Source organism: Equus przewalskii, chromosome 1, assembly GCF_037783145.1.
Source record: "Equus przewalskii isolate Varuska chromosome 1, EquPr2, whole genome shotgun sequence".
In the NCBI taxonomy this organism is placed as follows: domain Eukaryota; kingdom Metazoa; phylum Chordata; class Mammalia; order Perissodactyla; family Equidae; genus Equus; species Equus przewalskii.
The window spans coordinates 28,808,543-28,944,220 of NC_091831.1; the positions used below are offsets into that span (position 1 = coordinate 28,808,543).

At 54.0% G+C, this 135,678-nt stretch overlaps 8 protein-coding genes and 3 long non-coding RNA genes across 33 annotated transcripts in view; 4 read left to right on the forward strand and 7 right to left on the reverse strand.

Annotated features, from left to right (window-relative positions):
• The window catches only part of TLX1 (T cell leukemia homeobox 1), a 6,386-nt gene extending 4,551 nt beyond the window's left edge, over window positions 1-1,835 (reverse strand). For both annotated transcript variants that reach the window (XM_070608907.1, XM_070608904.1), the window contains exon 1: window positions 1,098-1,835. In XM_070608907.1, the coding sequence (XP_070465008.1) occupies window positions 1,098-1,686 (589 nt within the window). In that variant the 5' untranslated portion in view covers window positions 1,687-1,835. The remainder of the gene's footprint in view (window positions 1-1,097) is intronic.
• Window positions 1,836-2,069: 234 nt separating this feature from the next.
• LOC139081796 (uncharacterized) lies at window positions 2,070-14,137 on the forward strand. Its single transcript, XR_011537116.1, has 4 exons — window positions 2,070-2,445; window positions 5,675-5,824; window positions 7,170-7,378; window positions 11,806-14,137. It is a non-coding gene; the product is annotated as an uncharacterized lncRNA (long non-coding RNA).
• Window positions 14,138-59,108: 44,971 nt separating this feature from the next.
• KAZALD1 (Kazal type serine peptidase inhibitor domain 1) lies at window positions 59,109-63,886 on the reverse strand. Of its 4 annotated transcripts, none has more exons than XM_070608938.1 (6): window positions 63,597-63,886; window positions 62,582-62,706; window positions 61,639-62,195; window positions 60,348-60,508; window positions 60,122-60,269; window positions 59,109-59,948 (listed from the first exon to the last, which is right to left on the reverse strand). In XM_070608938.1, exons 3-6 carry the CDS (start codon window positions 62,141-62,143, stop codon window positions 59,854-59,856), a joined length of 909 nt encoding a protein of 302 aa, XP_070465039.1. In that variant the 5' UTR covers window positions 62,144-62,195; window positions 62,582-62,706; window positions 63,597-63,886; the 3' UTR covers window positions 59,109-59,853. The 4 variants fall into 4 exon arrangements, with proteins under 4 accessions (XP_070465039.1, XP_070465034.1, XP_070465056.1 ...); XM_070608933.1 differs by having other exon boundaries at window positions 63,521-63,658; XM_070608955.1 differs by lacking the exon at window positions 63,597-63,886 and adding an exon at window positions 63,356-63,539.
• On the forward strand, window positions 63,652-69,184 carry LOC139081800 (uncharacterized). The gene is made up of 2 exons (XR_011537130.1): window positions 63,652-65,373; window positions 68,155-69,184. It is a non-coding gene; the product is annotated as an uncharacterized lncRNA (long non-coding RNA).
• A 6,571-nt stretch (window positions 69,185-75,755) lies between these two features.
• LOC139073583 (uncharacterized) lies at window positions 75,756-77,493 on the reverse strand. The gene is made up of 2 exons (XR_011522477.1): window positions 77,367-77,493; window positions 75,756-76,173 (listed from the first exon to the last, which is right to left on the reverse strand). It is a non-coding gene; the product is annotated as an uncharacterized lncRNA (long non-coding RNA).
• A 4,628-nt stretch (window positions 77,494-82,121) lies between these two features.
• On the reverse strand, window positions 82,122-90,622 carry SFXN3 (sideroflexin 3). Of its 4 annotated transcripts, none has more exons than XM_008534256.2 (11): window positions 90,229-90,622; window positions 87,874-88,037; window positions 87,018-87,188; window positions 86,572-86,670; window positions 86,129-86,204; window positions 85,881-85,966; window positions 85,488-85,615; window positions 85,268-85,317; window positions 84,389-84,438; window positions 83,862-83,909; window positions 82,122-83,591 (listed from the first exon to the last, which is right to left on the reverse strand). In XM_008534256.2, exons 2-11 carry the CDS (start codon window positions 88,032-88,034, stop codon window positions 83,495-83,497), a joined length of 966 nt encoding a protein of 321 aa, XP_008532478.1. In that variant the 5' UTR covers window positions 88,035-88,037; window positions 90,229-90,622; the 3' UTR covers window positions 82,122-83,494. The 4 variants fall into 4 exon arrangements, with proteins under 4 accessions (XP_008532478.1, XP_070414831.1, XP_008532477.1 ...); XM_070558730.1 differs by having other exon boundaries at window positions 86,572-86,666; window positions 87,014-87,188; window positions 90,229-90,459; XM_008534255.2 differs by lacking the exon at window positions 90,229-90,622 and adding an exon at window positions 89,294-89,672.
• Window positions 90,327-109,490, forward strand: PDZD7 (PDZ domain containing 7). 2 transcript variants are annotated; one of them, XM_070558558.1, is made up of 18 exons: window positions 90,327-90,415; window positions 90,514-90,649; window positions 91,321-91,710; window positions 95,873-96,013; window positions 96,253-96,497; window positions 97,020-97,196; window positions 97,482-97,629; window positions 98,847-98,907; window positions 99,267-99,674; window positions 100,182-100,379; window positions 101,970-102,020; window positions 102,612-102,787; window positions 105,830-105,921; window positions 106,049-106,140; window positions 106,324-106,395; window positions 106,903-107,487; window positions 107,810-107,910; window positions 108,323-109,490. In XM_070558558.1, the coding sequence occupies exons 4-18, from the start codon at window positions 95,966-95,968 to the stop codon at window positions 108,536-108,538; spliced, it is 2,670 nt and encodes an 889-aa protein (XP_070414659.1). In that variant the 5' UTR covers window positions 90,327-90,415; window positions 90,514-90,649; window positions 91,321-91,710; window positions 95,873-95,965; the 3' UTR covers window positions 108,539-109,490. The 2 variants fall into 2 exon arrangements, with proteins under 2 accessions (XP_070414659.1, XP_070414648.1); XM_070558547.1 differs by having other exon boundaries at window positions 90,335-90,415; window positions 96,323-96,497.
• Window positions 109,334-119,428, reverse strand: LZTS2 (leucine zipper tumor suppressor 2). Of its 14 annotated transcripts, none has more exons than XM_070558682.1 (6): window positions 119,292-119,427; window positions 118,716-119,018; window positions 113,525-113,974; window positions 112,245-112,892; window positions 111,437-111,694; window positions 109,334-110,671 (listed from the first exon to the last, which is right to left on the reverse strand). In XM_070558682.1, the coding sequence occupies exons 3-6, from the start codon at window positions 113,930-113,932 to the stop codon at window positions 109,988-109,990; spliced, it is 1,998 nt and encodes a 665-aa protein (XP_070414783.1). In that variant the 5' UTR covers window positions 113,933-113,974; window positions 118,716-119,018; window positions 119,292-119,427; the 3' UTR covers window positions 109,334-109,987. The 14 variants fall into 14 exon arrangements, with proteins under 14 accessions (XP_070414783.1, XP_070414764.1, XP_070414733.1 ...); XM_070558663.1 differs by having other exon boundaries at window positions 118,634-119,018; window positions 119,292-119,413; XM_070558632.1 differs by having other exon boundaries at window positions 112,230-112,892; window positions 119,292-119,394.
• A 2,382-nt stretch (window positions 119,429-121,810) lies between these two features.
• TWNK (twinkle mtDNA helicase) lies at window positions 121,811-126,439 on the reverse strand. The gene is made up of 5 exons (XM_008534262.2): window positions 125,132-126,439; window positions 124,701-124,941; window positions 124,442-124,549; window positions 123,971-124,112; window positions 121,811-123,015 (listed from the first exon to the last, which is right to left on the reverse strand). The coding sequence occupies exons 1-5, from the start codon at window positions 126,372-126,374 to the stop codon at window positions 122,701-122,703; spliced, it is 2,049 nt and encodes a 682-aa protein (XP_008532484.2). The 5' UTR covers window positions 126,375-126,439; the 3' UTR covers window positions 121,811-122,700.
• A 134-nt stretch (window positions 126,440-126,573) lies between these two features.
• MRPL43 (mitochondrial ribosomal protein L43) lies at window positions 126,574-128,735 on the forward strand. Its single transcript, XM_008534260.2, has 3 exons — window positions 126,574-127,292; window positions 127,384-127,490; window positions 127,607-128,735. Exons 1-3 carry the CDS (start codon window positions 126,574-126,576, stop codon window positions 127,813-127,815), a joined length of 1,035 nt encoding a protein of 344 aa, XP_008532482.1. The 3' UTR covers window positions 127,816-128,735.
• A 245-nt stretch (window positions 128,736-128,980) lies between these two features.
• Window positions 128,981-135,678, reverse strand: part of SEMA4G (semaphorin 4G) — a 13,729-nt gene continuing 7,031 nt past the window's right edge. Inside the window, exons 5-16 of one of the 2 annotated variants that reach the window (XM_008534258.2) lie at window positions 135,640-135,678; window positions 135,433-135,526; window positions 135,168-135,281; window positions 134,838-135,007; window positions 134,587-134,756; window positions 134,151-134,295; window positions 133,800-134,022; window positions 133,280-133,395; window positions 132,982-133,142; window positions 132,721-132,782; window positions 130,202-131,255; window positions 128,981-130,078 (exon numbers count right to left, since the gene is read on the reverse strand). The exon at window positions 135,640-135,678 is cut by the window's right edge and continues 60 nt beyond it. In XM_008534258.2, coding sequence (XP_008532480.1) covers window positions 130,426-131,255; window positions 132,721-132,782; window positions 132,982-133,142; window positions 133,280-133,395; window positions 133,800-134,022; window positions 134,151-134,295; window positions 134,587-134,756; window positions 134,838-135,007; window positions 135,168-135,281; window positions 135,433-135,526; window positions 135,640-135,678 — 2,124 coding nt within the window. In that variant the 3' untranslated portion in view covers window positions 128,981-130,078; window positions 130,202-130,425. The remainder of the gene's footprint in view (window positions 130,079-130,201; window positions 131,256-132,720; window positions 132,783-132,981; window positions 133,143-133,279; window positions 133,396-133,799; window positions 134,023-134,150; window positions 134,296-134,586; window positions 134,757-134,837; window positions 135,008-135,167; window positions 135,282-135,432; window positions 135,527-135,639) is intronic. The other variant, XM_008534259.2, reaches the window with a different exon arrangement.

Consider the following 135,678-nt stretch of genomic DNA (forward strand, 5'->3'; position numbering starts at 1 on the left):
GCCGACAGCCCCTGGAGGATGAGGCTTGTGGGAGTCCCAAGTCGCGGTCGGCAGCGGCCTGTGCCTTCTGCCTCTTCTCTCTAAGGCCAGCCGGGAACCCAGACTCGACTCGTGGCTGCTTCCCAGGGGGCTTGAGGGCCTGGCCCGGCGGGAGGATCGTGGTCTTGGATCCAGGGAACGTAAGGGCGGCGGGAAGTGAGGCCGAGAAAAGAGACCCGCGCAGGAGCGAGAGCTGAGAGCTGAGTGCCGAGGTCGGAAGCGGGAGCGGAGGGAGCCGGGGCGAGCGCAGGCAGGCGAGGAGCAGGCAGCGGAGAGTGCGTAATCGTCCCTTGAGTTGTCCTTCGGCCGCCGATCGATCTCGGGCCTGGCCCGTGCATTATTCACGCCAGAGGGAATTGGCCTGGGCCCGAGGGGGAAGGACGCCGAGCCGGGACAGAACGAAAATGAAGCGGGCGGCTCGGCCTCACGCTGCCACCGACCAGGACGAAGCCTGAAGTCCGGGAAGAAGGGCCCGCCAGCTGCGCTGCTTTACTTGGGCTCGAGGTCTCTGCTGGGCCCGGCAGCGCGACGGGCACTGGAGTTCGGAGCGGGATGTGTGTATGTGTGTGTGTGTGTATGTGTGTGTGTAGGGTACAAGGGGTGGGGAATCTGTTAATCTGTTCTTGCCTTGCGTCTGATTCTGGGTCTAGCTCTTTCGGCCGGAGAACGTCGGCCGGGAGGGAAGAAAGAGTTTGTTCACATCGCGCCTCTTTCTCCGAAATTACAGAGCCGCAATGCCGGCGGAAGGTACTCCCGAAGCTATACATCCCCCTTCCCTCCGCCTGACCGGGCCCAGGGACTCTGAGAGGGCATCAGGGTGCGCTTCTCAAAGCACGGGTCCTGCGGAAGAGTCGCGGAGCGGCCCACGCTGGGAGAACTCTTCGAGCATGACGATCCCGCGAGCATAGAAAGGTAGCAGACGGCTGAACTTGGGGGAAGCACGGAGAGGAGCTGGGCGACCTGGCGCGCAGAGGGGGCTGCGGGGAGCCACTGGGCGGGAGAAGGGTATCGCAGAGCCCGGGCCGCGGCCAGGCGGGGCGCGCGCGGGCCGGACTCACCTGTGAACCTGTCCTTTGTGTATCTCCGGTTACTCTCCATCCAGGGGAAGGTGAGGCCGGTGAGGTTGTTGACGCCCGGCACGGCAGACACGGAGGGCACGGTGGGCAAGCCGGTAGCCAGAGGCTGAGGGTGGGCCACCGCTCCAGCTAGCGGTCTGTGCGCGGGCACACGGATCACCCCCGCAGCGCTCAGCGTCGCCCCCGCGCCGCCGCCGCCGACCCCGCCACCGCCGCCGCCGCCCGGACCGGGGCCGCCCGCCAAGGCCATGTTCATGTTGTAGGAGCCGGCCAGCGGGCCCATGCTGCAGGCGCCGCCGCCGCCGCCGCCCCCCGCCGGGCCACCAGAGCCGCCCGGACCGCCAGCGCCATAGGCCCCTGCGCCCCCGGCCCCCGCCCCGGCTGGGGGGCCCCCGCCGCTGTAAGCGTAGGGGCCTCCAACCAAACAGCCAAGGCCATATTCTCCGTCCTGGAGGCGCGAGGCGGGCCCCATGCAGCCGCCCTGGTCCGGGCTGTTCAGGATCTGGTCGATGCCGAAGCTGATGGGCTCCGCGTGGCCCGGGTGGAGATGGTGCGGACCCAGGTGCTCCATGCTAGCCCCCAGCCCCGGCCCCGCGGGGGGGCCTGGGCGGCGGCGCTCGCTGTGCTTGGCTCGGAGGGCAGCACGGAGGGGCGCGGAGGCGGCAGCGGCGCCTGGCTGCGCGGAGACTTGGAGGCGAAGTGCGCGGAAGGGCTAAAGTAAGGGGGAGGGGAAGAAGAAGGGGCGCCGTATTCTTCCCCTCTCCGCCTGCTCCTTCCCCTCTCCGGCTCCTCGCTCGCTGTTGACTCTGGGACATCAATCACCGGGCGAAAAAGCCTGGTGCGAGCGAGCCCTGCCGTTTCGGCCGGGTCTCTCCATTGGCTGTGCGCGGAGAGAAGCGGGGTGAATGACAGCGCGGGGGAGGGGCGGAGAGGGGGCGAGGGAGGCCGGGAGCCAGACAGATGCAGGAGCCAGAGACAGAGGGACGGAGACAGAGGCTCAGAGAAGTAGTTCGGGAAGAGAGAGAAGAACGGAACCAGAGACTTAAAAGGAGAAAGGAAAGGAACAGGAGGCGCCCATTGCCGGAGATGGATAGACGACGGACCCAAGGAGGTGGAGGTCCGGCGTTCTTCCCAGCCTGGCAGGAGCCGTCCCCTCACTTTGAATTGGACCAGAGGGGTCCAGCCTGTCAGGCCTCTGGGGGAAGAGGTGTCCCTGCGCTACTGGAGAATCCTCCCAGGGGCTCAGCTGGGAAGCACCTGTCTGTCAACCAGAGGATTTACTCCAAACTTCAAGTCCGGCTCTTTAGACAGAAGACTGTCTACTCCGCAGGTATGGAGCCCAGGCCCCTGAGGCAGGAAGGTGAGTTCAGGCTTGTCCTTCCTTAAAACAGTTGTTCATATAGTCCATGAACAACTGGCTATATGTTGTTGAAAAAATCAACCACCACCCCAGCTCAGCCTGGTTAAAGAAAATGAGAAAGGGAAGACTCCCTGAAAGTCAGGCACAAGTCAAGGGAGTTGGCGTGGCTCCTACTGCCAGGGTGCCATTTGCCTTAAGATACTCCTTTCCTTGTAAATAAACAGATGCCTCAAGAAGCAGTTCCCACAGTATGTGAATGAATTCAGTCAGAGTGCTTTCACCCAGCAACCAGCCCAGGGCAGGCTATTCCAAGCAAGAAACCTTTGGACTGTGGTGAAGCAGAGGAGTTATTTTCTTTCTTTTGAAATCTTGGGAGGGAGGCCTAGGGGCCTAAAGTACTGGGGGCTGGGGACGGTGGGACCAAGATCAGGGCAGTATATCCAGGACAAATTTAGGCCTTTTCAAAGTTTTGCCTGTGGCTGACTGGCTTAGAGCCCAGGAGAGAAGAAGGAAATTCCCTTCTTCTGCTTCCTCTCTTTCCCCTCTCCAGCAGGGAAAGGTCCACTCCCTCCCAGGAGCCGAGGCTGGGAAGGGCACAGGCTGGACCACCTGGGATCTATTTCTGGTGTATTTCAGATTCAACAGGCCTTCAGCGAGGGGCTATTTCTATCAGGCAAGATGCTAGAATATGAAGTCTCACATTCTGCTTCTCAAGTCTCATTGCAACATATTTGCTTTGGTCACATCTGTTATTTCCACTTGCAGAGATCTCCTTGGAGGCAGGGAATGGCTTACTCATCTCTGTTTCCCGCTGTGAAGTACAGCCCCAACCCACAAAATATACTCATCTGGGATGAGAAACAAATGAATGAACCTCCTTATTCAACAAATGTTTATTGAGTACCTACTATGTGTCAGGCATTGTTCTTGGCATTAGGAAAACAGCAGTGAACCAAACAAAGTTCCTGCCCTCATGGAGCGTGTATTTCACAGGGGTGGTCAGACCATAACAAAGAAGCAAATTCAATAAGCCAGATAGTAATAAGTGTTAGAGAGAACACTATAAACTCTACACCAACTCTTCAAGATGAGTATCACCCCTATTTTACGGATGCAAGAGAACCAAATTTCAGAGAGGCTAAGTGACCTGATCAAGTTGGAGGAGCTGGATTTGACTTGCTTTTATGGGTTAGCCTGGAAACCTGGTTGCTAGTTATAAGCACATCTCTATGGATAAAACCTTGTCTGGACTCCACGCAGGTGGAAAAATGCCCATTCAAGACAAAGCCACATGTGAAGCCTGTTGTTGTTTTTAAATATTAAGCAGAAACATGAGGAAAGAGCTCCATTTCCTTTCCAGTTCTCTTTTCTCCCCGCCCCCCCCCCCCCCAAATCAGGTACTACATCTCTACACAGGAGCTTCCATAACTTTCTTTAATGGTTGTTGTTTGAACCTGAGTTGTCTCTTTCCTGCTTCTTATCTCCAGGGAACTAAAGCAGAGATAAACATGAATATTTTACTGAGAAACTGCTATGTACCAGACACCACACCACACTGATCTCATTTAAGACTCATGATGACCCTGTGAAGTTAATAGAAACATCCTCATTTCTTTTAATAATTAAGAAAATGGAATGAATGTTCATAACAGTATTATTCATAATGGCCCCAAAGTGGAAACAACTCAGATGTCCATCGTCTGATGACTGGATAAACAAAATGTGGTATGTCCATACAATGGAATATTATTCAGCCATAAAAAGGAAGTCCTGGTTCATGCTACAACATGGGAGAACCTAGACAACATTAATGCTAAGTGAAAGAAGCCAGGCACAAAAGGCCACATGTTTTATCATTCCATTCATGTGACCCATCCAGAACAGGCAAATCCATAGAGGCAGAAAGTAGATTAGTGGTTGCCAGTGGTTAGGGGGAGGAGGAAGGGGGAAGTGACTTCAAATGGATATGAAGTTTCTATCTTGAGTGATGAGAATATTCTGGAATTAGATAGTGCCGATGGTTCCACAATTTTGTGAATATACTGAAAACCACTGAATTGCATGATTTAAAGGGCTGAATGTTATGGTACATGAATTATAGCTCATTTTTAAAAAGAAGAAACAAAAACTGAGCCTCAGTGAGATGAACAAAATTGCCCAAAGTCCCACAGTCAGAAGAGGATTGATCTGAGATCCCAAAATCTGGACTGTTGTCCCTGTAGGAGGCTGAAAACAATGGGGAGGGAATGCTTCAGCTTCCTTTGGGGCTGGGTCCCAGTGGCCCTGCTCCTCTCAGTCAAGAAGTCACAATTGTGTCTAGCCACAGTTTTTCCTACTGCAATTAAAACCCTTTCTAGGTTATCCTTTGCTACTCTCTGGCCCAAGTGGGAAACCCCTTGATGTGTTCCTAACATTCTTCTCCTTCCTCCCTTCCTCCTCCCCCAGACGTACCTTCCCAGCCCCTATGGCTTTCCAACCCTGCCTGTTCTAATCCTTCGGGCATCTGCCTCACTTACCTCTTGAACTCCTCAGATCTGGTACCAGTTGTCCAAGGTACCTGGGAGGAAGCCTCACCCTTGCTGGCCAAGTCTGAGGTTGGCTGAGGTCACAGCTAAGACTGACAGGATGCTTTTCTCATCAAAATCCAGCAACCCAGAGCCATCCTGACTTCCCCCTGCCCTCACAGCTGCCTGCCTGCCTGCACTCTTCTGTACTTCCCACCCACCTCTCCTGCTTATCAGAGTCAAATTTTATCTCAATCCAGGTTTGAGGTAATGGCTGCCCCTAGCTGGGGTTCTTTGAATCCAGCTTGACCTCAGCCTTTGTCTTCCAATGGGATAGTTGCTGAGGGCCAGGGTTACCCTCTCAGTCCCTTCTTGGCCTGGGAAGATGAGACAAGAGGTGAGGAGTCCTGGGGCCCCTGCCCCTCCTGAAGCAGTGTTACCTGAGCACAGTACTGCAGGTTGGAGTTTTCTGAAATGGGGGAGGAGACTCACGCTGAGCTTATATTTGGTGCAGCTTCTGTATTTCCACAGCACTTTTGCATGCCTTGCAGAGCAGCCCTGTTAGGAAAGAGGAGGGGAGAGAAAGAAGCAGGACTCACACAGCACCCATGATGTCCTAGGCACCTTCAGTCACAGTAATTATCTCATCTCATCCGCAATAATCCTGTGATGTGGCTTTTATCTCCATTTTACAGATGCAAAAACTGAGGCACTGAAAGCTGGAAAGGGAAAGACACTGGACTCGAGTGCTGATTTTCTGACTCCATTCCTTACAAGCTGCTTCCTCAACACCAAACTTGGCAGATGTGGCCCTTGCCTTGCAGGAGTATCTTGCACACCTCTAAGTGAGTTCCAGCCCCAAGGCCGCCTGGTCACAACCCCCCAAGCACCATCCACCCCCCTCGCCTGCGCCTGCGGAATAAAGAAGAGCCTCCAATTAAAAGAGGAGCAGCTGGGGCTGGAGAGGGGGAAAGGGAGGGCTCAGCCACAGGGGGAGACCCTTTTGGATCCCACACGGCTCCCTCCCCCCTCTGGGAGAGACCCTTGGGCCAGGGGTTGTCCTTTAACTTAGGGGTGTGTGTGATAACTTAATTACTTTGTGTTTGTGGGGCTGTGCAGCCATGGGGGGAAAGCTGGATGGGAATGTGTACATGACAGTGAGAGTAGCTATGCAGATAGAGGAGGCATGTCCTTGAGGAATAATTTTTAAATTTATCCAACAAATATGTATTGAGTGTCTAGTTAATGGATCAGTGTTAGGCTGCTGGATACAACTGCAAGCATGTTGGTGAGAGTGCTGGGGGAGAGGTAGGGGTCTGGGTCATTTTTACAACTGGATTTGTCTGTGTAAGGATGTGTGTGTCAGTGAGGATGCAAGTGAGTGTGTGTTTTCTGTAACAGGATAAGAGTGCGTGTCTCTACAGCTGTTCCTCTGTAGGGGACACATACAGTGGGGTGAGGGTATCCCTCAACTACTGTGTGAAAATATGATGTGTGCTGCCAAGGGGGTGTGTGCATCCATGGGAGGGCTGTGTTAATTTCTAGTGTAATTGTCAGGGAAATGGCCATATGTGGGCCCGTGGGTGCAGGAAATTTATGTCCAATAGGTATTTAGCAGGGAAAGGGTGGACCGGGCTGAGAAATAGGTAAGGGGACGTGTAACGTGAAGAGGTCCATGATGGGACCACTGGGGTCTGGATTCCCAATACCAAAGGTGTCCCTTCTGCCATGCCCACTTGCCTCAGTAAAGGGGGTAGGAAATTTGCCCTTCCATGGAGGAGGCAGGCACAGCTGGTGACTTAGGGACTTAGAGACCCAGAAAAGGGCATTCCACCTTCTTGGAGCCCTGTGGGGAGCAGTTGTCTCTGGGAGGCTAGGTTGGGGAAGGAGGGAGTGAGCAGGTCAGGCTGGTTCTAGCCACACAACTCAATTATTCTTCAGGGCTGGGGGAGAAGGTTGTCCAAGGGTCAGCCCCAGGTGCCCCCACCCAATCCTTACAGTAAGAGACCAAAGACCTCTCCAGCACGGAAAGACAGGCACACGTTTCCCCATCAGTGGAGGGACTCTGAGAGGTAGAAGACAGAGAGAGAGACCTTCCCTGATGTAGCACACAACTTAGCTGTCGTCTGTTTGGCTGCTCATCCCAAAGCCGCTTGAGTAACGGGGTCTTTCATTCTGCCCTCCCTCTAGGGCTCCCCCTCTCAGCTTCTGATTGAAAAGAAGTTGTTGGTCCCATCACCCCTGGGCACCCAGCTAGGGCCTCAGGCCTCTCTCCAACCAACTCTCTCCCAAAGGAGGGCCAGAGATGCTCAGGTCCCACCATCCTGCACGGTTTGCCCTTGACGGGGGCGGATCTCCAATGCGAGGTCTCCTCTCAGGACGCCAGACCTGAGGAAAAGGTAAGGCAGAGGGGGTGCCACGGGTGAGAAGGTCTAGAGAGGACAGACCCCCATGGCTCTGCCATTCCCTGACAGCTCCTGGAGGGCAGCGAGCTCACTTCCCACCAGTAGGCAAGTAGAGCAGCTTGGCTTAGGCCCCGGGGCAGCAGGCAGGGCCCAGCCTCCTTGTTCTTGGCGTCTACCCTTAGCTCTCCTCAGCGCCAGGTGGGTCCGTGTTGGATCCCAGAAATTTTCCGGCAGAGGGCACCCTGGTAGGCAGGCCTTGCACGAGGTGCGGGGGAGGGAGAGGGAGCGGAGCGTGCTAGCCCGCCAGGCCAGGCCTCTGAGGACAACCACTGCCTTCTAGGAACCACCCCACTTCCTGCAACAACCTGTGAGGCTCGCAGGCTCCCTTCCTGATCTGCTGGCAGGACCTCCGCGGGCGTGCGGGCTCTGCCACTCCGCCCCGCAGGAAAGCCGAGAATGAGGCAAGCTTTCTGGCTGGGCTGGGCCGGGAGAGCCCACAGTGGCCAGATCTACCCAGACTTCTTGCCTCAATTCCTCACCCCCCGGGAGCATAGATTTAGCCTCAGAGGAAGGGCGGATGGAGAGCTCTATGCCCCGGAACCCTGAACTCCCAGAGGGGCTCAATCCTGGGCTGCAGCGGAGGAGGCCGAGTTGAAGGTCTCGCCGTCGCCCGTAGGAGCTCAGGCCACCTTGGCACGCACAGGTCTCGTAATTTCGGGGGCGCTCAGGGCACATCGGAAGCTGCGGGTGCCCAATGAGCCGCCGGTCTGTTCTGGGAATGGAAAACCTGGCCGGCTCAGACCCGGTCCCAGACAAGAGGGCCTCGCGGCTCAGCCTCTGCCTCCGCTGAGCGTCGTGGATCCGGGGAGTGTCCCCGAATAAATGAGTTGAGCTGGAGTTCGGGTTTGAAATTAACTCTCCAAGCTCCACCTCCATCAGAAAAGCCCGAGGCGAGGTGAGGGGGGAACGAATTCGGCCTGGGAGACCCAGCTGCCGCTGGCAGTGATGGTGGTGGGATAATGTGTTCCAAACGCTGTCCTGACTGCACATGAACCCCCGCATTTACACAAATGGTGACGGACAGACACCCGGAACACCCAGGCTTTCCAGATACAGGACTGGAGCAGATGCAACACCCTGTCACACCCAGACTGACAGACCCACACTCACCCCTGCACCCTAAAACGCACTCCTGTGTGCAATCCCCACAGATGCTCATAAAACCTCCTTCACACATCCATACACAGGTGCCCACAGACACACCCAACCACACTACACACCCTCGGCACAGATTCAGAACAAAAGCCTCTCCCTTCACACGCACCAGCCGACAGATCATGTGTGCACAGGTTCACACAGACGCTACACACGTGTGGGTACACTCCCTTCCCCACAGACCCTCCCGCTCAGATAAAAACTGCCTCCCTAGCTTCACGCACACACTCTGAAGGCCACATCGGGCTCACAAGCAGCCACACAGTTTCCCAACTTTTCGGGGAAGCCAAGGTCGCCTTTTCTGGGATAGGGGGGCCTGAGCCGCAGGTGCCAGAAGGGGGGCGGCGCCTAAGGGGGAGGGACTGTATCCATATGCATGGACTCCGCGCACAAAGAGCAGCTGCCCGAAGCTGAGCCCCGCGGGCTGCGAGTTTCGAGGAGGCGGCGGTGGCGGCCCAGCTAATTGAATTAGGCCAGCCAGGCCCTGCCACCCGCGCGCCACCGGCCTCAGTCCTGCCACCCGGCCCTGGCCGCCGCAGGCGCTCATTGGGTGCCGAGGGAGGGATTGAAGGAAAGAGGCACCACCGCCTGAGCCCCTGCCCTAGGCGGCCTCTCCCCCCGGAAATAATCCCATTGTCCTGCGGGCTGCAGTGTGGCACTGGGCGCCCGGAATCCCCAACTGGACTGCGACGCTGTGATTAATGGGACAGCCGCGAGGGAGCTGACCAGGGAGGGGCTGAGGCCCTCCTCCGCCCACCCTTCTCCCCAGTTCCCAGTTGCCTTGGGTCCAGTGCCCCTTCCTGGCTAAGTCTCAGGAAGTGAGGGCGAGAGGGGGAGGGAAGGGAATGGCTTCGGGAAAGTAGACCGGCTGGATGCCTTAGTGAGGGCGGTGTGCAGAAGGGCAGGCACAGTATTGCAAGTGTGAGCATGGGGTGAATGATTGGCTCAGGGAGCTGTGGCCCACAGTGTGACAGTGCAAAAGCACTGAGAGCTGTAAGTCCCTGCAGAGTGGGTGGGGTGCTGAGGATGTGTGTGTGAATGTGGGTTAAGGGTAGAGTGTGGGGTGGTGTGTGAGTGAGGTGAGAATGGGGTATGTAGGGACGTGGAGCTCCCACTTCTGGAGGCCACGCCAACTCCAAGGCCAGGGAGCTGGGCTGAGCCTCTGGCACTGCCCTATCCCTCAGGAAGTGCCTGTCTGGGCACCTGCCTTTCTCTCAGCCTAGATTTTCACCTTGGCCTCACCTGAGACCCCACTTGAATTCCCCACGACCAACAACTGACAATGTGGTTCCTGAACCCACACTCATCTTCCGCCCCCACCTCTCCCTTCTGGACGATGGTTTCCAAGCACAGGCATTTTTGTTCAATTCTTCTCCTACCCTGACATGCTCTGCATCTCGGCTGATCCAGTGCTAGCTGTCCTTTGAGGTCTGACTCACAGTGCCCTCACCACAGGAAGCTCCCCCACATGTGGCTGGGAAATAACTCCTCTGTCCTAGGTGACCTGGGACTCTTGGGGTAGAGGGCATGCCTGTGTGTCTGTCTTGCTGCTAAACTGCAAGTGCCCGGGGCAGACCAGAGTCCGGGCTTGCCCCTCAACACAGACACACACCACATTTGCTCTCAACACCAGCAAGACTTCCTTGTCTGGTGAGCTCCACCTGAGAGCTGCGGAGACCAAGGTGTTCAGGGGTACTGGGCACCCGGCCATGCTTCCAAGTCCCATGGGGCATGTTTGCACCCTTGGCTCCTTCACCCAGAGGCGGGAGACCTGGACTGGCCCAAAGTGTGTGTGTGGGGTGTCCTAGGGACTGAGCCATGGGGATCCTAGGAGGGTGGAGGAGAGCCACTGCCTTGGGAACCTATGGCTACAGTGTACTTTCGGGACCATCCAGTGGCCAGCACTGCTATGGAGACCCAGGCCCATCCGGGACCCTTGGCCCTGGGCCTCCTGCCTGCTGCAGCCCTCCACTGCTGCCCTCTGAGTTTCGCCAAACCACCTAGGTTATGCAGTGAAGGCGAGGTCTCCTAGAAATCCAACAAGGGGCAGGAGTGAACCAAAGCTGGGAGTCTTGTGCCCACCAGAAAGGCCCAGTGCCTCTGGCAGGGAACAAGACCTCCTGGAGGAGTAACGCCAAGGGGAGCAGTGGCTGCTGCCTCCACCCACACCCTCTTGCCCTGCTGCCCGAGGCTCTGGGGAGGGGATGAGAGTGGAGGACTCTGGGCTGAGGGCAGGCCTGACACTGCCCACTCTTGCAGGCCCACACTGTATTTCCCGGGACTTTTACTGCAGCGCAGAGATGAGCAGTGACATCCCCGTCTCCCCCTTCATAAATATTGCATCTTCCCAATGCAATTACAGGAGACGGAGCAGCGTGAACGTTCACTAAATAAGATTATGGGGTAATGCTAATGCAGTTTATGTCTGCGCTCTGACACCAAACAAACTCCCTATTAATAACCTCTCAATGAGGCGTGAGGCTCAGAACACAGAGCCTGGGGCTGCCCTGGCTGCACACGCTCAATAAGAAGGGCCACAGTATGGCCAACCCGCTTGGGGCTCCGCTAGCCTGTGCCATCTCCCTGGTCTGCCAGGGTCACCCTCCTCTCTGGGCCGCTGGCTTGGAGCTCCCCCTCCACACCCCTTTGGAGGTAGCCTCATCACCCACCCCCAAACCCAAAGTCTCATTGACACCCTCACTTCCTCCACTTAACTTCTTTTTTGGTGACAGTTTGGTCTTAGCTGGCATCCCATCCGTCTCTTCCAAATCCACACTGCTGGAGGGACCCAATTCTGCTCCCCTAAAGGGTGTACGGGGCACAGGCTTCGTGCCCTGGCTTAGAACCTGCTCACTATTGCCCATGAGAAAATTGAAAGCCCTTATCTCACCATACAAGGCCCTCAGCTTACTTTCTGGGGGAGTACTCTCCCCCAGTTGCTGACTACCTTTAACCATTGTGTATCAACTGAGAGAAACACTCTCACACTTTGTCACTTGCACCCAACTCTTTGGTGCAATGCTTTAACAACACCCGTCCCCCCACTACTGCCAAGAAAAAAAAGGAAAGGAAAGGAAATTCCTATGTCAAAACCCAGCTCAAAGTTCTGCCTCCCTCCCTGACATTCTTCAGACATAGTCCATGAGTCCCTCAAGTGGCCAAGAGCACACAAGTTTTAAAAATTACCTTTTTTGTTGTTATTGTAGATTTGGAGTCACAGAGACATGACTTGGAGTCCCAGCCACACTGCTTTACACGTGAATTGGAACAGATGAATTAACTTCTCTGGGCCTTGCTTTTTTTGTTTATAAAAGAGACACAATGGACTCTGCCTTCTATTTCATCAAGCCATTGTCTGAATCAACATAAAGATGAAGCGATGTAGAAGTTCCTTAATTCCTTGGGTCTATCTCTGCTTTACCACCTTTCTTATCACATTAACATTTATGTAAAATGTTTCTCATCCCTACTAGTCTGGTTGTCATTGAAACTGCATGTTGTCCAACCCTGCTCAGTTTCCCAGACCCAGTAGACGAGCTCCTCAGACACAGATGCCCTTCTCCTTGCCTCCCTAACTTCCCTCCTCTTGAGGCCTCTTTGGATCCCACTGAGAGGACAAGAGGAAGGCAGTAGAGAGAAGTTCTGGAAAAATAGGACATCAGCATAGCAGAAAAGTGCAGACAGGATTTCAAAGTCAAGAGAGTGAGCCCCCTAACTCAGGCCTCACCCTGGTGCTGGCCGGTCATTAACGCAGCCCTGGGTTCTTCTTGGCCTTCACATAAAAAGATATTTCATGCCCAAGGACCTCAGTAACGAGGAACCAGGGAGGGGCTAGGGAGCCTGCAGGATCAGCAAAAGTTTCCCCACCTCAGAGGCCTCCCCTCCTTCCTCCCTCCTCTCCATCCTCTGAAGTCAGCGAAACCTTCAAGCAGCTCTGGAAGAAGGAGGTTCCTTTGCCTCTGGAGCAGGCAGAGGGGTGAGGGGCACTAGCAAGGCCTCTTTATAGGCCTCTGGGAGCCTCTCTTCTCTGCCCCTACCTCTCTGCCAAGACCAAACTGTCTTTACCTCAGAGAGACTATAGAGTTTATAGGGACAAGCTGGGGCTGGGGGCCTGAAGGAAGGGGTTGGGGGAGCAATGCTTTACCACATTCTCCAGTCCCTTGCACCTTAAAACTGGGGCTACACCTGGTAAGGGTAGCACATACCTACCACCAACTCTGACCTGTCATTCCTGCTCTGGCTACCAGTGACTGCCGAACGCTGCAAACCTGTCTGAATCTGTCTGGGGCATTTCAGACTTACCACAACATCCCTTTGCTTATTTATGAAGCATCAGCCTTGACTCTCTTTTCTATTTTCCCCTTCTCCCCACCCTACTTCTCCTGTCCAGTCTCTCTCCTGAGTCCTTTTTTAGTGCTCTTGGTATGGGAAATCCTCCAAATCAGCCCTTTTACCCAACTTGTACAGTGTGTGCACACAAACACACAAACCAACTCAGAGGTGCGTGCAGACCCTCACTCTCAAAACACACATACAAACTCCTGAGCATAACACTGCAGTCCATCACTGAAGTCTCAGGTCCGCCCATGCAGAGACGCATCTGTGCTATCTCCCACTGAAAAGCATGCACTCTGAGAGGTATACAACCGCACAGGCTGGCATGTTCACACAAAAGGGCACACAAACACAAATAACACAGCAATCAACATGCCAAGCACAGTTTCTGAAGTTGATGCTGCCGTCGAATCTTCCCGAGTTTGCCAGGGATCTGGGAAGTGCCTTCTTATATCTTTGGTGGGAATTCTGTGTCCATAGTATAATGTGTGCTCAGAGCATTTAGGGCTTGTATGTACGATTAGGGATTGTATGTACGATTGTGAAAAACCACTCCCCAGAAGGTACCTGAACTATGAGTCATTCCAGAGGACCCGGAAAAATAGGAGGAGCACAGATTTGAGCTGAAGGGTGTGGTCTACTCATTGGAGCCAGAACCTGCCCATCATCTGTGCTCTGTCAATCAGCTGAAGATCCTAAGGCAGGAAGTAGGGATCTAGCGGGCAGGCTCCAAAGGGGCAGGGCTTTAAAACAGGAAACAAAGGAGCTATTTGGGCCTCTCTCAGGGACTGGCCCTCAGTTCCAAAAAGCACAAGGTAAAGGTGACACTTCCCTGAGCAGTGGCTACTTGGGTCCTGGTGGAGCTGGGCCTGACTATGCCTAGGAAGAGCAGTGGAGCTACACAGAGAGTTTGTTTCCACCTGAGTGTACTTCAAGAAAACCAATCAAGGCAAACAGAAATGGACTAGGGTGAAGGGTGGGGCATCAAGGGCCAGAGAGGAGCCAAGCATAATGGAAAGACTTAAGGTGGCTATGTTTGAACAACTGGGTTCAAATTCTCCCTCTGCCACTCCACTAGCAGTGTGATCTTGGGCAACACACTTAACCTCTCTGATCCTCAGTTTCCTCCTCTACAAAATGAAGATATGCTCCCTACTTTGTATGATTGTGGTAAGGATTAAAAGAGATGAAAAGATGTAAAAATGCTTAGCCTAATGTCTGGCACATGAGACAATCCAACTGATAGTGGCTGTACTTGCGAAGGAGGTAAACAGAAGGCCAGGGTAAGAAGGCCTGAAACCCAGGACAGGAAGATCTAGAGTCTTCCCTCCCCGCACGACTCAGAAAAAAGAAAGGCAGCTACAAGCTGACGTGCCTGTTCCTAGTCAGGGGAACCGTGTGCAGTGGTTAACAATCTAATGCCAGACTGCCTGAGTTCACATCCTACGAGTTATATGACCTGCGGCAAATTTCTCAATGACTCGGTTTCTTCATCTGCAAAATGGGCACGATAATAATAGTAGAATCTATCTCGTGGGCATATTATGAGAAGTAAATGAGTTAATGTTTGTAAAGTGATTAGAATAGTACCTGACACATAATAAATGCTATACAAACATGTGCTAATAATAAAAATAAACCAGGCTCACATGGTGACGGGGAATCTGGTTCCGAGGAGGACTCGGAGGCAGAGGCAGCAGGGCAGGCACAGGCCAGGGACAGCTGCCTCTCTGGCTACAGGATCAGGGCTCTTCGGAACCCTGTGCTCTCAAACTCCCTCTTTTGTCCTCTGTGGCTGTGGTTTGTTTACCTTAGGAACAAGCTACCCTGTTAAGTCTTCAAGCTGCTCAAGGGTTCATTAAGGGAAAAGTAGCTACTTCTTTTTTTTTTTTAAAGATTGGCACCTAAGCTAACAACTGTTGCCAATCTTTTTTTTTTTTTTTTAATTCTTCTCCCCCAAAACCCCCAGTACATAGTTGTAGATTCTAGTTGTGAGTGACTCTGTTTGTGGCATGTGGGACGCTGCCTCAGCATGGCCTGACAAGCGGTGCCATGTCTGCGCCCAGGATCTGAACTGGCGAAACCCTGGGCCGCTGAAGGAGAGTGTGCAAACTTAACCACTCAGCCATGGGGCTAGCCGCTAGGTACTTTTGTTGTTGTTGTTGAGGAAGATTAGCCCTGAGCTAACATCTGCTGCCGATCCTCCTCTTTTTGCTGAGGAAGACTGGCCCTGAGGTAACATCAGTGCCCATCTTCCTCTACTTTATATGTGGGACGCCTACCACAGCATGGCTTGCCAAGCGGTGCCATGCCCGCATCTGGGATCCACACCCGTAAACCCCAGGCTGCTGAAGCAGAACATGCACACTTAACTGCTCTGCCCCCTGGGCGGGCTCCTAGGTACCTCTTTATACATTGCTGGTGGCTCTGTAAATTGGTCCCATCCTTCCTGGGTTAGGTAACAAATACCATGATACTGTTCGTATCCTTTGATCAGATAATCCCACTTTTGGGACTGTATCCCAAGGAAATAAAAAAGCAGTTTGTACAAAGATGTTTATAGCTGCATTATTCATAATAGCTTAACTTTGGAAGCAACCCAAATACCCAACACTAGGGAAATGGTTAAGCCAGCTAGGGAATATCTGCACAAAGGAATAGTACATAGCCATTCAGACTGCTAAAAACGACACAGATAAGTAGTGGGACATACCATATTCCCAGGTGAAGATGCCAAGCCTTGTAAAAATGTCAATATTCCGGGGCTGGCCCCGTGGCTGAGTGGTTAAGTTCGCGCGTTCCGCTGCAGGGGGCCCAGTGTTTCGTTGGTTCGAATCCTGGGCGCGGACATGGCACTGCTTATCAGACCACGCTGAGGCAGCGTCTCACATGCCACAACTAGAAGGACCCACAATGAAGAATATACAACTATGTACCGGGGGGCTTTGGGGAGAAAAAGGAAAAAATAAAATCTTTTAAAAAAAAATGTCAACATTCCCCAAAGAAATTTATAGACTTCATGCCCCACTAATCGAACTCACAGTAGTGATTTTCTTGGAACTCAGAAAGAAAATGATTCTAAGTTTCACACGAAAGAGTAAATAGGTGAATATGTCAAATAATTCTCTAAAGAAGGGCAAGTTTGACCAAATATTAAAACATTTTGTTATAAGGCAACTAAATGGAAACACTGTGGTGTAGGCACCAAAATAGATGTTTAAATTGGTGGGACAGAATAGAGCCCAGAAACAGACCCAACTGTACCTGAGAATTTAATATAGCCATTAGAAAACAAGAGAGAAGGGAACCTAAGTCAATAAATGGTGCTGGGAAAAACTTTTCCATTTGAAAAATAAGTTATTTTATATCATATAAAACACGAGATGGATTAAATAATTAAAATGATGACTAAGGGAATGAGTAGATGCAGGGAAATACAGGTACAATGCAATGTTACAGGTAAAAAATTCAAAGATCGTACGTTATTACTGACTACAACTCCAAAAAAGGACAGGTTTTAACCTTGATAGGGATCAAGGGATGAAACATTATGATGGATGTAAATAGTCGGTGTTTCCAGTTGACAGAAGTTTTTGTTGTTGAGAAGGTAGAAGTTCAATAAAAATGGGGAGACGAGAGGGGTGTAAGTGCTCCGCCTTGCGCTCAACACAGATAAGAAGCGGGTGCTGCCTGTGGAAGAACTGGGACTATGCCTGCTCCCGGTCCCATGGGGGACCCTGGCAGCAGCGATCCAGGACAGCTGGCTGTGGATACCAGCTACCTTCTGATCTGACTCCTGAAACTGGCCTTGCACCTGAGCTTCCCTGCCCCAAAAACCAGACTCAGACCCCAGCCAGCTCCCTAGAGGCCAGACTGCCTGGGTTCCAATTTCACTCCTCCACTTAAAAACTGGGTATCCTTAGACCAGTAACTTAACCTCTCTGGATCTCAGTTTTCTCATCTGTAAAATGGGGATAATAACAGCATCTATTCATAGAATTATTGTGAGGATTAAGTCAGTTAATTTGTGTAAACCTACAGAATAGTGTCTCACCCAGACTGGCTTCTCAGTAAAAGTTGGTCGTGATTTGGGTTGGGGTTGAGGGAATTCTAAGGGAGCAGGCAGAAAACGGTGTTTGTATGTCTTCTGGGTCCCCGGCTGGTTTTGAAGCTGAGTCCACCTGGCTTTCTCTGTCATCTCAGCTGACAAGGCAAGAGAGATTGGCCAAAATGAGGCCTTTGGTGCAGACCAAGAATCCAGTGCTGACACACGGGGCTCAGCTGCCTCAGATTCCTCCTCCCCCCATGGGGGTTCAGCCTTCCTGTCCCCTCAGGGAACAAGACCAAGCCACGTCTCCATGAGGGATCTGGTGAAAATAGGCTTTGTGCCTGGGGGATAAAGAGAGGCCAGGTTCCAGGCACTTGGCTGCAGGCCATGTCTCACTGGGCAGAGGCAGGTCCCCCAGCCAAGGACTGGCCGCGGGCTGGCTCTGTCCTGCTTGGAGTGTTCTTGCGCTGGGCTTCCTCCAGCCATCGCTCCCTCTAATTCAAGACCGGGCTCCAGCCACAAGTCTCCAGACTTACAGGAAGAGGGGGCTGCTTTTCTTGAACTGTCTTTCTCTTTCCCTCTTGCTAAGTCAGGCACAGATAGGGTGGGGGGGGGGGGCGGGGGGGAGGTGTGGTGGTCTGTTTCCTGTCACTTTCCCATATATGTCCCTCACACATAAACCTGGAAGTCTTCTTATCTTTTGGTGAAAACTTTTGTGTTTATTGTTGTATTTTATTGTTGTTATCACTCTCATTATAATTAGCCAAGGTAGGACTTCCCAGGACCTACTTAGTGGCCCCCACGAGGAGCAAAGGGAGTGAGCACTGGGTCCATGCAGGATGGAGAGACACACAGGGAGGGTTCTTTGAGAGCCAGATTGCAAAAGCGCCTTCTTCTCCTGGGGACTGGACCAGGTGAAGCTTTAAGAGCCAAGGTGGCTGTAGAATAAAGTGACTGTCAGCCATGGGGAGCAGGGATCCAGAGGGTCAGTTGCAGAAAGAGAAGGAGGCTGGAAAGGGCTGAGGATCCCTCCTGACTCCACAGTGAGGCCAACTCCACATACGCGTTCAAAGAGTTTTCAACCCAGACCGGCTTGGGGAGGTTGATTACCAAGAAACCTTCTTTCATTCCTCCACGGTTCATTTATCCACTTCTTTATCCATGCAGCCAACTTTGTTGAGCTTTGCTCCCATCCAGGGCCTGAGCCTGCCGAGTGCTGAGCTGGGCACCACCTGGCAAGGGTTCAGGAGGGACCCATGGTGGGGAGGCAGGCCCAGCAACACTCTCATTTCTGTCAAAGCCAAAACTAACCACTTCTCAGCCTTTCTGGGATTCCTGGTGACTTTGTAGTTTGCCCGTGTTTGTTATTTTTGCTAACCCCTGTTTGCCTGTAGTTCCTGGTGATTGGAAAAACAAGCAAACCAAGCCTTGAACATAAGAAGACAGACGGGGGACGTATGCTTGTTTCGGAGCCCAAGAGCAAAAGAGACCTGGAGAAGTGCTGGCGGGGCCGGGGGGGGGGGGGGGGGGTTGGGGGGGGGGTGTGAGAGGGGAAGAAGTCCAGGGAGGGAGAACCAGAAGTCAGAGCTCTCCTTCCTGTCCCCAGCCTCCCCCATGACCCTCACCCTCTCCCCAATATTCCCCCAACATCCTCCATCCTGCGTCCGCTACTCCCTTCTCCTCCCCTACTCCCTTTCCATGTCCCCTAGCACCATACAGGTTCTCAGGTCCCCTCCCCCTCCTCCTTGGAGTCTGGCCTTGAGCCTGGGGTGCTGGAGAACTTGGGCTGGGCCTGAGCACTCCCCTCCCTAATGAGCATTCGTTCTGGCATGAGCCCTGGCCTCCAAGGGTCAAAGGTGGCAGCTTTATTTACTCACAGCCGTGCTCTCACTGCCCCAGTCCTTTCATCATTTTTTATAATGGAAACAGCCCAAAGGCCACAGGCGCCCTGGGAGACCACCCCACCACCTCCCTCTGCCCCAGCCCCCAGACGTACTGACACTTGTATCCATCCAATGAGGGCTCAGATGTCTCAACAAAGTACAGCTTTGCTCTCAGGACAGTTTTCAGCTGTTGATTTGATCACATTCCTCTGTCTATTTAGAGCCTGAGCAAGAGAGGCTGGGGGTTAGTGAGGGGGTACACGTATGTGTGAGAAATGGGTGCCAGCATGCAAGTCTGAGGGTGCGTGGTGTGAGAGTGTGCATTTATGTGTGAAAACTGAGGTAAGTATAATGTATCTGTCTTGAGAATGTGTTTTTGTGTGTGAGAACCCATGTGAATGTGTATGAATGTGAGTATCCCGGTGTATTTATATAAACATGAATGTGTGTGTGTGCTATTCACATGTGAGTGCATGAGAGTGTGCACATGTGCATGAGAACCTGGGTGTGTGTTTGTGCTTGTGTGTATGCCTGTGTGTGAGCAGTTTATATATGCACACTTGTGGCAGAACCATATACACATGAGCCTGCCCGTGTGTGAGCTCTTCTAAGTGTGTGTGTGCATCTCCACAAACGAATATTAAGAAGGTGTCTGCACAACAACATGAGCAGATGTCAGCACTGTAATATTGGCGACAGATGCCGGACACAGAAGTTAACATCCTCTATGATTCCATTTATGTAAAGTATAAAAACAGACAAAAATATTCTGTGTTATAAGAAGTCAGACTAGGGTGTTGCGCCTGGAAAGGAGGCCTGAGGGGGTTTCTGGGTACTGATAATATTCTACTTTTTAATCAGGATGCTGTTTGCATGGGTGTGTCTACTTTGTGGGAATTCATTGATCTCTATGCTCATACATAATAATAAATCATAAAATGCATATGTAATTTATGCACTATCTGGATATATATTATGATTCAATAAAACATTTACCCAAAAAATCGAACATGAATACTGTCCCCTGCACCTTCCCTCACGTCCCTCACACATGCCCACATTGCTCACCTTCTCCAACTTGCCCTGTACTCTCTTCCTCCTTTCCATTCCTCATGCCCCCTGAAGGTGAAGGTGTCTGGGTGTGTAAGAGGCAAATGTCTCTGGGTGGCTGAGTCTGGGTGTGAGACGCCTGCTCAAATCACACCGCACCTCCAAGGTTGTCCCAAGCCCCAGAGCCCTCCTCTTCACCTCCACCTCACCTTTCTTGGCCTCCCCTTGGAACTCAATGACCCCTTCTAAGGCAGAGTCCCCGGGGAGAGAGCTCAAATGGGAGAAGAGTTGGCCCCACCCTCCAGGAGCCCCAAAGCTGAAGCTCTGGAGTGGGTCAGACCTCAGGTGTGCACACTGACGTGGCAGTACTAGAAGGTCAGCCACTCTACGGAGGGACAAAAACCACATGGAAGGGAGTGGGTGGCTGCAGGGCATTAGTTAAGGACAGCTTTTTAGGAGAGGGTCTCTCTTTGGAGATCCCCAAAGGTGGACCTTGGCCGCACTATTTAAGCTCCCAAGATCTGATTTCTTAATCTGTAAAGTGAGAGAAAGCACTCCGGCTTCCAGCACTTTCCCTGTGATTGGCTGTGCCTGTGTGTATCTGTGTGCACACGACGGTGTGTGCGTGCCCGTGGGTGATGTATGTGACCGTGCGTGTACTTGTGCCTGTGTGATCAGATGTGCACAGGAGCTCCTGTGGGTGATTTCATGGGTGCATGTGCTCATGCGCACGTAGGAGGTGGAGTAAGTATATCCCATTCCAAGTTACTCTGCCCTGTGATTCCCACAAATACTTGCCTACCACATGTCCCAGTTTGGGGTTCAGAACCTCTGATTTCTGCAGGTCTCCATGACATACACTCTACTCTGGGAAGGGGACTGTGCCTCTGAGTCGGGAGGGTCAGCCTGGCTCTGCCTCCCCCTCTTCCTCCAGGCTGGGCTCATTCACTCCCCTCCTCAGGCTGGTGCTTGCCTTGGCACCCTGAGGAGCCCAGCTCTGTTAGCTCCCTCCCAGCCCGGGTCCTCCTTCACGTCAGGGCCCCTCCCACCCTCTTCCAAACCTGCTCAACCCGCCTCACCTGGCGGTGCAGTGTCTCCCAGAGGAGCCTCCAGCACCCCTCTTCAGGGGAACAGCCATTCCTCAGAAGTAGGAGAGGCAGCAAGAGCTGGGAGTGGGGTGGGTGGGAGGGCAGGCTGACTCGTTCAGAAGGGGTTGGGGAAGTTAGGCTTGCCGCTGCCAGCAGCTGCCTGGATGCTTCTCTCTGAACTTAGCTTGCAGGGGCCCTTCCCCCATTGCCCCTGGTCTCTCTCTCCTGCCAGCCTGTACTCAAAGAGCGACCTCCTTCTCCCCACCCCCACCCTCAATAGCTCAGTCCTCCCTCCTGGCTCAGCTGATGTTTTATCTGAGTGACCCAGGGAGGCAACTGGGGCATGCCACCCCCAGGAGCGTGCTAGAGGTCTGTCAGGGATGAGAGCTCAACATAAGTCACCCCTCTCCTTCCCAGGGCTCCCATTGAGGATAGGACCCTGGTCTGGATTCTCGAAAGAGAGCAACCCCAGTCTCCTCAAGTGCCCCATGTCCCCACGGCAGGTGTCTACAAACAGACCGAAAGGCCAGGGGCTATTCCAAGAGTTTTGCATAACTTAGCTTATTTTAACCTTCACAGCAATGCTATGGAGATGGTACATTCACCATCCCCATTTTAATGATAGGAAACCTGAAGCACAGAGAGGTTAAGTAATACGGCTAAGATCACTAAACCCACTAAATAGTGGGTTCAGGATTCAAAGCCAGGCAACATGGCTACTGATTCTGTGCCCTTAACCACCACCCCACAATGTTTGCATAATTACCCTTAAGGATATATACACCTACTCATACTTAGGACAAGCCATCTCACATACATAAGAGTGCATGGAAATATATCATTACCCAGATGCTAATCATACCTAACATTTATACAGTGATTTATTTACAAATCACTTTCATGCCTAGACACAATGCCCACTGAAGGAGGGGTTGTTACCCTCTTAACAGCCATTCATGAAGCCTGCCGTTTACTGACTCAGCTGAGGCTCAGCTGTTTGGCTGGAAGTGGTTCACCTTCTCTTTCCCTTCTTTCTTTAAACAAAAGTAAAATATACTTAGTAGTAAAATTTAAACAATACAGAAGAGAATAAAATTAAAGGTACAAGTCCCCTCCTTCCTCCTGTTATTCCCATTTCCAGAAGTAACCAGGGCTAACAGTTCCTTTGTATAGCCTTCTGGAAATTGTCAATGCACACATAAGCAAATAGTATTAGAAATTTATGTGGCTTCTAATCCTTGCAGCAAAAACCTTGTGAAGAAGCTGAGGTTCTCCTCCTTTTGCAGATTAAAACACTCTTCAGAATGGGGTGGCTCTCCAGGTCACTCAGACATGAAGCGGGGAAGTTCAGTTGCCAATCCAAGTCTTCCTGACCTGGAACCTGTGTCCTCCACTCCCTCTGTCCCCAGGCCCTTTGCCTCCTCCATCCCAGGCTGGCACCATGATGGCTCCACTACCGTGAGGGGCTCCATCACCCCCATGAGCAGGCCAGGGCTCTGCTGCTCCATGCTTTGAGGGCAGGGTGATGGGCTGTGCTGGAAAAGGCTACCCCCTCTGGCAACTCAATCTAGGGGAGAACTTGCTGGGCTGACCCCTCCTGAGCGGAAGACCAGGGAGCAGGGCTGGGAACTTGACCAAGACCACTGTAGTGTCCACATCAGCCAAGGGATGTGTCCCAGGATGCCCCTCTCGAGGCCACATCAGGTCTCACTGAGGCCGTGAGGGTTACAGAGAGCTGCAGGCAGACAGGCCTCAGTCTTCACAGTACCTCCCAGGAAGGGACACAGGATGAGGGAGGAGGGAGGGGGTCCGGGGCTCCCAGAGAGAAGAGGGACCTTCAGATAAGAACTCCAGCCCTCCACCCCTGCCCCTGGGAGGGGGCTGAGCAGGAGCAAGGAAAGTACTACTTCTAGCTCCTAGGTGCAAGGGGAGGCTCTGGAAACCCCGTGTCCCCTGTAAGCTTTCTGCAACCACTCCTGGGTAAGCTTTCAGAAGGACCCCCCCAGACCTGTCCTTAAGTCCTCTTTCATACAGAGCCTGCAGGGTTGGGACCTTAGGAGATGTGGATTGCCAAGGATCAGCCTTACCCCAGCTCTCGAGGCTTCGGAGAATTTCCCAAGTAGCTGAGCACAGTGGGCATTCTGACCCAGGCAACCTGGGCTGTCCCTGCTGGATCCTGCCTGCCTCAGGCCTGTGACCAAGTTCTCACATTTCCTGTCCTTAAAAGGCATCTGGAGAATGGGCCAGGCCGGGCCCAGGCGGGGACCTACCCTTCCCCAGTCCTCAGGGGACCGTCTTTGGAACAGAATCCTCAGGGAAGTGCTCCCTTCCTATCTGACCAAGAGGGAGCTTGCATCAGGGATCCCTGAGGCCAGTACTCAGCAGAGGGCGGGAAAGCCAAGGTGAGGCTGGCGAGAGCCAGAGGAGGGACTGAGGAGGGACAATTTCTGGGCCGATCTGACTCTGTGGGACAAGGCTGGCCTCCCCAAGAGCCCACCCTCTCCCTCCTTTGCACAAGGCAGAGCCTCCCCAGGTCCCCGTCACCTCCAGGACCATGTCCAGACACCTTAACGTGGACTTACTACTTTTGAAGCCCCACAGCTCTGTTGAGTGCAGGGCGGGCGTTTGTGGGACACTCCATTTCTACCTGTTGAAAGCAGTGGCGCTGGACCGGGAATCCGAGGACATCGGTCTGGTCCCAGCTTGGCTTCTAGCTGACTGAAGGACCTTTGACAAGTCACTTTCCCACTCTGAGTCTCAGTTTGCCCATTTGTAACATATAAGAGTTGGACTCAATTTGGAAATCATGAGAATCTGGGAATGAGCTGGGGTGAGTGGGGTTGGCAGTGGGTGTTCTGCTTGTTAAATTGAGTAGGCCTTCTCTCTAGGGGGCTGGGGAACACTGTGAAAGGTAGGGACCCCTAAAAGGGTAATACTGGTCAAGAGGAAAGGATGCATGTGTGTTAATTATGTGTTTTTATGAGTGTATATATGATGAGTACATATGTACATGGGGCATGAATACTTGTGTAGGGGGTGTGTGTGTGTGTGTTTGTGTGTGTGTATACACAGCAGCTAATTGATCCCTCCCTCCCATTGGGTGGGACAAGGGGGCCAGAGAAGGCAGTCACTCATTAGGAGGCAGCTAATGGGCCCAAATGGCCACGTCAGCAAAGGCTGAGCTCAGATGAGCTTCCTCCCCGAGGAGGGGAGGGGAGCAATGTGAAATAGGAAGAGGAGGGGAGAAGAGGGCAAAGAAGAGAGAGGGAGGGAGAAGACTGAAGCTCTCCCAGGAGAAACTAGAAGACTTGCCATGTCTTGACTTTGTCCGCATTAATAAATACTCCTACCTGTGAGAAGTGGATGACCTGGTGGGGGAGGGGAGGAGAGCGCACGTGTGTCCCTGTGCCCACAGGTATACCGGCCTGCACTCACACCCAGACAGGCGGAGACACCAGGACACACACGGCATATCGCACACCCTCAACACATATCCGTGCACGTGGGGGCCACGGGCTCACCCAGGGACATGCCCTTCAAGCACCACCCTGAGCACACAGAAGCACGGACACAAGAGCGTGTGAGAAAGTACGCGTGCATTCACCCAAGGATGCCGGCTCTGTGAGGTGCAGGGGAGACAAGAATGAAGAGGACACAGTCCCTGTCCCCCAGGGGCTGACATTTTAGTGGGGGGCAGTACTCAGGAAGCAGACCGTTCATGTGGGGTGACACGTGCTGTGTGTCAGATGCGCAGGTAGATGCTCCTCTCAAGATCCTCTGCAGATCACCTGCTGTTCTCTTCGCCTGGAGCCATTTTCATACTTAGGTGGGGGAAGGGAGAGCCAAGGTCAGCATCCCCCAGTTATCCTCACTCAGCTGAGCCCTGTGAGGGGACCCCTCAGTCAGGCCCACCTCCACCCCGACCCTTCCTTCACCACATCAGACACTGGCCATTGCTTACAAAGTCTCTCCCTTCCAAATTGTGAAAACACTAATGGCATGCCTTGATATTAGCAAATCAGATTCACAGTCCAGATACCCCGTGATGGTGGGGGAGGGCCCCAAACTTTACAAAAGGATAATTTCTATCTCATATCATTCACAAAGTAGATTCCAGATGAAATAAAGACCTGACTCTAAAAATCCTAGAAGACAAGATAAATTAAAATTAAATGATTTCAGATTAGAGAAGGCTATTAAAAATAAGACACAAACTATAAAAGCCATAAAGGAAAACATCGATAAAAATACTACGTCTAAATTTAAAACTGCTGTCTGATAAAAGGTCAAAAATGACACAGACAAGCAACCAAAGCGTAAGAAATATTAACATCAGAATAAAAGACTCTAACACAAGAGTAAGAAAAAGATTTTTAAAAACTCTTTACAAAAATGGGCAAAGTATATGAACAGGCAATTTCTAGAAATAGAAATACAAAATGTCAATAAACTTAGGAAAATATATTCAACATTAGAGAAATGCAATCATAATTAAAGGAATTAAAACAAACACAAAATTCATTTTTGCTTGATCTACTAGGTTAGCAAAAATTCAAAAGATTGACAGTATCCAACGTTGGAGAGAGCATCCATAAGCGGGTTGTCTCATTAGCAATTGGCAGCACCATAAATTGATCCAGTCTTCTTGGAAGGTACTTCGGCAGTTTCTATTAAAATTAACAATGCCCATCTTTGTCTTAGCAACTCTATTTCTAGATATTCACTATCCTAACGAAATATTCATGTCTTCCCACACAACCACATACCAGGGAGTTCACTGAGCACTATGTAAAACAATGAAAAATTAGAAGCAACCTAACAGTCCACTGGTAAGGGAGGCTAAACAAACAGTGGCACCCCGTGTTATGGAATGCTTAATGTGCAGGAGTGCAAAATAATGAGATAGGTCTATATGTATTGATTCAGGAAACTCTCCGAGCCATATTTTTAATTAGAAAAGCAAATTGCAGTAAAATAATACTTATTTGCAAAAACACACCCCCAAAAACGGTATGTTTCTTTATGTATAATATATACATGTATATAAATGTATAGGAAATGATCTGGAAGGATACCCAGTAAACCGACAGCAGCAGTGACCTTGGGGGACGATTCTGGAATTGGAAAGGCTGCTTCTTCTGTATTTCTTACAGCAAGAATGATTCATGGCCTACTTTTGACATTTAAAATAAATCCTCCTTTTTTAAAGATTTTATTTTTCCTTTTTCTCCCCAAAGCCCCCCAGTACATAGTTGCATGTTTTTAGTTGTGGGTCCTTTTACTTGTGGCATGTGGGACGCTGCCTCAGCGTGGCCTGACAAGCGGCACCATGTCCCCGCCCAGGATCTGAACCAGCGAAACCCTGAGCCATGGAAGCGGAGCGCGAGAACTTAACCACTCGGCCATGGGGCTGCCCCTAAAATAAATTTTAATAAGAGTGTCTTGAATTAATGAGTAAAGGGGTCAGAGTGAAATTTGCTTGACACACACACACATGAGGCACCAAGAGTTTTATCTATTGAATGAAGAGATGGGTCTCTCTTTGGTGGCAATTCTGCTTTGGCAAATATCACAAGGATTTGCCTTCCATTCCACCCTTGAAAAGTTAAAAGTGGAGAGCTGTCCAGACTGACCAACTAGAGTCCCTCATTTTACAGAGGTAAGAAAGGATGGCCAGGGCTCAAGACACAGCTGCAGAAAGATCCCAAAAGCTTAATGGAAGGTGGAGGGTGGCAAGTTGACCGTCCTCTTGTTTGACTTGTAAGAAGTCAAACTTGTAAGAAGCATCTGGGTCCAGGGGATGCTGAGCTAGCATCCAGCTGCAAACAGGGAGAAATGAGTCCCCAAACAGGAAAACAGCCCAAGTGTCCTTGGAGTGGATGGTCCGAGAGGCAGTCAGTCAAGCTCACCGTTGGGGGAGAGTGAGGGCTGTGGTCAAGGGCAGGATGGGGCCAGTGTGCCAAGCAGAGATGCCAGGAAGATGGCCTGGGAGAGGTCTTGAGGTACTTAGGGTCCACAATGAGTTAGCCAGATTGGATCCACAAGCCAGGGTGCTTCTTGGACCTGGATTTCCCTTCCTCTGGCCTTCCATGTCTAGAAGGGAGCCAGAGAAGGATAAAATGGAGGGCCAAAGTACTCAGAAGACTGAATCCCCAAAGCAGCCTCCAAGTCTTAGCAACTGCTGACAGGGAGCATCCAGAGTTACCCAAGGTCAAGGAGAGGGGCTCTCTAAGACATCAGTTCCATAACATATTCCAGGCTGCTTCCTGCTGTCTCTTCATCCCACAGGAGCCGAAAGCCAACAATTACCAGATGATGGGGACAGCAGGTGTGGAAGGAAGCTTCCTAAACCAGCTGAGGTGGGGGCCTCCTCTTCACTAGTTGCCAAGCAGCAGCCAGCCCAGGGGCCACTCTTAAACCTCCCTCACCCTCCACTTCACCCCACATCCAACTGCTCACTAAGCCCTCCCCAGGATTACTAACCCATCTCTCCCTGCTCCCCATCTCCTTAGCCCAGGCCACCACCTTTCACCTGGATGACAGCAACAGCCTCCTGGCTGGCGTCCCATCCTCTGACGTGGCCACAAGAATAATCTTTCTAAAATATGTATCTGGACAAGCTACCTCTCTGTTAAAAACCCTTCAGTGGCTTCTCATTGCCCTGGGGATCAGGTTCAAGTTCAAGTTCACGCTCCTTGTCAGGGTTTGTAAGATCCCTGCTTCTCTTTGGTCTCATCTCTTATCATTTGCCATCTCATAATTTATGCTCTGACAGGAGAGAACTACTTATAGTGCCTCAGGCTCTTACCTTGGAAATACTGAACCAGAATCTGCATTTTAACAAGATCCCGAGGTGATTCTTATGCACGTTAAAGCTTGAGAAGCACAGGTCTAGGCTAGTATCTCCAAAAAAATTCCAATAATTAGAATCACTTAGGATATTTATTAAAGATGCAAATTCCTGGGTCCCACCCTAGCCCCACCCAAATCAGAATTTCCAAGGGAGGGGCCTGGGAAGCTGTGTATTTAACAAGCATCTCAAGTGATTCTTTTCACCAGGGGAGTTTGGGAATCATTATTGGTGGTTCTCAATCTTGGCTGCACATTAGAATCATCTGGGGGAGGTTTAAAACTATATTCATAATTAGAGATTCTGGCCTGGGGTGCAGGCTGGCATCAGGATTTTTCACATCATCCTCAGGTGATTCCTGTGTGATGCACAGCAGGGCTGAGAACCACCCCACTAACTGCATGGTTTCCAAATGCAGGTGCATGGACTAGCGGCACCATAACCACCTGAGCGGCTCAGTGAAGGCTGGGACCAGAAGTGCCCCAGAACTTCAACCCGGGAATCTTAGTGGGGGATGGTCTACAGAAGGTCAGAAGGGGAACCCGGAGAGACAGCCTCCTATCCTAGGGCCTTCACCTCCACAGAGGGAGGTGGCAGTAGTTTCCAGAGTGTAGCGGGCTGGGGTGAGATGGAGGGGAATCCCCCAGATCTAGAGCAGAGCAGTGGGGTCCAGATGGGAGCTCTGAGTCAAACATAGGGAGCCACAGTGGATAGAGTGGCAGTTGTGCCTGCTCATTCTCCATCCCTCTCCATCAGGAACCCAAAGCCTCTGTGTGTGGGCTGCAGCTCTTCAGTGCCAGTCCTGCCCAGCTTGGAGCCTGGCTGGGGCAGGAGCGGGTCACGGGGCTGGGAGTGGTGGGATAGAGGCAGAGGATGGAGACCTTCCCAAGAACCTACAGCTGACAGATTACAAAATGCTCTCTGCCACACAACTGCATTTGGCCCTCATGATTACCCTGCAAGGGGGTTTCTCCATATTTACAGGTATGGAAACTCAAAGCCACATAGCGGTCAATAGCAGAGAGAAATTAGGCGCTGGATCTTCGGGGATTTTTCCTCTAAGATACACACACAGTAACTGTCTTTCCCACCAAGGTTTGTGCTCTCGTATCAAGCACAATCGTTTACACTAAGAAACACCTGTATCCCACATTGTGACATGAGTGCACTTGCTTGGTGATGCTCACTCTTTCAGAGACCCACACATTCACAATCTCACATTGGTGCACACTGCCACGTTTACTCAGCTTCATGGGCATACACCTACACAGAGTCACAGACACCCACACTCTCGGTCTCCAGCACACCTACTCACTCACACAGGCACAAATGCACCCACACTCTCCCTCATAAGTGCCTGGTGCTCTCCCTCCTTTCCAGAGGCCAAGTCTCTAATCTCAGCCTTGACCTCACTGAAAGTGTGTATTGAGGGGTGAATCTGGGCCTCTGGAGAGTGGCTAGGAAGCAGCTGTCTGGCCCCAACAGCCCACCTCTCATCCCTCCACCTGCCACATTGTGGCTCCAGCCCCTGGGCAGAGGCTGCCTGTGTTTAGGCAGCAGCCAGGGCTGAATGAACAAGATAGGACAGAACAGAAATCAGAATAGAAACCCACTGTCATCCAGACCCTCCTCAGGCCGTCCTGAGCCTGCTGCAAAAACCTTGGGCTGAAAAGGCAGCCCTAATTGGGTTTGAATCCAGTTCTACTACTTCCTGGTGATGTGGCTTTGGACAGTTGCTTAGCCCCTCTAAGTCTCAGCTTCCTCTTCTGTAAAGCGGGGCTGCTGTATCTGCCGGCTTTGCAGGATTGATATGAACATCAAACTGCAAAAGCATCTGGCACAATGCATGCAAAGTGTTCAATAAATGGGGCTGGTTTTGTTACCCTTGCTATTATCATTGTTCTTAAAATGTTCCCAGGTGTGGCCCCTTGCAGAGATCAGCCAATGGGCAGAGGAGCTGAGGTGGCCTTTCTAGGGCAGAGCGGCAGGGCAAGGGTGTGGGTGAAAGCAGTGTCCGGATAGAAGCTAGAGAGAGCGGTGGTGGGCAAGGGCTCCTCTTAGCCGGGAGCAGACGTAGCTGGAGGGGTGCTGAGCGAGGCCTCTCCTGGGTCCCCTGGGTCCCACAGAGGCCGGTGGGAGCTGGGGACCCCTCCTAGTCTGGGATGCCTGAAGGTCTAGATAGAAATCAGGGGGCCCACCCATCAGCAGTGCCCCCATTCTCCTCTTTATCCCTGTCACCAGCGCCCTGAGCAGGCACCACATCCTGCTCACCATTGCTCCCTGTGTTCTGCGTTACCAGTGGTTTCACTGTGTTCTCCGGGCACCCAAAGGAGGCTGGGAGTGTTGAGATTTTTCCTCCCTCACAGACAGACAGACTGGGAAGCATTTTCTGATATTAGACCTTGAAATGGGAAATTGAGGCACGGAGCTCCAATCCAAGTCACAAGGAGAGTTCAGCAGAGCTGGGGCTGAACTACATCCATTCTCAGACACTGACCACCAGGTCTGAGAGAGAAAAAGGTCTCCATGGGCCAGCCTGGGCCAAGGAGTCAAGATCTGCATCTTCTGGAGGTGAAGCCGGACTTAGTCAGCAGCTGGGGAGAGGCAAGTCTTTTCCAAGGCACCCCCAGTCCTCTGCTAGATGAGAATGAAGGGAAGCTGGAGATGGGGGGGAACTGAGACCAAGACTGCACTCTCTGTGGCCTGAGTCTAGCTGAGGAGGCCAATTACCCATGAGCCCCTGTTCCCCAGGGCCCCATCACTAGGAGCAGCTCTCATCACCTCCAAGTCCAAGCGGATCTCCCTTTATCAGCCCCCCTGGCACCAGCCTGTCTGAGCCGCCCCCACTTCTGACGCCCAGGGCATTTGTTTTGGTATCTGTGGTGACTGTGGTCAGAGCATAATTGGGGTTGAAACACCCACTCGGACCCCTTGAAGGATAAACAAGCTGGGCTGGGGCAGCCCTGGAACCGATGTGAAGACAGACATGAAGACAGCAGGCCCGGGGAAGCCAGGCAAACTGGGTGTGGAAGGGCTGGTGGGGAAGGGAGGGGGACCAGGTGGAATAACAGGGAGGAGGACGATGTGTGCTCGCTTCCAGGGCAGCTGCTTCAGGGAAATCAGCCCTCTGATGCCAACTAGGCAAACCTCCCCACCTCCCACACGCTGGTCTGCGGCTGCCCTCAGGAAGCTTCGGGTCTAATGAGGGCTTTCCAGAAGTCTCTTGTGCAGAATGTAGGAAGCTGGGTAAGAGTTCCATTCACTGGACTGCATCCCCACAGCCTGCACCTCAGTAGGTCCTCAGGCCCAGGAGTCACACTTGGGGAAATACTGGTCTTCATTGATGGGGATGTCTTGACCTTGCCTTCAAGGAGCCTGAGAGCAGGAGATAGAGCTCTGCCTGGGGCTAGCAGTTCCCATCAGGACGCAAAGGTCGTTGGAGCAGGGGTGGGGGGGGGCGCACTCCAGAATCCCAGATGATACCTACAAAGAGCTGGGGGGAGGGGTCCACAGCAAGGTCACCAAGGAAGAACTGCCAAGGAGACAGAAGTTCCAGTTGTCTTCCTAGGACTCCAATTGAGGTAGCTGGGACTGAAGGAGGCCTGGCTGCCCTTCAGAGCCCGGTTCTGCCAGCTCCACCCTCCGGGCTCAAGGTATTTAAAGGGCCAGAGCCCTGAACCTCTGGTGGAAGCAGCTCGTTAGCTAGGTGGCAATGCAATGCCAAGCATGCTCTGCCCAGCCTCAGTAGACGGTATAAGACTGTTACCCTCAAGGTGTGTGTGTGGCGGGGGGAGGTGGGGGTTGAGGGGCTTGGAGAAGGGTCAGGCTGGGGGTCTCTGGCAAGCCCAGTGTTGAAGCCACAAGTCTCCTGAATCTTAGGACCTATTTATGTCTCTGGGCAGCTCATCCCTCTACATGGAGGAGGGAGGAAGCAGTGGGTCTGTGGGGAACAGGGCTTCTTGAGTGGAACGGGTCCAAGCACCTCACAGGCCTGTGCGTTTGAATGATCAGTTTGTATGATCAGTGAGTGTTCCAGATGCTGAGAGCTGGGCTTTGTTGGACTCCTGCCGACCCTATTCTGCCAGTAGGTCCTGTCTTGGCTGCTTCTGAGGGTCTCCTAGCCAGGACAGAGGGCCTGAGAAGTGACCAACTTGAGCCTGGGAAAGAGAGCTTGACAGGCTGGCTGCACTTCAGGGGAATTGGGCCAGGGCCAGCGAAGCTGGGACTGGCTGCCTCCTTGCTGGTCAGGGTCCCACTGCCCACACACACCTCCTGGGCCCCCATCTCTTCTGAGACGATCCCATTTGAGGATGGCACCATGTGTGGTTTGATGTGTGAGATGGGTCCTATCTTTTGGTCCCACTGAGGCTAAGGGCTCTTCTCCTTAGCAAGACTCCTCCATCTCCACCAGTTCCCCATCACTTTCCTCCTGCGGAGCCCACCTTTCCAAAGGCGCTTCCCCGCTCAAGTTCTGTCTCCCGCCTCCTGAGGCTGCCATCCTGGGTTTTAGGTCTGCCATCTGGTGGACATTGCCATAACTACTACCACCACCTTCTGAGGCCATTGCCTTCTCGGAGGTGTGGCCAAAAAGAGAAGCACAGACCCCAGGGTAGGACAGGACACTGGGGGAGGCAGGTCTGCACGCCCTGTGGACACGCCCACATCCTGCTTCCTGGGAGGAGCTGGGCTTGACTGGCAGTGCAGGCTCTTAGTTGTTGAGCAGAAACCTCCAGGTAAGAGCTCCATCTGCTCCACCCAGCCCAGCCTTAGGAAGCCCGGGGGCCACCCACAGCCCCCATTCTGCCCCGTTTCTCCTCTCCAGAACTGCAGAGGTCTCCAAGGCCATAGTCCTGTTTCCTGGAGCTGAAAAGTTCCTGCGTGTGTGCTCTTGAGTGGGACAGATACTCGCGAACAGGGGCCCCTCTCCCTCCCATCCGCTCCATCCCCTTGCCTGGGGCTCCATGCCCGGGCCAGACTAGTGAACACCACCAGCCCAGCAGAGCTGCCACGCGGACCCAGAGGTCTGAGGATCCACCTCGCAGACGGAAGAATGGAAGCCCTCATTACAGGACTCCTCCATGAGGCCCCGCAATGGTGAATAATTTATGTACAAGGCGGAGAAGACAATAAATCAGCAGCAATGATTAACATGAACTATTTTACCTGTGAGAAAGATCTATGGCAGGAGGCTGCCAGGTTGCTGGTGATTAATGCTGCTGTTTGCACTGGCTTCTGGGCCATTATATTCAATTATGGGCCTAGAGTATGCAGGAGGTCCTGAGGATGGCATGGGGAAGACAGGGAGCCCAGGGAGGGAGTGGTTGATGCCTAGGACCAAGACTGAGGTGACAACAGGTGGCAGCCTAGCCCTGGGGCACCTTTACTGATGAGAAGGTTAAGTTAGGGGATGGAGTCCTGGCTATTTCTGTAATGGCAGTCACTTTGCCCCTGGCGTCGCCTCTAAATAGTCAAGGGGGTTGCAGATGGAAGGAGGCATTCTTGGGAAAATCTGACCTTTCAGAGTCAAATGCTGGGTTTCTGAGCTCCCCTACCTGCCCTCCTGTGCCGCTACCTCCATCACGCTAGGATAGGAGTGGAGTAACATCAGCCAGCCAGCTTGGGATGGGGTGGGGGGTGTTAACACTGGAAAAAGTTCCCCGTCAGCAGCAAGGCCAGGGAGCCACATCCTGTCTCCACATCCTAGGCAGGGATGGTGGCAGGGGAGCAGACTGAGGAAGAAGGCCCTGGGTGCCCTCCTCCCAGCTGACCCAGGAAGCCCTGGGAGGCCACCTCCCTGGATTCCCACACTTGGGCCTCTCTCCTCAGCCAGCTCCAGCTGGCCCCCGTCAGTGCCGGGGGTGGGGGGCAGGGTGTTCCAAAGACCAGTGGTGGCTTTGGGGTTAAGCGATTTCCCCCTGCCCAGCCCTTCCCAGCCCTGGCTCCTATCAGCTCCTTCCTCCTCTTCCTCCTCCTCTTCAGTGACCTCTGTGCAGTGTGGCTGTGCCTCCCCTCGCAACCCAAGGCTTGTCATGAGGCACAGGGTGGGCGCGGGGGTTCTTCTGGGAGCTGAGCTGACAGCTGGGAGCAGGGACCCTCTGGGGGCCTGGGGGATGTGGAGGAAGAACTCTCTCCCTCCCCCAGCCTGGCTGGGAGCCTGCGCTAAGTCCTTTTACCCACAGGCCAGTGCTTCAGAATTCCAGCCCTGGGGTGGGAGGAGGTGCTGAAAGAAAGGCAGAAGGGAACATCAGCCCCGTGGTGGGGGTGGGATGCAGCACCAGAGCAGGCTGGCAGAGGCAGACCAGAGTTTCTGGCTGGAGAGACAGTCTCTGGTTCATCTGCCCCAAGCCGCTACCCCTTGCACACCCTGCAGCAATGTGCGAAGCAGTTCTAAGTCATAATGCTGTGTCTCTGTATGTGAGGCTGTGTGGCTATGAAATTCTGTGTCTGCCTCCACGAGTCTCTGGTGAGTGTCTGCGTCGGAGCACCTGTTGTGTCTCTGTATGAGCGTGTGAGTGTGTGAACACACACACCTGAAGCTGACTCCCACTCAGGCCCCACTCCCAGCCTGTCTAACCCATCACTCCTGACAGCAGGCTTCCTTGGCCCTAATCCCCTGTTTGCCTGGCTTATCCCCTGGACTCCTTGGGACTCCATTAATGAGCCCTGGCCGCCCCAGGACAAGCCCCAAATTAACCCCACTGCTGACCCCGACATGGACACCTGTTATTAGGCCAGGAGTGGCTGAGGCAGAGAAGGCCCTGGGGCTCAGTGGGGCGAGGGCAAGGCTGGGCTGGGACATGGATCCTAATGCCCAGGAATGCTCTAAAAGCTGTGCCTGGCTCCAGGGCCCGCCGCCTGGCTCACCTCTAATACCTCACAAAGCCTCCCAGACGGGGCTCCAGGGGGATTACCCCGTGCAGGGGCCCTGGAGGTGGGCAGGGCTGCTCAGCGGGCCCACCCTGCCGGCTCTGGGCTGGGGAGGCCTTACAGATGGAGAGAGCCACCTCCGTGGCCTCAAAGCCCAGCAGCCGTGCCCATGACAGCAGCCGCCCAGGGACGAGCCAAGTCCGAGCTGGCTGGTGCACCCCCCGCAGCCCAGGGCCAGCCCCTCCCTCCCCCCAACTCGTTTTGTTTGCTCTGCGCAGTGTGTCCGGTAGCTCCATCCGCATTAACCCCTGACCCCGACTGTAACTCTTCCTCCCCTCTGACAACTGTGTTTACCCAGTGGCTTTCTCAGGCACAGAGGGGAGGGCTCAGACCCTTCTCCTCCCGCCGGGGCTCTCCCAGGGAGAGCAGCTCTCTCCCCAGGACTGCCGATCCCAGGATCTGCCAGAAGAACCGCTGCCCATGAGGGTGCCCGAGCGCAGCTGATATGGCTGCGACTAAGGGCCTGGGAGGCAGCACCTACACCATCTGGGAGTCGGGGTAGATTGGTATAATCATCGCCATGTGCAATCTGGCAATATCAAAAATTTTCAATGAATGTATCATTTGACCCAGAAATTCCACTCCTAGGAATTTGTCTGTATACGTCCTGCACGTGTGCTCAGAGGAACATATGAAGAGTATTTATTGTAGCATTGGAAGAACTAAAGACTAGAAGCATTCTAGGTGTCTACCTAGAGGACTAGCTAAATGGTGAAGCACAGCCACACAATGGAATACTATGTAGGCATTCAAAAGAATGAGCTGCAGGTTCCCATTGGGAAGGATCTTCAAGGGATCAGGACAGCAAGGTGCAGATCAAAAGCAAGGTGCAGAAGAGAGTGTTGAATATGCCACCTTTGGCGGGGAAAGAAGGGAATAGGCAAACGAGCATTCATACACCTTTGAAAAAAAATCTTCAAGGAGTAACAGTGGCGCCCTATAGGAAGAGGAACTGAGGGCAGGAGTGGGAGGGAGACAAAATTTTTACTGTTACACTCTTTTGTTCTTTATGATTTTTTTAACTTTGTACACATTTTACCTTTCAAAAATAAACAAATTTATTATACATACAAAAATAAATGAAATGCATATATCCTGGAGCCCAACTATTCAATTTCCAGAAATCTAGCCTACAGAAATACATACATCCACAAAGATTATGCAGGCATGGTCTATTGTTTAAACGTCATATACTGGAAACAACTTAAATGCTCATCAATAGGTAATTGTTTAAATAAATGATGGTATATGCAAACTTTAGGACACTGGGTGGCCGTACAAAAATGAGGGAGATCAAGGGGCCAGCCCGGTGGCATAGTGGTTAAGTTCATGCTCTGCTTCAGTCGCCTGGGGTTCATGGGTTCAGATCCCAGGCGTGGACCTACACACCACTCATGAAGCCATGCTGTGGCAGTGTCCCACATACAAAATACAGGAAGAATGCCACAGATATTAGCTCAGGGACAATATTCCTCACACACGCACAAAAAAAATTGAGGTAGGTCTACAATCGCTGGCATAGGAACACTACAAAGACAAATGTAAGAGAAAAAAGCAAATTGCAAAACAGCACAAAAACATTCTATTTATGTAAAAAAAAAAAGAGGAAAGAAAACTATATGTCTCTCTATATACATATATATTTCAGAAACGTATCCCCAAAACTCTGGAAAAACAAACACCAAGTCAATGGCAGAGGGAAAAATGGGATGGGGAGTTTCACTCGATATGCTTCTGTATTTACAAGAATTCAAGCTTTTCTTTTATAATTACAAAATAAACAAAGGCTTGTAAAAAGAACAGCACCATAGTCACTCATCTGGTTTCCTCCCACCACATCAGCTTCTGGAATCGGCATGACCAGGCCATTACTAGCCTCATGTTATAGAAGGGGAAACCGAGGCTGATAGAGGTTATGCAACTTCCCCAAAGTCACACAGCAAACCCAAACCAGAGTCAAGCCTCAAAGCTCGTGCCATCTCTCTCCTTGGAGGTGCCCTTTCTTCCGTGTTCCAAGCTTCTCCAAGGGTGTGGACATCTGGGCTGGGGTTGGTGATCTTCCCCTGGACTCCTAACACAGCACACAGTGAAGCCCCTTCACTTTCTGTCCACCTCACCCCCTCTAGCCCCCCGAGGACCCGCTGGCAAGCCCAGCCAGGGGTGGGCTCCAGACGCTGGTGCAGCTCCCGGCCTTGGCATGGCTGACAGCTTCCCCATCACCTGCTCCTGTTCTGGCTCCTTCTCCCAGTGAGAGCTCAGTACCCATTCCCCACCAACACCACCCCCCCCCCCGCCACAGAGCACCCCCTTAATTACACATAATGGCAAAGACCATAAGAGCTTTATTAACTTTATTACGGACCCAATTAGCAGCTAATGCCCCATGACTACTGTCCCCCCAACAATCCCATTAAACATAATGAAGCAGCCTTCCCCCTTCCCCTGTTGGGTGGGGGCCGAGGGAACAGGGAAATCCATCTTCCTGGGCCTGATTCTGCCCCCTCAGGCCCATTTGGACACCAGCTCAGGCCCGGAGCTTCCCAGGGACCAGGGCTGGGTGCTCCAAAACAGAGATTAATCAGCAAGTATTTTGATGCCAGCCTTTGAGCGTACACACACGTGCACATGCACACGCACAGACACACACACTCACATATACACACAGCCTGGCTGATGTCCAAACAACTCCCTTCTTGAAACAGGGATGTGGAAACACACGCAGCCCTCCAGCACAACCCCTCCCGCACACACGTTCTCCCAGCCTTGTCCAAGAGCTCTTCAGAGCCAGGATGTCCTAGACAGGGTCTCTGCCCAGGCTTGTCAGAGTGAAGGATTGGGGAGCTAGGAGGCAAGGAAGGAGAGTCTCTCCCCTGAGGCCCACGACTTCACCACTCCCCAGGCTCTCCCCCTGCTTTGGCTGATGGTTTCAAATTCTTATTCAGCACCCACAGTGTGCCAGCCACAGGGAGGCCTTCTCTGCCATCTCACTTGAGCATCACCACAACCAAGGAAGTAGGCGTTATTTCTCCCACTTCACAGCTGAAGAAACTGAGGCACAGAGAGATGGCCAGTTTATGTGATTAGCCTTAAAAGATCTCTCCTCTCTCCCTTCCCAGCAACCTACCTTTCCCCATCCTAAGGCAGAAGAATTAGAGTTCATGGAGATAATTCTCTGTTACCTTCAGGTGGAGAACTACAGCATAGAGAAGGTTTGAGGGACCATCATGGTGATCGTAAGACAGCCCTTGGCGGTCTGATTCTACACCAACCTTGATGGGGGTGAGAGGACTAGAAGCCATCCCTACTGCCACAAGAGGCCCCTGAATTGCTAGATTCTCCCCTGCCCACCCCCGCATCCAGAATCTGGCATGAATGAGGAGGCTGATGGGAGGGGACGAGGGGTGTGCGAGAGCAATCACAACAGGTTAAATCCTCAGCTACCCCAGTGATCAAAACCTTAAGATGGGGATTCCTGTCCCTGAGGGTCTGCACTAGGGGTCTCCATCCAGCCCCACCCCAAGCACAAGAACCGCCTCAAGATGTGGTGGGGGAGGCACATAAAGTCTCCAGGGACTTAGGTCCCTCCGCTGGGCCTTAGCCCTGGATAAGGAGTAAGGAGTAAATGCTGCCAAGACTGACAGGGTGGAATCAATGACTGCCCTGAGCAAAGGGGCAGGGGCTCAGGAAGGGAGACCTTTGAACCTTGGCTTGGAAACAGGCTCCCTGTTCCCACTTCCCCTCCCCCGGGCTGGCCCAGCCTGGAAGCAGCCACTTGAAATGGGTCCCAGGGAGCCTGGGAGAGGAGCTGGCCTGGCTCCAACCTCCAATTCCTGACGCCCAGCTAGACCCACTTCCCCAACTCCCGTCGGGCCCAGCCCCAGCTGGGGTCAGGAGCTGAGAGGGAGAGCTTTCTTTCTAGACCCATCCAAGTCAGGATCCACCCCCCGCAACACACACCCAGCATGGCATCCCTCCAGTCATTCCATCCCTGGGGAGGACCATGATGCAGGCAAGTCAGCACCCTCTCCTTTCCCAGGAGGCCATGGGGCCTGGGAAGGGGGCAAATCCTACTCCCTGGGGTTACTCCAGGGCAGGGTACTAGGGAGCCTCCCTAGGTGGGGCCCCTATTCTTCCCTTTGCCCTAAATGAGAATTCTCTGACACCAAGCCCCCCACCCCACCCTATGAACAAACAGAAGCACCACCCTCCCCACTCTCCTCACACCCAGAGGGGTCTGGCGCCTGGGTAACCTCAGCTGGAGATATCCAGAATCAACCAACAGGGAACGCTGGGGAACTTTGGTGGGGATGGGGTCAGAGTGGAGGGCAAGTGAAATTTGGGGGCCTTGGGGCAGAGTTACCCAGTGCTGAGGCTCTGGGTAGGGAGGAGGTATAGCCTTTACTGTTTTCTGGCTGTTCGAGCTTAAGCAAGTCTCCCAACCTCTCTGAATGTCAATTTTTCATCTGCAAAATGAGACTGAAAATAAAACCTACCTCACAGGGCTTTTTGTGAACATTAAAGTTGTAACATATATAAGATGCTTAGCAGGTACCGTGAACACAATAAATGAGAGTTGTTGTATTGTGTCCAAGAATGGTCCCTAGATTGGTAATAATAACAACACTATTATGAGATAATATTGTTAGAGCATTATAGGGACCACGGCCCCTCAACTAACCCTGTGCCTGGTTCTTCCTGAGAAAGGAGGAGCGACCTCGAGTCTCCTCCCCTTAGCCCCCCAAAGTCTCCACTATCTAGAGCCCACCCTGGCATGACAACTTCAGAGGGCTGACTTGGTTCTGGCTGACTCCCAGTAAGCCCTAAAGGTGGTCCCCATCCCTTCTTCTTATGTGTCCTCCCCTCTCCGCATACACACACACACACACTGTTCCTTCTTGCCCCTTCCTTTCCCTGGAGCAAGGAGGAAGAAAGAGATATCAGGGTTTGAAGGATGTGAAAATTAGCTGGAGCTGAGAGAGGTGTCAACTTCAAGGCAGCACTCCCAACCCCCACCCTTTCTCTGCCCAAGGGATGGTGCTTCCGCAAGTCTCTGCAGGGAGACCCCCACCCCACCCCCAGGTGTGGACTGACACTGTCAGGTGAGGAGGAGAGGGAGCAGGAGAGGAGGTGGCTTGTCAGGAAGAGCAGCTGCCCCAGCCCAGGAGCCTGTTCCAAGGATGGGGCCCCCACCCAATCCACTCGGTGCTCAGATTTGTGGCCAGGGCAGGAAGAGGCCAGAGTGGGGGTCAGTCTGACCTTCTGGATCCGAGCTTCTTCGGCCAGAACCAAAAGTGCCAGCGGCTGAGCCAACTCTTTTCCTGGGAGGTGAGAGGGATCTAGGACATTGTCCTTTATCTCAAAGTGTCTTCCTAGCCCTATCTCTGGCCTTTGTTAAGGTCTTCTTGGACTCTCTGCCTCAATTTCCCCACTTCTCAAAGAGGGCCAAGAGCTGGTACTTATTCTGCTTTCTGGGAGTGGTCAAATTGAGCAATGGGTGGGAGCTCCAGAAGAGAAGGGCCTGGCAGAGGAGCCAGTCCCCTCATCCTGTCTCTGTCATCGTTAACAGCCACAATTATTATTATTTAGAGAGATGGGCCAGAGGTGGTCAGGGACGTGGTTGGGTGAATGAAATGAAAAAGTCTTCAGTATGTGCCCGTCTCGCCAGGTTAATACTCCTGCCTGTCGGCCTGACAGCTGCAAGATTGATTACCCAGGCCTCCCGCTCTTTATAACTCGATCAGTCGAATTAATCTCTGGCTGTCGGCCCATCTGATGCCTGAATCACAAATTTAATTTGGAGGTGTCCACTCCTCCCCCATCCCGTCTCCTCCTTCCTTTTCCTCCCCCCTTCCTCCTCTTTCTCCCCTCTTCTCTTGTTCCACAGTTTCCTGTTCCTCCTGCTCCTGCTTCCTTCTCCGCCTCTCAGGCCCCTCAAGGGCAGTGGGTGGAGGAGGAGGGAGAGGGGAGTGGGTGGCCCTGAGTCAGCAGCCCCTCCGCCCAGGCCAGGGGAGGGGTCGCGTTCACCCACCCACTGGGCAAGGCGCCCACCCCACCATGCTCCACCCCAAACAGAGAAAGAGGCTTAGCTGACACTAAGTAAGACATATTAATGTACTAAAGACTTAATGAAGTTGGGGGGGGGGGGAGTGAGGGGTGGAAAGTGCTTGCTTTATTAGTTTATGGCCGATTAATGGGGACGCCATTACTGTGATGGAGATGGATTGCTGCTGTCAGCAGCCTGGGCTGAGGGCCGGCCGCTGCTCCTTCCTCGGGTGGTAGGTGCCCCAACAGAGTCAGAGAGAACTTCATTAGAATCGCCCATAGGATCCCACCTGGGGAGGCCCTGAGGCCAAGCTGGAGGGGTCGGGGGAGGGGCTCAGCTCTAGGCTTTGGGAGGGGAATTCCAAGGGAGGGGCTGGGAGCACAGAGCTGTTGGGAACTCACCCAAAGGCAGCCAGGCAGGGAGGTGGCCTGGCTCTAGACCTGCTCACAGCAGGAGCTTGATAATGTCACCTGCGGGAAAGGGAGGGAGGAAGCTAAAAGGACAGAATAACCAGTGCCCATTTGATCTGCTTAGGACCCTTCCCAGGAAGGGGAGTGAAGATCAAGAGAAGGGAGCCCTGTTCCCTCCATCCTTCTTCAGAGGGGAAGAGCACCCCAGGTCCGCTAGCCCAGAGAACTGGGCAACCTGCCACCCATCAGCAGTCTGCCCTAACGCTCGAATCCCCAGCATCAGAGCCAGACACCTCACCCCACACTCTCCAAATGGGGTGGAGGAGAAAGCCACATTGTCTCATCTACCTGCCAGCTGCTGACCTCCCAGACAGCCTTGGTGGGAAGCACTGAGGTGGAGAACCTGGCAGGTGGACTTAGTGGAGAGTAGTGGGGGGATGGGGTGCAGACACTACTCAATCTCTAGGTTTCTGAGGCCTGGGGGACAGGGAGTCCCAGTCACGGGCAAGCTGACCCAGACACACCCTCAGAGGCTTCCCTCTCCCCTCAGCTCCTTCTCACCTCCATGACCCCAGCGCCACCTTTCTTTCTATGAAGAGGGGGAAGTAAGGACTCCAAGACAGCTCTGCTCCAAGGGGCCACTTTCTCCAAGACTCCAGACGCCCCAGACCTCAGGGTCCTCTACGAGCGCCCAGCTCACACGTGTGAAGGACATTTTGACATGGCCATTTTGATGCTGGAACGTTGAAATTTCAGAACTTTTTGTTATTATCAAGTAATGTTCAAAGGAGGCACTCCGCACCACGCCCCCAAGCCCCAAACCACCCCCAGAGGAAGCAGGGATGAAAAGAGATTCCAGGATGAGCTCAGAATCACAGTCTGTTGGTCAAAGTGCATGGTACTAGAAGTACATTTTGACACAAGTTAGGCCAAACAACTGTGGCAAAATGATTGAGCCAAAATGCCCAATTTGTTCTGTTTGCCCTTCTCCCCATGTGTGACTCCTTGTGGGTGCGACTGCCTAGCTCCACGGGCTCCTCACGTCTGAGCCCCAGCCCCTGGGTCTGAGCCTGCCATGCGTCCATGTGCTCCTCGAGGGCCTGCGTCTGTGTGTGTTGGGTGTCTGTCTGCATCACAGTGGGGACACTCCCTCCTGGGACAACGAGGCTGCCACTCCATGCCAGCTCAGGTCGAAGGCCAACCATTAGTTCAGGGGTCACCCACCAGGCACACTCCCCAAGGTAGGAGCTACCTTCCTGGCCTAACTGGGAAATAAATACCCTGTTTCTGAGAATAATTTAATTATTGGCTCCCGCGGACTAGTGGGTAATTAAATTCTGTAGCTCCCAAAGTAATTAATTGCTATGCAAATAGTAATGCCCTCTGCTTTGGAGAGGAGGATCTCAGCCTGGGTTTGCCCTGCAATTAGAAGCTAATAATTACCCTGTCAGTTCCCAGCTTCTGCCGGGTAATTACCTGCTGAAACCCCACTGGTCACTGAGGGCTGTTTCCATCACCTGCTGCTGTGGCTCTGGCTCTTGTGGCCCCAACAGCCTGAGCAGGGCATCCTTGGAGTACTGGTGGACCTTGAGGTCCTCCCCACCCTGCACCATATCCACATACCCCAGGAGCCCTTTACTCCTTACCAAGGACAACTAAGGATGGGGCCTCCCTAGCATCCCTTTGCTAAGAGAAGAGGAGCCCCACCTCTTCCGTGTGTAAATTCCTGTTGGATGGGTTCAACTAACCTACCCCAAGAGATTCCTAGCTGTCAGGAACTTTCCCAATGAGTACCTAACTGTTAATCTTCACAAAAATCATTTTTGCCATCTGATGGGTTTTTGATGTGTCAGTCATGCTAGGCTAAGCTTATAAGAATGGAAGAGAGGGCAGCAGCTGCTTTGTAGCAGAAACATACTTTCTACCAGTTACTCAAGTAAACACTAGTCTAGCTCCTGCTGAAAATGGATTTTGAAGATGTAATTAAAGTTGCTAATCAGTTAACTTTAAACTAGGGAGATTATCCTCTGTGGGCCTGACCTAATCAGGTGAACCCTTAGAAGGGACGGAGATCTTCCTGATGAAGGAGACTGCGAACAGCGGCCGGGTCTCCAACTGCTCTCCCCTTGCCAGATCTTCCCTTCCCAACCGCCTGTGGACAACAGCTTTGCCCGTGCCCAGGGGGTCCAACTTGTTCCTGATCTTTCCTTCCTGATTGCCTGACCTACAGATTTTGGACTTGCTTAGCCAACCCCCGCAACTACATCAGTCAATTCCTTGTAATAAATCTCTGTCCTGGGTTCTTGGCCTGACTGACACACTCCTTTTTAGGAATGAGGAAACTGAAATAAAATGCCAAACAGTATCTTTGGATGACCAGACTCCATAGCTAGTAAGCGGGAAAACAAGGTTTGAAGCCAGGCTCCTGACTATGTTACCACAGCTCATTTAGCAGCAGGACCTGACTCCAGGCCCCAAGTCCCAGGTAGGTTATACCTGTGCCCAAGTAGGGAGGTATTCACGGACTCCCACACCTCATAACTCCCAAGTGTCACTGTGATTCAGCTGATTTTTCATTTCTTATCTGGATCTTGTCCCCTCCACCAGCTCCTGGCCCTCTGTCCCAGGTTCTTGATGCTCTCTGATTCCTTCCTGAGTACGTGGGCCGGAGAGTGGCAGCACCTATGTGCTTTCTAGGCTCTGGTTGTTCCCTTTGAGAACTATGCAGACTCCAGCCCTCTGGCTACTTCTCCTCCAGGTCTGAAGTCTTTCACTGAATCCCTGGGGATAATGTCCTGGTATAGTCTCAGAGTTTGGGGATCCCTGGGGGAGCTGGAGGCTGGGCAGGGTGTGGATGGACAGGGAGGACTTGTGGACACTGGTCTGAAGGGCACTGAGCCAAGAATGGGTCCCAGGAGTCTGGGAAAGAAGAGGTATAAAAGTAGAAGGGGCCAACGAGGGTGAGAATCCTTGCCCTCCCCACACTTGGGTACCTCCCACTTACCCTTCAGGCCTCAGCTTCAGCGTACCTCCTCCAGAAAGCTCTCTCTCAACCTTAGAGGAGGGTAAGCTACATGCTACATGTCCTCTCTCTCCCATACTTCTGTCCTGGGCCAGGTGAGCAGAAGGGCAGAGGACCAGGCAGAGGAGACAGGCTTCACATGTGGCCAGCTCTCCTCAGCCCACAGGACCATGTCTAGGATTGAAGGTAGCAGGAAGCACTACAGGCTTTGAGGCCAGAGTCTAGCCTATAAATGCCTTGCCCTTGGGTCAGATGCATCCTGGGATGAGTGTGTACCACCTAAGGCAAGATCCCCACCACCACCACTACCAGGGAGGATGAGAGAAAAATGGCTGGCAGAGGGTAGCATCACGAAAGCCAGAGATGATAAACAAGTTTCCCAAACTTCACATGGGGATGTGGGCAGGAACTACAGGGAAATATTCAAGATTCTCAATACCAGGAGGGAAGTAAGGGTCCCATCTATTTTGGAGAAGCTAACCTTGGAGAGATCCCTTACCCCCTCTCCCCAGCTTCACCTGGCCCAACCCCCCATGGCAGAAGGAAAGTCATGGTGTCCCTTGGCCTGGAGTCTGTACCTTGCCTTCTATTCCCAACTTCTGTTTCTAATTTGATGCAAGAACTGGTAGGAGTCATGCTCCTACCTGTGCCTTCATGGGGAGGCAATTTCTTGCCTCTTGCTAGAGATTCTAGGACAAAGATGTCTGATCAATTACAAGTTAACACTCTTCAGAGAGCAGTCTAGAGCGTAGGGGCCATATTTCTCCCATCAGACTGGAGGCTCCCTAAAAGCAGGAGGCCATGTGTCTCCCCTCTAAACAGGGACTTCCAAGGGCAGTTGATATTTCTCTTCTATCTTCCCCCACAGAGCCTGGCTCCAAGGTGTGTAAATACTGATTCTCAAAAAAAAAAAAAAAAAGGTACCTATGCAGTCACCTAGTAGCACCAGGGATGTCTCAAAGCATGGCCAGGGGCTGCCAGGAACATTCTGTACAATCTGGCCTCCTATCTCGGCTGGTGCAGTCACTGCTCCACTGACAGCTCTTTAGAATCCATTCAGAGTTTTGGCCCTGCTGTAATCTCTGGGTGATGAATATTTCCCCTAATGAAGTGATGGGAATTGGATTAGGCTGGAAGGCCCGTGTGCTTAGACTCTAGCCAATTAAACCCTCATCTGTGCAAGGCCTGCCTGTGAACAGATCATTACATATAATTTTTTGAAGGAGGGAAAAAATGATGTTGGTATGCAAGTTCTGCAAAGGAGTCAGAGGGAAAGTGGAAGCAAAATGTCCAGACTTTTGGCAGGGTCTAGTTGCTTTTAATCTGACCAGGCCAGCACTCCCTCCTCAAAAGCACCCTCTCTTTCCCGAGTCAGACCAAGGGTCCCCCAGGGCTCAGTTGCCTGCACCTAACCCAGGAGCCCTGCCCAGGGTTCTCTGAGCCCACATCTCTGAGCCCACACCTGTTTGTCCCCTGCAAGGAGCATTGATTGGACAGGCAGTTGCTTTGGGGAAAGACAGGAGAGGGAGATGGGGTAAAAGTGGGAGAAGTTAGACCTGTGGATTCAGTTCTCACCAGCTGCAGCTCCAGCTGTTTGTTTTTATGCCAAAATTACCCAGTCGCCTTCCAAGGAAATTGCAGGGAGTTTGGAGCTCCATCCAGGAGTCTGGCAATTTCTGGGCCTTTTGTCGGTCAGGACCAAGGATAGCACCTTAGCCATTTCAAGGATCTCCAAACTTCCAGGCCCCTCCACTCACCCCTCTTTCTTTCTTGCCAAACATGTTTTTCCATTCTTTAACACTCGTTTCCTTTCTCTTCCCCTTCCTCTTATCCCTCCCTCTCTTCTTCCTCCTCCTCCTCTTCTCACTCCTCTCCTTCTTAATCCCAGGGACAGAGCCTGGCTTCCAGTTCTTCACCACCAGATACTTCACCCCAGGAATCCCCCAAAAAGAGCTTTTTAAGCAGCTCAAGAAGCCTACCCTACCTAATCTCTGTTAAAGACCTTATCCTCATGACTGACTCTCACCACACTATCCAAGAACACATACATACTGAAATCTGGTGTCTAGCAGGAAGGAAGGTCAGAGTGATTGTATTTGAAAAACTGGCCAACTCTCCCCCTCTCCAGTGTGGCCAGGGTTCATCCAACCTGATTTGCGTACTCTCAGGATGACTATGGCTCTAACTACACAGCCCTCCCCACTCCTCTCTTCTCCTCCCACCCTTTCCCTCCCCCTCCCTTCCACTTCACTCCTCTCCTCTGTGTCTCTATGAAAAGTGGCAGCAGCTGCTGGAGAAGGCATACCCTTCAATGAACATCAGCAATTGTGGTGACTGAGTGTCCCAGCCTTCCCTCCCAGTTAATCTAACTTTGGAAGAGTTGAGGTGTGCTCTGGCTCTGCTGCCCATGAAAGGCAAAGAATAAATAACAAGCCAGAGGCATAAACAGATGTGCAGATATATGCAGCTGGTACTTTCCTGCCAAATTACCATAGCTGGAGCTCTGGCAGGGGGCCAGGATGCCTCCCCCTCTGTTTGGAGTTTGGCCACCAGGACCCATCCAAGCTCACCATCCATTTGGCAACATATGAGTGAGGGGAGGAGATGCCAGGGAAGAGAGTGGAGAGGCTGCAGGTGCCCTTAGGTTTGGCAAAGAGCTCCAGAGGTTTATCCTAAAGACTCAGGGGGATGGGGGTTAACACGGTGGAGGAGGAATAGGGAGTTCTGAACAGGCCCACCCTGACAGTTCCCTAGAGTGGTCCCACAAGGATATGACTTAAAGTGGCTTGAGAGTCATCTCTAACAACACCACATACACACATAATGGGCTCTGTGTTGCCACCTTCCCTCTTACTCAAGGACTGGGCATTCCTGTGATCTTTGATCATATATGACACTGCTCAGGGTTGGCATGGAGTGAAGCAGGGAAGCAGCTGGATGAGAGCCAGTCAGATGTCACCAAACATGAAAAGATGTCCCTGAAGACTCCAGCCCTGGAACAAGAGATGGGGAGAGAACATGGAAATTTTTGTGGCACCAGGGGACGAAGCAGGTGAGCAGGGAAAGAAAGCATGAGCAGAAGGGAGTGTTTCCCAAGGGGGTCTCTCTCTGTGGACATTCCCAGATCTTAATTCAGAGAGACACCGAGCCATCTTTTGTGCTTCATTCAGATTATATGGAGTCTTTTTTCTTCATGAGTTACTAACTCGTCTTTCTCATGCCAGGCCATCTCATACAGATTTGGGGGACAGGGAACAGTTTCTCCAGTGCCTGATTCCTGCCCTTTCTCCAGATAAGGTGATACAGATTCCTGACCTATGGGCACAGGAGATAGCTGTTCTGGTAAACCAGGCGTTATGATGGATCTTGAGTGGACTCAATCTTGTAGGCAATGGGGACAAGAGAGTTGTATGATAAAAGTAGTGGCCTAAAAAGTCAAGACAGTGTCTTTTTAGGCAGTGGAGTGGAAGGGTGGGCTGAAGGGAGGAGAGATGCCGAGCAGGGAGGCTAGTTAGAAGCCTGTTGTCATTCAGCCTGATGATGGGTTCCAGAGCCATGCAATGGGAAAGGAACAGAGGGAAGAATAAAGAGAGTGTTGGTGGGACTTGGTGATGGATTGAACAGGAATCAGAGATGAAGAGGGATAGCATAGCCATGTAATTTATTGTTCAACCCAGAATTGTTTTGAGCATGAAAGGAGTACTATCAACCATTTCACCAGGACAGTAGACATACACTGAACAATCCTGGGCAAATCCAGACCCAGAGACACCTTGATAAAGATGACCCAGGGTGTGGTGCTTGGGTGACAGCATGTATAGGTTGATGCTGACCAAAGCAAGGAGGCAGAGTGGCAGGATGGAAGAGGAGGGAATAAGGGGCTTGGTATTACACTGGTTGAGTTTGAAGTGTTTGGAGACATTCACCTGGAAATAACATGGACGCTTGCTTGGAAATCTGGATTCCAAGCTTGAAAGAGAAGTCAGAGTTAGATACACAGTTTATATCTTTTGACCTAATAATGCAACTTTTGAAAATCTGAATCTCAGAAATACTCATCCTTGTGAAAATGACATATGTTTAAGGAGGCTCACTGTGGCATTATATGTAAGAGCAAAAACTTGGAATCAAAATAAAGACCCACCAATAAGAAAATGGTTAAATCTATCATGGAGGGCCATGTGAAATATATCTATATATATTGAAGTATATCCTTATGTGCTGACCTGGCAAATATGTCTGATATTCCTTAAGTGAAAAGAGCAAATAATAAAATAGTAGTATGACATAATAAATCTATACAATAATTGTTTTAAAACCTAATTTGTGTGTGTGTGTGTCTGTGTTGAATATGTAAAAGATCTAGAAGAATACACACCATATTGTTAACAGCAGTAACTTACAGAGAAGAGAGTCACATTAGAGGGAAAGAGGAAAGAGGGGCTTTTACTTCTTACTCCACACATTTCTGGATTGTTTGAAACCGTTTGAAACTTTTATAAGCATATATTCATGTACTATATTTTTAAAGTAAAGAACAACAAAAAGGATTCTTAAAAGACAGACTAAGGAGTTATCTTACGAAGGTGATGGGTGATGCTGTGGGCTTGGGTGAAAGAGGCTTTGGGGCTGGAACTTGAGACCTATTCCCTCAGAAGGAGGAGCTAGGAGGAAGGAGGCGGGGCTTGAGAAGAAACCTGAGTGTGGAGCTCACTTTTGACCTCCAAGGCTGAGAGAGGCAGACTCTCCAGTCCACAAGTGAGGCTGCCCCACATAGTCCCTCTAAACTCCGAGCCTCCCCTTCAGTGGGGCTGAGCTTATACAAGAGCCCAGCCCCTGTCTGGAAGACCAGCTCAATCCGAGGTACCACATTGTCCTGGGAGGCATGGCACCATCCTAGGTGGACCCAGCCCAAGCGGTCCTGATTTCTTCCTGCTTCTCTCCACTCCCCTGATGCTGCCAAAACATCCAGCTCTTCTCTAGGTGAAAAAAATAACAGCCAGAAATTAATTCCCTCCTCTGGAGCAGGGCTGTGTGTTTGGGGGTTGGGGAGTGGAATCAAGGGGACAGACAGCAGCCATGACTCACAGGGGCTCCTCCCCCGGGGAGATGGAACCTGACAGTCCAGGGTGTGGGACGCTTCAAGGTGATTTCCTGACAAGGCTGTCAGCACGCTTCACTCCTCACTCTCAGCATGCGTCCCCTGCAGCTGAGCTGAGGCTCCTCGTTCTTTCTCTCTCTTCACCTCTCTGTGGCTCTCTTCCCTTCCCCAATGCCCCTTCTTCCCATTTGGCAAGCCGTTTCCGGTGCTAACTTTCTGCCTTGGCGCTCCACTCTCTAGCTGCCCTAGGCTTTTTTCTTTTTCTTTTAACAGAAATACACAGAGTCAGCTTTTCTGTTGGGGGTGCCCTGACCCCAGGCTCCTTCCCAACCCAGCAAATTTTATAGATGATTGGGAGTCCAGGGACGCACAGCGCATGGGGCAAGGAGGCTGTGTGTGTGTGTGTGTGAGATAAAGAGAGAGAGAGAGAACCTTTTGGGCTGCATATATGTTGCTCAGGGGTGGGAGGGGTTCAGAGCGTGTGTAAGCGAAGTGGGGGGCACAGCTGAGCCTGCTAAGGTTCCTCAGGCCTTAGAAGATTCTAGAACATCAATATCGTCAGTGCCCATAGAGTTTGTCTCATCAGTCTCCCCTGCCCCCACTGCCCCCTGCTACTTCATAAATGAGAAAGCTGAGGTTCAGAGAGGTTAAATGACTTCTCTTCCCTCACACAGCTAGCTGGTGGCAGAATCAGGGTGAGAACCAGGGATCCTGACTCATGGATAATGCTGTGTCCACAAATCTATCAGAGACCTTAGAGAAAAGGTCCTGTATGGGGGGCTGTCCAAGTGGTGTAGTGGTTAAGTTTGCATGCTCCAGTTCAGCGGCCTGGGGTTCGCAGGTTGGGATCCCGGGTGTGAACCTACACACCACTCATCAAGCCATGCTGTGGTGGTGTCCCACATACAAAATAGAGGAAGATTGGCACAGATGTTAGCTCAGCAACAATCTTCCTCAAGCAAAAAGAGGAAGATGGGCAACAGATGTTCGCTCAGGGCCAATCTTCCTCACCAAAAAAAGAAAGGAAAAGAAAAATGAAAAGGTCCTGTTTCTCAAACACTGTAGATGACAAACTTGACTAACAACTTCTCAAAGAGATGGAAAAAGCTAGAATCTCCTGGCCTTCAGGCTGCCAGGGGACAGGTGGGGCCCTGTTTCTCTGTACCCCCAGCAGCCCCAGCAGTGACAGCAACACCTCTCCTTACCATCGTAGCTGCTTCCCTCCTCCTTTCCGGGCACACCCGGGCATGTAGCAGTCTGGCTGGGAATGCTCTATATCCAAGTCCATCTCTTCAGCTGCAGACAATTCTGTTTTTTTTAAAGATTGGCCCTGAGCTAACATCTGTTGCCAATCTTTTTTTTTTCCTTGTCCCCAAAGCCCCCCTAGTACATAGCTGTATATTCTAGTTTCAGGTCCTCTCAGTTCTGCTACGCTGGACGCTACCTCAGCATGGCCGGATGAGCAGTGCTAGGTCCATGCCCAGGATCCAAACCGGTGAAACTCCAGGCTGCCAAACTGGAGTGCGCGAACCCAACCACTCGGCTACGGGGCCAGCCCCGGCTGCAGACAATTCTTGCCTGACCCTGAGTCCCACCTGCCCCATCCAAGGACTGAGCCCAAGATAAATTTGTCTTCTTCTTATCCAAGCTCTGACTCCAGCCACCCTGAAGGGGTATCATTTACTTTTTAGAAGGGTAGTCTGTCTCCCACCCCAGATCTGGAGTCCCTTTGATCCACAGTTCCTCGGCATTGGAGTCACTTGCCTTCTCCAGAATAACCCAAGACCCCTCCCTCTTCATTGATTAGGAAAAAATTAATCCCTAGCACAAGCTCTAGTCATTTGCCATAAACATGAAACACTAGCATGTTTTCCCTCCTCCCACCGCCCAACACGCTCAGTCCTACATGTCCCTGTGTGAAGCTGGTATAGGAAGGAACCTCCCTCCCCACACCACGCTTCCCCCAAATCCACCCCCAGGCCTTCAAGAGGGGCCTGAAACCCTGGGATATGAGGGGAAGTGGTGCGTTTGTGAGAGCATTAGGCTTTCTCCCATCCCTCTAATCACCTCTCCCATCTCCAGGCCATTCCCTAGGAAGAGAGAGTGGAAGGCAGGGTGTGGAAAAGAGGTTGGCAGGGCAATAAAAATGTCAGGGCCTTTCCTCTCTGCTCCCTTCTCTCTCCATCCTTTCCTGCTTTCTCCCTTCGCTCCTCTCCATCTCCACCCCTCCCTCCCTCCCTCTTTCTTCTCTTCCGCAGACCCTATTGCCACTGTGGTGGTGAGGCAGCCACATTTGGGGGATGAAGCGAGAGAGGTTAATTATTGCTCCCCCAACCCCCACACCCCCCCCACCACAAGATGTATCTGACTGTCAGAAGGGGTGACAGATGAAGACAAAGTACAGGTACAGCTCCCGCAAACCGGCCCTCCATGTACCAGCCGGGGGTGGGAGTGGAGGGGGGTGTGCTACCCAAGTTTTAACCCCTCTGACTCCAGTCTGCACAGCGGGGGAGGGGCAGAGGGAGTTGGGGAAGCTGAGTTAGAACCTGGGTCCAGCCAGGGCAGCTGAGCCCAGGAGACCTGTTGGCCTTCTCACCCTCTGCTCCAGCGATCTGGGGTGGGGGACGGGAGGGAGGCAGGGAGCCACTCTGTCCCAGAGACTGCAGAATCAAGGTCACAAGCAATCATTCCAAGGACGTTACAGGTACAGAGAAAGGGCTCGTGGAATAGCCTAGGGGGTAGGTAGATTTGGGGGCCCAGGAACCCCAATGGGAAGGAGAGTTCCACTACTCCTCCCCCTTCTCCATGACAGTGTCCCCCCTCACCCAAGTCTGTCTCCAGGCATCCTTGTCAGGGTGTGCTTGTCAATGAGAGTTGTGTGTCTGAACCTGTGTGTACTTGTGATGATGTAACTCAATAGGCTCAAAAGGACCTAATATGTCGTGTGCGTCTGCGTGTACATGCATGCACACCCACAATGCTTGGAAGGGGCATCTGAGGGTGCCTGAGAGGGTGCCTGTACCGCGAGCACCGTGTGTTGTGAGTGTTTGTGCACCAGAGAGAGTTTTTGTCTGTGGGTATGGCTGTGGTGAAGGAGTGTATCTCCAGGAGAATGTGGACGTGTGCTTGCAAGTATTGGGGTGTCCGCACGTGGGAGGGTGTGGACAAGGTGTGTCTTTCTGTGCATATACAACGTGTGCCAGTGGGAGGGGTATGTGTGGACATTGATGCTGGTGTGCGGTGAGTGTGATTGTGCGTGCGTGTCTGTACGGGCACGTGCGTGTGTGCATGCCAGCCCAAGGCTGCCAGCCTCTTCTCACCAGCGTCCCTCCCTTTCCCAGCTCTCCTCTCTCTGTAAGCAAACGAGGTGAAATAATTACTTTTCTATTTAAATGCCCCATGTTCAAGCCAGAATGAAAACAAAGTGATTTAATAAAATTGTCTTTAAAAGGGAAAAGAGGAAAATAAACGTCTGCTCTGCTCCTCTCCCTGGTGTTCAGGGAGGCCCCAAGCCCTTCAAAGTTAATTAAAACAGAAACTAAAATCGCAGAATTGCTTACCAACCTTTTTCCCAACTCCTCCTTAAAGGTAAGGCAGCCCCCAGAAGCCCTGCCTCTGGCCTGGGTCTTGAGGTCCCCTGTTCTCAGGCTCAACTTCTCCCTGGGACCGACCCTCATCCCTGGCAGTCTCCCCGGCTTCCTGCAGCCACATCTGGTGGAGGGGGCCCTGCTCCTTCCCTCCTTCCAAAGAGTCATTAAAGGTCGTGTCTGGCCATTTGAAGTCCTTGATGGACACTGGTCCCCATCAGAAGCTTCCGGCACTTGCCGCCTCCCAGGACATAGCCCTCCCTCAGCCCCTGCTGCCCCTCCCCGTGGGTCTCCTGAGTCTCCAGCTGCTCTGAGCTTTATCTGTCTTCACTGACCCCCTGGCCCGGTCCTCAACTCCAGCTCAGCAGAGTTCCGGCTGCTTCCGCCTGGTCTGTATCTGTTCCCCATCAGAGGCCCCATTGGAGCTCCAGCCCTTCAGCAGCCCAGATAAAAGAGATGGATGGAGGTGAGTTTGGGGGATGCCCCTCCCTGCAAGCCGTGGCTAGAGCCCTGAGTTCTGACAGGAGCTCCCTGAGGAGGGCTGGGGTGAGGGTGAAGACTGCCAAGCTCTCTGGAAGCCCAGTCCCTACCCATCCCCTCCATGCCTTAGCCCTTCCCCTCCGTCTCAGTCCCAACTCCTAAGGCCTCCTCCACGCGGGCACCAAGACTGTGATCATGCCATCCTCCAAAACACACACTTCAGCAGGACGCTCCTAGGCACCTTGCCCCAACCTCCACGCAGCTCACCTGCCCAGAAATAGTAATAGTAAAACTGACCATTTCTTGAACACCTATTGAGTTCCAGAAACATTACTTATAAGATCTCTAATCTTATCACAACCCCCACAGAGTAAATTTTATCACTGTTTTGCAGAGGAGGACGCAGAAGAGAAGCTAAGAAACTTGCCCCATGTATGCACTTAAAAAGCAGTAGAACAGACATTCAAACCTACACTGCATAACCACATGTCCCCTCACCAGCCTATCCTTGACCTCAGAGCACCAGTTCTTCTCCCAAAGACCCATCATTGCCCTTCAGAGACCGCTGCCCCCAAAGATCCCCACTACTGCCCCCACAATTTAACCATTCTGACACTGGTTCACACAGCAGGAGATGGATGAGGGGAGTTAGGAAGCCAGAGTTCGAACCTGGGTCCCTGCAAGGGCCAGCCAAGTCCAGGAGACCTATGGGGACTTCTCCAGCCCTGCTTCAGGGATCTGGGGTCGGGGACAGGTGGCAGGCAGGAAGTAATTGTCCCTAGAGCCCTCAATTTTCATCCTGGGAGACCACAGCACTTCTCACAGAGACCCTGTCCTTTCTCCCAGGGGACTCCAGATCCCATTTCCAAACCCTCAAGTCTGTCCTGCCTCCCGAGGTGCTGACCACCGAGGGGACACGGTAAGACTTGATTGTGGGGTAACATTTGTCACCAAAACTGACTTTAATAACTGTTCATCCTGTTCAGAGAGCCTTCAGTCACCCAGACGGCAGAGAAAATGCCAAAAATAAGTCCAAGCCAGGAGCCAGCCTGTGTCTTCAGCCTCTCCCCTGAACCCCTGACCAGTGGGGACACAGCCCAGGGGTCTAAGATCTCAATGCTGGGAACAAAACAAGGACTGAAAGAAGGGAGGAGAGGCAATGAAGGGACAGAAACTCTGATTTTAGGGTGAAGTAGTCCAGCATGAGAGGTTGAGAAGGAAGGGGACAGCACAAGGTCTTACAGACCTAGAATGAGGCTGGCACCTGAAGACTTCTGGCCTTGCCTCCATCTGGAAAACATCTAGCAAAAGGAGGGAAGGAAGGAAGAAATGATTCAGAAGCATCTTTCCCAGTTCAGTCCCAGGAATATGTGTGTGTGTGTGTGTGGTCGGGGGATGTTCTCTGACCTTTTCCAAGTCTAGGCCCCACCCTTGTTTGATTCCCCTTGGGTTAAGCCCAAACTAGAAGCTAGTAATGGCAGCTAGGCCAGCAATGACCCAGGAGGCTGGGACAAGGTTTCATGGAACAGTGGTGTTCTGAGCCCTGCCTCACCTCGCCCACCAGTAAGTCACCTAAGCCAGGCCAAGCCCTGAAGCTGGCACTCTTCTCTGCCCCCAGCACATCTGGGATGCAGCTTGAGCAGAGAGATGACTAGAGAGCTTTAGGGACCCCAGCATGGAGAAGGGAGGGGTGGGGAAAAGGGTGGGGTGACTCCATCTGAGCTGGCCTCTGGTTCCACTTCAAGACTGCTGTGTCCCTGCCACAAGAGCCTCTATCTCTGCACCCCCACCCTCACCTCCATCCCTGATCCTGACCTCAGTGCTTCCTTTAGGTCCCATTTCTGTCCACCAGCCCATCCCTCCCCCAAGAGTTCTCAAACCATCCCCATTATCTGCAACTCTCTCCCAGAGCTCCCATCACTACTTCCCAGACCTGATCCCTTCCAGTCTTGAAATGCCCCCACCACTGCCCTCTGAGAACCTATTCCTAGCCCCAGCCTCCCAGACCCCATTCCCACCCATCCCCAGCCATCATCCTTCCTCCTGAGGTGCTCTGTACTGAGCAGAGAGGTGAGACTCGATCTTCATTAACATTTCATTACTCTAAGTGGACTTACACAGCTGTTCCCCATTTGGAAAGAATCTAGTCATTCAGAGATCTAGGGAAATAATCAAAAAACATCCTAGGAAGTTATCGTCCTATGTCTCCAGTCTTTTTCCCTCTGCCCTGAGCTGCGTGCATACTTAGAATAGAGTCCTAGGTGACAGGACCTGAGCTTTTGAGCAAAAAACCAGGAATCTCCTAGCCCACCAGAGTGTTTAAGCCCATCCACCTCTCACATATACACACATAGAGTTATACATACATGCACACATAATCCTGTAAACATACACACATATAATTAATTCACATGCACACCTTAGAATAGAATGTAAGCTCCATGAGGGCATGGACAATGTGGTTTCCTGTGATGTATCTCCAGCCCCTACAACAGTGTTGGCACATAAGAAATGTTTGTTGATGGGGCTGGCCTGGTGGTGCAGCAGTTAAGTTCGCATGTTCCGCTTCTCGGCGGCCCGGGGTTCGCTGGTTCGGATCCTGGGTGCAGACATGGCACCACTTGGCATGCCATGCTGTGGTAGGCATCCCATATATAGAGTAGAGGAAGATGGGCATGGATCTTAGCTCAGGGCCAGTCTTCCTCAGCAAAAGGAGGAGGATTGGCAGTAGTTAGCTCAGGGCTGATCTTCTTCAAAAAAAGAAAAGAAATGTTTGTTGAAAGAATGGCACATTATGGAACACGTACTGGCAAATAAATGTGTACATACAGCTATATACACACGTAATAATACATCCATATATCCAATGCTTATGTACTCACATACATATATGCACCTACACAGTTATCCACATACATATATATGCATTTAGATAATCCACATACATGACATATATTGTGATGTACATGCATACATGTATACATACACCTCATTTATAGTACATGTAGACACACATACACACGATAACTACTATTAACATATTACAGATATTACATATAGCTATCACACACGGAAATCATGTATTTACTACACATACATATGCATCTTCACATACAGAAAATGAATACAAAATGGAAGCACCTTTTTACTCAGATTTTTCCAGTCAATTTAACAGTCTCAAGGTCCCTGGCCAAAGTCTGGCTGCCACAACCAGAAATATCCACCAGATGGCACTCTTCCGCCACTTCCCGTATTCCCAAGCGTTGCCAAGGATGTCGCCTCTTTGGGCCAAGGCACAAACCTTGCTGGAGCCAGCGTACCGCAGGCGCTTCCTCCTCCCTTCCCTACCTACCAGCGCGGTGGGAATGTCCCTGGTCGCCAAAGTCTGCAGTCTCGGCCCTCTTCGAAGTCGGGTTCATCCTATCGGGCCTCCACGCTTCTTTTGGAGGGGCAGACACCCCGTTGGGGCTCCAGGAATGCTCAGCCCTCAAATCCACCCCCACCCCCACCCCCACCCCCACCCCCACCCCCACCCCCTGTCCACCAGCGAGCCAGGGGTTGGCTTCACCCCGGACTCCCTCGGTTCAGACCAACGCGGTTCAAGTCCTCTTCCTAGGAACTTTCATAGTAACGAGCAGCCAGACTCAGTGGCCCCATTCCCCACGACGCCCCGGGCCGGGGCGGGGGGCGGGGAGTCGGGGTCATCTGCTCACACGTGGTACCCACACACCTGTACAGCCCCCTCTGACATACTCCCCACACCCTGCCCTGGACACCCAGCTCAAGTCAGCCAAAAGCTGGGAGGAGAATGGCTAGGCCCTGAGACCTGGTACCCTTGGCTTGGTTCGGAGCGGGAAGGAAGCACATTCCCTCATCTTAAGCAAACCACTTAAAATCCCGGAGGTGGGGGAAGTAGGGTGAGACAGAGCCTCTCCCGCCTCCAGGCTTGAGTCACTCCAAGTCAGCTCCCCTGGAACCTCACATGTCAGGTGTGAGCAACCTAGGAGGAAAAAGCCCAGGAAGGCTTGGAAACCCGTAGGGAGGCGAAGCCAAGAGTTCTGGCAGCGGCTCAGCTTCCCCCTCCGCCTCCTCCCCTCTCCTCCCCTGGGAGCGGCGGGAAATTATTTATTAAAACGCCGCCCGCCTCTCATTTATTTGCGGTGAATAATCCTCGGCATCGCAGCGCGTTTATTAAACCTTTCCCGTCCTCGCATTACTTTAATAATAAATCGCGTGTCACTTTCCAGCGACGTTATTAAAGCCCGTCCGCTGGAGCAGAGGCGGGTGGGGGTGGGCGGGGGGTGGTAGTGGAGAGTGCGGAGGGCGCAGCAGTTCCTCCTACTCCAGGTTGTGGACTGAACCAGCACTGCCGCAGAAGGGGAAACTGAGGTGGTAAGGAGGCTGCACCCGAACATCCTACAAAGGCTGCAAAAGCGACCAGGGAGTACGAGTTCCCGGGGTGTGACCCTCCGGGGTTGGGTCGAACTTCTGCTCTGCAGGTGGGCTCAGTAGGATCGACGGCCTCGCCAGGGGGCGCCTTCAAGCCCAGCTGGGCAGGAGTCCCTGGCAAGAAGAAGCCAGGGACAGATTCCCAGGCTGCCGCAGGATCCAGACTCACGTCCTCTCTTTCAGCGTAAAGCAGACCTCCTTCTGGTCCGGACGCCGAACAGCACTACGCGCCTATGCCTGCCACAGGCGGCGCTCATATAGACCCGACCGCTCACATCCCTACTCTTGCTTCCGCGGTCTCCTTGGAATGTGCCCCAAGGATACAACCCGCTCAAACTGTCGAGCGCGGCTCCCGGAGCCTCTGGGCTCCAGTCAGGACTGGGCACAGAGAAGCGCCCTCCGGCTTAGCCTCTACAGGAGCCCTGCGTGCCGCAGGTGGGGCGGCCAAGCCCTGAGGTTGGGGTTCCGGGCCACGCCCCTCCCAAGAAGCCGGGCTCCCGGCGTTGGGCCCCAGAGGACAAGCTCAGACACCGAGCCAAATGCCATCTCTCCCGTGGTGGCGCCAGGCGCCGGGCGGAGCCCAGGCGCGTAGGAGGCCGTTGCCATCCACACACAGGGTCTTGGCGTCGCAAATTTAAACTTTCATTTTCTCCTTCAATCAGTCAGTAAACACTGCTCCTCACGAGTGTCCCTGGGCTAGGTAAGGAGAGTGTGGAGAGATTTGGGGAGTGAAAGAGTGCGGCTTCGTGAGGGACCCCCCAGACAGAGAGAACATGTCACAGTGGGGCAGATGAGGAAACCAGCTTACCATGACTTTGTCTGGGTTCTGCCGGGAAATGGGTGGATTCCTAGGAGAATGCTAGAGTGTGGCCCATACACGTGCCAAACTTCTCCACTCTCATAGTGGGTCTTACCCACACAGACCTAGTTCCTCACTCTGCCTGGGGAGGGGACGAGAGCGAGAAGAACAGAGGGGCAGGCAATCCATCTCAAGACCAGCCCCAAAGGAGTGCAGACTCGGATACTCTCCCTCCAACAAGACGGCTCCAGCCTTCCTTCCTAGAGGGCAGGATAGGCCCCAGCTCCAGCTTCCTCTCTGTACATCTGGCAGGCAGGTGCTTAGAGAGCAGGACCTACAGTTTCTGGAAGCCCAAGTCCTACTACCATAGGAGGTCTCCCAGAGAAATTCACTCTTCATGTGCACATCTGCATGAACCATCTGTGCATCTGTGTGTCTTGGTTTGTTCATAAATCTTTATTGCATGCCTACTGTGCCTAGTCCTGTGCTAGGCATCATCCAACACAGAGTGGTATAAAATACAGTGCTAGTCTTGTGGAGTTTCCAGAATGACAGGAGAAATTAGACATGACCAAACGCCCATCTTACTGCACTGAACTAAATCATGATCCACTGTGCTCTCCTGGACAGCAGATGGTGAACAGCAAAGAGGACTACATCTAGTAAGTGCACCTGTGGCTTAGGAGAGAGGGAAGATTTCTAGAAGGTGAGTTTTGAGGAAGGGTAAACTGAGACTAAGCAAAGATTGGGGATTAGGAGAGTAACAGCAGGAGCTGTGGGGGAAGGGTAGTTAGGAAGACTGGCTGAACAGGGCTGGAGGGAGGGCTGCCAAAAAAAGTGGCAGGATCCTGGTGTCTGCACCACCCCCTACCCAGCCTAGGGACCAGTGGGCAGCTGTTGCCTTCTGCCTGGTTGGTCCACAATGGAGACTGTCCTGGTCAGGGCATCTCCTGCATGGGCTCCTTTGCATCCCACCTCCCCTAGTCTGTGCCTCTCTCCTTACCCTCTTCCAAGTTTGTCTCCCTGCCCCCGCCATGTCTCCCCACCACTACTGCCATATCTCCCCTACTAAGGGCATTAAAGCAATCTATGAAGGGGCTCTGCTCCCCCTTTACAGATGTTCTGAAGAGCAGGGATGAACACTATCCCTACTCACCCACCCCCGTGGGCCAGGGCTCCGGCCTAGTAGTAATCCTCGCTGTCTTCACTCTCAGCCTCCTCCTCAGGAACCAGGTGCAGGGATGGCAGCTGGGGGATGCCTGTGGAGTTCAGCTGGTCTGCAAACACATGTGGGCAAAGGAGGAAGAATAGGAAAGAGAGACTATCAGTGTATTCCAGTCTGTGGGAAAGCCACACTTGTGTGTGCACCCACTTACACACATGGACACATATTCAAGGGCCTGAATCCACCACCATCCCCCAGCCCCCAGGGCCCAGGGCTCCCCCTTACCCGGTGTGAGAACTGTCAAGCTAGCCGGGGCCTCAACCTGGCCCAGAGCATTGCGGGCCAGGCAGCGGTAGGTGCCCTCATCGCTGGGACGCACAGACTGGATCTGCAGCCAGCCCGTCACCTCAAACCTCTGGGGTCCACCCCTAAACTGGAGCCAGAGGAGGACTCAGGAGGGCCCTTCAAGGGGCTCTGGGCTGCCCCGGAAGGATCTGCTCCCCGCTCCTACCTGCACAGAGATGTGAGGGTCATCCCCTGGCAGCTGAATGTCCAGGCCATCCTTCCTCCATTCGATGGAGGCCATGGGGTAGGCAAACACCTCACAGCCAAAGATCACATCCTGCCCGGTCACATTCCAAATGTCATATGGGTGCAACACGATCTGGGGCTCTGGGGGTGAAGGTGGGAGGCCTGAGAACAGGGTAGCACATGCTGCCCACCAAGAATCTCATATGCAAACCACTGTGGATGCATTTGTGGGGGACACAACACATGCCCAGGTAAACACACACCCCTAAACACCACATGGCACATACACACAGGTACATACAAATGTAGGTGCAGGTACACACAAGGGTACAAACGCAGAGATGGAGATGTACATGCAGACAGGGTGCACAAACAAGCACACAGACCCGAACCTCAGCTTGGCAGCCACACTCTGTCCCTGATTGTTCCCCTGTCCTCATTCCACCCTCTAGGTCCCTACCCTGCTGTGCTTGTAATCAACACCTCCTCCCCCCCACCCATCCTCCTTTTCTAACCAGGTCCAGTTCCCACAGGCAGGAAGAGCAGCCCTTCCCCACCCTACCCTGGGGGAGGGGGATCCACTTGGCAAAGGCAGGGAACCTGAAACCAACCCGGGTAGCAGGCAGAAAGCCTAGGGTTGTGGGGGAAATGTTGGGACCCCAGCGGGGTGTTTGTTTTCCAAGCCAGACCCCTCTAACGGGCTCAGGAAATGAAAGTAACTAAAGCTGCCAAAGAAAACTTGAGGTTCAAATGGCCCGCAGCCCCCTGGGATGGGGCAGGGTCAGGCAGAAGAGCCCCCTCCTTCACTAATCTCTAAGCGCAGGAGTCCGGAGGAGGAGAGGCGGGGAGACTGGGTTAATAGCTGGCTCTAAGAATCCGAATCCGCCCAAATGAAACCTGATTGCATCTCTCAGGAACCCAAGTCTCGCTGCCTGGCTCCAGCGGTCTGGGTAAAGTCTGGGAGTCTCTTCACTCTCACTTTTGAGGCCAATCATTGACTATGTGCCTGCTCGCTCAGAGGGTTGGTCCCTGCCAGCGGGGTCTGGAGCTTTCACACTCCTGAGCGCACGTAGCTTGCCGACAGAGCTTGGGACCGCACCTTCAGGGGGCGGTCTCTGCGGTCCAGTAGGGAGAGCAGGCTTATACTGGGCTCGAGGCCTCCCTGGCCTCTTTTTTGATCCACTGGCCAGAGACCAACGCCGTCGGGGGTCAGGGAGCAGTGCCTCGAGGAACCCCAAGAGCGGGAAGTAGGGGCCCCAGGCCGAGCGTACCAGATTCGCAGGGCCCCAGGTGCGCAACAGTGAGGTTGGCGTCGGGCCGAGCTCGGGCGGCTTCCTGCAGGCGGCAGATCTGCGCGTAGGTGCGGCCGTCGGAACCGCAGAGCGGGCGCTGTGAGCGGCAGGCACACAACGGCTCCGGCACCTCTCCGCGGCTCAGGTCGCCGCCTGTGTCCAACTGGCACTCAAGCTGCTCACCGCAGCGCCCGTAGAAGTGGGCGCTGGGGTCCAGGTCGCAGAGCTGGCCCTCGAGGTTGGCGCATTCCCAGCAGCAACCGCACGCGTCGCGCACCCGGCCGGCCAGGCAGCCCCTTGGCGCGGCGCACTCCTCTGGCCGGCAGGGAGCGCAGCCCTCGCCCTCCGCCAGCAGCCGCAGCCAGCCACGCCGCAGGTAATCGGGGCCTGGGGACGGCCGCGCGCCAGTCGGGGGCGGCGTCCGCACCACCAGCAGTAGCAGTAGCAGGGGCAGCGCCAAGGTAGCTGCGGGCGGCTGTGGCATGGTTAGCTGGAAGCCCTGCGAGCAGTCGGGGCATCAGCGCGTTCGTGGCACCCTGCCATGGAGGGAAGCCAGTTCGGGAGGTCAGAAGCAGCCTCACTGTTCCCGGTACCCAAGTTTGGCCATAGCACTGCCCCTTCCCCTGCTGCCTTGGAGTCAAGTAGACCTTCAAAACAGAGGCATAGTGACCCTCTAGGGGTCATCCAGTTATGCTGGGTGCTATTGATTGGGCTGTTCTTGAAGGGTTGGGGAGAGGTGAGAAAAAGGGGCGATAAAGCTCAGGCACACACACACACACACACACCCCACCAGCACCACCATCCAACTCTGAAGCTTGCTGCGCTAGAGGTGGATGGGAATGGATGGCCCCAGGAGAAGTAAGGAGTTGTTAATAAGGATGGGAAGGGGAGGGGGTGATGCTCTGGGATCCAGGGCGCTCACCTAGTGTCCGGGACTAAGCCCTTCAGAGCAGGCGTGACTCCAGTCCAAAAAGCAGGCAATGGAAAGACAGCAGAGACGAACAATGGCTGAGCCCGCTGGCCACCTCTGCTCCGGTTTGAGGATCTCTGCGAGAGCCCACGGACTTGGACTCAGAAAGCGGCTCCTCCGCCCCCTCTCCCCGCCCCTCGACGTCGCACACTACCCCCTCCTCTAGTTCTGAAGCTGCCAATTTTATGCAGTCGCACGGGACCCTCCTGGGCCACTTCCCCTGGCCTGGGCCAAAGTCACAGTGAGAACAGAGGAGACGTAACCGGACACCGAAGCTGGGAGAGGACCAGAAACGGGGTGGGGTGGGGAGTTGGGAGTAGGGGATAGGAGGGTGGCTGGGACGCTCGAAGAGTTGGTTGAACGCCTAGGCCCTGTCGCATCTGACTTTGCAGTCCCTGGGGTCTGCTAGAGCAGCTGCATAATGGGGAGTCGGTAAGAACTCTGGTGCCAAGTCGGGAGCAACTGGAGGGCAGGGCCCATCAACGTCGTCTCCCCGCAGCCCAGGATCGGCTTCCCGGCGGCGACTGTCCACCCAGCTTCCCCACCAAGGCGCCGACCGGAGACTCTATCCTTACATCTGTTTTCCCACATCTGGCCTCCTCCTCCCTCCCCACATCCGGCAGGTGCTTCAACCCGCGTGATTAGAGGTCCGAGCCGACTAGCGGCCGTAGGGAGAAGTGAGCGGGGCGCCTCCCCAGCTGGCCTCGCGCTCCGGGTCGGAATTACATGTTATGGTTGCGAAGTTGGCAGGGCCGGAGGCATTCGGTCTCGCGGCCGCCACCAGCGCCACCGTGGCACTTTGGGCTGGGGGCGGGGAGAGTATTCTTGGAGGCCCGCCCGCCATGCCCGGGGTCGGCCAGGCCCCGCCCCGGCCTGCCCCTAGCGGCTTACAGAAGCCGCGCTGCAGTCCAGTTTGTAGGGGACGGAAATAGCTTCGCAGCCGGGGAGGGGGGGACCTTAGTCAGACCTGGCCCAGAAGGACCTGGCCCGCAGGCCGGCGTTGAAGTTCAGGGCGGGGCCGCGGCCTCCGGACCGCCCAGGGGGATCGGCTCCGCATGCGCACTGGAGGCCGGCAGTCTAGCTCCAGGATGCAGTCCAGAATTCTCCCTCCCGGCTTGAACCCTGCCAAGCCCTTTCACTTAGGAGTTTCCTAGCCGCGGACATGCCAGTCTTGGCCACAGGGGCTCTGCTGAGGTGGACGAAGGCAGGTACACTATCACCCTAGTCTCCAGCTCAGAAGAGGAACGGAAGGCGACCTTCACGCGCCGTCTCGCAAACTGTCGCGAGAATCAGAACAGGAAGTCTTAGGAGTTCAGAACAGGAAAAGCCCGCGGGTTTTAAACCGGGAAAAGAATGGGCGGAGCCAGCTGTGGCTGGAGTTGTCGGTTGTCCTTGGCCCTGGGGGCAACTCAAGTGTACGCTTGGGGCAGAAGTGAAATGTAAGAGAACTGCAGGAAGCCCTGAAAAAAGGCAAGGGAGACGGGCCTTGAAATTGCGGAGCTGACGAATGGAGCCACCCAAGGAGGGGGCTCTGGCTCTGATTTACAAAATAAGTGGAGGAGAGCAGAGGGCGGAGAGCGATGCCCCGGATACAGAGCGGAAGCAGTCTCTAATCTCTTAATTAATTGTTAGCGGCTTCTAAGACTTGGAGCTACAATTTAAATTACAAACTCCACAGACCTAGAAGCTCTTCACTTACCCCACTTTATTGTAGCTAGTTGTTTACTTGCAGTCTTTGCTATGCCTCTGGTGGGGCCAAGCCCTGGTGGTTTAAGTGGTTAAGATTTGGTGCTCAAATCGCAGGGCCCGTGTTTGTTTCCAAATCAGGGAACCACTCCACCTGTCTGTTGGTTGTCATACTGTGGGGGCTGCGTGTTGCTGTGATGCTGGAAGCTATGCCACCAGTATTTCAAATACCAGCTGGGTCACCCATGGTGGACAGGTTTCAGCAGAGCTTCCAGACTAAGACAGAAGAAAGACCTGGCCACCCACTTCCGGAAAAAGTGGCCGTGAAAACTCTGTGAATAGCAGCGGAACATTGTCTGATATAGCGCTGGAAGATGAGAGGAAGGTGCAAAAAGACGGGAAACGGTTCTGCTTTGCTGTGCACAGGGTTGCTAGGAGTCAGAATCCACTCCATAGCACTAACAACAATAGCATCTGGTATTAGAAATTGTGCCTAACTCACCGCTGCATCTTGTGAAAGTAGCCCCCCGCCTGGCAGCACAGTAAATTCTTAGTAAATATTTGTAGATTAGATGTGAGAGACTTTTCCTGAGTGTGAAAGTCAAGTTTAACCTGGATTTTCTGAGTCGCTGATAAGGAAGGCTGGATAGACAGGGAAGGAGCGCCCTCTGGTGGGCTTGTGGCTGGTGACGAGAACTTGACGACGCATACAGTAGGCGCCAAAGATGTTGACTCTAAAGATCTGTTTTTATTAAGTAGAGATTTGTTGCAGGAAGATGCCACATATTGTAAAAATACTTTTAGAATGGAATTTTTTTGCATAAGACACAATTGAAAGACTAGATACGTTTCCAGATCATCTGACACTTTATCCACTGAGGCTGCAACACACCTTCTATACCATCTATTCACATCATAAACTGTAAAGAAACAGCAAAAAATGTTTGCACATGCTTTGAAAATGTCGACTCCGTTTGGCCTGGTCATGCAAAACTGTTGCGCCACAGGAAAAGGATTCTCTAATTTAGATGGTGCAAGCACTGCAAGGGAGAAGCCAGGTGAGGTGGCAGCATCCTTTGCATCTACATGAGGGAGGCTAGACTCCCATGGGGAGGGGGAAGTTAAAATTTGTTGAGGAACAGATAGTCCTGTCCCCTTTCCCTCCCCACCCTTTTCTGTAGATGTTTGTATTGAAGGAGGAATGAGGTACAGAATGTAGTTTGCTTTCCACTGTGAATCACAGCCTGGAATTCACAGGTTATCGTACCTTCACTTTCTTTCAGTCACTGACCCATGAAATAATTGTTAAATATAATGACAGAATGACATGGGTCCTATGCAAATGAACAACATAAGATGAAACAAGGCGTGAAGGATCAGTGTGTAACTTGGTAAGAAATTACTTGGGAGGACCCACACATTCTAACCTATCACTTCCTGAACCCTGTTTTGATACAGCCAGTGAAAATAGTGGGTTGCAACTTTGAGGAAGCAGAAGTGAAACAAATGGTCCAGAGTGACCCATTAGAGATGGATACAGAGGAATTGTACTTCCTGTGAACATTAGAATCAGTTAAGTCAAAAAAGGCTCAACATAGATAAGTAAGATGGAATATCTTGTAGCTGCCTACTATAACAAATAGGTGAACTCGGTCAAAGTGAAAAATATGTGTAGGAAAATAAGATTAAGTAAAAAGGAGAAGTATATGAATATCGATCACAACTGTGTAAATATTTATAATATATATCATCAATATGCACCCTCAAGAGAATTTGGAATGAGGCAAATGGTTGAGTATAATGCTCACCATTTATTTTTTGTTATTTTTCATAATAAAAAAGTAGAAGCTATTTTTATAGGTAAATTAGGATGTTGAGATAAATGTAGAAAGTCGGGACAGCTGGGTGGGAAGATAACGTTATAATTCAGCTACAAATAATGTTACCAACTGAAAGCTGGAATCCCCAGGGGACTGGCTCTCTGGAATACCTAGGCGTTAAGGCAAGCTGAATGAGCTTTAAGACATGTGGAAAGATATCAGGCGAAAAACTTGGTCGGTTTACTTATATCCCAGGAGGCAACTCCACCCCCAACCCCCCTGCCCCCCAGTTTCCCATCCATCTTTGAGGTGGAGACCACAGTGCCATCTGACCTGACAACTTAGCCACATTTTGTATTGATAAACTTAGAAAGGATGTTTAAATCATTTAGACTCAGCGTTTCTTCTTCTCTCATTGTTTTTAATATTTTTTTCATTTTGAAGTATAACAGACAAGCAGAAAAGTGCGCAAAATGGATAGATAGCTTGATTAATTATTACAAAATGAACACTCATGTGACCATCATCCAGGTCAAGAAATAAAACATTATTAACAGCCCCAGAAGCCCCATCATGCCCCATCCCAATCATTAATCCCTCCTTTTCCCCCTAGATAACTACTTCTAACTCTATATTTTAGTTTTACCTGATTTTGACTTTTATATAAATTGGGACACACCTATTATCAGGAGGATAAGAGCAGGAGAATTTAGCAGGAATGGAATTGCTGCTTCATGTGAAATGCACGCATTCAACATTAGCAGTTATTACCAAATTGTTTTTCCAAAGTGACCATATCAATTTACATAATCACCAGCAATTTACGAGAGTTCCCATTGTGCCACATTCTTGCCATCACTTGGTATTGTCAGTCTTTTTAATTTTAGCCGTTAAGTAAATATTTTAGAGCCTAAGATTCTAAGATGGCCAGTTCTGCAAGGATTTCCTCCCCTGATTTTAAAAAAATTTTTATTTTGCAATTTTAGACTTGCAAAGAAGTTGCAAAAATAGCTACAATACTATTAACTATAGACCTGATTCAGATACCAATTTTTTTTTAAGATTTTTTAAAATTTTTCCTTTTTTTCCCCAAAGCCCCCTGGTACATAGTTGTGTATTTTTAGTTGTGTGTCCTTCTAGTTGTGGCATGTGGGATGCTGCCTCAGCATGGCCTGATGAGTGGTGCCATAACCGTGCCTAGGATCTGAACCAATGAAACCCTGGGCTGCCGAAGCGGAGCGCAAGAACTTAACCACTCGGTCATGGGGCCAGCCCCCAGATACCAATTTTTACATTTATTCGTGTGTGTGTTTATAATTGAAATTTTATCACATGTATAGTTTTTTTAAGTATGCCTTTTTTTTTTTTTTTTTTGGTGAGGAAGATTGGCCCTGTGCTAACATCTGTTGCCAATCTTCCTCTTTTTTTTGCTCTCCCCAAAGCCCCAGTACATAGTTGTATATCCTAGTTAGAAGTCATTTTAGTTCTTCTATGTGGACTGCTGCCACAGCATGGCTTAATGAACAGTGCGTAGGTCCAGGCCCAGGACCCAAGCCAGTGAACCCTGGGCCACAGAAGCAGAGCACATGAAATTAACCACTCAGCCACAGGGTCGGTCCCAAGGAGCATATCACATGTATAGATTTGTGAATAAACGGGTGTTCTGGGATAGGAGAGGCTAAAACTCATGCCAAGGGAAAAGCTAGTAGAATCTAAAATACTAGACAAAATGTCATTTAATATATAAGTTGCTTTTTAAATTATCATCAAAAGTCATTGAAAGGAAAGGAGGCTAGTTGTCAGGAAAGCTAAATACTCTCACACCTTTTCACAGCCTATATCTACCTATTGGGGCAGCTGTGGGCATGGGTGGAGTCCCAGGGTCACTGGTTGAAGTCCACTTTTCATTATGGCACACGAAGAAGGAAGGATTTGGTGATGGTGACTGAGGTTCCCGAAAGCGGCAAGTTCTTCAGTTGCGCCTCACTTTTTCTTTTTTTTTTTTTTGTCTTGAGAAAGATTAGCCCTGAGCTAACATCTGCGGCCACTCCTCCTCCTTTTGCTGAGGAAGACTTGCCCTGAGCCAACATCTGCGCCCATCTTCCTCTACTTTTTATGTGGGATGCGTACCACAGTATGGCTTGCCAAGCGGTGCCATGTCCGCACCCGGGATCCGATGCGACGAACCCTAGGCCACCGAAGCAGAACTTGCGAACTTAACTGCTGCGCCACTGGGCCAGCTCCTCACTTTTTCTTGAAGACAATTTTCTGTAAGTGAAGCCAATGAGATAACTTTCTGCTGACACCTCTACAGTGATTCCTCATTCCTTCCACCATTATTTTATATATTGTCCAGATGATCCCCAAATTTCTATCTCTGGTCTAGACCTCTCTCCTGAACGTCACACCAATATATCCAAACTGATGAATCCACTTCTGATATTTTCTTCCAAGCAGCCAGGGAAGGCCATAAACAGCTTCAGCCTGCATCATACTTATGGCTCCAGAAAAAGCATCAATATACCAAATTTCAGGGGAACCTTTTATCAGCTCTGCTTGGGTGATGTGCTCAACATGGATTAATCATATGGCCGAGACCTAGCCAGCCTGGAGCACGAGACTCCCCCTGTAGCAGATGGAGTCGATACCCCACCCATTTACCCTTGGCCACACCAACGGTTACCTGTAGACAGTTCCTGTACATACTCATGGGTCTCTCTGCCTGAGGGAGTCTGCAGGCCCCTAGAGTGAGCTCAGCCAGCAAGATGGGCTAAAAATGCCACAGACTTAACTCAAAAGCAAGCCATATCTAATGGGTGCCAGGAATTAGAGGATAACTACCCGGCTTCCTTCCCTTTCAGTGGGATAATTCGGAGGTGTTTTCTGTCCAATCTTGCAGAAGGGCTCCAGTGGGACTGAGCCTCCGTTACCCTCCGTGGTAACCCGCCCACTGATGCACCCTTTATTTGCCTTACCTCCTTTCTCTCACTTCCCTTCTCCCTCACCATGTTTTCTGGGATAACCTCCAAAATAAACTACTTGTACCCAATCTTTCTCTCAGAATCTGCTTTCCGGGGGAACAAAAACTAAGATAACCCCTGTAAAGGGAGGAGGCCATCAGTCCGAGAGCCCCATCAAGACCATACGACCAAGAAAAGATCTTGGACCCCAGAGCTACATTTGTTTGTGATGGTATCCATGCTCACATCCCACTTCCCACTTCGCTCTTAAGACATGGAATGTAGCGTTGGCTTCTGTGGGGAGTCGGGCAATAGGTTAACATCCAAGACTCCTCTGAGCCAGCTATTTCCCTGAAACCAAAGAAGAGCCTGGGAAATGTATGCTCGGAACTCCAAGGAACAAACAGTGGGACGCTTTCTCAAGGGCTGGTGGCAAGCAAAGGGGACTATTGGGCAGGAACTACTTGACTTTTAGGCACCCAAACCACACAGACAATTCTGGGCCGTAGGTGAGCACCAGAATATGAGTATAATGCTGAGCAGAGAACAACTGCCATCTCTGTTCAGTGTGAGCAACTCAGCACTAACAGGACAAACATGTTAGAAAGAACATGGGCTGGAGGAACGAACACGAGGCTCGGCGCGAGCCTGCTCAAAAGTCCATAAACCTTACGTGTCAATATGCTCAGCCACACAGAACCCCAGATACCTTCGTGTATTTTCTACCATTTTCCCCAAGGATAAGGCACAGGAAGAGAGGTACTAAAAGGTGGCAATCAGGAGAACTGCCTAGCAAACCTCCTAGCCCTGTCCCCTGACTGGGGGAGACCCAAGTGGGGAGTTTGTTGAGTAGAATCACACTGAAGTGGAGCTCAAGAAATGTGTAGAAATACGGGGCTTTAAATTAAATACGGTGCTCCAGGGTCCTGCGACTTGACTTGCTCTCACATTGCCCTCTACAACATTTCAAAAGAATTTGGATTTATTACAACAGAGCAGGCTGCTGTGACCCAGTCTTATGCTTCAGGAACTGCCGAGTACTGTTGGCGAAGGGGACAGCGTGCGCAGTGGGTGGCAGCTACAGAGGCCCCCCGGTCTAGGAAGGGCCTCCTGGGAGAAGTTCTTATTTTAAGTTGGAATCCGGGGCTTCCAGTCAGCTTTGCCAGCAGCTGCAACCCATCTGAACCTCAGTTTCTTCTGAGAAACGAGGGCGAATTCAGCCTTCAGACATGTTGTATTTGGCAGTGTTTTTAAGTTTTTACTTAATTGCCAATATTTAAATAGTGAGAAATTTATACAAAAATAAAGAATTTAGGGGCCAGAATCATCAGGCCAGGACGTTGAGAGAGGCCTGGAGAAGAACCCGCAGCAGCTCCATGTATTGAGATAGGGAGGTAAGAAAAGTCAGAGCTGATATCTAAGCTGCGGGTGCTGCCCGACTTTTTGAAAAAGAGGATCAAAAGCAAAAGAAAACTAGGGGAATCTGGTCCACCCAGCAACCATTGAGGATGAGCACTGGCTGTTGTTTCAGGTGGGGCTGGCCCTCTCCAGCTCACCACAGTCTTGGCGGGGCCTACTTCCCTCATTTAAGATTCCTGCCTGCCCCTATAGCCTTTGAGTTTATGAGCCTTGAACTAGACATTTCCTTTAGCTCTAACATGCAACAAAAACAATAGCTACCACTTATCAAATGGTTCCAGTGTGCCAGGCACTGTGGCAAGCAATTTACATGTTAGCTCGTTTCAGACTTCCAAACTCTTGTAAGCAGGATCATTAACCTTGCTTTTTAAATAAGGAAACTAAAGCTCAGACCTGCAGGTAAGTTTGCTCACTGTCACACTGACCAGTAAGCAAGAGTCAAGACTTGAACCTGAGGCTGCTTAGGTCCAAGGCCTGATTCTAACTATCACACTATCCTGACATGTTCAGGGTATCTCTGTCAGCCTAACTTCAGTGCACCTGCAGCCAGAACTGTAGCTGTGTTTTGTAAATTTTAAAACCCCATATTTGTGAGCTAAGCTGCAGAAATGCAGGTGAGTGTGTGCCCAGAGAGCAGATCAGGAGATGGGGAGGTGATAGGGAACATGGTTGGTCACAGCTTCTGGGTACCTGAGGCCAAAGTATTTCAGGGCTGGCATCAAGAGAAGACAAGAGAGAGGTGCTGGGGCTTCAGGGGAGGTGCTGGGGGAGGCAGGTCAGTCTCCTGTGAGGCCAGGATGTTTGAGATTGCCTTGGGGAGAACCTCCAGCTGCTCCTAGTGCTGAGACCGGCAGGTGGGAGGTGAGAGCAGTTATGGATAACATCTGAGCTGTGGGTGTTGGTAGGAACTCTCCTGGCTCTGGGTGGTTGGGGTGGGGGGAAATCAGGAGGCTCTCTGAACTGAGGGCAGCATGAGCCTCCCAGCCATGGGGCTTGGGGTCCCACTCCAGGCTTCTTCATTCTTGCCCCTCTTCCCTCCTTGCTTAAGTGGTCTGTGATGACCAGCCAGGTTCCTCAGCTACCTCACAGAGAAAAATATGATCGGTGCCCTTCTTAGGTGCAGAAACAGCAATTTACCTAAGGCCTCAAGGCCACCGCCCCGCGCAGTGCATGGAGGTGGGAAGGGAAAGGAGGAAAGGGCTTGTCCAGAGGCCCTTCACCTCGGCCCCCGAGCTCCGCGCGACTTGCCTGGCTCCGCGGGCAGCAGGGAGGATGAGGCGCCGTCAGGGGGCGAGGGCACCGCCTAGTTCCGCGGGCCAGTCAGGTGAGTGGCCCAGAGGCCAGACCCCGGCAGCTTGACGGGGATCCCGCATTCCAAGCCGAGAACACCGCAGGCAGGCGGCGGCGCGGGGGGAGGAGGCTGGCGGATGGAGCTCCAGCCCCGACGGGGAGCGTGGTGCGCCCCCATCCCACCTGCGCGAGGGCACCGGCCCGGGGGAGGAGGGGCGGGAGGCCGAGGCGGGTCGGATTCCCAGCCAGCTCTCTCCTCACAGGAGGCGGCCCATTATCCGGCGTCGTTAAAGAGCAATTAGATGGAAATTAAGCCGAGAACAAGTATTGATTATCTCATTAAGGCCGGGGGAGCCCGCTCTGTCGGTGCGAGTTTAGCGCCGCTCACTCCATTATCTGCAAGGTGAAAGCCTGCGGTCATCAAAACCCAGTGAAGTATCGATCTTACCGCCATCCCCAAATCCAGTCCCGGCCCCCTCCCCCTCCCCCTCCCCCCTCCCCCTCCCCCCTCCCCCTCTCTCGCCCTCCTCAGCCCCCCGGAGTAAGTGGTTCTATAGAGGTGACATCAGGGGTGTGATGAGGTGGAGGAAGAGCTCAGTCCCCCACTTTCTCCATCTTAGTATTTCCTCTCTAGTTCCCTTCATTTTCTGTTCCCAAATAATTATTTTTCCCTGATGCTACGGGGGGGGGGGGGGGGTGCGCAGTGGAGACAGTTCACATCCCTCCAGGGTGGGAGAGAAGGGGCTACCCTAGTATTACATTCAAGGAAGAGAAACTACGGGAGACTTAATGGAAAGAACCTGCCCCTGTGGACACAGTATAGGGTGTCCCTGGCCCCAGACCCCTTACCCTAAAGTGAGGGGGAAAGACTTAGTTCCTCATCACCATCATTGCTGAGAAAGAGATCCCTGGGATCACCCCACAGGCTCCCCAAGGCTTAGAGACCTCAGAATTCAGAAGGGGCTTCCTCAGGGTCGTGTATGATGTGACCTTGGAGAAAAGTGTTAGAAAAGTTGTTTTCATTTCGCTTTGCTTCTAGCTGACTGTGTGACCTCAGGTAAGTCACTCTCTTCTTCAGGCCATGGAGTCCTCAAAAGAATGGGATGGGATCTGTAAGGCTCCTGAGCCCTCAGATGCCATAATCTGTCAGACTATGTGCTGAGCTCTCAGCCCTCTGGCGTTGGGGATGTGACTGTGTGCCCAGTTCCTGCCTGCCAGGAGCTTATGGCCTCAAGGGGCAGAAGTCACTAAACCGTGACATGATGATAGTCATGGAAATAATAAGTTACAATTGATATGAGTTAGAAGGAAGAATGCAGGTGCTATGACAGTGTTTTAAGAAGGGGGTGGGGGCGCTAGCACAGGAAGCAGACATTTCAATAAAAACACAGGGAACAAGCCTGTTGCCCACACATTCATTCAACACACAATTGCTGAAGGCCTCCTCCAGACCCCAGGGTGAGCAGAACGATAACCCCTTCCCCCCCAGAGCCCACAGTCCAGTGGGGAGACGGACACCAATGATATAATCACACAAATATGCACACATATGGTACATGTACTGAAAAATATGACAGGGAACAGTGAGAGAATAAGAGAAAGAATTGACTTGAGGGAGAGGGGGTCAAGGAAACCTCTCCGAGACGGCAATGGTCAGTCCGTTAGTTAAGATCAGAAGTCCTTCAATCGAGCCCGTGGGAAAGCTGGGGGAGGCCCCTGGAGAGGGCGCACCTTCCTCCCTTACTCGCCTTGCCTTGGAGTACGCCCAGGTCAGAGACCGAGCAGGAAATAGGGTTCCAGTCTCTGACACTCCCAACCCCACCGTGGGGCTCACCTGAGAGCCTCAGGTGCGCCTGGGGGGCGGAAAAGGAGGCGGAGGGAGGGATGGCGGCGGCAGGTGGTGCACCCGGCCCGCACCGAGTTGGCCCACGCGGAGCGAGCGGCGCTGCAGCGGTATCTGGGCTCATCTCCCTGCCCCGGAGCCCGGCAACTATTAATCTTGGTTGACGGTTTCTAATGTCCTAATTGGGAGGTGGGGAGAGCGGCCCAGTCCGCCCTAAAGGTAGAAACGGCTAATGGGCCTCTTCATCACCGCCAGGAGCGGGTCCCTGGCGGAGCGCGAGGGGCGCTGCAGCAGGTGAGACGCGGAGCTGGCGGCGGCCCTTAATGAAGCTGCCGGGGCTGGGGCGGCCCGAGAGGCCAGCTCGGGGGAGGGAGGTGGCTCCGGGGGAAAGGACGGTTCGCCCACCCCCGGCGCAGAGAGCCTAGCTCGCGGGCTCACCTGGGCGCCTTGTACCTGAGGAGGCCTCCTGGGGACGCAGCGCTGGGAGCGTGGTTGGTGCCAGGTTAGACCTGCGTAGACATGGATCTTTTCAAAAGTGACAGAAGTTGGGTGGGAGGAGAAGTGTCTGAAAATTCGGGTCGCCCTCAATAAGCGAGAGCTGGGTACAAAGTCGGCGCTCCGAACTGTTTGCTGACCTACAAGGCCTGTGCCAACGAGTGCGGGAGGAAGATGTTAGGGGCAAGTGTGAATTCGCGGGCTTCCGGGACGCCAAGGACTCCAGAGAGCTCTGCCTTTTCATATCCACACCTCTTCCCCCTCTGTAACTCAGTTTCCCTTCTGGGGCAGGTCTGTGGGCTCCCAGTCCTCCAGCACTCAAGTCCACTCCTCCTCCACCATAGTGGGACCTCTTCGTAACCCAGTCCTCCCAAAGCCGTCTTCCTCACCTCACCGCAGTCCTGGCCCAAACTGCCCGGGGACGGGCCCACCCAGGGGGTCCCGGCCGGGCCGCTCCTCCGCCCTCCCATGGGACCCGCTGCGTCCTAGAGCCCCAGCTTGTCTTCGAGCTTCGCTGCCTCCCGCTCGCTGTCTGCCTCGCTCCCGCCTTCCTCCCTTCTCCCTCCTCCAGCCGCATCAGAAATATATTGTAGTATTCTCACCTAATCCTGTTCAATTACAGCATAATAAAACACATAATAAAAACCTAATTCATTTTTCTCCCGCGCCTCCCATCTCCCGGCATCTTCTAGCTCGGGATTAAAAATTTGTCTTCATGTTTGTGGCACCGCAATCCCGGCGCCTCCGCATCTTTAATGTATGAGCCGGGGAGCTAGAGATCCGCGGATTCTGCGGTCTTCGCGCCGGGAAGGCGCCTGCCAGTCACCTAAGGATGCAGGCGGGGAAGGATGGAGAAGCGTAGACTTGCGTGGGGCCCTAGCGGTGGCCACCCGCTCGCGTCCACAGGATGAGGGCTCAAAGGCCCCCAGATTTCCAGGGGCAGAGAGAAAGCACGTGCGTCCTGTCCGACAGACCCCGTGTGGCCTCTAGGGGGCGCAGTGTGGGGCAGATCTCTGGGAAGGGCCTTTACTTGACTCCGATACCTGGTGCAGCCCAGCCCCGGGTGCAGAGCAGAGCCAAGCAAGTAAGGGTCCCGCTGTCCTCAGCTTCCATTCTCTCCTTCGCTTCTGATCTGAGCGGGCCCGGTCAACACAGCTCTGGTTTCCAAGTTACTACTACCACCCCCAGTCCCTAGGGACTCTCTACCATCCTCTGATCACATTGTAACCAACCTGGATCGCTGAAACAATGTTAGAACTCCCCAGAAGGAATTATTAAGAATTCAATAAAAGAAAATTTCCTACAAAGGCCCAGTACCTGCTGACTTTACAGAGGGCACGTCTGAGGTCCAAACACAGCCCAGTGATATTCCCTCATTCCTCCATTGGTTCGTTCATTTAGGGTGGAGGTTCCCAAACTTTCTACGTTCATGGAACCCTTAGCTTTTTAGTAATTTTTTCACAGTACTCGAGGCCAAAAGAGATACCCAACAGTTCCTTTTAAGTACTTAGGTCCAAACTTAGGCACTTTTTACCTGAGGAGGCCTCCTGGGGGTGCAGGAGGTAAATGCTTATTAAGCATTTGTAGCTGTCTGAAAAACTAATACACATAAATTGGAAGAAAAAAGGAATATTTTTATGTCATACTTAACCTCAATTACTTAATAATGGAATGTGTCCACCTGTTGAGCTCTGCATAAGTTCTCAAAGCTTGGAATCAGCTTACAGTGCCACGGTCATTTCCTGTTCCACGTTGACTTTTGTGTGGTTTTTGCTTTTTGTCACAGCAACCATCAAAAACCCAGTTTTTGGGCTGGCCCAGTGGCGCAGCGGTTAAGTTCGCACGTTCCCCTTCTCAGCGGCCTGGGTTCGCCGGTTCAGATCCCGGGTGCGGACATGGCACCGCTTGGCACACCATGCTGTGGTAGGCGTCCCACGTATAAAGTAGAGGAAGATGGGCACGGATGTCAGCTCAGGGCCGGGCTTCCTCGGCAAAAAGAGGAGGACTGGCAGTAGTTAGCTCAGGGCTAATCTTCCTCAAAACAAAAAAACAAAAAAACAAAACCAGTTTTGCAAAGACATCATTGAAAGTAATGCAGCGCAATCTAATAATTGAATTGTGAGCTAACTTGAGCTAACAGTTTGTGCAGTGTCCAACAGAGGTTGAGTATTGCTGGGTTTCCCTTGAACCCCAGGGTTTACAACTTAAAATGTCCTGCAGCAGCCCTTTGACTTCATTGTGGCACTCTGGGGTGCCTCAGTACACAGTCTGGAAACCACAGATTTAGGGAGTCTGCCTATTTTCTTTAAGCAACAAGCCTTCTTAGTGGTCTTGAAAAGTTTGGGATAGACGAATAGAGGTCATTGGATTTGGCCAAAGGAAAAGAATTTGAATCTTATCCACAACTTGGGGATCAGATATAAAATAGCAGGGGAGTCTGACAGCCTGGGGGTTCAGGGTTGGAAGCCAGCTTGCAGAAATGGGGCCCTGAAAATCACTAGCAGTGACAAACAAGTCCAGCAGGAAGAACCAGAGTCAGCAGAAGGCTTGATATCATAAAAAGCAATGCTTCCAGGTAGGTTGTAGGGTGATGCTTAATCTTACACCGCCACTATCCAGAACCACCCCTACCCCACTGTGCCTTGGTGCCAGGAAAGGAGGTCGTGAAAATGAAACTGTATCACCAGAGGCCCAAGCAACTCTGCTGTGGGAGTACTCTATAGGAACCGGACAAGAATGAGGTGAAGGTGTCTCCTTTCCAGCATGCCTTGAATGACAGCAGCTCGGTGCCAGCCCCAAGGAGCTGCAGAAGTGGAGGGTAGGTCAGCACCACAGGGAACTAGGCATCGGCATGTGCAGGGAAGCAGAGAGATAACAGAGTTGAAGATAACAGAGGCTCTGATTACATGGGAAACACTCTCTCCTTCACCCCCCTGCATTTAGGACTCCTAGAGAGACACAGAAGAGGAGGGCTGAGTTCCTTCTCTTGCTGGCATCATATGTAGGGACATATCTAGGGATAAGCTTCACTTTGCCTATGGGCACTTTTCAAGCCACACTACCCCCAAGATTCTGACATGCCTTCCTGGGAGGATGTGCTCCTCCATCCTCCAGGCTGAAAATCATTAAAGCTGTGAGCCATTGTTTCTGTTGTGAATATGTCATGTTTTTTAGGTTTATCAAAAAGTAAAACAGATCCAGAACCACTGTGTTAGTAAACTTACCTTGGACCAACATACAAGTGGGTTTGAGGGCACTTTTGGATTCCACATTCATTTGTTCAGCAAACATGTCCTGAGTACCTGTTGTGGATCAGGCACTACTACAGGTGCTGTGGGCATATACAAGTGAAGATATGAGTTGTTTTTTCATGAGTGTAGAGTTTCAGATGTGCAAGATGAAAAAGTCATGGAGATCGGTTTCACAACAATGTGAATACACTTATTACCACTGAACTGTACACTTAAACATGGTTAAGATGGTCAATTTTATGTTATGTTTTGTTTTATCACAATAAAAAAAAAAGTGAAGATATGCTGCCTGCCCTCAGGAAGTTTTTCATCTAAATTGGAGAGAATCATCTGTATAGAACCAGCAATAATATATGTTGTAGTAAATTCCAATCAGAGTAATTCCCAGCTCACAACAGTGGCCCTTCTTTGGGAACAGCCCCCACCACAGAGGTAGACCTGAAGTAATGATGTCCAGTGTCCTTGCAACTTGACCCTAACCTCTGGCCACCTCCTAAGGGTAGACAACTGATCTAAGCTGTACCAATTTTTGCAACTTGAACGGAAAGAGCAGAGACTGAAGCTGGTTGAAGCTGTTACCTTAATGGCAGTCCCCATAAACTCCAGTCGCTGAGGCCCCCAGAGCTGCCCAGCTTCCTGGCCTTTCCAAGGCCGGGTTGGTTAGCTCCATCCCCGGTTCTGAGAGCTACTGCAGAATCCATCCAATACAGCTCCCTGTTTACTGGAGCTAGCCACAATCATTCTCTGTCACTTTTCACAACATAACTTCAGTCAAAACCCAAACCAGAAGTGCTCCTTCTGGGAAACAAAAGTGGTCAACTGACTGAGGACTTGCTGGTGATAGGGGAGGGGAGGTCTTCAGTCAGAAAATAACATAGCAGTAAAGGGGCAGCTATATATGGTGACAGGTAAAGATTAGACTATTGGTGGTGAGCACGATGCAGTCTGTATAGAAACTAATAAATAATAATGTATGCCTGAAATTAATTACACAATGTTATAAACCATTATGACCTCAATAAAATAATTTTTTAAAATGAGAAACTGAAACACTGAAAAAAAGAAAAGAACATAGGTGGTTAATAGGTTGATTTCTAGATTAACATAGCAAACTCCTGCTCCATAAGCAAACACTTTACCCTGAAGGAGCTGTTTGTTGCTTATTACAGGCACGGGGTTATTTTCCTACTAGATGCATGGAAGTGGAGCGAGGACAAGGTTGCGTGTGTAACCCCCAGCTACGCAGAGTTCCTCCCACATTCTCCTGGTCGTTATTCAGTTACAAAACCTCGCTGGTAGAAGATTGGAAGGAGGAAGCTGGAGGAGGCTGTGGCCTGAAGCTGAGGCTGCCTTTGTCCCTCTGGCAGTCTGGGATGGGACTACCAGTGAGGAAAAAATATGTGTGTATAAAGGAAGAGAGAAGGATACTGCCCAGGAAGCTCTCTTTTACGGAATGATCCAACTGTGTCAAGATTCCTCCACAATTCCTAGCAAAAGAATCCCCCGCATCCGAGATCGCTGAGACCACAGAGAGATGCTGGGAGACTGATGAACAGGGGCTGGGGAGAGGTGCCTGAATGCCTGCCGAGCACAGGCTGTGTCCTGTAGATGGGAAGGGACTCTGTTCACCCAAAAGGCCATTTCTACCCAGCGCCAGGCACACAGCCCCACTTAGCAGAGTTCAGTAAACGTTTCCCGAACGGTGGGATGCGAGGGGGCGGAGAGAGAGAGAGAGGGGCGGACGGCTCAACCGGCAGGGCCAGTAGCCTCGGAGGCGGCTGGAAAAATCTAGGCTTGGGACCCACGAGGAGAGGCCTCGCCTGAATCCTCGAAAACCTCGCGCATTTCTGGGCAGGAAGTCAAAGGGCGGGCGCGGAGGCGCTAGTGGGTTACGAAACTCTAAAGGAGGGAGGGGATTTGGCGGATTTAGCGGTCCAGAACGGAGGTCACCCGGCCGCGGATTGGAACGAAGGTTCCAGGCTCAGGTAGGGAAGATGAATTGTATTCCTGGCCTCCGAGCAAAAGCCGTTGCCCAGGTAACGAGAAGGAGGCGGGACCGAGCCGAACCTTGACTGACAGAGCCACAGCAGGGCAGAACTCTGCTTCTGACTGGCTATGTCCCTACAGAGGGGCGTGGCTTACCTATGACTGCTAGCTCCCCTCTCCCCCCCCCTCCCCCCGGGGCGGGGTTGGTTTGAGACTGACAAGCTTGACTGGGAGGAAATGGGGCTCGGCTAAGATTCCTCGCCCCGGACCTGGCAGGAAGTATAGCCTGATTATAAGTATAGTCTGATTAGCATGAGGCCACAGGGCCAGACATGAAGCTGGCCCAAAACACCTGCCCTTAAGATGCCGGCCTCTGGGTGCCGGCCGGTGGCGCAGCGGTTAAGTTCTCACGTTCCGCTTCGGCGGCCTGGGGTTCTCTGGCCCGGATCCCGGGTGCGGACCTGACACCGCTTGGCACACCATGCTGTGGTAGGCGTCCCACATATAAAAAAAAGTAGAGGAAGATGGGCATGATGTTAGCTCAGGGCCAGGCTTCCTCAGCAAAAAGAGGAGGACTCGCAGTAGTTAGCTCAGGGCTAATCTTCCTCAAAAAAAAAAAAAAAAAAAAAAAAGATGCCGGCCTCATTAGTCCCAGTGACCCTAGAAAAGAGCAGGATATGCCCTCTTGGACCCCTCCCTATGGCCGGACTAAGCTAGGGCTCCAAACCCAAGCCATTTTTCTCCGTAGACGGTGGGCCGGGCGACAGAGAGGGTCGTGGTCTTTCTTATGATGGGCAGGGTGGGGGCTCTGGACCAGATGAGGCCAGGCGAGGGGAAGAAGGCTGTGGAGGAAGGCCAAGGACGCTGATGCAGGCTAGGAGGAAGAGGGGAGGCCCAAGAATGGGGCAGATTACTTTCCGGAGAGAAAAGTGCTCTCTCAGCCCAAATGCTGACTTCTGAGGAAAATTCCAAGTATGTGGAGGCAATTTGGAAAACGTACCTGGCTAGGATTTGCCCCTAGAGAGCCTGTGAAGTTATTCTACAGCTAAGTTTTTTGCTTTGAGAAGCTGGTGTGGAATTAGGAAGGAAAGACAGCAGGAAAGCATTCCTTCCAAACTGGCCCATTGGTGCCCTGGCCAGTCTTCTCTCTGACATGATTTAGCGTTACCTGCAGAGCACAGATAATTGTTATAAAATGTTCTTAATGATTTTGTTTTACAGAGATTCCTGCACCTCACTCCCCAAGTGGGTTTATTTTACATAGATTTTCCAGTAAAAGTGCAAGCCCTTTTTACAAGGGGATTACCAAAGGCCAAAGGTCTCACTGCAGAAAGAGGCTTCAAGAGTTGACCCAGGGCTCCAGTGGGCTTGGTGGGAAGCGCTGGTCCAGATCGGCAGAATAGGGTGGACTCGAAACTGGTTATCTAAATGTCCCATATTTAATCAAGAATAGGAATCTTCGCTTATACTCCTTCAGCTATAAAACCCTCATGCCTGGAAACTCCTCAGTGGCTTTAGTAAAAGTTTGTGTACACTTACGGGCCTGTCACTTTTGCTGGCCTTAAACAAACCAGGCCCAGGGAGGAGATGCCCTGGAATGTCCGAGGCACTAGGAGAATAACCTCAAGTTTGGCTGGTGGCTGGCAAGGAAGGAAGAAACACAGTACAATGGCCTCAGAGTCACACAAGTCGGCTTAAATCCTGGCTCCCTCACCTCCTAGTTGTCTAGCCATGGACAACTTTCTTAATGTCTTTAAGCCTGTGTCCTTGCTAAGACTGGATATAACATGTCTGGCCTCACAGGGGTGGTTATGAAGACCAAAAGATATAATGGACGTAAAGCACGTGGCCTCAGTAAACCTGGCACCACACAGCAGGACTCAGTGGGCAGTAGTTGGTGTAACCCCCGCTGCCCATACAGGTAAACTTCACTTCCCGAGGGGAGTGAGTGAGTCCAGGCCAAGGTAGCAGGTTCACTTTCAACCCCAAAGATTTCTCCCCACCACCTAGAGTGAGAGCTTTGAGCTGAAAAAAGCGGGATGAGGCATATTTCCTGCAGGGAATAGGGAATGGATTTGATTATAGATTTATTCATGTTTATTCTTTTAAATCTTCCAAAGCCAAGACTTAGGGTAAGAGAGCCAACTATAAGCCGTTTAATAGTGGCTCTCACCAGCTGCACACAGGGAGGAACTTTTGGCCTCATTTTTCCCAGAAAAAAGAGGGAGTTACATAAGCAGGGAGGGAGTGGAGGGCCCTGGGGCGGGGGAAAGGGGTGTTAACTGGCAAGGGGTCCCTGCCAGGCTTGTTCCTGTGTTGTCTCAGTTGGGGCGTGGAGGGTGCGCTGGTGCCCTAACAACTCTGGGCTGTCCTTAGCCCTCTAGCTTTCCTCTCTCCAAAGGCCTCTCTGGGAACCAGAGGCCACCACCCCATGCCAAATGCCTGAAGGAAACCAAGAAGCAGAGCGTGAGGCTTGAGACCAGCCCCGCTAGCCAAGAAGGAAATGAAGCCAGGACTCCATTTGCTGAGAGAATAGAAGGTGGAGGCATCTACATCCCCTCCACTTTAGTACTCAGGGCGCTGATGGAGGACTGATTGTCTGATCTCAGCGCGCCCTCTGCTGGAGGCTCAGGCTCCCTACGGAAAGGGAGGGAAGAGACTAGAACAGGAACACAGTGGGTAGAGAAGGGAAGGCTGTATAGGCAGGAGGCTATTCCTGGGCACTCAAGACATGAAATCAAGTGAAGTAGACAGTTTTTCAGTTTATTGAGTAACAATGGCATCATAGCGTTTATCACTGGTGGTGGACGGGTCGGGGAGCAGGAAAGTGTTCTTAAAGGCGCCCACTGGGGCCTTCATCCACCCCACCCACTGCTTCAGCCAGAGATCATGGGAGTTGGAGTCAAGGTCCAACTCTGCGCTCTGTGAGTTTGCCACCACAAATTCCATCCCCAAGCCCACGTCCTCTTTGGACCAGCCTTTGATGCCTGGGCCCTTCCTCCTCTTGGGAGCGGCATGGGGGTGGGAGCAGGGCCAAGCCTCAAGAAAGAGGAGCTAAGGTGGGAGGTCAGCTGGATGTCTAACAACGGTCAATGGAACACAAAAGTCCCTGTCTTAAGATTGTACACTCAGGGCCTAGTTTCCCCTGAGGGTGTCCTAGTTACACCCACTCAGATACCTGTGGCGTTTAAGCACCGTTCCCACAGCTGTGTCCCTCTGTAAGAGGGTGCCAGGGGAGCTCTTAATGGGGAATGCTTGCTTTGTCTTTGTGGCCTTTTGGTTGGGGGAGGGAGTTGGGATTATAGGTTTAGATTTGAGGTTATGATATCAGAGTGGACCAAGAACTCCTAGGATTGTGCCTAAAGACACTCATGCTGCAGTGTGGGAAAGATGGGAAGATGGCAAGAGCAGTACAGGATACTGACACTCCTTTGTTCTGGTAGAGAAAAGGAGAAGAAATGATCTAGTTCAGGATGTAGGGGATGGCATAAGCCCCCTGCCTCCCTTATCCTGACATGTCTTCCTCTGCCAGCCTAGTTGCTGGGTCAGTTTTGGTAGCCAGGAAGCATAAATTGGAAGAATTCAGCCCAGTTTGGTCTGCTAGTGTCCCTCAGTCTCTGTCCTGAGATCCTGGGGCTCCCCCTGTGTCCAGAAGGGGTTAGATGCTGTCAGAAATGACTTGGCTGGTGGAACTGTTTAGGCAAGGAAGTCCTGTAGCCTGGCTGGCTGGCAAGTGGCAGGAGGCCGAGAGGGGAAGCCAGACATCAGGACATCCCAGGACTGCATGTCTGCTCCTAGCTTCCAACACAGCGTATACATGTGTACACACACACACACACACACACACACACACACACACACACACGTATATATGTAGACACGCAAGCTCAGGAGAAAGGAATTATGTGACCCTGCTCTGTGAAATCAGAGAGGAGAGAAAACAGTTTACAGGGGCACCTCTCCCAGCCTAATGGAATGGATGCTGGTCTCAACGGCCACTCCCCCATCAAGCCCCCTGCCCAGTACCAGGCAGACAGGCAAGTGGCAGGGATGGCAAGGCTCCACTAAAGCTGCAGCCCAAGGGAGTGAGGGAGAGGCCAGGGCCTGCCCCTCCCTCAGAGCCCCTTGTTGTAGTAAACCACTTCGAGGCTGGGGTTCTGCTCACGGATCTGACTTCTCAGCTCCGGCTCCAGCCTGCTCACATTTATGGAGCTGCAACAGAACACACAGGCAGGCTGAGTGTCCCCTGAACCCAACCCCCTCAGGCTAAGGGATCGCCATCCCTCCTCCTTCCAGGCTGAAGAATCTTCTCCTTCAACTGCCAGGAGGCCCAGCTCACTATCGTTCCCCAGCCCCCAGAATAAGCTGAGCGCCTGCCAGGCCTCCTCCCACAACGCACTAAAGGACCTTAAGCTCAGCTGGCTCCAGAGAGGTGGAGATCTGCCAGAACCCCCAGCCAAGCCCGGGCAGGGCAGCACTTACCTTCTCTGGGGAAACAGGGCACAGCACAGGGGGGTGGCAAATACCAGGCTAGGGGGGAGAAGAGTGTTGGAAAGGTTTGTGAAGCTTTGACTTAAGGGATTTCCCTCCTGCACCCCACCCCATCTCTGGAGACAGCCCTTAGGGGTGGAGATTGATTAAAGCCAACTCTGACATTAGGTTATGGCTGAGGAAAGAGCTTCCAGAGCACTGACCCAGAGCTCCACAGCCAGCAAATGTCAGAATCAGGAGTCAAACGTGCGTGAGACTCCTGGATGGTACCAAAAGGTATTTTTCTATGCTTTCCTCTTGCAGATGAAGGCTGGAACCCCTTCAGCTAGCCTCTTGACCTTCAAGGACAGGGATCAGCCCCTAACACACCCAGTACACCCTCCAGGCATCCAAGACCCCTACCAGCTGAATATATGAATGAATGATGTATATAAACATCTTAAAAGCAATAAATAACCACCCACATCCACCATGGAAAGGGCACTCCCACACACCCTCCTATCTCCCTGCACACTTACCAGAAGCCCACCAGCCCCACCTGCAGGGGTGCCCCCAGCCAGGGGCGGCGCTGTAGGGAGACAGAGACAATGGAATAGCAAGTGTCCCCCGCCCCCCGAACCCCCAGGCCATTGCATTCACATGGCTCTATGCCATCAGCCCTGACATGTGGCCCTTTTCTTTCTCCCAAGCCCATAACACGGTTGGGACCTCCAGATCACCACCCTCCACTCCAGCCAGGCCTGTTTACTGACACCCTCCCTAGTGTCCCATCACCCATTCTCGCCTCTCAGAATTGGTTCCCATGGCACTCCCTGCCTCTTTCTCTTCCCTCACTTCCTGCAGGAGTGCCTCATCTAACCCTCCACTCATTTCCCCCTGGCCCTTCCCAAACACATCTCCTGCTCTGTACACCTTCTTGATTTGCTCCAGCCACAGGGACCACCATTCTGTTTCTCCAGGGTGCACAGCTGGTGCTCAATAAATATTTGTGAATAAATGATTGAATGAATGAGCTAGAGCTTGTGTTCCTGTGCCTTGCTTCCCTGTCCTGTTTGTGCATGTGTGAGCCTGTGTGTCTGTGTCTGTCTTGCTGTTGTGAGCATGAATGTCATATCAAGTGTGACATGATGGTCCATCCCTGGGTCAGAGGCGTCTGGAGTGACACCAGTTTCCTTCAGGACAGAAACCATTTCCCTCCTTCCCTTATCTTCTCTTCCTCCTCCCTCAGTGTTCCTTTGCCCAAGCCCAACTCATTCTTGCTGGATGAATGAAGGTCGAGGGGGCAGCACAGGGGTGGGGCCAACAGATGGCGAGTCTTAGACTCAGGTCAGGCTGGAGAGAGGGTTGGGCTCCCAGCCACCATCACTTCCAGGCTGGGAGAAGTGAGAGTGACATACCTTCAGAAAGTCTTTCTTCTCCAGAGTGTCCATGATCACGGGGGGAATGGCTGAGGGGAGAGCAGGGCAGGGAGGGAGGTAGTGAAGTGAAAGTTGGGACCCAAAGGAAGGGGGGATCCCCCCCAAGTCTTATGGTCCCCAGAGTCCTCAAAACCCTTGGGGAACCGCACCTCCCTTCTCTCAGAGCCTCCCATGCCCTACGCAGCCACCCCCACCTCACCCATGGCAGGAATCGCCATGCAGATTCTTGATACCACCACCTGGAAGATTCCCTGCTTAGCTGCAGCCACCGAGTGGCCAAGCCTCTGACCCGCCTCATCAGTCACTGGGATGCCCACCTGCAGCTCCCTGGGAAGGGAAGGAAGTAGGGGTCAGACCATAGGCCCCAAACCCCACCCACAATGTCCTCATGGGCAGCTACTCCCTATTCAGACATCCTAGATCCAAAGGCTGGCTCTCCCACCCCAGGATCCCAGCATCAGACTGAGACCGGGCCAGCAGCTCATGGCCAGGGAAGGACAGGACTCTCCCCACTCTGGACTGGTCTGCATGGCTGGATGGTGTGTCCACATGCACACTGGGCACACACAAGCCAGGATTCGGGGCCGCTCACCTCTGCCTCATTAGAGGGATGTTTATGCAGTTGGCAGCTGCCACAGCTGCAAAGGGCACAAATCTGCTGACCAGCGGGGGCAGGTGCTGGGAGAGGAAAGATGTCATTTAGTGGCCCTAAGGGCCAAGGGATGGTGAGGAACTCTCGAGAGACATATGGGGAGCCTGTAGGTCCGGGTGGAAGGGTGATGGAGAAGAAGGAAGCACATAAAGGGTGAATAAGGGGCAGTAGAATGGGGGGACATTTACCTTGGTGAGGGATTTGAGGCCCAGGGCCGTGGCCACAGCCCCAGTGGTGGCACTCACATAAGCTGTTCCCAGCTGCCTGTGGGTGGAGGCAGGACACAAGGAGAGAGGTGAACAGCCCAGTAAGTGGTTCTTTCCTTCAGGGACTTGTGAAATCCTCAATATATGAAGCGTGGGAGGGTGGCCTGATTGCAAAGAAATGCCTCCCTGGCTCCAGTGTAGACTTGTCTGGAAGCCCCAGTCCCTCCCTTTGAGGAAGGGTGAATCCCAAAGCCCACCCAAGAGGACCCTATGCACTCAGTCAGGCCAGGAAAGTGGGGAAGAGGGGCAGGCTGAGAGGAGGGCCCTGAGCCACTGGCTGCATGAGCCCGCTGGGAACAAGAGCGAAGAGGAGAGAGCAATGATAGGCGAGGAGGGGAGAAGAGTCCCTGGGGACAAGCTCTCACCTCACAGTGATGGGAGCATCGCCACTGCGGTTGGAATAGTTAACGACGGCATTGAAGGACTGATTCACCCACTGCCAGAACACCACGGTTGGGGTCTTCCTGAGGGAACAAAGACACTTACTTTTGCCCCCTCTACAATGTCCCTCATCCTTGGACCCTGATAAGGAAACCACAAAGGTTATTCCCAAACACTCAGGAGGGACCCAGTCGATGACCCAAGAACCTGGTCTGGTGACCCCTGCATGACCCTCCCCACCTACACAAACATCCCCACTGTCTCTGGGGTGGGAGGACCCCCAGGGCGGAGTTCTGAGGAAAGGAAGGGATTCTGACACAAGCTTTCACCCACCCCTATTTTCTGGCCTAGAAAGGAAGCACCTGGTCATCAAGCCACACTCTGGCTAGGAGAGAGCACTCAAGGAGGGGACACGTGGGACAGGACCTGCCTGTAGAAGGTGAGCATGCAGCCAGTGATGGTCATGTTCATGGGCACCTGGGCTGACATGCGGCCAATCAGGACCACCTTCTCCCCTGTGTCCGGATGGAAGGCAGAGTCGTACACATACTTGGCCCTCCACAGCTGGTCCTCGGTGAGCCCTGGACTCACCACGCCAGCCCTGCAGAAGTTGACAGGGAGCAGACAGGCAATTCTAGAGGGCAGATCTACCCTCCAAATCCCCACCCACCCAGCTCAGAGGAAGTCTGGGCAGAGGCCCAGGCACTCTGGCCCCCAATCTTAGAATAAAGGAGCTCCTTGTCTCTGGGGGAGAGTCAAAGCTTCCCAGAAACGGGGGGGGTTGGGGGGGGCGGAGAGGGGAGGCCCATTTCTATTGCCCTTCAAGCCACACGAGGAAGGTTGTCCTTCCATTTCTGCCTAAATGCTGGGTCACGGGTACTGGTGGTTTCCAATGGGTCAAAAATGGCTGGGGGCATTGCAAGGGTTTCTCCTCCTGGAGACAAAGGGGAAGCTCTCCTATCTTGCTGGGACTCAATTTTGAGCCCCTCTGTCCTTGCAGAGGTTGGCCCAGCAATGGGATAGGTCCCTGTGGAGGGTTTATGAGGCATAGAGCAGCACCCCCCGTAACTATCAATGCCACCTCCTCAACCCAAACACCCCAAAATCCTTTGAGTTAAAGCTCTGTGCCATCGTTGTCTGTGATTCCAGCAGACAGGGCCAGGGAGCAAGGGGACTGAGGAGCAGGACAGGATCACTCTCAAGCTTGGGGAGGCAGGTACAAAAGGTACTATTAATGGCAGCGAATGAGATCGTGGGGTACAGGGTCAGATGGCATAGGGAGTCACCTGTAGTTCTGCACGATGTTCCGGGAAGCTTCCAGCTGTGCCCCAGAAAGCAGCAGATTTCGGGGATCGGTAACAGTGAAGAAGTGCCGGGCTCTGCCCATGAAACTGCTTTGGTCCCAGCGAGGTTCCTGGATGTTGATATCTAAGGGCAATTCACCCATTTTCTGCAGGGCAGGGACAAGAGTCAGAGGACTCCAAGGAGGGAGTCCAAGGGCTCCACCTGAGGACAGCCTTTGGTGGCCCTGCCCCAGTCCCTGGGCCTATTGCCAATCCCTTTTGGAGCTCAAGGTGACTCCAGATAGGGAAGCAAGGGTTGGGGGAGAAGGTGTTTTCTAGGGGAGGGGGTGGGGAGAAGAAAACCACAAAAACAGATCTCCTTATGCTGTGGCCTGGTGCAGATTTTCATGAGTGAGGATTTATATGTGTGTCATTGATGCATGCGCAGCAGCTAATCCCATGCATCTACTCTTGTGCTCTGTATGCACAAAAATGCATTCTATATGCATCACACATCTATGTTCCTGTCAGCTTTAGGCCCCAGCTGCCTTGAGACCTAGATACAAACCCCTAAGGCTGTTTGGGAAGATAGGATAAGCCCTCCCACAGGTCAGCCCCTGATTGGAGGAGAGCAAGAGCTCATAGGCCACTCCAGGGCTCATCTATTCCAGATCTCAAACAGGGGACTCTGCTGATAGCCCCGTGCGTGTGTGTGTGTGTGTGTGTGTGTGTGTGTGTGTGTGTGTGTGTGGGCATGCACAAGTCCCCTCTCCAGACCCATCTTCCTCAACCCACACTGAATGGCTCAAGGCTCTCCTTGTTCCTCAGCTGGGCAGGGCTGGCACAGACACTCGTCCACCTCTCCCTGAGCCACCTGCTTCCAGAAAGGAGCAGGATTCAGTAAAGGCCTCCTCCACCCAGCACAGAGAGGAAAGCCTGGAGCAGCCATCTGGTTGCATTCGGCGAAATCCTACAGAATGACTAATCCTCTCCAACCACACTTCCTCCCTCACAGGCAGACACACCCTCCCTTCTCTCACATACTCACACTCACATACCCACACACAAAGACACCATCATATAGCCCTACATAGACACACAAACAAGGTGGACACGCCCTGCATACCCTGGCCCACAAAGACTGTTACTTGCATGCGCACACACACACGAACACACACACAAACAGCCCATACCCATCAGTTGTAGCCACTTGAAGGCTTGACCAAGCCGAACCCCACCCTGACATTCCTCCGCACTACCAACTTCCCCCTGTGCCCCTTGGACCTCTCTAAAGCCAGAGCCGAAGATACTGAATCGGACAGGACAGAGAGCACCCTGCAAGGCAGGCCTCTCTCTCCGACTCCCAGTCTTCAACTCCGTAAGCCCCTGACTCCCGAACCCCGCCCGAGCCAGCGGGACTCACGCTTTCCTGGGATCCTGGCCTCTGCAGCTCTCAGACCTGCCTTCCTCTTCGCGCATCGCCCCCGCCCTCCAACCCATCACGCGTAACGTCACGCGTGACGCTAACCAGCAGGAGGGGCGGGGGCTCCCCTGGCACGTCCGCCTGGCGTGCCCCTGGATTGGCAGAGTCCGGGGGCGGTGGGGGCGACGCCCCTAGCCCAGGCTACTGGGACCCGGCCCCACACTGCTTCCCAGAGCCAATCCCGGCTCCAGGATCAGTTGGGCCGGATTCCCAGCGAGAGAGAGGAGGGGAGGAGCCACGGGTGCTCCCCCCTCTGCTTGCAGTCCCTTGGCTGTCCTCGGGAGGCACCCGGCCTCTGCAGCAAGGGGTCTAGGTACCCAGGGCGAAGGCTCGCAGTGCGCAGGGCGAGGGCGGGCGGCTTGGAGGGGCCATCCTTTTGATGGCGCGCCGGGAGGGACTCGGATTACTGCGCGGCTTACCTGATGGCTGCCTTGACAGTAGCCTCTGCCTACTTGGCCCCCTGGGCTCCTACCCCAGTTTCCACAAGCTCCTCTCGCAGCACCTCGGCGTTCACACCCCTTCACAGCCCCGTTTCGCTCGTGCCTGTGCCCCTTCTATGTCCCCAGCCCTTTCCTCCTCCCCAGGCCCCTTCTTAGTCCCCTCTGAAACCCCTCGCTCCACTGGGTCCCCAGTTTCCTTATGCCTCCAATCCTACCCCTGCACCGCAGACCGTAGCCCCAGTCCCTGCCCTGGGATGCGAAGGGGCAGAAGGCTCAAGCTAGTGGACAGAAAGAATCTTCTGCCCTGTAGTGTCCTGGGACCAGCTGCCCCGCCCTGCGTCCTTTCCCGGGCTGGGTGTCCAGACACTTTCTGACATAGAAGAAGGATGCATGTGAAGAAGGCAAAGCTCAGCCACAGACACTCTCACAACTCACCCAGTCACTGTACTGAGCACGCCTGCCTCACACCCAGGCTCATGCCCCGCTCCGCCCAGGTGACACTCCCTCACTGAGGCCTCAGGGGTGACCGCAGAGGTGTGGCAATTCCAGGAGCCCTGGTAGCTGCGTCGGCCTGGAGAAGACGGGCTTTTGGGCTTTCCCTGAGCTGAGTTCGCGGGACAGGGTGAGGCATCAGAACTCGAACTCAGCGGCCCCAGCCTAGGTGACAAACGGAGGTCCCGGGCGCCCGAGGTAGGTGGCAGTGACTGGCGGCTTTCCCAGCCAATAGGAGCCCAGGGCTACGCAGGCCAGCCCTGCTCCCGGAGCCTCGGCGGAGCGTGGGGAGAGGTTCCCTGGCTGCTGCAATCGCTTGCGCCCGCGGGCGGGCGAGGCAGGCGGCTGCTGCACGAGCGAACAGGTGAGCCGGGCCAAGCCTGAGGGGTGGGGGGCCGGGAGGACGCAGCCGGGGGTGGGATGCTGCGTTCTGGGTCCCAGAGCTGCTCTAGGGTAATTGGCCCTGGTTTTAGGCGGGATGCTGTGGGGCATTCGACAGCAGGTCCTCCCCGCAAGCCTGGGAGAGGTTCCCGCAACCTCTTTAGACAAGAGAGAAGAGGGGGCAGAAGGGACAGCAGCCTGGGGGTTGGGGATCTCTGGGGCCCTTGGCTACAGCTGTGCCAGACCCTGAAGCCCTGCCCTCGAGGCCTGCGCCCCAGGAGCTGGCCCCCTGCCCACATATCCAGGGGAGGTGGTGCAGTGAACTGTGCTGGCCCCACTTTCTCTCACACCAGTTGAAGCCCTAGGGCCGTCCATTATCCCATCTCCCCTCTCTCAACCTCTACTGGGGACTGGGGACCAGAGTAGATGACTCAGCTGAGAGCAGGAATGAGTGAAGCAGAGGTTCCCACTGCCTTGTATAAATGATTCCACAAGTCCATCATGGTGCCTGGACTGGGCAGTTCTCTGGCGAGGGGTGGGAGAGGTGAGGGGCCTAAGGCATGAGAGGTTAGGGTGCTCAAACCAGGGGGAGGGGTGGAAGTTCTGGAGGGCTGTCTTCACATCCCTCCCCCAATCCCTGCTCTCCCCTGGCAGGCCTGGAGCACGCAATCTTGACAGGCAGCAGAGGTGGGGGGCTCCTGGCCATTGAGACCCCACTCCCGCACAGAAGGCTCATGGAGCTCGGAGCACGCGGGGCCTTCATCTTAAGAGCTAGCAGGTTCCCTCTGGACCTGTAGGGCGCCCGTCCCAGTCTAGCCACCATGGCGCACGGTTTCCCAGTGGGCTTGGACCCGCTGGGCCTCGGAGACCTAAGCTCTGGCTCTCTGAGCTCCCTCTCCTCTCGAGGCCACCTGGGCAGCGACTTGGGCTCCGCAACGCGATACCTGCTGAGGAAGCAGCAGCGGCTGCTGAATGGGCCCCCCCGCGGAATCCGAGCCTCATCGCCCATGGGCCGCGTCATCCTCATCAACTCCCCCATAGAAGGTGGGGGCGGGGCCCAGCCACCGGCCTGGGAGCTGAGGGTGGGGGTAGGGGGCAGGGGCGCTAAGTTGGAGGAGGCAGAGCCAATATGAGTGGGGGAACTCCAGAGATGGGAGTCATAGGGATGTAGGGGGGAGGGGGGTTCTGAAGACCCATACTCTCTTCCTCACGTATCCTTTTCTCACCTTCAGGCTAATCCTTTAGGGTTCCAAGATCATAGAGAGGTCAGAGGGGGGGAGATAGGGTCATGGAGGCAGGGGAAGGTGTGTAGTATGCTACCCCCCAAGTGAGTGAGGCAGGGTACTGAATTGGCCCCTCCCTCCCATGGACTCTGCCTTCCTCCAAACCCACTTGTGTGTGCCTTTGGGGGTGTGGCAAGATGGAGAAGGATGTCCTCCATCAAGGATGTCATCCTTGGATTCATCCTTGGACTCACACATCCAAGGACTCATCAGCCCACTGTGTGACCAGCTCTGAGCTGGGCTGTGAGGAGTCAGTGCCCAGCTGGGCAGAGAGAATTAAAGGCTTCAGGTGCAGAAGGAAGGAAATAGAGATAGAGCAGCAAATGTTCTGATGGGGGGCTGGGGGAGGGGTGGCCAGGGAGGGAGCCCCAGGATTGGGCCCTAAAGGAGGGGGAAACCTGATCTTACGTAGTGTTTAATGCTGTTTCATTGCACACCTATTCTATGCCAACCCTGGTTATGTCCTGCAGGGGACTTAGAGAGAAACAAGGCTCAATTTTCACCTTCCATAAATTTACAGTGTAGCAGGGCTCTGAGACAGAGCCACCAACAGCTGGTGGTGGGGTAGAAGTATCACAAAGGTTGGAAGCATGGAGCATGGGGGTGGGGGGCACTTACGAGACAGTTTGGCTGTAGTGACAGATGTGAGGCGACGAAGAGCCAGTAAGAAAGGCAGGACCTTGAATGCCAGCCGGGGAGTGGGGGCCCCCTGGGCCTGGGCTTTCCGTGAACAGGACGAGATAAATATCTCCAGCTCCCCTCCTCTCTCTCAGCCAACAGAGCTTCCCTGGCTGGATCCCAGACTGGAATTTTCAGACCCTGCTCCTCCCCTCTGGCCCAGCTGGGCATCTCTGTTCCCCTACCTGGGCCACTGGGGCAGGGGTAGAGCATGTTGCTCCGGGAACAGGCTTTCCTGCACCAGTGGCCCAAGGTACTCACCCTCATCATCCACCTTGCTTGGCCTCAACCTCAGGTGAGCAGCAGGGTACTGCTGAGGGTCACCACTGTCATTCTGGTCATGCAGCAGAAGTCCCAAGATGAGCTAGGAGACATGGAGGGGAGAGAGGAGGCGCTGTGGCCCTGCCCCTGTAAGTCCCGTTGTATTCCAAGAACTATGCTATACCTCCCCTCACACATTCACATGCACCGTGCTGGCTGTGGTGCAAGGGCTATGTATACTGTCCCTCTAAAGATCCTCTTCCAGAAGTTCCATGATGGCTCTCTCCCTCTGCCTCACTCCAATGCCCTGCAGCCAGAGGAGCAGCATCTTCTAGCGGTGCAAGTCCTGGGGTGTTGCTCTGACCTCTGACCCTGGCCTGTCTGGGCTGGGAGCCTCTGAGCTCAGATCCTCCCTCTGCCAGAGTACAGACATCTCCCAACTCACCGCAGCCTGGAACCCCTCCCCCACGTTATTATTTAGACCTTTCCAGGGGCTGAAAGTAACTGAAAAGAGAGACACAGTGGGACAGGGAACTCTGCCACCCATATCACCACCATGAGTTCCCACCAGCTCCTCAAACTCAACTGGTCCCAGAGAAAATGCATTATCTTTAACCCAAACCAGCCCTTTCTCCTCACTCTCCTAGCTCATTTGTTTATTCATTCATTCATCTATTTGTTCTTTTATTGATTCAAAAACTACTTAGCAAATATCAAGCACTGTGCAATACACTGGGGACACGTGAGTAGAGAGGAATTACAAAGTCTCTACCGTGACGGAGCTTACAGTCTAGTGAGAGGGGACAGAGACTAGATAACATATGAATAAGCAAATAATGAGAAAGGGTGGTAAGGATCTTGAAGGTACTAACTTGGATGATGTGACGGAGTAGTGGTTCTCAAACTTTAGAATACCTCAGAATTGCCTGGGGGGCTTGTTATTAAAAGACAGATTGCTGGGTCCTCCACCTGGAGCTTTTGATTCCCTGGGTCCGTGGTAAAGCCTGAGAATTCACATTTTTAATAAGTTCCCTGTTGCTGCTGGTTTGCGGAACACGCTTTGAGAACCACTCTAACAGAGATGATCTGGGAGGAGGGGGTCTTAGGTAGGGTCGTGTAGGAAGGCTTCTCTGAGAAAGCAGAGTCTGAGCCAGGAGGGGCTGAGGAATAGGAGCCGGTCCATGAAGGGCTCAGCTAGATACCGCAGGCGGAGGGAAAGGATTTGGTCTGTGGGAGGAACAGGAAGGAAGTCAGTGTGGCCAGAGCTCAGTGAGGCTGGGGAAGGTGGCCGGAGGTGAGGGTAGACAGGTGGGCAGAGGAAAGCCCATGCAGGGCCTTCTTAGGCACGGGGGGAGTGTGGAGTTTCTTCTAGAATCAGGGGCAGGCGTTGAAGTTTTTCATCAGGGGAAAGGCATGATCTGTTCTAAAAGGTGACTCTGGCGATGGTGTAGCAAATGGATTAACAGGGGCCAGAGAAGAAGCAGGGGGATAGTGAGGAGCCTGCGGAGTGTCTGGAGAGAGAGGTTGGTGGCCCGGCCTAGGGCAGTGGAGGTAGAGAAGCTTCCATCCTCAGAGGCCCCAAGCTCCTAGGCTCAAAACCCAGATGTGGCACCCCCTGGCCCAGAGTCTGAGGAAGGCCCCAGGAAGGGACTGAGGAGAAAGAGGGTTGGCGGGCGGGAGAGCAAAGTCTCCCTGGCTGGGCCGAAAAGGTCCTGAGACCTGCGCAGCTAGAATCAGCTAGGAAGCCCCAGGATCTGCCCTGTCTCTGCCCTGCACCGTCCCTGCCCCCAGGCTGCCCTTGGGGATTTCTTCCTGAGCTGGCCGGCACTGTAACCTGATTTCTCTTAGATCAGAGAGAAGTGTGTGTGTGTGTGTGTGTGTGTGTGTGTGTGTATTTCTCCCTCTCGAGCACTGCTAGAGCAAGCCTTGCCCAAGATGAAATCTCACCTTCTCACCTGGGAGCCAGCTTACCTCTCCAGTCTTCTCACCTTTCTCTAACCAAAACACCTCCTCAGGGGCCCATCTCTGAGGCCTTGCTCCCTCCATCCCCTCATCAGTGCTCTCCCCTTCCCCTCCATGCCTCCAAATCCCACCCATCTTAGTCCTCTAAGAACCCTTCCCTGGCAGCTGTAGCCCCTGGGGACCCCTCTTCTCTGACTTTCCCCAGCGCCGACTGAGAGGACCACTCTGGGCACGTACTGCAGCGTGGTGGTGTTTTGAGTTTCTCTCCTCCTGTAGTCAGGTAGTTCCTAGATTCCTTACTTCCGGAATCCCAGAGTCTAAGAGATACAAGGGTCCTCAGGGATCCTTCCACAACATCCCAGACAGGGATTTACCAAGTCTCAGCTTGTATACCCCCAAAGATGGAGTACTCACTATCTCTCCTGGAAAATTCATTTTGTTGTCTGACAGCTGAAAGTTTTCCCTTAGTAAATCTGCCTCCATCTAACTCCACTGTGTGGGCTTGGTTCTGCCCTCTGGCTTACACAGACAGAAACATCTAATGCCTTTCCCAGAATAGCTCTTCAACTGTTTGATGATAGAGCAAACATACTCATTTCTGCTGCAAGCTGAAGAACGCAGACTCCCTCAACTGTGCTGCAGAGAGCATGATCTTGAACCTCTTTTCTATCTACCTGACCCTCAGAGTGGCAGGATTCTTAGGAATTTGGCCTATTTCAGGCCTGTGGGCATGGGAAGTTTAGTAAGCATTAAATACACACACATATATCTATATTATGAGGGAAGGAGGACAATGTCTTCTAGCGTGGCATCCTGTCCTACCTGCTCCCATACCCTCCCTGGCCCATGGTCTCAAGACCACCCAGAGAAGACTCAGAAATTGGGTCTCCCACCCCCTCATTTAGGGCCCTAGGTGCTTGTGCCCAGAAACCCAGCCTTTGCAGGTCCCAAGTTGGGGAACCCAGGGGCCCTCTGTGCCCAGAATGGGCATGGGAATCATGCCTGTGTCCCCACCCCCATAGCCAACAGTGATGAGAGTGACATCATCCATGCAGTCCGGGTAGAGAAGAGTCCCGCAGGGAGGCTGGGTTTCAGTGTGCGAGGCGGCTCCGAGCATGGCCTGGGCATCTTCGTCAGCAAGGTGGAGGAGGGGAGCAGTGCAGGTGAGTGGGGCCCCCAGGGGTGAGGTCCTGGCTTAGGATGTGACTCGAACCTCAGTGGGGTGCAGGAGTGCTGTTGTCAGGGTTGAGAGGAAAGGGTCCTCAGCTTTGGAGGGCCTGAGCCAATGAGGAGAGAGGGCTCCCTCCCAGGGCAGAGTGGGCTAATGGACAGGTCCCTAGTCTAATAGGGGATACTCAGCCCCTAGCTGGGGATCCCCAATCTAGTAGAAGTTTTACCCCAGGCGGAGGCTCGGCCTCCCCCAGGGGACTTCTCCAAGTGGCCCACGCCAGCCACCGCCTCCCCTGGTGCAGAGCGGGCTGGCCTGTGCATAGGGGACAAGATCACGGAGGTGAATGGGCTGAGCCTGGAGAGCACCACCATGGGCAGCGCTGTGAAGGTGCTGACAGGCAGCAGCCGGCTCCACATGATGGTGAGGCGCATGGGCCGTGTGCCGGGCATCAAATTCTCCAAGGAGAAGACCACATGGTGAGAGGCCTGGCCCCACCCCCCCACACCCAGCTCCACCCCCCAAAGCCATGGCAAGAGAGCCTGAGGGCACAGGGCTCTGCATGGGGCCTGGCTGCCATGGCTTTTGCTCTCCCTGACCCCTGGCACTGGAAACAGAGGGATCCTAAGGCCTGACCTTGAAATGAGCAAAGGCCATGTTTTTCCCCTAGCCCTCCTCCCAACAGCTCTGCTGTCCCAGACCCCAGTGGCCCTGCCCCCACACTCTGCTGCTCTTGTGAGTCTGGGATAGTAACAGCGCCTCTTCCTCAGGGGCCTGAGGCTTTAAAATGGGACTTGGCACTTTGTAGCTGCTCAATAAAAACAGATCAGGATGGTTTCCCAGATTTGATGAGATCTATGTCCCACTGAAGATCTCAGGCCTCTGGCGTCCCCCAAAGGCAACCCCTCCTTTCCTGTGCAGTTACTGGGGCTGATGGGGGGAGAGGGGGTGGGTGGTGGTGGATGGGGGGCCATGCCGAGGACCCCTTGCTGTTGTCCCAGGGTGGATGTGGTGAATCGGCGGCTGGTAGTGGAGAAGTGCAGTTCGACACCGTCCAACAGTAGCTCAGAGGATGGCGTGCGGCGCATGGTCCACCTATACACAACCTCCGACGACTTCTGCCTGGGCTTCAACATCCGCGGGGGCAAGGAGTTTGGCCTGGGCATCTATGTGTCCAAGTGAGGGCTGGGGCAGGGAGTGAGAAGGGGTCCGGCTGGGGATGGGGCTTGGAGTGGGGCCTGGACTGGGACCTGGGGATGGGTCCACAAATGAGGCCTGGCCAACTACATCTCCAAGGTTGGGGAGGGGGAGCCTGAGGAGGGGTCAGGGCTCACCAGGAGGAGGGTCAAGGAGTTTGCCTGGGGCATCTCTATATCCAGGTGAAGAGAGTCTGGAATGGGGTCGGGGGTGGGGGTGGGGGACGGACCAGGTGGCCTATCAGCCTGCCTCCTGTCTGACCCCAGAGTGGACCATGGTGGGCTGGCCGAGGAGAATGGCATCAAGGTCGGGGACCAGGTCCTGGCAGCCAACGGTGTCAGGTTCGACGACATCAGCCACAGCCAGGCAGTGGAGGTGCTGAAGGGCCAAACGCACATCATGTTGACCGTCAAGGTGGGCAGGACTGTGGGAGTCAGGGAGAGGCCAGACTGTAGGACGGACTTCCCAGAGTACTCTAGAACTTAATTATGCCCATCGCTCTGCAATTTTTGACTTTTCCACAGCCACGTGAGAGGTAGTGCAGGTATTGTTCTCATCCCTGTTTCACAGAAAGAGAAACTGAGGCTCAGAGAGACAAAGTAACTCAGGAACCAGAGTCAATTACGTGGCTGGTCCGTAGCAGAGCCTGGTTCTAGGCCTGCTCCCCAGACACTTAGGGCAGTGCCCCTTCCTATGAGTGGTGGAGGCCTGGGGCTGAAAGGAGAAAATGTCCTTTGCAGAAGGGTGGGGTGGTACCTGGGCGTTGGGCAGGACCTGGGCGGTGGGCATCCTCAGGGCCTAGGGCAAGAAGGACTGGGCTGGGCCAGAGATTGGATTTCAGGGGAGAAGCCTGGATTCATTATTCATGTGGGTGTCACACTTGCCCAAAGATAGGTCCTTCTCACTCCGGCTCCTGGAGGAGGTGATGCCTCGCTTTCCCCCATTGCCCAATCCCAGCCCTGTTCCACCCTTCTCCCTTCTCCGAGCCATCACCCATCTCACCATTCAATGCCTCCTCCACCATCCCCCCCGCAGGCACCTCTATTTCCTACCTCTCCCACATCCCATGTCTCCCTTTCCTTCCTCTCAAATTATCCCAAACACTCCTCCCCTCTCCCACTCTGCCCCTCATTCATTCATTCAGTATCTTTGAGTACAGACTACATGAAAGCTACTACGCCAGGTCCAGGGGCTACAATGGTGAACAAGATGGACAAGGTCTCTGCTACTGGGGGAAGACAACAAATAAACTAGATGCCTGCAGATTGTGACAAATGCTATAAGGAAATTAACAGAGAGATGAGATGGGGTAATTTAGGAAGGCCCTTTTAGCCAGGGGGTCAGGGCAGGCCTCTCTGAGGAGGTGACACCTGGAAAAGGAGAACAAGCTAGCCATAAGATGAGCTGAAGAAAGATAATCCAGGCAGAAGGATCAGCAAGTGCAAAGGCCCTGAGGTATAGAGGAACTTGACGTGTTCAGAAATGAAGTGGCCCGGCTGGCTAGAGCATGATGAACTTGGAGGAGAGTAATGGGGTTGAAAAGTTTACTCCTGTCCCATCACTCTTTGATTTGTACCCTCCCTTCTCACCCATTCCTCCATGCCCTCCTATGCCCACCATGCCCTCCCCAGGAGACTGGCCGGTACCCTGCCTACAAAGAGATGGTTTCTGAGTACTGTTGGCTGGACCGATGTAAGTGGCTCAGGCCCCAAGGTTGGAGGGAAAGGGCTGAGGTTGGAGGGCGGGGCCAGAATCTGAAGAATAAATGGGCAGGGGGACAAGATCTCCTCAGGACTTCACACTGCCCAGAGCCATGAGTTCTCCTCTGAGAAGTTGCAGGTTCAGTTCCAGGCTCTCCTAGGGTCTGGAGTCCCGGGGAGTGAATAGGGGAGAAGTGACTTGTCATTGGCAGGGCAGCTGAGCAGTTAGTTTCCCAGACCCTGTGCTTCCAAACTTGACTGCTGCCCGACACTCCCCCACCCCCAAGCCCAGGGGTGGTCTGCAACCCAGGCAGACCCCTGAGACACCCCTCCTTTACCCACTGCCCGCAGTGAGCAACGGGGTGCTGCAGCAGCTGTCCCCAGCCTCTGAGAGCAGCTCCAGCGTCTCTTCCTACGCGTCCAGTGCCCCCTACAGCTCGGCTGAGGGCTCGGGCTCCCTGCCCTCAGACCGCATGGATGTCTGCCTAGGGCCTGAGGACCCGGGCAGGCGGGGCCCAGGCTGGGACAGGGCAGACACAGCCATACAGACAGAGCCCGACATGGGGGGCCATGTGGAGACCTGGTGCAGTGTGCGGCCCACCGTCATCCTCAGGGACACAGCCATCCGCTCTGATGGACCCCCGCCCAGCCGCCACCTTGACTCTGCGCTCTCTGAGTCCCCCAAGACTGCTCTGCTGCTGGCCCTCAGCCGACCCCGGCCCCCCATCACACGCTCCCAGAGCCACCTGACTTTGTGGGGTACGTGGGGGACAGGTGGCTGCTGCTCTCTCTGAAGCCCCGCATCTAAAACCTCATACCCTGTCCTGGGCCCCAAACCTCCCTTTGCCCCAGGCCTGGCCCCAGCCCCAGCCCCAAACTCAGCCCCAGGATACCTTGCTCTGGGCTCCACTTTAAACCAGTCCTGGGCCCAAAACCCACCCTGTCAGCTCTGGGCCCCAAACCAACCCTAACCCAGCCCCTCCATCCTGGAGTTCCCAGGCCTGTCAACACACATACACACACACACACACACACTCACACTACAGCTCTCAAGGAGATTCCTCACATAGCTGTAGCTATGGGGTGAGGGAGGGATGGAAAGTTGGAGGAGGAACCCTACCCCCACCCCATCCCCACCTCCCCACATGGCTGCAGATCCTGTCTGCCCCCTACTCTCCCTTCTCTCTGCCCCTCCCCACACCCCTGCCCCTCGGCCTTCCCTTCTGCCCACCCTCCAGCCCCCTGGGTGCTCCCTCGTGTCTGCAGAGGAGAAGAAGCAGCGGAAGAAGGAGAAGTCGGGGTCCCCTGGGGAGAAGGGGGCCCTGCAGCGCTCCAAGACGCTGATGAACCTCTTCTTCAAGGGAGGGTGGCACGGGCGGCTGGCAGGGGACGGGCGCAGAGAGGCCTGGACTCTGGACAGAGGGAGCCCAGCCAAGCCCCACTCTCGCCTGGACACGGAGAAAGGTAAGTGCTGGGCGGATCGGCTGGGGAGGAAAGAGGGGAAGTCCGCTCTGGCACCCAGCAGCTCTGGGTTGAAATCCCCCGCTGCCTCTTACTGGCTGTGAATCAGACTCCACCCCTGCGGGCCTCGGTTTCCTCATGAGTAAAAGGGAGTAACACCTATTTCTTTAGGGACAGCAAAGAATAAGTGAATTAGTGTATGTAAATTAGACACGAGGGAGGGCATTAGTGTATGTTGCCTGGCACACACAAAGTGCTCAGAAAATGTAGTGATCATTGTTATCCTGCCTCATCTCCCCATTTTACAGAAGGAAAAACTGATAGAGTCAGAGCATAGAAGGAAGTGGAAGAGCTTGGGTCAGATCCCTGTGCTCTTGGTGCTGACCAGGGGAGTGTACTCCTTTCCTAGATAGAGTATTTGGCTTCACTTCCCTTGGCCAGAATTCCACAGTCCCTACCCATTTCTGGAACCATCCTTGAGTAAGGCCACTTCTAGATCAGGGCCCAGGCAGAAGGGCCTAGGCAGGCTTCACTCATGTCAGGGGCTTCTCAAGGACCCTCACAGAGGGCCTCTCATCTCTCAAGTGAGGTTCAGAGACTGGACTAAGAGTGGCTGGGTTAATGGGGTTGCCTGTGACAGAAACTCAACTCCAACTGGCTTTAAAAAGCACTTCTTGACTCGGCCACTAATGTAAGCTGGGTCTCCAGGTTTAAACAATCAGACTTCTGCCCCCTTCATCTTTTGGTTCCACTTTCCCCTGGGTCGGCTTCATTATCATGCAGGCTTTGCCCACTGAGAGTAAGATGGCCACTGTCGCTTAGCAACCCGCGGACAAGAGAGCTTCTTAAGTAGTTCCTGCTGAAGTCCCAGGCTCTCACTGGCCCAGCTGGGATCATGTGGTCAACCAATCGCTGTGGGGTGGGGGAGAGAGGTGCTCTCCTGGCCAGCCTGGGTCACGTGCCCACCCTCGAGTACAGGCACTGAGAATGGGGGGGCCCCAGGTGAAATCAGGGTGCTCTTTCTAGAAGGGAGAAGGGATGTTGGGTAGGTAAAAACAACCAGAGGATGAGGAGCTGGGCCATGCCCCTCCTGGGGGTCTAAGGTGACAGTCCCATGGGAGAGACAATCCCTCCAAATTAGGCCAGCCACCCCCCTCCCTCAACCCATCTCTCTTTCCACAGCCCCGGGCCTGCTCTCTCCTGGTTCTCCTCCCACCTCTCTGGGCACTCCTCTCTCTCCTTCAAAGGCTCCCCTTTTTCTCTCTGTCCCCTGAAGGTAGGTGTTCCCCCAAGCTTTGTCCTTGGGGTTTTTCTCTCTGTACATTTGCTTCCAAATGAATCTCCATAAGCAGAGCTCAGACTGCACCCTCTCTTGATCCAAACTTTCACTAGCTCCCCTTTGCCTATGAATGAAGCTCCTACCTTGAGCATGGCCTTCAAGACTCTCGTGGCCTGGCCTCTTGCCTCTCCGTCCCACCTCCTTCTAGCCTGAACTCTCCATTCCAGCCAATGATCCAGCCAGTCCTGAGCTCCCCAACCCCCATTTTCAGATTGGGGACCAGGGCCTCAACTGAGCCTCTTTCTTCTTCACAGCAGGGGGAGTGGGGCCCGTACAGAAGTTTGTCACCTGGAGACTGAGACGCGGTAATTCATGCATCCCTCTACCAAGGCCTGGCTGACAGCAGAGCTGCAGATGGGGTGCACGTAGGGGGCAGCTCAGGGGCGTTGGGCTAAAATCATTTGGGGTCAAGCATGGGGGATCAGGTGGATAGAGAGGCACACATTGGCAGCAGCTCAAATAACTGGACTAAGCTTACCAGGAAAGATAGGGTTGCAGACAGATATTGGGGTGCATTTTTGAGGACTGGGGAGCTTGAATTGGGACTCCCAAAGACCAGGTTTGAAGAGATGAGGGAGCCTGTGCTAGAACCCCAATGGGGAACAGACTGTATGATGGTGCGTGTTCAGGGGGTCCAGGGGGCACTGGGCTGGGACACCATTAAGGAACAGATTGGTACAGGGGTCTGTGTTGGGGGGCTGAGGGGCCTGGAGTGGAGCTCCGTTGGTGGGCAGATTGCTATGGGAGACCCTGGTGTGTAGCATCTGGGCTGGGATTCTGTTGGGGGCACCTGGGCCTCTCAGCTGTTCAGTTCTGACCCCCACTGAGGGAAGCCCCTGCCTCCTCCCCTGATGGCTCCTGGGTCCTTCATCATACCGCTTGCTGCTGCCCTGCAGACCGGGAGAGGGGCCGGACCCTGCTCTCTGCCAGGTCTGGGAGCCCCTCCAGCCAGCTGCCCAATGTGGATGAGCAGGTGCAGGCCTGGGAGAGCCGACGGCCCCTTATTCAGGACCTGGCCCGGAGGCTGCTGACTGACGACGAGGTGCTGGCAGTCACCCGCCACTGCTCCCGGGTGAGTCTCCAGCCTGCCCCCATCCCCAGCACATGGTCACTCAGTCACCCAGCCCCTCATTTGTTCAGTCCACTGTGTGCTGACCAGTATCTGGGTGTGAGGCCAGTATCTTGACACACTATCTCGACGCTGTGGGGCCAGTGGTCAGTAAAAGCAGAAGTCATCCCTGTCACATGTACACACACACATACACACATGCTGACCTCACAGCCAAGAAGAGGAGATAGACAATATCTAGAACCTAAACACCCATAGCGACAAATTATGTGAAGTGTGGTGAAAGAAAAGAACGTGAGTGAATAACCCAAGAGATACAAATTAGATGGTGTGGTCTTGGAGGGCCTCCTTGAGGAGGTGATATTTAAGCTGAGGAGAGAGGAAGCCAGACAGGCTATGAGGAGGGGGATGTGAATCCCTGCAGTCCCCTGCCTCTGTTCTTTAAACCCCAACCTCCCCCTGCCCCGTGCCTCCATCTGCTCCTGGGGCAGCCAACAGGCCCTGCCTCATGCCAGGTGCCCTCCTCTGTTACTCAAGTAAGTAATCTTTTGTCCCCGCCCACACCCCAAGCCTCCCCCAACACCTACACTGTTCTCTGTTCTCTTCCGCTTCAAACAAACCAGAGGGTCCTGGGGGGGATGGAGGTTAGATTTGAGGGAGTCTTTGTAGTCTGAATGTGGGGGAGGCTGCGGGAGGCACAGGTCACCCCCTCTAGGAGGACGGGAAGGCCCTCTGCCATCCCTCTGTCTCGAGAACCCGCAGGTTTCCTGTGATGAATCCGTGTCAGTGCACACGTGAGCCTGTGGGCTGGGGCAAGCTGAGGAGTTTCAGGAAATCATTTGTGGTTCCTGCACTCCCTCACCTTGGTCAGGGAGGGCTGTGTTGTACGTCTGTGTGATGTGTGCGTACGTGGGTTTGCGTCGCCTTAACTATGATTATATGTGTGTGTGTGAACATGTCTGGCTAAGGCATGTGTGTGTTACTTGGAGACTGAGGCGCGGTAATTCCTGCATCCCTTTACCCAGGCCTGGTTTACAGCAGAGCTGCAGATAGAGGTGCATGTTGGGGGTCAGCTAAGGGGCTTTGGGCTAACCTCAGGAGCCCACTCAGCTCTGAGCGCTGAGTAGGGGACTTGCGTGAGTCTGCAACTCCGAACTCTGACCACTAGGTGGGGCTCTGTGCCTGCTTCTTTGGTGGGCTTCTTTTTCCTCATCTCTCGGCTCCTCCCACCCTGCGCAACCCAGGACCGCCTCCCGCTGTGCCTCCATAGCACCTGGGGAGCTCTGCGTACCACGCAAACCTGACTCGAGCCCACCCACACCAAGAAATCAGACCCTCTGGAGTGGAACCCTGGCCGAAATGATTAATAAAGCTCCCCTACTGATTCGGATGTTTGGCCCCCAACCCCAGCCTCCCTTCTCCCTCCTCCTCTGAGCCATCTCTCCACAGCCACCAGACCAGGCACTATAAACCAGTCTCTGAGCACTTTATACTCCCCAAGCCCCCTTGCGACCTCTTATCTTTGGCAGAATACAGTGGAGTACAAGTTCCTTATCTTTATATTCAAGGCCCTCCCTGATCTGACTCCCCAGCCCACTAACCTCAGCTTCCCCACAGTAACCATATCTCCACATCATCATCTTCCCCTGGTCACCGCAGAGGGTTCCACAGGTTATGAATTGCACGATTCACGTTGTAGTCACCACCTGCGCAGTCTTCACGGATGCCCTTCATGTACCCCACGGTCAAGTTAAACTTCCTTCTACCCATTATTCCACATCATCCTGGAGCACTTTCCTCCTAATTTTCATGCTGTTCCCTCCTTAAGAGTCAGTGTAAATGTCACTGCCTCCATGAAGCCTACTCTGATCTTCTACCCTCCTCTGAGACTCCTTCTGTCTCGTTGCCAGTAGTTTATAGTTCATTGGTGTATGTGGCTCATTCTTGTCCCCACTAGACTGAGCTCCTGAGGCGCTGGAACAGAGTTTTTGTCGTTGTGCTCTCGCTGCCCAGTACAGGGCCTGGCATTTAGTAGGCGGTGAATGCATGTTTGTGGACTTGATGTGTGTGCACATATGTGGCTGGTTCTGTGCAATTGTGTGTATCTCTCCAGACAAAAGGGGGTGCATTGTTGATTTGTGAATGTGGAAGTCCCTGTAACTTTGTGTGTGGTTTAGGGCCACACACACGGTTTATATTTATTTATATCTTGATATTTATGAATGTCCCATTCTGATCACCAGGGCATGCTATTTCTGTCTATGCCCTACCAGATTCTGTCTCCCTGAATCAGTACATGTCTCCTTCTCGCCACCATGGGGCAGTGTGCTGTGCAAGTAGGGTGGCTCGCAGTTTGCCAGTTTGCCAGTTTGCCAGTTTGCGTTGGTGGGGTAAGGCGGGGCTGGTGGCATCCGGGCAGTGTCAGGCAGAAGGGCCTCCACCCCCAGGGTACTGACTGGGGAAGCTTTCTGTGGGGCCATCCCTTCCCCAAGGTCCCCCTTCCAGCCCTGAACAAAGTCTAATTTGTAGGTGTGTGTGCAGACAACATGGTGGAACAGCCAGGCGCACAGCCTAGTGTTTGGCTCAAATTCCTTCCTTCTGCCTGGAGGTGGGGGTAGGGAGGAGAGTCCACTCCCTGCATATCCTTTTCCGGTACCAGAGCAGGCAAGAGCCAGACTTCTCAGGTTCCAATCCCTGTTTGCATGGCCTTATCTGTGTGGCCTTGGGCAAAGTCCTTCTCTCTGAGCCTCAGTTTCCTCATCTATAAAATGGGAATAGCTAACACCATCTCTCAGGGTGGTTGCTAAATAAGAGACCATGTGTAAAAGGCTTAGAAAGGTGCCTGTCCCAAAGCTGTTCTTGCTGTTACAGATCTGTTATTACTATTGCAGGCTCCCACCTAGTCACCGTGACAATCCTGTGGACAGCCTGGGGATGGGGAGAACCTTTCCTAAATGGAGGGAGCCCCTGCCTGCCCAGGCATTCCCCCAAGCCCTGCTCTGGCAGTCCCTGCTGCTGTCTGACCCGTGGTGCCTCTCTCTGCAGTATGTGCACGAGGGCGGTGTGGAGGACCTGGTGAGGCCCCTGCTGGCCATTCTGGACAGGCCTGCGAAGCTGCTGCTGCTGAGGGACATCAGGTGGGGCCAGGGTTGTGGGCAGGGAGAGGACCCCTGATACCTCCCCCAACCTCCCCAGGGCTGAAGCTCCTCTCGGCACCCCTAGCACTGAGCCCTTGCCCACCCCCCAACTCTTGCCCTCCCCCAGGAGTGTGGTGGCCCCCACGGACCTGGGCCGCTTCGACAGCATGGTGATGCCGGTGGAGCTGGAGGCTTTTGAGGCCCTCAGGAGCCGGGCAGGTCAGCAGTAGGGGGGGCGGGGGAGGTCGGGGCAGAACTTGTGGATACTGAGCCCCAGCTGGGGATGGGGGTGGGGTCTCCCAGTGGAGAGCGAGGCAGAGATTGCCTGCGCCCCTTCTGCTGTGTCCATCAGGGGGCCTGGCAGGGGGGCCCTGCCTCTGACCTGTTCTTCTCTCCAACTAGTACGGCCTCCTGCCTTGCGACCAGCCCGGCAGGACACACCGCCCAAGCGTCACCTCATCACCCCTGTGCCTGGTCAGTCAGAGTCCCAGAACTCAGGGAGAGGTCACACTTCTGGGGGATTGGGGAAGGGAGAACGGGCCTTCTGTCCTTGTCCCATGCACGTGGAGAGTCCTGGCTTCAGAAGTACGTGTGGTTCCCTGAAGGAAATCCTTTGTCCACCTGGACCATTTTTATCACATCCACTCACTGCCTATACTATTATTTACTTGATAATTGATTTTAAACTCACTCACTTGTTAAATCTAGTCTCATTCTATGCAGTAATCTCTGAGAAATTACCAGTTTGGTGTGCAAGTCATGTTTTTTCTTAGACATATTAAAATAAAACTGTAACTATTAGCGTAGAAAGTATTAAAATACCATTACAATAGAACCCAGGCAGCGTCCCTCATTGTGGGGAGCACTGCCATAGGGCCTGAGCAACCCCAGGCCTGGGTCTATAGACCCTACACCACCGAAGGCAAGGACTGGGGCCTGGCAAGGTGGCCTGGGCATTCTGACCTCGGCCCTCTTCCCCAGACAGCCGTGGAGGCTTCTACCTGCTGCCTGTGAATGGCTTCTCGGAGGATGAAGGCGATGGGGAGCGGCTGGGGGGCCTCCAGGTCTCCCTGAGTGCCTCTGACCCCCGCCACCCTCATAAAGGAATCCCCCCTCTCCAAGACGTGCCAGTAGATGCCTTCGCCCCACGCCGAGGCGCCTGCACACCCCCACCACAGCCACCAGCTGTGGCTCCCCGGCCCCCGAGGCCTAACTGGCTGCTAACAGAACCCCTGACCCGAGAGGACCCTCGTCAGAGCCAGAGCCAGGGCCTGGCCCAGAGCCGCAGCCGCAGCCACAGCTGGGGCCGAGGCAAGTCCCCGGGACGCAGGCGTTCCCCATCCCCGGCACCTATCCCTGCCCCCAGCACAGCCAACGGGCGCTACCACAAGCCTCGGAAGGCCAGGCCCCCTCTTCCACGACCTCTGGATGGGCAGGCAACCAAGGTAGGGGGCAGTCAAAGGCTCTCCGAGAATGGAACTGGTGGGACAGCCGAGCAGGCAGCCATGAAGGCCCCTAGTGGGGAGCTGAGGACGGTCACGCTGTCCAAGATGAAGCAGTCCTTGGGTGAGTCTGGCTGTGACTGGGCCCGGCAGGGGGGTTCTTGGGTTTGGCTGAGGTTGGTGGGCTTGGTTTGAGGGTATGACTAGGGCACCTGGGCCTAGCAAAAGAATCTGGGTATTGGGGTATGGTTGGGAGGGTCCACATTTGGGGGGGATGAGACCTAGAAGATTTTGGAGTGACTTGAGGATTGAGTAGTAACAGAATCTGGGGGTTTGGGAGAAGTTGGGGGCCATGGATGTGGGGATGGGGTCCTGGGTTTCTCCTGGAAGTTCTGGGTTTTGGGGGTGTGGCTGCACTGTCACCCCATGTTTCTCACTCTCACTAGGCATCAGCATTTCTGGGGGCATTGAGTCCAAGGTGCAACCCATGGTGAAGATAGAAAAGATCTTCCCCGGGGGGGCCGCCTTCCTCAGTGGGGCCCTTCAGGTGGGTGAAGAACAACCAGGCCCACTCCCTAGGCCCGGAGTTGAATTCTAGCAGGGGCGGGGCTGGCACACGCTCATCTTCCAGCCAGACTTGCTTAGGCCAGGTCGTGGGAGGAGGCTTGGGGGCAGGGGGGTCAGGCCTGTGGGATGAGCAGGCCTAGAAAAAAATCTGTCCCCTCATGCCAGCCTGGGCCTGAGGGCGGCCCATCCTGTTCCACCCCTAGCCCCAAGGGACAAAGGGCCATTGTCTGCACCCCACCCTGCCCCCAACAGCTCCAGGCACAAAAGTCCCATTGTCCATCCCCTCCACCCAGATGGGGAGGAGTGTCCTAGCTGGTGGAGGTGAGAGGTTGGGTGGTAGGGTGGGGGTGACCTGAGGAGGGAGGGCTGTGATTCTCTCACCCCCACCCCAGGCTGGCTTCGAGCTTGTGGCAGTGGATGGAGAGAGCCTGGAGCAGGTGACCCACCAGCGAGCAGTGGACACCATCCGCCGGGCTTATCGAAACAAAGCTCGGGAACCCATGGAGCTTGTGGTCAGGGTCCCTGGGCCTGGCCCACTACCCTTACCCTCTGACTCATCTGCCCTCACTGATCAGCACCTTCCTGCAGACCATTCCCCTGCTCGCTGACCCCTTGATGGTTTTCCAGTTCCTTTCCACTCACTCCCAGAACCTCTCATTAATGCCCTTCCCACCAAGAGCCAGACCCCTCTCCCCGCCCCCGATGCCAGGCTCCTCCAGCTGACCCTCAGCCTCGTTCTCTCTCCAACCCTCCAGACTCCTGATACTAACCCCACTCTCCTCACCTATCCCACGACCGCACATCCTCCCACGGAGCCACCTCCTGTCTTCAGACCCCACCTACCTCCTCAGAGCTTGGGGCCCTCCCACTCCTGCTCGCCTTGCCTACTCCCAAAGCTGCACACTGGTGGCTCAGATTTCCCTTCTTCCCTCCACAGTTGTCATTAAGGCTCTGCTCTTTCGATAAACTTGGTGTCAAGGACAAGGTGCCACTGGGCAGCCTGTGTCACCCACTCACTGTCCCCAACCTCCCAAGATAGGAAGGGGGTTGAGAAACCCAAGGTCTGGAGCTTGGGACTGGTGGGCACTTTCTCATGATGCCCCCAAGCACTAAGGGTCATGGGCTCTCAGACAGGGCCCTCAAGGGGTCACTGCATCCATCCATCCCCTAGGCCCAAGCAGTGTTCTCTGCAAGGGACAAGATGGAAGTCCTTCCTAGTTTCTCAAACCCAGAGAGACCGTTTCATGTTGTGGTCTACTAGGACCTGACTTTCTACTGGATTTATCCTTCCCCCATCACCCTTTCTCCCCCTAAGACCTCTATGAGGGGTAGGGGAATAGAGAGCAAATAAAGAGGGAGTGGGGGTCTAACAAGTTCCTGTAATCTTAATCCAGCACACTCAATCCTTTTTTAAAAACAAATTTTTTTTTAATTTTTTCTTTGGGTTTGTACAAGAAATTTACAGTGTGAAAAATATACAAGTGAAAACGAGGCCATAAATCTGGGTGTGGGGAGGGGCCACTTGGTCACAAACACAAATAAACAAAACATTTCTGAGTTCTTCCTTTGGTCTGACTACAGCCCCCTCACCCCAGGAGAGAGGCTGCAGAGCTGGAACCTGGGGATCAGACCTCAGTCCCAGCCCTGGCCCTCAACATGGGGAGGGTGGGGGCAGGCACATCTGGAGCAGCTGGCGCTGTCTGGCTCTCTCTGGCTTTGGGGTGGGGGAGAATGTGGAGATGAGGGAGCCCCTTTCTCTTTGTACCCCCCTGGCTGGGAGGGCTGGCGAGTGTCTGGGGTGCATGGGTTAGCAGAGTGGCACTGGCAGCAGTTGGGGAGTGAAATGGGTTGAGTGAGTTATGACTCTGCGTGACGGTGAACACAGGGACCTTCAAGGAGTCTGATGTTGCTCATCCAAGTCATAGGGCAACCCTGAGTTCCTGGCAGAGGCCCTGAGGCCTGAATCCCAGGGGACAAGTGGCTCTGGGGCCCTCAGTGCACCTGAGGCTACTGCCCCCCTCAGCAGAGCTCCTGGCAGAGCTGGGATGCCAAGGGCCCTAGATTTCGGTGGCGGTGATCTCTTCCAGGCAGATGCAGGGGGCTGGCTCGGCCAGGCCCAGGTCAGCGAGCTCCCGGGCCTCCAGCTCCAGGCTGAGCTGCTGCAGCTCCTGCTCCAGCTGCCGGTTTCGCCGGTACATCTGGATATAGTTGTGCTGCAGCTGCTTCTGGTAGCGGATCACCTGCTCCTTCTCTGCCTGCCAGGCCAGCCGCTCCCCCTCGAAGCTGTCCCGCTGCTCCTCGCCCCGCCGCCGCTCCCGCTGTAGCTCTGCCCGCAGCCGTTCCACCTGGGCCCGCAGGCTGCCCCCCACCCCGGCTGCTGCCCTCTGCGCCTTGGCCTCATCGCTCTCAGCCAGGAGGAATGGGTCAGCCATGGCAGGTGGCACAGGGGGTTCCCGGAGGCCGGCCGCCTCGGTGTCCAACTGCCCAGCTTTCTCCCGTAGCCGCTCAGCCTCCTGGCGGTGCCGTTGTAGCTCCTGGGAACAGGCCTCCAGCTCCAGCTCCCGAGCTCGGGCTGCCTCCTGGAGGCCCCGTGCCCGGCCCTCACTGACCCGCAGTGCCGCCCGGGCCTCCCGCAGCGCCACCCGCAGGGCCACCAGCTCACTGCCCTTCTGCACCAGCTCTGCCTGAGACTCCTTCAGTTGCTGCTTCAGCAGGGAGATCTCGCCTGACTTCTGGCACACCTGGGGGTGGGAGGGAGCCGGGAAGGATGGTGAGAAGAGTTCTCACAGGGGGTGAGGTCCTGACATCATGCTGGGCATCTGGGGAGAGGAGGTTTGATCATTATACCCATTTTACAGATGAAGACACTGAGGCGAGCCTAGTGACATATCCAAAGTCATACTGGGTGTCTTAAAACCACCATGAAGCACGGCAGAGGCCTGGAGACTAGGGGGTGGCAGATTTTGTGGGAGTGGGAGCAACTGAGGGCAGTGCCCAGTTGAGAGGCATTACAGTGTGTTGGTTAAAAGCACAGACATCAGAGCCAGAATGCCTGGGTTCAAGGCTCAGCTCTGCCACTGAGTAGGTGTGATGTGGGGCTCCAGGAGTTCTGGGCCTCAGTTTCCTCATCTCTAAAACGGGGATGTTAACAGTACCCATCTCATAGGGCTGTTATGAGGATTAAATGATACACTCTATGTAACATGCTTAGAACAGTGCCTGGCGCATAGCAAGCACTACATTCTTACTCTTATTATTGGCTAGAAGGCAGTGGATGGGAATGCTACTGGCTACGTGGGCACTAGACCAGACCAGTGAGGAGAGCTAACATGGAGGCCCAAGGAAACCGCCCCCCAGAGAGGGAAATCGGAGAGGGGTCCTCGTCTCACAGAGGTGAGGAAGGGGAGGCCCTCTGGAGGTGGCAGGCAGAGGGTGTGTGGCTGGGCCCCCCTTTCCAAGGCTTGTTCCATAGGGCCCCACTCCCTGCCCCTCTGGGTCTGGCCCACCTCCCACTTGGTCTCCTCCAGCCGTGGCCCGAGCTCCCGCTGCTCCCGCTCAAAGGTGGCGCAGCGCCGCTCCAGCTGCTCTCGTTCCTGCAGCAGCTGCGCAAAGTCATCCTGCAGCTGCCGCTTCTCCTGCTGCAGCTGGAACACCTGCAGCTGCAGCAGCTGCTGGGCCCGCTGTGCTCGCTGTGCCTGGGCCGTGCCGTCCTCGCGCAGGGCCTCGCGCTCTCTCTGCCAGTGCCGCTGCCGGTCCTCGTAGCCCTGTGGGCAAGAAGGCAGACCTGGGTCCTGGCAGCTCCTCCAAACCTTGAGCCCCGGCCACCCCAACGCCCTAAGCACCGAATGCTCTGGTTGCCCAGTGGCCTGGGCTCAGGGAGGGCAGGTTCCATTAACAATGATAATAATTATAATAACAATAATAACTGCTACTTTTATGATAACAGAAACAACAACAGTAATAGCAAGCACTGAGGTAGCACTTCCTAGGTCCCAGGCATATTCTAGGCACTTTACACTCTTCGCCTTACTTAATCCTTGTAATCTCTATGAGGCCAGAAACATCCCCATTTATAGATGAGGAAACTGAGGCTCAGTACAATTATGTAACTTGCTCCAGTCCGGGGCTGGGTTTGAATCCTCACCCCTCTACAGGTTAAGCCAGACAGTTGGGGTGGGGATGGGGCCACAACAGCCACTGCCCAACCCCTGCCCCCCAGCACACACGGAAATGCTCCTTGGACCCCCAGTGCCTCCGGATGTCCTGCAAGGCCACCCCCACTACTGCCGCTGATCACACCTGACACACGGTCACCTCACTCTCGTCCAGACTGTCCCGCAGCTGCTGCAGCTCTGCCTCACGGTCACGGAGCTTTCCTTCCAGGACACAGTGCAGCAGGGCCTCGTCCGAAGGGGGTGGTGGGGGCGGCGGTGGGGGTGGGGAGCGCTCCCCACAGGAGCTACTGTCAGGGGAGCCCCGGGGACCGCTGCCCAAGAGCCCCCCAGCCACACGGCCCCCCAGGGAGCCTGTGCTCTTGCTAGAGGAAGAGCGGCCACTGTCCGAGTGGGAGGGCCCAGTAGGGGCCCCTCGGGCTGGCCCAGGCAGTGCCCCCCGCCCAGGGCCGTGGGAGGGCAGGTGGCTGCCTGGGGAGTTGGTGGCCGGCTCAGCACCCCCGGTGCTGTAAGTGGGCAGGCTGGACAATGAGTTTCGGCCAGAGTCAGACAGCGTCCCCGATGGGCAGCCACTGGCCCAGCCACTCAGTGCCAGGGGTTTGTCGGCAGCCGAGGAGGAGGAGGAAGAGGAAGAGGAGGCAGGGCCCCCAAACAGCTGTGTTAGGCTTCCCTGGCTCCCAGACAGTCCGGCGGCCCGAGGACCCAGGAAGCTAGGTAGGGACGGTGCCCCTCGAGGCTTGGGCAGTACTGGCTTGAAGGCTGTTGGGCGAATCAGGATTTTCTCCATGTTCTGAAATGAGGTGCCATGTGACACTGGGGATGAGCTGCCCAACCTTTCAAAGTCCTTATCACATTCCCTGCCCTCCCATGCAGGGTCCCTAATCCCCAAATATTAATAACAATTGCTACCACTGGCTGAGGGCCTCCTAAGCATCAGCCTTGCGTCAAGCAATTTAAAAGGTTCATCTCTAATGATTACAGCAGCCAAACCAGCAAAACGTTATCACTATCCCCATACTACAGGTGAGCAACTGGAGGCTCAGCAAAGTTAAAGGCCTCGCTCAAGGTCAAACACACCATGGTTGTACCGTAACAGTAACTTAAGCAGCTAACATTTATTGAGTACATATTATGGGCCAGGCACTAGGCTAAACACTTACATACATTATTTGATTTAATTCTCACAGCAATCCTATGAGATCTGACCTATTACCTCCATTTCACACATACAGAAACTTTGGCTCAGACAGGTTAAGTGACTTTACTGAGGCCGTACAGCCAGAACGAGGCAGAGCTGGGATTAGAACCCAGGTCTGATGATTCTGGGGCCCACATGTTTTCCTCTAAATTGGCCTCCAAATTCCAGCTTCTCCAGGGGGCTCCTGATTCCACCCAGGCCCCAAAGGAAGCGCTGGTCCTCACCTTCTCCAGCTTCCCGGAGACAGGGATGAGCTTCGGTGGGGGTCCGCGGAGATGGGCATTGCGTGCCCGCTGCTCTCGGGCATCCTCAATGTCACTGCTTGGGCTGGGGGGTGACTCTGTCCGGAAGTCCTCGTTGATGTAGGTAAAGCTGGTGCCAGGGACAGCCTTCCTGGGGGGCACAGCTGGGCACAGTGGCTCCTGTGCCTCGTAGCCACCCCGCAGCAGCCCATCCTGCTGGCGGAAGAAGGTGGGCCCAGGGGGGCCATGGTGGCGGGGAGGAGCTGGCCCTCCAGGGCAGGGCCGGCCTGAGATGAGGCTGCTCACGCTGCCCATGGCTGGAGCTTGTGGGGCCGTGGCAGCCTCAGGAGCAGGCTCCAGTGGCAGTGGCAGAGTCTGCACAATGGCCATGGTGGCAGAGGCTCAGGCCTGGCCAAGGGCCTCCAGGGGAACCTGTGAGCAGGGCAGTGGTGTCAGAGTCCTTCCACCTTGAGCTCACTCCCTATTCAAGACCCTGAGTCCCTCTCCTGACCTCTTGTCCCAGGTCAAACAGCCCCCTGATATCGGTAACAAGCCCTCATGCCCCCAAGGCTCCCTCTCCAAGCACTGGCACAAACCTCAGTTCTCCCTGGGCCAAGACCACTGCTAACTCTGGGCTGAACAGGGCTGAGGACTGAGTCTCCGGGCAGGGATGGCAAGGGGATGGGAGGCCTGGTAGTTATGCAGGGCCCTTGGCAGCAGAGGCCCAGGCCCCAGTCCAGACCTGCATCCCCCACAGAGGCTAGGACTCCAGTTAGGGAGGGAGCCCTCTGTACCAGCTCCCACACAGGTCCTTGGTCCCCTGGGACAGGTGGCCTCATTAGAGGGCAGTTTGGGCAGCGGCAACCTCAGGGACGCAGCCAGCAACTCAGATGGTAATTAGGGAACAAAGAGCCAAGGCCAGGCAGTGCCCAGCCTCCCCCAGCTGGGCCTCAGTTTCTCCCAGACAGAGAGGCGGCAAGGGTGGAGCCGGCCAAACAAGAAACCCAGAGCTCTTAGGGAGCCCACAGGTGCCCTCTGGGGTCTCCTGCCTGCCAGAGGTGGACGCAGACATATGCTTATTTCCATGACAACGGCTAGCCTCACCACACCCAATCGGTTGGGCCTAAAGGAACCTACACAGGCCCAGTGCCAACCTCTATGACAACTTCCAGCTTTAGATGTTCTCCAGAGTCACCCCGAGGGGATGAGGACAGAAGCCCCACCATCACCTCTGGCAGCTGCTCCAAGATCTCACTTCCCTGGAGCTCAGGGAAGAGGGCTCCGCCTCCCAGGCCTGCTCCTTCCTGGAAGGGGACAGCCAGCCTCCACCCGGAACTCCCTCCCCAGTCCTGAGGCCGAAGACCAGGGCTCAGGCATCTGCTGAAGTCATCACGCAGAGCGGGGGCCAAGAAGTGGACAGAGAATTGCGTAGGAGCAGGAGTGTGTGCATGTACTTGTTTGTGTGTGTGAGACTGTGTGCACAGGAGCGTGAAAATGTGAACTGTGTGTGTATACGAAAACATCATGAATGTGTGAGTATATAAATATGTTGGCTACATCTATCAGTACATTCATCTACATGAGTAAATGTGTGAATTCATATGTGCGTAGCTTACAAGAGTGTGTGTGTATAACAGGGATCACTCTTAGAAAGTATGTGGAAGTTATAAATGCATATATAGTAAGTGAATTTGTGCTGTATGAAAGAACATGTTTGGACAGATGTCCATTCATATACACAAGAGTTTAATGTGTAAACTCACATGTATCTTATGTGACTGTGTGAATAAGAAAGTGAGTGTGCACAAGTGTGTACAGAGGAGTGTGTGTGAATAGGAGCACAGGTGAGAGTGGGTTCTGGGTGGCATGCAGGGCCAACTGGTTTCTGTCACTCACTGGAGGTGGGGGAGGAGAGACATCCTTTGCCTGATCTGCTTGCCTTCTTTCTTGCTTGTATTCCACTGAGTCCATCTCCCTCCCCACTCAAGTCAAAAGACCCTGAGAACCAGGAAGATGTCCAGACCGAGGCAGGAGGAGCTGGGAGCTGGGGGTGGGGGTTAGCAGTACCCACGAGCAATCAGAGGCTCCTCTCTGGCAGGGGCTGAGTTCACCCCACAAGTGCCAGCCCTGAGGGAAGTGGATGGAACACCCCCTCCTCTGCCTTCTTGCAGGCCACTCCAGGGCATGAAGAAAACAGTGGGGAAGGGGCTTCTTAGGGGGCAATGGGGGTTGGCACCTCTGTCTGCACTTCCCCACTTCAGTGAGCACAGAGAAAGTGAAAACAAGAGGAGGAGACAGACAGACTCAGAGAGACAGGGGACCAAAAGACAAGAGACAAAGACTCAGAGAGGCCCCAGGGTCAGACAGACAAGGAGACAGGCGGACTCAGTCAGCCAGGGGCCCCTAAACCCAGAAGAGATATAAAGCTGGGCCCTGAGAGCTAGACACCCAGGGAGCCAAAGCCAGGCGTCTGGAAAGCTAGGCCTGGCCAGCCTGGCTCCCGCTCTTGGAGCCCGAGAGAGAAGGAGGGGCAAGTGGAGGCTCCATTTTGAGAAATGCGTTTGTGGCTGTGGGAAGGGAACCCCTCGCTCTCCCCAGCGCTCCTTGAGCAATCCTTCGGGCACAGCGCACACATCCCCCCTGAGGGGGTAGGGGGAGCTGAGGGCTGGGTTCAGCCAGGGCCCGAGACAGGTCTGGCCAGGGCCAAGCTCGCGCAGACCTGCTTCGGGGGCTGAAGAGTTGGGGAAAGTCTCCCCCTCACTAAACTCCAAGGACCAGTCAAGCGGGATCGAGTCTGGGGTCACGAGTTCCCCTTCCGCGACAGGAAGCCGGGGGCCCCAACCCACCCTCCAGAGTCCACCCTCGTCCCCGCTTCCAGTGGGGGAAGCCGTGGAATGCCGCCTCCCCATGCACCCCGCCGCGCAGAAGTGGGGGGCGCCCCAGGTCGCCTCCCAGCCCCGGCGCCCCCTCACCTCCGCCGCGCTGCTCCATGCTCAGCCCCGGGCCGCCCCAGCGCTCCCTCCACAGGCGCGCCGCCCGGCTCCAGCCCGCGCGCGGCCACTCGGAGCCGCCCGGCCGCCCCGGCCCCGCCTCCACGGCGCCCCCAACCCGGGCCAACCCCCGCCGGGCCCAGAGGGCGGCGCAGCGCGGGGGAGGGGTCCGAGGGGCGTCCCCGCCCCCGGGGCGCGGACTCGCGCAGGCACCCCGCGTCACGCGTGTCCTGCGGGGCGCACGCAGGGGCTGCACAGCTGGGCTCAGGATCCCTCCCTCCGAGGCCCGGTGGTCGTGTGTCTGGGGGCTCGGTCGGCTCAGGAATTGGCAGCGGCGGGTCACCCTCTACCCCTACCCGGGCCCCGGGGCCAGCGGCAGCTGGTCATTGTTTGAGCACAAAGCGCCAGGCGCCGCGGCGACCGCCCTTCCCCCTCGGCTCCTCTAGTCGAAGCCTCCCCCAAGACACACTCTCCGGCTTCGGAGTCCACCGGGGGAGGCCGAGGGTCAGCTGCCCCCGACTCTCCCCGCTGCCCGGGCCCTGCGCGCCAGCACAGGTCGGGGCCGAGGCTCGGGCCGTGCCTGCCCCACCCCGCGCGGGTTGGAGGCGGCACACTTCATTTGCCGAGGCGGCGCCCCCTGGCGGCCCATCCGGAGAGCACACCCAGTCACCCCCCCCCCCCCATCTTAGGGACCCCTATCCGACTCCTCAGCACTGTACCCTCTACCCCGCGAGACCAGACCAGCCCTAGGCGTGGCTCTGTGCTCCTCAACCTTCCTCCAGAGTCATTTGCTAAGAGAAAGGTCATTGCTCGGAGAGAGGCAGCCCCTAGCCCCCATCACTCCCTGGAGTGAGCAGGTCCAAACCTACAGTCCAAACCTACAGCAGCCTCACAGAAGACAACATTCCGCTGTCTTCCCAGGGTCACACATATCCTCACCCCCTCGCAAACAACACAAGCTTCTTAACACCCACACGACCTTTCCCACATTCAGGCTCACACAGCCACAATCACATGGGCTCATTCATCACCTGGTTCCATGTTCCTTCTTTCCATAGTCTTCTAGGCCAACTCACACACAGAGACATGCTTGGTGTCACAGACCTTGTTGTGCTCAGGCTTTCACAACAACTCGTAGTCCTTCCCACTCAGTCACAATCTTAAATATACTTAGGCTTCTAAGCATCTTTCACACATTGACAATCTTATTCACAGTCACACAGACAACTTCTTACACATACACATATTTCACAAACATTCTACCACACGGACTTTCCCATAGGGGTTTCTGTGACCCAGTCAGGTCAGCCGATGCCTGCACCCCTGGGCAAGGACAGCCTCCTGCTCCCACCTAGCCCAGGACCAAGGCCTGCCAGAGCTCCTCTGCCCCAGGAAGGAGCATCCCCCCCTTCCAGGCCACAGCCCTGGCTGGCTCTCAGCTCTATTTTTAGCTCTATGGAAAGGGCTGTTTTTCTTTCTTTTTCCCTGGAAAGGGAAACATAACCCAGCCACCCTCAGGCTCACCCCAGACCCTCAGTCTCACCAGGATAGAAGGAGCCCCTCTCCCAAGGAGAGACCCCTCCTCTGGCCTTGCCCTGATCCCAGCCTCTTGGGGCACCAGCAGCCTCCTCCCCTTTCTGGCAGCCTGCCCAGAAGCTCAGGCAGCAGCTGGACTCAGCGTGTGTGTAGGGGTTGGGGGTGGGGCGGGGAGGGAGGCCCAGGACTGCTGCCCACTCCCTCATTCCCTGGGGGGAGGAGGGGTTCATCCTCCCTTCTACCGGAGGGAGATGGGCCCACTCTGGTGTAGAGGGGATGTTTACGCTCATGCATTCTCTGGGGAAGGGGGACTCCCCCTCTTGCACGAGTGGGCCTTCTGCTCCTACACTGGGGGGGAGGAGCTCCCAGTTCTGCAAGAAAAAGTGCTAGTAGGAAGGGGACCCCTAGACGCTCAGGTAGCGACTCCCCTGGCTGGAGGTATGGGGCGGGGGCTGCTGTACACTGCCATCAAGAATAGTGCCCGCCCCCCCTCCGATACCTTCAGCGATGAAGGCACCATGAATGTGTTGGGGAGAAGGAAGGCGAGGAGCACAGGTAAACCCACCCTAGCACGACAATCTTCCGTCCTCTGCGCTACCCAACTCCAGGGGGCGTTGTGCTCCCATTTCTGGGGGAGGGTTTATCACCTCTCGAGGCGGAGAATGGAATACAGCCCGGCACGAAACCTTCCAAAGTCTCCCTGGACTGCGGGGGGTGGGGTGGGCACAGCCCACTGGTCTGCCAGTGGATCACGTGCTCGGCGCTTGTTTACGTCTTAGTCTTCACCTGAGGGCAGCTGGGAAGCAGGAACCTCCGGAGATGTCCCACCCGGCCCGCCCCCGTCAGCGGTCACTGGGGCGCCCCTTTTCTCCCACCCTGTCAAGTACGCTGGACAGTAGAGCGCCCCGTCTGCTGGGGATCCGTGCGGGCCAGTGGTGCTGCTCCAGGAACTGCAAGGATAACCCACTGGGTTCGTTCTTTCTGAAGTGCACGTGTGTTCGTGTGTCCCAAGTGCATGCGTGGGGCTGCGTGCATGCCTGTGTGGGCCCGTCAGTGCGAGTTTCTGTGTCGGTTCCCTGTTCAGACTCCTCGCCTGCGCTCCTCAGAGTGAGGACACCCCTCCTCACCCCAACCCCCAGCTTCCCCAGACCGGGAAAGTTCGCTCCGGAACGGGGACGTGCGAAAGGCGGGAGTTCCTGCACCTCCGCGGCCCCACCACTCACCCAGCGCCACCTGCGCCCCGGCTCCAGCTCCCGCCCGGCTCTTGCTCCAGCGCGGGCACCTCCTCGCCGCAGATCCGCCGGCTCTCAAGCCCGCTCCGGGCTCCGGACTCCGGGCGCCCGCCTGGCCGGGCCTGGCGGGGCGGGGCGGCTGAGGCCGCGCCCCCGACCCAGGGAGGGGAGTGGTCTGCCCAGCACCCCCTCAACAGCCTACCCAGTACCAAGCCCACCAGTAGCTCGATGGTGGCCTGAGGCTGCCCCTGTGGCCACTGACTTCACAGTTTACCGGATTTGGTTTTCGACCTGGGGAAGGGGCGAACAGCACGTGACTGAGCTACGCTACCTGACTGCCCTAACCAAGCCAGCTATAGGGCTTTACTACCACCTCCCCTGCACTATAGGGAGCCAAACCTGTTCCATTCTAAGCCCACTCGCTAGACGCAGGGAAAACCCCTGGGAAGCAGACAAAGAAGGCTCGGGTTTCACCAAAACAGACCCCCCAGAGACACACACACACACCCCCCTCAGGTTGGGGCTGCCCAGGTAAAACCAGCAGCTTCCCCCTCCCCTGGAGTAGGTGTCTGACCAGGTAACCAACCCTGCCAGTTCTGGCCCCCCAAGGAGCGTGGCCAGGTTTCCTTTAGACTCATAAAGTTCCACCCACAGGCACAAACAGGAAGTTGGCCTGTATTGCAGGGAGGCACCTAGGGCTCCCTCCCTCCCTCTATGGCACTCAAGGCAGCCTGTGGGCAGGCACAGACTGTGATGTCTGCAGGTACCTGGGCCATGTTTGCAGCCTGGGTACTTGGGCAGCAGGAGTCTAGCGAGTTTAGTCCCTTCTCAAACCCACCCAACTAAAGAAGCTGCTGGAAGACTAAAGCTGACCCCGCACAGCCCAGTTTGACACTGAATCTGAAGACAGGGCTGCAGATCCAGCTGGACCCTGCTTGGCCAGGCCCTTCCTGAGCTCTCAGGGAGGTTCGTAGTAGCCATAGGCAGAGTACTGGTCCTAGCCCAGGTAATTTGCCTCAATCCACTTTGACTGGGTACAGGGATGGTGGCTCCTAGGGACCTTACACAGGACCCAGGGATCCCTCACTGCTTTCTAGGCTCCAGGTACTCCTGACATACTTGGGACTGATCTTGATGTGAGGAGTTTAAGACAGGTGTGGAATGGAATGTGTTTGTGTAGGGGGTGGGGCTGGGGGAGCATTAGCTTCCCCTCCCCGCCATCATTCTGGTTTGTGCTGTGTGGGGGTGTCTGCTAGGAGGGTGGGGCAAAACAAACAAGGCAAGTGTGTATCTATCCCTCTATCCCCAGTTCACACACAGACCTCACAAATGTCCCCTAAAGGAAACTCCTAAAGGATTTCCTGAGAACACACCAGGCGTTCTCCATAGACCAGGATGTGGAGCCCATGTCCTTGCAGATATGACTGATCTGGTAGTGTGCATGTGGAAGACATGGCTGACATACACTGTTATAGACCCCGGATGAGGCCTAGACCAGCCAGCGGCTGGGAATGATTACTGCGGGATTAGGAGGCCTGGCTCCAGCCAGTCTGGGAGAGACCCCCAAGAAGGAGGCCCTGGAGGAGCTATCCCCTCTCTCCCCCAGGTTCTTCCCCACAGAGAAGAGCTTTGCTCCGGGCTCTGTTTCAGGAGACAACTACAGTCACAGTTCTCACACACAGCAGACCAGAGACCTGTGCCCTTGCAAGGGGTCCCAGAAGCCCCCTCTTAGGTTGACAAAAAGACCTTGAGAAGGCAGCCCTCTTCCTAGGGAGCAGGAAAGCACCCCTCCACCCCCTCCTTACAAAAGGTTTCTCCCCAGTCACCTCAGAACATCTTGCATTCTTGCCGCTCTTGTAGGCAAATCTGAAGGGAAACTGGCACTTCAGGGTATCCGAGGAAGCAAGACGGCAAAGTGTTATTTAGGAACATTTATGATGGGGTCTCTCGATAATTTATTTTACAATCTCCTTCAGAGCTTGTTAAAAATGAGGAATCCTGCACCTCTTCAAACCTCCAGGATCAGAAATGTCTGTGTGTGCGTCAGGATTCGGGGGGAGAGTAGGGCCTAGGTTCTGCAAGAGCCCCAGGAGTTCTGACACACACTAACAAAGAAAAACTGAGAGGGTACGAGGAGGGAAATAGACACAGGCCAGATGAGAACATGCTGAGCCTGAGTCCACACTTTGAGAGGTCAGTGAGTGGTTCATGTCAAAGAGGGACAGCTGGTCAGGCAGGGCCTAGGCATGTGGTCCAGACCCGCCCCTCTGCCAGGGATCACATGGAGACCCTCAAGGAAGACCAGGATAAAGAGGCACCATCCTGTCTTCTCTAGGCCAAGAAGAGGTGTAAGGGGGTGTATGCGTGCCTCTGCTTCCTTGGGAGTACACAGCTTAAAGACTGGAAGTGGGAGAGGGGACCCATCCACTTCCAGGTCAAAGTGAGAGGAAAATCCAGTCATAGACTGGGGAGACACCTGGTGGACAAATAAGAAAAAGCACAGAAACAAAGGCAATGGAAAAAATTTTTTAGTAAAACTAGAAAAACTTTACAAAAAGTCATGACTGCATTTACTCTAGTGGTCTGAGGCAGCAGACCATGGAATCAGTGTCCAGGTGGCAGGCACTCTGGGCTCACAGCTTCCTTCCATGGCTCTGTGGCCAAGCTCCCACCTTTGGGGCCCTGATATTACAGGGCCAAGCACCTAGGGTCTAATGGTAGCAAGTACCACCTCATGGCAGGCCCCAGAGTGTGGTGCAGAGGCGCTTGGTACCCACCATGTCACCCTTTGGCTCTGGAAGCCTAGGCTGGAATTTTGGCAAGAAGTCCCTTATTCCCCTCCAGGTCCAGGGGGCCTGACCCAACTGCTTTGAACTCAACTTGTTTATTCCCACCCCAGGGCCTCTGTATTTACTTTTCCCTCTGCCTGGATCCCTCTTTCTCCAGATGTTCACATGGCTCAATCCTAGTTCTTTAGGCTCCAGCTCAATGTCCTCTGCTCAGAGATACCTAAACTAGCCTAAACTAGCCCCGTAACCACTACCACATTACTATTTTCTTTATTGCCTTTTCACTATCTAAAATTATGTTTTATGTTTATTTGTTCATTGCTTGTCTTGTCTCCCCCACGAGACTGCAGGTTCTGTGGAAGCAGGGACCTCATCTGTCTTGTCAATGCTGTACTCCCAGGAGCTAGAACAAAGCCTGGTACACAGCAGGTTCTCAAATATCTGCTGAATTGAATTCTCTCCCTATGAAACGCTGCACTACGCCAGGCCCCTCAGACTGAGAAGGGGCCCTAGCTCAGGATCACAGGACAGAGGCAGCCCAAGCAGAGGGCCAAGAAAGAGTCCCAGCCTGTCCTGTCAGGCTCATTTCCATGTCTAGCTCTGCACTGCCTTCACCTTGAAGGCTTCGAGGGGTCTGCCTGGGAGGAGATGGGGGCCTGGCTGGTCTGAGAATTCTGAGGCACAGCACCCTTTTTGCCAGAAGAGGGCTTTTTAGCCACTAGCTCATTGTCGTCCTTGATCTTCTTGAGCCGGGCCTTGCTCTTTGGTGGTATGGAGAAGGTCAGAGAGCTCTTGTTGAACTCAAGTGGAAAGACACCTATATCTCCATCAAAGCGGTTCTTGGACACCTGCAGATACCGTTTCCCTGGCCCAGTTACCAGCTTCCTGTCCTGCAGGATCAGAACATTGTCCGCTTCCTGGCTTGCCTGAGGACCAGGGGAAGAGGAGGAAGAAGCAGTGAGAAGACACATGAGAGAAGCAAAAGGCAAGGTTGAGGATGCAGGGAGGAGTGGCATAAATTGGGAAAGGGAAAAATACTTTCCCCCATCACCAAAGCTCTTTGAACTACTGACCACAACGCTGGGCCACTTGATTCTTTCAGTTTCTTGACAACCGTGCTGCTATTCCAGATTTTGTACAAATCTGGAACTTCTACTTGTAACACTTCTACGACTTCTACTTGTAACATTTCTCCTCTATAGCTCACCACCCTACTCAACCCCAGCTTCTTCTTATTCAGGTCTTGGTCTAAATGTCACACTTCACCAGAGAGACCAATCTTGAAACAAGGCACCATCATCCTTCCATCTCTGTATTATTCTCTTCCCTGGCTCCATGTTTATTTCAGCATGGCACACAGTTTGTACACAGTTTGTGCCCAGCCGAGAATTGGCATGTAATAGGCTCTCAGTGTACCACTGGAAGCTCTAGGATAAGGCTGGTCCTGCTGTCGAGAAGGCCCTCCCATCTATTTATTTAACACCTACTGTCTGCCGAAACTCAACCAAACCTTTGTTGACCCCTCCTGTAGGAAGCCTCCCTGGATGTCCCAGGCTGACTCAGATGTCTCTTCTCTTTGCTCCCCAAATACCTGTGGTGCCTGTCATAGCTCTTATCATACTGAGTTGTAATCACTGTCTCACTGTTTCCCCACTAGAGGATGTGAACTCCTGGAGGGCAAGGAGAGCACAGGCCCAACTATTATCAGCCTTTGTATTCCTAGCCCATGTATTCCTCATGTCATGACCCCAGAGGCAGCTAGCTGCCTCCTGCTTCTTCCAGAAGGACAGTCAAGATGACTTAAGGCTGAATAAGGGCTATCCCTGGTCACATCTACCCCCTCTCTTCTCCAAAGCTTGGGCTCCTCTAAAGGCCACTTACTTTGGCTGAGCCAAAAATGGATGCTGTCTGTAGTTCCTTATCATCATCCTCCTTCCGGGGATGAATGACCAGTGTCACATGGCAGCTATTGTCTGTTGCAAACTTCCGAAAGGCCCCAACGATGTAGTCTTGAGCTGCAATCCTGTCCCCACCCCAACAAAGCAAAAAGGTTATCAGACACACACAGAAGGACAAGAACATACACATAGTCTTGATTCATTCACATCTCCCTACAAACCACCACAACCCCACACTACGTCCTTCTACCCAAGGACTCACACCTAGGTCCTTCTCCATACTTCCCACTGCCACACCCCACACCTCTATAAAGATAAAAATACACATGGAATGGTATGTGCCTGCACACATGTCAAAAAAATAAGACAGCACAGTGTGTGTGCCCAGCGGCCAGCTGCCTGAGAAAACATGTGTGTTCAAGTGGGTTCCCGCTAAACAAGAGAAGGATGTCACCTGTCTGTGGACAGCTGCTCGTGACCCATCATGAACTGCAGATTGTCAATGACCACGTGACAAATGTCATAGACGTAGACTGCATGTTGCATTGTGTCTATTACAGTCCTGGGAGGAAGAAAAGGGAATGAATTCAACAGTCAACTATAAGTGGTCTCCAGAACACCCCAGGCAGAAAAACCAGCATCCTGAAAACTCTGCTGGGGGTCTGTTCTCCTGCCCTCCAAATCTTTGAAAGCCCCAGACCTGTGAATCTCACCTGATGCTCTGTTGCCCATGGAAAGTCATGAAATAGAGAGGCAGGTCCTCAAAGCGGTCGGCCCACTCATCGTATTTGTCCAGTTGATCTTCTAGCCGCCCCACAGCAAACTGTGTCAGCATGACCCGGGCTAGTCTCACGTTGCTGATCTCAAAGCTACCCCATAGCGTGTTCACCCCCTGGGTACACAAATCCAGGGCATACTCACTGATGAACGTCGTCTTTCCACTGCCTGTTGGCCCTGCAGGGAAGGTTGAATACAGACCAGGGTGAGGGAGGAAAGTCCTACCCGTGAAACCAAGACACAGAGCAGGGCTTCAAAGTTGGGAAGGGAAGCCTCCTCTTCAACATTTACCATAGCCCAAACCCACATGCTTTCATCATCTGATCCCCTGCCCCCTATCCCAAGCAGTGATTTCCCAAAAGGTCACCTGTGAAGACCGTCAGCTCGCCCTTCCGATGTCCCTTCAAGAGACGATTAAGGTCTGGAAAGCGACCCCAGCGGATGCCAGCTACCTGCTCCACATTTGACAGTTCTCCTAGCACCTCCTCCCGAAGCTGCCGGAAAGACACGATAGACTTGTGCCAGGCGGGCAGGGCAGTACGCAGAATACGAGAAAAATTTAAGCCTCTGTTCAGAGCCTCCAGGGGACGGGGCTGGTGGTCCCCAGGCCGCACCAAGGAGCATCGCTTGGGGTTCAGTTTACGGGCAAACAACTTGGCAGCTTCCCAGGACCGAAGGTCATCCCCTAGCCAGAGCACAATACGTCGAAACTGTTCAAGGTAAGGGAGCAAGGCAGGGGGTAAGCAGGCTGTTCCTCGGGGTAGGGCAAGGGTGGGCAGCCCTGTGGATTGGTTCAAGGCTAGGCTGTCTAGCTCACGACTCGTGAGTACCACCTCAACATCTCGACGAGTGATCAGTGGTAATCCAAACAGATTGTGGTAGGCGCCAGGCCGGGGAATGGTGGTCTCCACATAGTGTACTCCATCCCCCTGGCCTTCAGCCCCTAGTAGCTTCAGGCCTCGTAATCGCAAACTTCCAGGGGAGAACCAAGGGAAGATAAGGCTGCGAGCAGGCCGCAGATACCGCACACTGAAACGCCTGAGTGTGTCATCTGTCACTTTGGTGAGGCCAAACATCACACGAGCCAGGTGGGCCTCCTCTGGCTCAGGCAGCTCCCAGAGAGGTATTGCTCGGTCCCAGATCCTCCGGACTTCCTCACTGTCCTCAGCTTCTGGGGCCTCACTAAGCAGGACTCCCTCTCTGGCCCCATCCCCTCGCCCCTCCACGCTGGCCTGGAAGTCTTCCCAGCTCCCCTCTGCTAGGCTGGTCATGCAGAGAAAGCGGCCTGTGGTCTTGTCAATGAAGAGGTTGAAGGAAGTGGTAGCACTAGTTTGGTCCTTGAGCTGTGAGGCCCCCACAAAGGGGCTTGGTGCCCGCAGACAGCTGTGGCCATCTTGGAAGGGGATCCCATGCGCCCGCAAATACTGGCGGATTTCAGTTGTAGTTACAGGCAACACTGGTACGTCCAAGGCTGGGAGAGCCTCCTTCCTGTACCGTCTGCGAGGAGGGCCTGGGACTAAGCTCCTGGGCAGGCCCCTCCGACTCATCCACTCCCCACGCAAGGGCAGTAGAATACGGAGGGGGTACCCACTTCGGAGGAGGACCCACATTCCTAATCAAACGGAGGAAGTCACTACATGAAATACCTTAGATGCCTGGTTCGGATGCCTTTACTAGATCAGACCTTAGGGATCCTCCACATTGTACTCTGCCAAGCCCATTCTAGGTGGCTTTTTTCTCTCTTCAAACTTCTCCCTCATAAACATCTCTGAATCCTCTTCAGCCCCTCTACATTGCTATTTCACATCCATGCCCGTCTACACGACCTCTTCCCGTCTATGTTCCTGTATCTGGCTGCCTACCTCTATGGTCCTTTGCAATTTCTCCTCACCACCGCCTCACCTCTACAACCTTCTCCACCGCCCCTCACCGATACGGTTTCTCTCGATCATCTCTCCACCACTACTGCCCCTCGAAGGAACCTCCTCGTCGTCCTCATCTCTACGGCCGCCTGCGTCCTTTCGGGAGCCCCTCCGCTCTAGGCCCCCGACTAGACGCCCTCTTCGCCGCTCTTTCCCTCAGAATGGACTAAGCACGGCTAGAGGGCCATTAAGCGGCTCCCGCCAATTTCCGAGTCCAAAGGAACGCCCAGCTCTCACCCGCCCCGTGTCCTCCCTCCGCTCTCCTACAAGAAGCTCCGCTGCTCCCGACCCTGGCCCCGCGTCTCCACTCTTCTCTCAGCGCTATCGCGCGCAACGTGGGTCACACGCACGACCCGTTCTCCGTGACCTCGGAAGCAAAACTCCACCGGGCCCGAGTGTCCCCGGAACCGGAAGCCTCTGGTTAGTCCCGCCCCCATCCCTCGAGAGTGTGCTCCGCTGCCTGGGAGCTGTGGCCATGACGGCACGCGGGACCTCGAGCCGCTTCCTGACCAGTATCCTTCACAACGGCCTGGGTCGCTACGTGCAGCAGCTGCAGCGTCTCAGCTTTAGCCTCAGCCGCGACGCGCCCTCGTCCCGCGGCGCCAGGTGAGCCGGGCGAAGGACGCAGGGGTGCGACTCCGGACAGAAGTGGCCCCGGGTCAGGGGTCACTGTACTCACGCTCCTCGGGTCCCTCAGGGAGTTCGTGGAACGGGAGGTGACCGACTTCGCCCGACGAAACCCGGGGGTCGTAATATACGTGAATCCGCGGCCGTGCTGTGTGCCCAGAGTAGTGGCCGAATACCGTGAGTGGGGCCGGGCGGGGGCTGCAGGGCGGCGCGGGGGGCTCGGCCCGCTCGCCTTCCTCTCGTCTGACACCTCACCCGCTCGTTCCCTCTTACCCCCGCCTCCCTTCGGCCAGTTAACGGGGCGGTGCGTGAGGAGAGCATCCACTGCAAGTCAGTCGAGGAGATCGCGACGCTGGTGCAGAAGCTGGCGGACCAGTCCGGCCTGGAGGTGATCCGCATTCGCAAGCCCTTCCACACGGACAGCCCTAGCATCCAGGGTCAGTGGCACCCCTTCACCAACAAACCGACAACGTTGGGCGGGCTGCGCCCCCGAGAGGTCTAGGATGCTGCCCCAGCTCAGGTGCGAGTGCAGTGAAGACGTGCCCCACCAACTCCACTCCTGGGCTTTGGACTCTTACCCTGGTAGAGGTGGTTCTTACTCTTTTGCTTCAGGGGATTCCAAGCCCAGCAGACAGATGGTGCCTATCAAAGGGGAACTGACACCGAAGCTTTTGCTTGAGATGAAGAGCTGTCTGTTTCTTTTCAGTGCCCACTGCAAGGGACAGTGAGTTTGTGACTCCTAATTCTTACTCATTTGACATCCCTGAAACCTGAGAGTCTTCAAGGATTTTTCAGGGTCTTCATTTATGAAATCCAAATTGGTAATAGTGATCTCAAATCACAGGGAGGGGGGTTTCAAGGCTGGTTTCTGAAGAATTGTTGATGTCCTGTTTTTGCAACTGCTGAGCTAGAGAGTGCTAGCACCTTCTTTGCTGCTGTGAGCCTGGCATTGGCTTAGGCACTTTATATCTCTGTGAATGTTTGTGTACAGATTAGAAAACTGAGGTTAATAAACTTGCCCAAGGTCACACTTGAGGTCTTACTTCAAAGTATGTGCATATTTTAAGTGTAACCCTGTTTTTCATTATCTTAAAACCAGAAGCAGAACATATAATAATTCTTCAGGATGGTTAGTATCAAAGGCCATGCGATTAATCTGGGCCTGAGCCTTGGAGAGAGTGATTCTCAGGCCAGGTTCCTGGTAACAAGCCTGTCCTGCTCTCAACTGCTCCCCCCAGACAGGCCCCTCTGTGCAGAAATGAATCCATGCTGTCCCTTGTTGGGGGAGGGGAGGTACTGAAAAGCTTCTTGGGGAAGAGCAAGAGGGCTGATCAACAGGGAGCATTTTCTAGGCTTAGCTAAAAACCCGGGGTGGGGGGGATGGTGAGGAAAAGAACCAGGAAATAAAAACCTAGAAATCTTTGTGTGAGTTCTTGAACTGTTGTAATTTTGTCTGTCATGCCCTTGTCACCATGATCAATGAATAGTGAGCGCCTTAATAAAAGCCTGTGTATCTGCCCAGGATGGAAGCTGAGGATCCCAATTTCCTCTGTAAATGGCTTTATGGAGAGCAGAGCCAACTCTGCAGCACCTTCTCCATTGCCTCAGAAGCCTGCCCCCTGGTGTTCAGGGGAAGGCCAATCTAGACCAAGCCGACCACTCATAGCTGTGGGAAAGAGGGTATTTATTAACCAACAGAGAGGGGAGGAGCTGAGCCCAGGCTCCCCACTCTATCACATGCCCATTCCGCCCACCTTGGTGGTGAGTGAGGGCATTCCTAAAGATGTGTAGCCGTTCTCACAATAAATACATTCATTGTGGGGTGGAGGTGGGAGAGGTTGGGTGAAGGGCAGTAAAAACCCGTGGGATTCCACGTTCGCAGCTACAAAAATAACAGTCATCCTCACCCAAAGGGAATGGGGGAACTCAGGATTTGATTGTCCCATATGGGCCTGGAGACTTCAGAGGCCCCTGGACCCTGAAAGTGCCCCGGTGAGGTAGGACAGGGGTGGGAGCCAAGCATCCAAACTCCCAGCCTCTGCCCTTTGCATAGTTCCAAGAACGGGCTTCATGTGCCAGGTGAGACATCGGATCTCTCCTCTCCCTGGTCTGGTCTAGGGGTAGCAAATGTTTGGTCCCCAAAAGGGAGGCTGGCTCATTGAGTGCAGTGTTGGTCACCCGTCCTAGGGAAGTGTCTGCGAGGACAGCTAAACTGGAGAGGGCTCTCCCTCTGAAATGTCCATAGACCAAACCCGACAGACACAGGTCCGAGGCAGCAAGGGGAGGCTCAGAAGGTGCATGTGAGTGGAAATGTAAGCACATGGATGAGGAAGGGACATGCCTGGAGTTCTGTCTTGGTCATACAAGTGACCAAGCAGGTGGGGAGGCTGACTGGTAAGGGCCAGAAGAAGAGAGGAATGATACAGTCTTACCTCCCCAGGCTGGCCTGTTCCCAAGCTCTTGCCAAAGAGGTTACCACATGGGGCTGGGACTAGGGGAGAGGACTAGATAGGATGAGATGTGGCAATTGGGAGGGCACCCAAAATCCTGAAGAAGGGATGAAACACAAGAATGCACCAGGAGGTGGGGGTGAGGGCCCTGCAGCCCAGCTGATAGACATTCTTCCATGTGCGCATGTGAATGTATGCAGGGCTCGAGTGGCTCTGGTGGCTGGCAGAGGTCTTGTCTGGTTTCTGGACCATCCCGCACGTAGGGCCATGCAGAGGGTGGTGACATCGACGCCATCTCGACCTGCAGAGCCCTGCCTGAGAGAAAGAGGAAGGCTTTGAGCAGATGAATGGGGCAGGAGGATGGCATCCTCTCCTAAGTTCTTAGGTTAAGGGAATAGGAACTGGGGCTGGGTCTGCAGAGCCCGAGGGAACACCTACCTCTGAGGAGCACCGGTTGGCCTGGGCTGCTCACAGTGGGTCTGTGGAGACTGAGGAGGGGGCTTTGGCTGGGCCTGACTGGCCAGCCCTACAGGGACATCAAAAAGTTGGGAGAGGGGCCTGGAGTTGAGGGAGTGAAGATAGGGTGGCTGTGTGGGGAGGCAGCGGCCCAGCCCAGGGCAGACAGGCTGGCTTGGAAGAGCATTTGTCCCGGGAGGCTGGGCTCAGACAGAGCTCTCATCCAGGTGCTCCACGAGCTGTGTGTGCTTCCTCTTCTCCAGGATGCGGCTAAGCTCCTCAGCGAAGGAGCAGGGCCCTGCGGGTACTCCATTGTTGCTCTGCCTCAGGAGCACATAGCTGTTGCCATTCATCCTGCGCAGGCGGCTGGGCAGTGCTACCAGCCCATTGGTCAGCTCAGCCGGTGGCGGTGGGGGTGGTGGGGGTGGTGGGGCTGGGGCTCCCTCCCCAGGGATGATCTGGAGGCAACCGCCCTCCAGGCCCCCAGCCCCCTCCCCATCGTCACCCTCATCTTCCTCTCCAGGACACTGGCCTGAGATTGTCTGCAGCTGCACAGCAGAGCCCCCTGCCCGGCTGACCCGACCCAATGAATATTTCCGTCGACGCCCTCGTCCACCTCCTTGAAGGCAGGCCACATAGAGGAGGGAGGAAGCCAGGATGAGGCAGAGGCCCCCAAGTGCAGCAATGGCTAGCACATAGAGCAGCCTCACATCAGGTGCCATTTGTACCCCAGGCAGGGCAGGGGCTTGTGGAGCCGGGGCAGGAGTGGCTGGCCGGACTGTGAGGCTGTAGGAGGCCAACAGGGTGCGGAGGCCATTCTCTTCAGCATAGCAGCCATAGTTGCCACTGTGCTCGGGCTGTGTGTCTGTTACCAGCAGCCCATCCACGCCGATGCGGTAGCCATCCTGCCCATCGCTCAGGCCCATGCTCCCATTGAGCAGCCACAAGGCCCGGGCCAGGTTGGATGGCTGATCACAGGGCAGGAGGACATCATCACCCCGGAGCACAGAGCGGGTCTTCAGCGGTGGTGGTGGCCCTGAAGGAGTAGGGGGGACAAGAAGAGCAGTCAGTGCCTGCCTATCACAGGGAGGGCATTGGAGATGGCAAGCCAGATGAGTCACTGTTATGTCCCCAGCACCAAGGACAGAATCTGGAATCACAGTGACAACTGACCAAGCTCTCTGCATTCATCCTCCCACGTAAGGTTCACGTTGACCCTTCCCAGTAGTTTTAATTCCTGCCATCTGCTAATGATTCCCAATCTCTACCTCCAACACAGAGTTCTCTCCTGAGCATCTGACTTAAATATCTTCCACGTTCTGGACATCTCCATGTGAGGTCTCTTGGGCATGTCACAGGAACTAAGGCCAAGGCCTCTCTCCCAAACTATACCAAGTCTTTTTCTTGAATTATCATCACTGAATGGCACCACCAGCTACTCAGTTGCCTAAGTCGGAAACCTGGGAGTCTCCTTGCCTCTCTCTCCCTCTCACCTTTGTATCTAACCCTCACCAGATTCTGCTTCTAGAATCTATCTCAGACGTGTTCACTTCTGTCCTCCAACTGCTGGCCCACTCTAAGCCCCATCTAATGCATTCTCCATGCAGCGGTGGGGTGACCTTTTAAGAACACTAAGCTGACCGTGCCCCTGCCCTGCCTCAACATGGTCCCTGCCCACCACTCCAGCCTCTTCTCTTGTTGATCAAACACACCGAGCTCATTCTGCCTGCTGTTCCCTCTGCTCGGGTGTCATTCCCCTCTCCATGCCCTCCACTTGCCTGGTTAACTTTGGGGATTGAGCATAGCAGTGATCAAAAGAACAAACTCCAGTCAGACTGCATGGAGTCAGGTTTGAATTCTGACCCTGCTGCTTAACAGCTACTTAACTTTGGGCTGTTTACTTATTCTCCCCGTGCCTTGGAGAGGTTGCCCCTCAGGGGGATGATGCTAATGGCACCTCTCTCATAGGAGTGCTCTGAAAATCCAAGAGCTCGTGCATGGAAGGGTTTGATCAGTGCCTGCACATAGTAGGTACTCAGTACATGTTAGCTCTGATCATTCACTTGCTCTTTCTTCAGCTACCAGCTCAGTCATCATATCTTCCTTGAGGAAGTACCCAATATCCTTCAACCCCTTGTCATAGTTGTAATTATTCCTTTTGTAACAAAAACCAATGAAAATAATTATAATTATTTGTGTGATCATGTGATTTCCTGCCCCTCCCCCCAAACATACACATAGATACACACACACATACTTGGCTATAAGCTCTAGAAGTGACAAGGAACTTTATATCTTGAGCCTGTTTCCCCATTTATAATTCTTTTGGGCAACAAATGTTTGTTGAGCACTTCTTCTGTGCCAGACTCTGCTGGGTCATCCTCGCTGAAAGCACACAGGTGCAGCCATTCAGCTGCATACATGCACAGACAAATGACAGTAAATGGTAAAGAGGACAGGTTATACAGCCAGACCCACACACTTACATGAATGTCACTTACCTGTGTTCCTGTTGCCCTCACAGCCTCGGTTTCCTCTCTCTATGTCCTGTATCAATGCTGTCCTGGAGACAGAAGATCAGGACTTATGAACAAGGGGAACTGGGCTTCATTTCCCCAGTGGAAGGGTCAATAGGGCTGTTACCAACAACTGGTCCCCACTTCCCCTACAGCTGGCAGGCCTTCCTCTTTCCCTCAGGCCCTGATCCCCTGGGCACAGCAGACACTCACACCCCTACCACCTCCCACCTGCCGCCCTCGGACCTGTTGGCTACGGTGGTGGTCGCCATGCAGGCATGCGTGCTAGGGTCCCAGCCGCAGTAGGGGTCCCGAGACAGGATGCAATCGTAGCAGGAGTGGTAGCGGGAGCAGCTGGACAGTGGTAGCTGGATGACTCCACCAGGAGCCCCCACATAGAGGCTGTGCTGGGAGCCAGAGAGGAAAGCTGGTCAGCAATACCCTTACTCCCACTTACAGACACACACAACAACACTGCCCAGCCTCCCTACTCCCTCCCCCTATTCTGGCAAGGCTATATGGAGGGTCGTGAGTGAGGGGCTACCTGCATTGGAGAGATGACCAAATTCTCCACAGACTGGGGCTCTTTGAACACTTGTGTCTCTTCAATAATGTGCATCCCAGAGCCCAGGACCACGGCCTTGTGGATCCAGCCATCAGCTGGTTTGGAAAGGGCAGAGGGTCAGACCCCAACAATAGAATCTGCTCTCGGTTCCCTGCAATAGCCTAATGGGAGCAGCTCAGGAATCATGAGGTCAGGGACAAGGATTCAGCCAGTAGCAGTGGGCCCTCAGGACACTGGGAACTCCAGGCTAGTCATGGCAGGAATTATTTGGCTCAGAAGCATTAGTGATCAGGGTCAAATGTCATTGTTGGTGACAGGAATCAGCAGTCACCAAGAACCAGGGGTCACTGGGGGCCAGTAGTGAATATTCACTGAAGAATCAACATGAGTGGTCACCAGGGTTTTGTGATCAAGGGTCATCCTGGGGGCTTGAGATCAACAGGGATCAAGGACTCAGGTCAGCAGTCACCATAGGGCTCAGGCCAGGGGTCAGAAGCACCTGTGCCCAGAAAGAGCAGGTCATAGGTGGGTCCAGCAGGCGTGGTGACAGGTGTCCCTGTGAGGTGTGTGTAGCGCACACTGCGCTTGAGCAGCAAGGGCCGTCCACGTGTGGGTACCACAGGCCGAGCCATCAGTGGGTGCAACTTCACAAAGTCCAGGACCAGGGATGGCAAGTCCTGGGATGAGTTGTAGCCTCGGCTGCGCAATGAATCTGTGATGCACTGGGGTGGGGGATGAGTGGTGAACCTCAGGACTCCACCACCTGCCCATCCTCCCCACAAGACTAGACCCGCCTGCCGCTCCCAGGGGTTCTGTCTACTCAGCACTGACCCCAGGCCTGGGCACTCACCGAGCCAGGCCGGGGCTCTGGCACCCCGCCCTCGTAGCGGCCCCAGCGCCGGGCACCATCCTGGTATTCCATGTAGGGGCCTGCAAAGACAGCCTGTACCTCAGCCAGGTCGTAGCGGCAGATGGCTGAGGCCTCCAGGGTCTTCCTAGGGATGAGACAAAGGGGAAAAGGCTGAGTCACACTGAGTGGATTGCCACCTGCCCAGCCAGGAGCCCATTGTTACCCTGGCCAACCCCAGCTCTAGGTCCACAAGGCTTCTCCTGAGGGTCAGCAGACCACTGTGGCCTTTGGTCCCAGGCTAGCTGGACATGCCTGAAATTCTCTCCCTGCAGCCAGCCCTCCCCACAATGGATCCTATCTCATTCTCACTGACCTCTGCCCCAGTCCCTATGCTGTCCCCAGTTCCTTGCCCCGCCCCCACTGTCCCTGCACTGACCACTGAGTGGTCAGCGTGAAGGCCGCATAGAAGTGTGCGCGGGATGAGGTGTCAGTGTCCAGGCTGCAGACACCACGTAGTGTCTCATACTGTGGAATGTGGCAGATAAGACGGGCCTTTAAGAAGGAGGTCCACTTCTTCTGCAGGATCTTCTTCCCTCCCAGGTCTCCCTGGGGAGGTAGGGGCATGGGGTCAGAGGCCAGGGTCAGAAGTTGTCACTACACCCTTGCCCTGACCTCAATCCTCCTTACCTTGCACACACGGGCCACACGGGCCACACGGTGGCTGCTGCGGCTCTGAGCAAAGCTGCCAGAGCCCTCCTCAGCAGCGCGCTCCGTGAAGAAGTAGTAAACCTTGTCATCGTCACCCACTGCACTGGCCTTACTCTCGCGCACCAGGACGGAGAACACAAACTCAGCATCTGTGGGTCAGGCAGTTCAGGTGGCTTCGGAGATAGGCTGGGATCTACCCTCCACCCAGTCAACAACACACAGGAATAGACAGGCTCACCTGGGGACAGGGGAGTAAAGATGAAGAAATAGTCCCCTGCCCCCCATCATCCTGTGCCTCATCCTCCTAACCATTGAGCCAGTGCATCGGTGCCTCCTCAGTCCTCAGGGAGTGTGGGTGGCGGCTCCGGCGGATGTCAGGAATGCTCCGGAATTCATACCTTGTGGCTGTGTAGAGGCCTCCATCTGGGGCAGGGATATGCCAGGCATGAGAGACATGTCACATACAACAAGGCACATAACACACATGAGTACCAAGTCCTAGCAACGAGATCTATGTCCCACAAACAGCATGCTTGTGGATGAGGGGCCAGGGTGGGGAGGAGGGCACGCTCACCGATGATGAGGCCTGTGAAGCCACGGGCTGGGTCGTAAGGACACTTCTCCTTCCCCTCCTCGAAGCTTGTTGGCAAGGTGAAGGCCTCAGCATCCTGGGGAAGGAGGGGCCAGAAGTCAGTGGTCCTGAGGACACACAAGGGTTGTGGCCCAAGGTCAGACCTAGGATCCAGGGTCACGGACCAGCGGCTGGGGCAGGCACACTCACAATGGCTGCACAGAGGGGCTGGAAGGCATGAGTCCCACA

What these genes read in the sequence shown, in the direction of transcription:
- KAZALD1 (XM_070608938.1), bottom strand. Translation starts at nt 62,143, where the DNA reads ATGCCACAGCCGCCCGCAGCTACCTTGGCGCTGCCCCTGCTACTGCTA. An exon ending in CCTGGGGCCCTGCGAATCTG is followed by an intron (nt 60,509 to 61,638) that starts GTACGCTCGGCC and finishes CTTCACCCCCAG; the next exon opens with AGCCCCAGATCGTGTTGCAC. An exon ending in CTTGACAGTTCTCACACCGG is followed by an intron (nt 59,949 to 60,121) that starts GTAAGGGGGAGC and finishes ATGTGTTTGCAG; the next exon opens with ACCAGCTGAACTCCACAGGC.
- SFXN3 (XM_008534256.2), bottom strand. Translation starts at nt 88,034, where the DNA reads ATGGGTGAATTGCCCTTAGATATCAACATCCAGGAACCTCGCTGGGAC. An exon ending in GCCTCAAATCCCTCACCAAG is followed by an intron (nt 85,967 to 86,128) that starts GTAAATGTCCCC and finishes TTCCTCTCCCAG; the next exon opens with CACCTGCCCCCGCTGGTCAG. An exon ending in GCCCTGTTTCCCCAGAGAAG is followed by an intron (nt 83,592 to 83,861) that starts GTAAGTGCTGCC and finishes GTTCTGTTGCAG; the next exon opens with CTCCATAAATGTGAGCAGGC.
- PDZD7 (XM_070558547.1), top strand. Translation starts at nt 91,488, where the DNA reads ATGGCGCACGGTTTCCCAGTGGGCTTGGACCCGCTGGGCCTCGGAGAC. An exon ending in ACATCATGTTGACCGTCAAG is followed by an intron (nt 97,630 to 98,846) that starts GTGGGCAGGACT and finishes TGCCCTCCCCAG; the next exon opens with GAGACTGGCCGGTACCCTGC. An exon ending in TCGCCTGGACACGGAGAAAG is followed by an intron (nt 100,380 to 101,969) that starts GTAAGTGCTGGG and finishes TCTTCTTCACAG; the next exon opens with CAGGGGGAGTGGGGCCCGTA.
- LZTS2 (XM_070558604.1), bottom strand. Translation starts at nt 113,932, where the DNA reads ATGGCCATTGTGCAGACTCTGCCACTGCCACTGGAGCCTGCTCCTGAG. An exon ending in GTGAGGTGACCGTGTGTCAG is followed by an intron (nt 111,695 to 112,229) that starts GTGTGATCAGCG and finishes TCTTGCCCACAG; the next exon opens with GGCTACGAGGACCGGCAGCG. An exon ending in TGGAGGAGACCAAGTGGGAG is followed by an intron (nt 110,672 to 111,436) that starts GTGGGCCAGACC and finishes TCCCACCCCCAG; the next exon opens with GTGTGCCAGAAGTCAGGCGA.
- TWNK (XM_008534262.2), bottom strand. Translation starts at nt 126,374, where the DNA reads ATGTGGGTCCTCCTCCGAAGTGGGTACCCCCTCCGTATTCTACTGCCC. An exon ending in CGAGCTGACGGTCTTCACAG is followed by an intron (nt 124,942 to 125,131) that starts GTGACCTTTTGG and finishes CCTTCCCTGCAG; the next exon opens with GGCCAACAGGCAGTGGAAAG. An exon ending in CATGGGCAACAGAGCATCAG is followed by an intron (nt 124,550 to 124,700) that starts GTGAGATTCACA and finishes TCTTCCTCCCAG; the next exon opens with GACTGTAATAGACACAATGC.
- MRPL43 (XM_008534260.2), top strand. Translation starts at nt 126,574, where the DNA reads ATGCCCGTCTACACGACCTCTTCCCGTCTATGTTCCTGTATCTGGCTG. An exon ending in CCCTCGTCCCGCGGCGCCAG is followed by an intron (nt 127,293 to 127,383) that starts GTGAGCCGGGCG and finishes CGGGTCCCTCAG; the next exon opens with GGAGTTCGTGGAACGGGAGG. An exon ending in CAGAGTAGTGGCCGAATACC is followed by an intron (nt 127,491 to 127,606) that starts GTGAGTGGGGCC and finishes CCCTTCGGCCAG; the next exon opens with TTAACGGGGCGGTGCGTGAG.